Genomic DNA, 141,623 nt, shown 5'->3' on the forward strand with positions numbered 1-141,623 from the left:
ACATTGTGCATTAACACTCAAAAAGCGCAACCTATGTAGGATTTGGGTGATGCACTAGATTAGCTAATAATCACACCAAACTCCCATCTCTTAGATGATATAAAACTGAATTTTCTTCAGCTTCCTCACTCTTAACTCCAGATTAAAGCATCCAAGTAATATATTATTCTGTTTCCTCATAAATTATGATAATGACAACATGTCTTTCAATAATTAATCAATTAGCTCTGGACTCCTATACTGGTTTATTAAATATAAAATGAACTGAAGAAATAAAACTTATGCTCATCTCTTTATAAAATCCCTTAAACTCCTAGTTTAAATAAAAGTCTAGATAATTCATTAACTAGAATAGAAAGATAATTATTTACACTGTTGCCTTTGTGAGAGAGATTAACAACCAGGTACTTCTTAACCATTACTACTAATGCTGACTTCGGAATTCTGGAAACACAAATCTACCATTAAACTCACTCAGTATGGCAATTAAAATCTTTTCTAAAGAATTCTTATCATGTTTTTCAAAAGATAATAGTTTAAATCATTTCTCTTGGAAAACTCTTGTTTCTCATTCACTATTACTCCAATCATGACAGAATAACATTTAATTTCTAGTGTCCCCATAGACTTCTCATAAATTAAACTGTCATTTCTCTATTCTCACTTAAACATACAGCAATGAATGGCATCCCAGTCTCTGTCACGATATGTATCAATGTATATATATATGCACTATTTGTATAGAAACTTTATACATAGTGATTTACTCAATGAACAATTAATAATTGTTGAAGGTGGGAAAAGGGAAATGTGCCAGGGATGAAAAGGTTTCCAAGCCAGTGTTTAACATTTCAGAGTAAATATTTCCACCTCCGAAACACGCAGACAAACGTAGTACAAATGAGGACTTGCCTTATTGTTTTCTGGATTTTCTCTAGAATTAAGTGATGGAGAAAAATGTTAGTAAAGCAGACTGCACTCTAAAAGCGCGTCCTTCAAAACTCCGCCCCTCCCCCACCCCGGCTCACTATTTTTTTTTTAAACGAATACATTTTTATCAAATTCCTGGAAATGACCTTTCTCTTGGAGCTGCTACCCTCACGATTAGTTGGGAGCAAGTCTAGGTTTGAAATCTATTCTTTCAGTGTTTTTCTGGCATCACTTTTATAACCATCTCCCTTGCCCATTTGTCTTACTTTATAGAGTTTCCTTAAAGACTCTTTGTATCTGTGAGGTAGATATTGTTTCTGTTTTCTGGATGAGCAAAGTGGAGGTCACCTGAAGGGTAAATGCGCGTAAAAGAACAGAAGGAAGGTCCAAAAGAAGCCCAGACAAGCAGGACAGCTTCGAAAGGTACAGGCTGGTATTCAGATGCTTAAGACTAAATCTTACTCTTTTTGCTTTACTCTTTATTCGGAAATACCCATTTTATTTCATGTTTGTTAAGATCAGAATAAAAACATATTTAAAACATATTTAAGTGGGGTCATGTAAACAGTTTGCTTCCTTTTCCCTCCAAGATAGGAACCTAAGGAGTGAGAGAAACAGAAATTCGGATTCCCGGAAACTTTATAAAGTGTGATTGTCAGAACACCAAAATAACTGGCCCGTACGGGGATCGAACCCGCGACCTTGGCGTTATTAGCACCACGCTCTAACCAACTGAGCTAACCGGCCCTCGGTCAGGAGGAGTTGAAAGTTGAATATAAAGAGGACAAACACATTTCTGACCCAGTCTAAGTTTGTTTTGTTCTCTTTATAGAATTGGCTGAATATTCTTAGGGAAAACTTTGGGATCCCTCTCCTCCAGGGCGGGACTAGGTAGAGCATTGGCCCAATAAGTCTCTCCGGCTACGATTCCAGCTTGCTCTGCCCTTAGGGGAGCAGCCAACTTTTAGGAGAACCCGAATCACTCCCATTGCACACCCACCAAAAGCGTCGTCTCCCATGCACTCTTGCACAAAATCTCACACCGGTCTGCAGCCAACGCCTGCTCACGCTCTCACCCAGAGGTCGGATCTCCTGGGCACAGGGCACCCCAACCCGGCCTCACCCCGTCTCTCTCTCCAGCCTTGAGGAGCTTTGTGAGCCAATCCCATCATCACCTCCGCTGCGGCTGCCTCTGCTGCCAGGATCCCCTCCAGCCTCGCTGGGGTGAAGTCATAGGGAGCCCTGGAAAAGGGGCTTTTTGTTTTTTAGGGTAAGGTGACAAATTAGAGCAACAGAGAGAGATAGAGACAGAGGCAAAGAGAGAGAAAAGAGTGGGAGGGAGACAGGCAGGCAGATAGAAAAACAGAGAGGGAGACAGACAGAGGTAGGAGGTAGAGACAGAGAGAGAGAGAGAGATGGAGAGACATGCACATACAGAGTGAGAACTAGACAGACAGAGAGACAGACAACACAGAAACACAGTCACAGAGACACTTACATACAGAGACAAAGATAGACACAGAGAGATAGATACAGAGACCCATCACAGAAACAGGAACATACAGAGACACATACACAGACGGAGACAGGACAGAGATTATGATATGACACTAGTTTTGTGATCCTGGACATTGAACTTGTTTGCCTCAGTTTTCTCAACTGTAAAATGGGAATTGCTGTGAGATAACGTTTGTAAAGATAATATTTAGAATATAGCGGTCAATTTAATAAATACTTATCCCCCACCCCCCCCTTCCCTTCCTGCTTCATTCCCTTAGATGCTGGAGCAAGGTCTAAGTGGCAAGGTCCAGCTGCCTGTCATGGGCTGTCCTATTCAGCTCAGCCACCGCAGGGCTCTGATGCACAACACCCTCTCTGTTGAGCAAATTCTTCACTGATTTCAGAAGAAAAGTGGACATGGAATGGGTCAGATGAGGACCTTATTCATTCTGAAAGGTTGGAAGAATCCCTGGAGGTCCAGCAAATGGTTCATGACAATCTTCAGATAACCACAGCCGCTGAGCCTAGCGAAGAGCCAAACAAGCTTGAGGCAGCCTAGCAATAAATTAATCCAACATCTAAAACATGAGTGATTTAAGAATCCATCTCCTAAGTCCACTCAGACCTGGAATTTGGGGGTGAGGGGGCATATTTTGTAATTACTAATTTGAAATTAGGTCCATCCTCCCAAGGACCAAATGTGGGGAAAATGTATGCCTTGGTTTGAGAGGATTTTGGAGTATTTTTGTCCCTGATAGACATATAGCCAATATGCCTTTGTGAAAGCAGGTTGATGTAAATTGACTAATGATAATGGAAAAATATTAGTTAACTGGTAATTGATACTGGAGAAAACATACCAGAATAGGGACTTATAAGTGATTGTGTCAGAGTACCTTCAGGGTGATTCCTAGAACTCTGAGAAGAGAAGCTCAGAAGATATTGTTTCAGTACAAGCAGGGTTAGAAGAGTGAGCACCAGAGCATCTACAAATGTGGGGACTCCTCTGATGCAATCTTTGGGACCTTTGCATCTGGATAGCTGGAAGAATTCTCTTTATTAGATTCCCTAATTTCCAGAATGACTTAAGAGGAAAAACTGACGATTTTCCTACCTGTCTTGTTACAATTTTATGTTCAATTTTCAGTGTATTTTCTAACAAGTGTAACTAATCCAATCCAAACCAATTCAATCCAATATATATATATATATATATATATATATATATATATATATATATATATATATATATATACTGGGCACTGTGATACAACGAATAAAATGTGACCATAGGGGAAAGATTTTCAGATGGTCTCCAAGACCCAAGTAGTCAAGCCCAGGTGCTTCATCTCTTTTGAAAGCCTCCCATATGTCCATGGCTTGGTCAATCCTTAATAGATACATTGTTAATTTCTTCTAAAATGGAGTCTTCTTGTCTTACTGTTGGTTGATGACTATGGCCATGACAGACATTCTTTCAGGAAGTTTTGGGTGTCTTTTAGTATAAGGATCAAGAGGGAATTTGTCTGGAATCACCACCAGAAAAATTTTGGTATAGCCTATGAAGAAAGGAATATATCTGAACTTTCAGCAGAATTCCTTTTGGCTTTCAGTGATCTCTGGAAACAATTTTGAGTTTCTTGTGCTGTTTTGAAGGACCCAGAGGATTTTGGTATGTCCCATATGGAAAGCAACACCTTGAGATTTCATTCAGGCCATTAGATTCCCTATGTTTCTTGGGGAAAATATCAAGCCCTCTGTGGATGCAAGACCCCAGAGGAACTTTATAACTTTAGACCCCAATTTGTAAGTATGGTTGGGGTTAGGGGAAGAGTAGGTGGATGGCCTTATTTGAAAAGGGAAAAGGTAGATGTACCAATCACCAACTGACTGACCTGTGTTGTATTAATTCTCTGTGGCAGACTTGTCCCAGTCAATAAAACCACACAGGGGGCAGACGCAGGAACAGCTGCAGTTTATTATACTTGAAGCAAAGACTACACTGAATGCTAACCCAAGAAGTCAATGTGTCTAAAGAACCAGTTTCAGTTACTTTATACAGGATCTGAATACAAGAATGGGTATGCTGGAATTTTACAGAAACATATATGGGGAATAAGAATTTTCATTACAGAAAAGAAATGGCAGAAGGTGAAGGAAAGAATGTCCATATCAAGAAACAGATCATAAAATTTGGAAGTAAGCTCAAAAGGCAACAAAAATGCGCATACCCTTTGATCCAACAATACTACTACTGGGCCTATAAATACCCCAAAGAGATGATGAAAAAGGGTAAAAACATCACTTGTACAAAAATATTCTTAGCAGCCCTGTTTGTGGTGGCAAAGAATTGGAAATCAAGTAAATGTCCTTCAATTGGGGAATGGCTTAGCAAATTGTGGTATATGTATGCCATGGAACACTATTATTCTATTAGAAACCAGGAGGGATGGGAATTCAGGGAAGCCTGGAGGGATTTGCATGAACTGATGCTGAGTGAGATGAGCAGAACTAGAAAAACACTGTACACCCTATGAGCAACATGGGGGCGATGATCAACCTTGATGGACTTGCTCGTTCCATCAGTGCAATAATCAAGGACAATTTTGGGCTGTGTGCAATGGAGAATACCATCTGTATCCAGAGAAAGAACTGAGGAGTTTGAACAAAGATCAAGGACTATTAACTTTTATTTAGGGGGGAAAAAACTGATATCTTATTGTCTGATCTTGTTATCTCTTATACTTTATGTTTCTTCCTTAAGGATATGATTTCTCTCTCATCACACTCAATTTGGATCAATGTATACCATGGAAACAATGTAAAGACTGACAAATTGACTTCTGTTGGGAGTGGGGGGAGGGAGTAAGATTAGGGGAAAAATTGTAAAACTCAGAAGAAATAAAATCTTAAAAAAAAGAAACAGATCATATCAGAAAATAGCAGAAGGGCAATACATACCTATATGTATCTCAGAAAGAGCGGAAAGTTAGTTAAAACAGGACCAGAGGGTGATATCTCAGGTTTGATTTCAGACTTCAGCAAGGTGCATCTTAACCTTATGGTGGAAGCAAAATCAAGATGAAGTCCAAGTGAGAGATTTCTCATCATTCCTGTGTCATAGTGTACAAATCTAGAACTAGGACGATTGAATCCAGGGAGTGAAGTAGGAACAGGGCAATAATCTTTATTAATCTTTATTTTTCTTGGCGATCTTCTGGCTTTCTCCTGGGCTTGGGAGCATGAATCCCTTTCCCTCTGACTTTTCCAGCCATCCAAGCTTGCAATGCCTCTTACTACCCCAACCAAGTTTCTGTCTGCCACGGTGTGAGCCTCCTGGGATTTCATAGGGTATAACCAACAGCTATTACAAGAATGGAGGAACTTGACCAATTCCTGTCTCCTTCAATGGACCACTTTTCAATCACGGTTACTTTGATGGATCCATTCCTTATTGGTTAACTTATCTTCATGCCCTCATACTGTCTCTGTTGCAGTAATTTTGAATAAATCCTAATATTCAAGCCATTGGGCAACTGGGTGGGGGCAGTAGATAAAGCACCAGTCCTGGGGTTAGGAAGACCTGAGTTCAAAACTGGCCTCAGACACTTGACTTTAACTAGGTGTGTGTCCTTGGACAAGGCACTTCACCCTGATGACCTTGGATCCAGGGTCATCTTCCAGTCTTCTTGAGCCATATCTGGGCCACTGGACCCAGACAGTTCTTGTGGAGAAAGTGAGACTGATGACTGAGCACAGCACCTCATCACTCAAATCCAATTCATGTGCATGTCATGGTCTTCTCCAAGAACAACAGTATTTGTACATTTGCTCCCTCCTGATGACACAGCATCCCAGACCACACGTTGTAGTATTGGTTGGGTTTTCACTCACACTCCCCAATAGTAACAAATAGGTATGTGCATGACCTCGAACTTCAACATTGCCCATTAGATTGTGAGCTCCTCAAGGGCAAGAACTGCTTTTGACTTTCTCTGTATTCTCATAGACACTTAATAATGCTGATTGATGGACCAACTCAAGAGTCTTTTTATAAACTCTGAAATTCCTTTACCTGATCATAATATTTTATCATTCCAGTTTTCCCTGGCTTTAAAATTCTTAATTCTGTTCTTCATCCTCATGGTAGCCTCTAATGCCTTTAGCCCTCTGGTTTCTCAGGTCCTCATCACTTCGTTTCTGCACTCTCCTACCCTGACCAGTTCAATTCCATAAATTCCTTGCTCTCTTGTCCTATTGCTAGTTATAATAGTTAAGCCCCAGTCTTATAGTACTTTATCCACCTCCTTTAGTGGATTGCTTTCCAACTACTGAACTTTCTCCTGCTGCCTAAGGAAGTTGGAAAAAAATCATGAATCAGTGCTGACTGAGTTCATTACAAATTTGTGACATAATTTCAGCTGAGTCCTTAGAGCACCATAACCTTCCTAATTGATTTTCTATCTCACCACACACCAAATCTTTTCATTTTTCCTTATATTTTTCATGGTCCCTCCTCCCTCAGCCTTTAAGCTGAGGACCATGATTTTTGCCTCAATTTAAAAAATTGAGGCTATTCTCTGACAGGTCCCTCTTGTTTCCTCTTCCTCGCATCTTGTTCCAACATCTGCCCTCACTATCTCTAACTTCACCATGTTTTTCATGGAGTTGGCTCCCTTCTTTGCAAAAACAAACCACTTGATCCCATCCTTTTCCTTCTTCTCCAGCAGATTTTGCTTTTCCATCTTTACCCCAACTCTCTAATCCTCAATCACTTCCCTTGAAGTGGTTCCAACATGACCAATTTCTTTTAGAATGAGAGCAACTCATCTTTATATTTTGCTTTAAGATTTACAAAACAAGACACTAGTAAGACAATTAATAGGCAATACAAGACAATAAACTGGGGAATCAAGTGAACAAAGAGTTATGTAAATATTATCTAATACTTTAGGTTACTGAAATGATGGAATTGGTTTTTGCATGGAGGCAATTGTGTTTGGAGTCGTGTAAATTCTCCCTTTAATTTTTGATTCTGGTAATTTTTTTCTTATTTTTAATCAACTGAATTGATGTTTCTCTATTTTATTGGTTCCCCTCCATTTTCAAGTTTTCGTTAATTCAATGTTTATGTTATTCTTGTTAACATCTTTAATTTTCAAAATTTTTATTTTGGTGTTTAATTGGATTATAAAATTTATTGGTTTTTCTAAGAATTTTTATGTTGGTTGACTAGGACTTATTTATATTGTGAATCAATGAATTCCCATTTCATTGCATTGTTTTTTTTTAAGTGTTTTTAAATATCTATTTTAACCTAGGGACTTCCATGCCCACATGTTGAATTCTGTTTCATTGTTATCACTATACTTAAGGAAGATGTCTATTATCCTATGATTTAGTCTTTTAACCTTTCATTAGGATTATATTATTTAGTCTCCAGTCGTTTTAATATGTTTTCAGTCTTTTAAAAAATTTATTCCCTGGGCAGCTAGGTGGCGCAGTGGATAGCACACTGGCCCTGGAGTCAGGCAGACCTGAGGTCAAATCCGACCTCAGATACTTCATAATTACCTATCTGGGTGGCCTTGGGCAAGCCACATAATCCCATTGTCTAGCAAAAAAAAAAAAGCCCCCAAAAATATTATTGTGATTTTGTGATCAGTAAAGGATATAGATATTTCTGCAACTTTTCTGTCCTAACATTATCAATTTTTATAAAGAAGTTTTGCACACATGAGCCATATGCATACTTCTTTCTATATCCATTAGTCAGCAGAATTCCATCATATCTGTTAACAAATTCTTGTTTATTTTTGGTTTAGATTTATCTAGGGCTGATAGTGATAAATTGATCTCTTTGTTTCTCTTGAAAATCCTTTTTTTCCCCTTTCAATTCTTTCTCCTGCCTCTCATAGTTATGTTTCAAAATTCCTTTTCCATTTCAGTTTATTTTTTAAAACAGCAATATTTGAAAATCCTCTATTTAATAGAAGATCTATTTTCCCTCTTTAAACAATGATACTCAATTTTTCTGGGAAAGTTATTCTTGGATATAGATCTTCAACTGTTTGTCTTTTGTAATATCTCATTCCTTGTTCTCTGCTCTGTGATACTAAATCTTGTGTGATACTGATTTTAGAGCTTTGATATTCGAATTCCTTCTTTCTGACTGCTGGTAGTGTTTTTTATTTTGTTTGAAAGTTTTGCATTTTGGCAGTGATATTTCTGGAAGTTTTCATTTTGAGGTTTCTTTCAAAATGATATTATTACCTAGATGTGTGGTCTTGGGCAAGCCACTTAACCCCATTTGCCTTGCAAAAACCTAAAAAAAAATGGTATTGTTAGATCAACAATATCAGATATGCAGATGATGTCATTCGCATGGCAGAAAGTGAAGAATTGAGAAGTCTCTTGATGAGAGTGAAAGAGGAGAATATAAAAGCTAGCTTGAAAGTTAATATTAAAAACCTAACTATGATATTGGCAACTGGTCCCATCTCTTCCTGGTAAAGAGAGGGAGAAGAAATGGAAATAGAGTCAGATCTTATTTCTTGAAGGGGCTGCTAGATGGTGAAGTAGATAGAGCAGGAGGATCTGAGTTCAAATTCAGCCTGAGACACTTAATAATTACCTAGCTGTGTGACCTCGGGTGGTCACTTTACCCCATTGCCTTGCACCCGCCCCCTCAAAAAAAAGAGGAAAGAAAACAAAAAGAAAGATTTTATATTCTTGGGCAAAAAGACCACTGCAGACAGGTGACAGCAGCCATGAAATTAAAAGACATTTGCTCCTTGGAAGGAAAGTTATGATAAAACTGGACAACAAACTAAAAAGCAGACAACATGTTTGTATAATCAAAGCTATAGTTTTTCCAGTAGCAAAGTATGGTTGTCAGAGTTGGACTACAGTAAAAGATGAGTACTGAAGAATCACTGCTTTGGAATTGTGTTGCTGGAGACTTTTGAAAGTTCCTTGAATGGCAAGGAGATCAACTCAGTCATTACTTAGATTATTTCAGGCTATACACCAGAAGGTCAAATACTAAAGCAGAAGCTTAAATACTTTGGCCACCTAATGAGAAGGTGGGACTCATGGAAAAATGCCTTAATATTGGGAAAGATTGAAGGCAAAAGGAAAGTTTTTTGAAAATGAAATGATTGTTGTTACAAAGTTCTCAAATTTTCCAGATTTTTCTGAAACCATTGCTTTCATTATTTTTTATAGCATAATAGTTTTCCATCACAATCATATACCTGTTCATATCCTTTGACCCATAATCAATTGGAGAATACCTCTTATTTGTCTGCCGTGGTGGTCAATCTGATGGATGTGAGGTGGTACCTCAGAGTTGTTTTAATTTGCATTTCTCTAATTAAAAGCAATTTAGAGCACTTTTTCATGTGACTATAGATAACTTTGATTTCTTGGTCTGAGAACTGCCTGTTCATATCATTTGACCACGTGTTAATTGGGTAATGACTGGTATTCTTATAGATTTAACTGAGTTCTCTACATTTTTGACGAGGTCTTTATTAGAAACACTTGCTGTAAAGATTGTGTCTCAGTTTGCTGCTTTTCTTCTAATATTGGGTGCAAAAGCTTTTTATTTAATATAATCAAATGATCTGTTTTACATTTTTTAATATGCTCTGTCTCTTGGTTCAGGAATTCTTCCCTTCTCCAGAGAGCAGATAAGTAGACTATTCCTTGCTCTTCTAATTTGCATATGGTCTCTGTTTAATTTTTAAATCATGAGCCATTTGACCTTATCTTGGTATATGAGGTGAGATGTTAGTCTGTAAGTATTTTCCAGTTTTCCCACCATAATCAGATGTTACTTGCAAAAAAAGATTATTGTAAAAGTAATAGCCACACACACACACACATATAGATAAAAGAGAACCTTGTATTAGGTTACTTTCAGTTCTTTTAATTCTAAGATTAGAGGGTCCCCCCATCTCTAAGTGTTTGGTTTTATTTTTGTCAGAATTTACATCAAAGAATATTTTGTTTAATGGGGGAATTGAAAGAGACCCAATGTAGCCAGCAACGAACAACATTAGAAAAATGAAATTAACCACGTCTCAAATTAAAAAAAAAATTATTTCTAAGTCTGCTGTCTGTCTCTAAACAGATTTGACTGTCAGCTTAAAAAGCCCCTGAAAATAGAAAGAAGCTGTACTGTAAGTGTGAGAGGGTTTTCTGTTTCACTGGTACTTCCTGACTTCGTGATTTGTGAGTCAAGTGTTTTGCCAGGAGACAGCTGGGAGAGGCTAGAGGAATGTCAGAAGGTATCTTGAACTACAAAAATAACCAGAACAACGATCGAAATTTCTTTAGAGTTCTCATGTTAAGACTTAAAATCCCCTCTAGAAGTTGGCCGGTTAGCTCAGTTGGTTAGAGCGTGGTGCTAATAACGCCAAGGTCGCGGGTTCGATCCCCGTACGGGCCATTTAGTTTTAAATACAATATGTTCCATGTAATGGAAAAATTTATAATTCAAACCCACAATTTCCCTCCACGTTATAAACTTGTATTTCAGACCACTTATCCTGCAGGATTGGGGGTGGGGGAGTTGGGGTAACAAATCCTGTCCTCCTCAGCAATGTTGGATTCATTTCATATTTTGGTTATTGCACCGTGGAAAACAGGATATCACTTGAGCAACCTTTTAAGGGGGCAATGAATCCAGAGACAAATTTATTAGGGAAGAATTTCCCCATAATTACAATGACTAAAATACAGTACCGGCTGAACACCTTTCCTGTAATTTGGAGGGAGGCTTCTTGTCTCTCTTTGGCAACTAGTCACTAATTGTCAGGACTTGTAGGGATTTTCTTGAAACATTAGGAATAGGAGATGGTGTGAGGTTGGAGATATGAATAGGGAGAGGGTGGAGGGAGAATAAAGAGGAAACCCAGGAAGGTGAACTCGATGACTAGAAAGAAAAATGGATTTCAAATTCAGGTCTGCTCAAATCCGTGGGGCTAGAATGCTGATACTATATTCATTGACCGGTTGGAGCAGATTGTTAGTAGTTTCAGTATGAGCATTTACGTCTCGGAAATGATCAAATGTTGAAATCAGCTGCTTGATTTTTTTGTTTTACTAATTGACGAGACAAGGAAGTGTTGGCGAAAATGGTAATAATGCAAATTAAACCTAAAAGTGTTACAGCCCCCCCTCCCCAGTCTGTTGTTAAATCCTTGTCAACATACCAAAAGTTATTATTCCTTTCTCCATCATCAGCGATTATTGAGCGATTCTTCTTCTTCTTCTTCTTCTTCTTCTTCTTCTTTTTCTTCTTTTTCTTCTTCTTTTGCATAGGATGGTCACTAGGCATCAATAAAGGAGCAAAAGAAAGCATCTGCCATAGAAGTCTATTTGGGAGACATATAACAATAGGAACCAGTGCCATCTCGATTTTCTACTTCCCTATGGGACTCAACAGTTTCCAAACCTGGAAAACTTGGCCTGAGTCAGAGAGGTTTGGAATAAATCCATAGTTGGAAAATCTCAGTCAATGCCCTTCTGTGAGTATCAGGGATGGGACCATAGAGAACAATAGGTGGATGTCTGAGAACTATATGCTGGAAATTGATTTGAGGAAGAAACTTCGGAGGAAATCGAGGAAGATTGGAGTGGTGCAGAGAGTGGAGCAGAATGGAATGAAAGTCTCAGGGGCAAGCAAGAGCTAAATGAAAGGCCCTTTTGTTTTGTCTGAGAGGGAGCCCCAGATTCCACAGAAGAGTTAAAAGTGTGGGACTTTGGCTCTTGCAGTCAGTGTTGACAAACCTGTACATTTTAGTGTTGTCCAATATACAATATATTTCCCACAGTTATAATTCATATATCATATAAGTGCAAATATACATTCTTTCCCCAGAACTATATATATAGAATATGTGTGGATATATATATATATATATACACACACACACATATATATATATAATATATGTGTGTGTGTAAATATGGAGAGAGAGAGAATTGCAAATAGATTAGCTATACACTTTCCAAGAAGGGAAAGAGGAAAAGGGGAAAAGGTAGCTAGAGAGCTGGTTTCCGTAGTGTAGTGGTTATCACGTTCGCCTCACACGCGAAAGGTCCCCGGTTCGAAACCGGGCGGAAACAATAGTCTAACTTTTAATTCTTGTCGGATTCTATGCCACTGCACCTTTGCCAGTCAAAAATTGCAAAGGCATATTAACACTCGTCGGATGGTGGCACCCCATTCCCTGTATGGGAGGTAGACATACTTCCCTCATCTCTCAAGCTGTCTTGGTTATTATCAAATGTATATTTGTGTCCTTTCTCCCAATAAGTTGTAAGGTAGAGATTAATGTCAGTGTTTATATGATTGACCTTCGATTTCTAAAAGGATCAGTGATATCACAGGTGATGATGTCTTCACTGGTTAGTGAATTGGATTTAAGAGAGGCAGAATGGCCTAAAGTCATCAACCTCACTCTCTCTCACCATGGAAGTCCAGTGGCAAGACAAAATTCGAGATGACTGTTGAAGGTAGGGATGCAGTGCAAATCAAGCTCCATGGGGCCAGATTCAGTTGTATTCCTGGCCACTGGAGGGAGTTGTTCTCATACACCCATTCTTTGGGGTGGGTTCTCTATCTCACCTGTAGGTATGAGAGACCCCTCAGTTACTCTCAATCCTGTTTAGTCTGCCAGCCAAGAGTGTGGCTGCTGTGCATGTTACCATTTCTTGGAGCCACAGGTGGACACCAAAGGTAGATGAAACTATCTAGAATAGGGCTCAATAAGCCCTCAGTCAGAGGTGATAGTCCTCCCTAACACTGCAAGTGTGAGGGAAATGTGATATCTATAAATTTATGCAAGTATGACATGGAACACATACATATGTGATGTACATACACACATCTATGCATACACATATGAACTAGATGATATATAACCTACCAGACCAAAGGTCTTGCCCACCTTTGTTATTGAAGGCATTTGCCCCATTTTTTCTGACATGTTAGAAAGCTGAACTAATTGCTTTCCACATCTTGACCCAGATTCCTTTAGACTTGGTCTAGTGTTTTAAACATTTTAAAATTCTATTCACATATATTTCATAATCAGATCACAAGTCCAGTTTGTGTCTTATTTTAAATACCTCCACTAGTGGTGCTGCCAGAGAAAAGATAGGTAGCTATCTTACTCCTCTGTAATTCTAAGGGGATACTCCTAAGGATTTGGTCTATGTATTTCAAATGTTGTCAGCTGGAGGGCCCATTCTGGTGTGTTCTCTTCCATTTCAGCCAACAAGTGGCAGTATCTTCCTTACATCACTAATAGATTCAGTGATTAGCGCAGTAGTAACAATTAATCAAATAACTTTTTACAAAGGAATACTTACAGAGAAGATAACAGTAAGAATAGAACTATAACTCTCCCGACACCAGGGAGCACATTCTCCCATATACCTCCTCAGAGGAGGGCCGAGAAAACTGGGCTCAAACTTTACTCGGGTACTGCAAAACATTGACCTCACCAAATTCACTACCAGGTCATCAGTGGCATGGCCAATGGACAAAGTCACTTCTTTGCCTCAAGAAACAGGACAAGCCACAAACTCGGACCGGTGCTCTAGACCCAGCAATTCCTGAACTTTTCCAATACTCCGTCTACGGCAGAAAAGAATACATACTGACAGGGAAAGCAGCCATAGCAGGGCCATGTGTTCTTGGCTTCTTTCCTGGGGGGTGGGGGTGGGGGGTAGACTGCTATCGAGTTCCCACTGGGCTTACAGCAGTAATTACCTCCTTGATAAAAGGTAGCCAGACGAGAAAGATGAGACATACCAGAGATATGGAGAGAAAGAGATAAGAAAGATGAGAGATGAAACATAACAGAGCTATGGAGAGGGAGACACAGAAAAGCAGAGACACTGTCTCTGTCTCCCACTCTCTCTCTTCCATCTCCATTCTCTTCTATCTCTCCATCTTAGTGCTTTTTATTTCTATTTCCTTCTTAAACCCGATCTCCTCCCCACCTCCCCGCCTTCATTCAAAAGTCACAGACACATTGCTCTCCAGTGTCGAGGTCACATCTAATCTCGCCCATTTCCCAGCTTTCCCAATAGGTTCCCTTTGATTTGGGGAGTTGGCTCTGATTAAGACGGGCGGTCCAATCAAAACTCACTTCCGTAGGTCCGCAGGTGAGATGGAAATGCCAATGAGGTGAGATCCACACCGAGAAAGGCTGTGTTTAGAGTGGGCTCTGAAGGGTGGCCCATTTAGTCTGAGGCTCTCCCATCCTCTCCGCTCCGACCCTGGCTGCTTCCAGGTGTGCTGCCTCGCAGGTGTCCGAGCAATCACTCCCACCCTTAATCAGCTGGGCCAGAGGCTGCCGGGCGCTGCTGGAGACCCGCCTGTAGAGAGAGAGAGACAGAGACAGAGACAGAGACAGAGACAGAGACAGAGACAGAGACAGAGACAGAGACAGACAGGGGCGAAGACTGAGAGGCAGACAGACAGATAGAGACAGAGGGGAGGGAAAGAGAGACAGAGACATATACAAAGACTGAGGAGAGACAGGAGAGAGACAGAGAAGAAGAGTGAGAGGTAGACAGGCAGAGAGATAGAGAAGAAGAGACACAGAGAGACCGAAAGAGATAGATATACAAAGGCGGAGGGAAGACAGGAGAGAGAAAGAGAAGAATGAGAGACAGAGAAGGAGAGAGAGATAGGGAAGAAGAGTGACACAGACGGAAGGGGACAGAGAGAAAGACGGACAAAAAGAGACAGTCGGAGATAGAGACAGGCAGACGTAGAGGAGAGAGACAAAGAAGAAGAGAGGGAGAGACAGAGAAAGGCAGACACACACATACAGAGACGCACAGACACACACACACACACATACACACACACACACACACACACACACACACACACACACACAGAGCGCCTGAGAGAGAAGACAGAGAGAAGTTTGTGTGCAAGTGTGCGTGGGGAGCAACGCTGTTGGCAGCTCACGGGTGCCAGTGGCATGGGAGTTATTGGCCTTCATGAACAAGTAAGTCAACAGCGAGAGCCCGAGAAAGTTCGAGTCTTCGAGACATGTCTTCCGCTAGTAAATTTCTGAGCCCAGCTCTGCTAAGTAGCCGGTGGGGCCGGAAAGCAGCCATCCCCTGTGGCTCTCGAGTTTATTCGGACTTTGTAAGAGCTAGAAATTTACATCGGAAATAGCCAGCCAAAATGGTTTTCTTTTAATAGAATTCTTATAAAGATCACAGCATACGTTGGCCGGTTAGCTCAGTTGGTTAGAGCGTGGTGCTAATAACGCCAAGGTCGCGGGTTCGATCCCCGTACGGGCCACGAATGTTTTGAAGCTCGCTAGGTCTGTATCGCACAAAAAGTCCCCGAGGCTTTCCATCAGAGTCACTTCAAAACTTCGAAATTTAGATGGCAGGCTGGACCTCTTCCTTAGCCTTGCTAGGACTGTAAGGAGTAGCTATTAGGTGACATGAGGCTAATGAGGAGGGAGAGCGCTCTGAAAATGGTGCATATCCTGTGCAAGAAGCTAGTCCAAACCGGACTGCAAGTTAGAAGTGTGGTTTTGATCCTCTGTCTCTCAACCATTTCATCAGCGTTGCGTATAAGGCATATTTACAGGCGATACAGTCAGCCACGTTACATTTATTAAATACCGTATAGCAATGCCTTGCTAAGCACTAGGAAAAGACAAGCCCTGCCCTCAAACTTACATTCTAAAGGGGGTGCCAACGTGGAAATAGCTGGGCCTATGAAATACAGCGAGTTGATGGAAATCCATCTCAGAGTGTAAGGGGTTAGGACCTAGGGGGAGCAGGAAAAGCATCCTACAAGAAAGTAGGATTTGAGCTGATAAGCCACCCCAGAGGTGAAGAAGAAATCGTTCCAGGGAGGGAGGCAGCAACAAAAAATGCCAGAGGGAAATTTATCTTTTCTCTTGGAAGTAATAAGGATCTGCTGGAGTTGAGTGAATAGGAAGATGACCTGGGCAGACTAGATGAGATTTTAGGAAAATCATTTTGGCAACTGAGTTGGAGGGAGGAGGGACTGGATTGGGGAGAGACTAGAGGCAAGTGAATTAGTGATTTCAGCTGAGGGGTGATGAAGACTTGATCTAGGGTGTCTGCTTGTGTGAGAGAAGAGGAATTCTATGAGAAAGGGGAGGCATAGAAATGAGGAGATTGGCAAGGTATTAGATATAGGAAGTCAATAAGGGTGAAGAGTTAAGAGGCAGCCCAGGTTGGGAACCTGGATGAAACCGATGATGGCAGTTCCCCAAACCATACCAGGGAAGTTTGGAAGAAGATAAAGGTTTTGGGGAAAAGATTACAAATTCTTTTTTCATATACTGAGTTAGAAATGCCAGCAGACATCTTAGATGATTGAGGCAGGATTTAGAAGGACATGAGGACAGGAACAGAGGGCAATCAGATTCTGCTGCCTAGACTGTTAAGTACTTTGGGGGAGTTGGAGGGGGAGAAGGAATGCTGAGCGAGGCCAGGGACTAGTGCTGAGGGGACAGCAGGTGAGGCTCAGCCCAGCCTCTCCTGCTGCCTCCTCACCTAGGCCCAGCAGGCTCGCACTACCAAGCTGGAAATTGTGACCTTAGACCTCTTCTATTCTCCAGTGTGTGTTCCTCCCTCTACTCTTCCTGAATTCCATTTCCAAGTGATTCCACACCTTAGAGCCTCACGTCTCCCATAGGGCATATTCGCTCACTGCCTTCCCCGGCTCACAATGTCAGATCTAAATTCTCTGAGAAGAATCATTACCATAATGACACTCAAACTCCCCAAATCCTAGAGGTAACCTTATTGTTGGGGAATACCTGCCCCTAACCTCTTCAGCTTGGGAGCCCTCACTCATGTACTTTCATTTATACAAAATCAGTCATTCACAGTAATGCTACTTATGGATTTTAAAATATAACCATTTACCTTCCAAAATAATAATGTTATAAGTACTTATATATTAAATATTGAAATAATAAATATATAGTGATCTACAAACTAGATCACCTTTCTCACAAATGGACTTAGTACTTCTGGGGGCGGGGTTATATACACAGAAATATGCCAAGGCAGCACATGAATTAGGAAAATCTATGTGTTTGGGGGGTCCCAAGTTTAGGACTAGAAATGCCAGTGTTCCCTTTCTGTTCCAGGAACAGTCCATAAAATTCTTTGATGAACATAGCTTCTATGTTGAGCCTAGTTCCACAGAGAAGCTGAGATGATCTTGACTAACACTTCACTGGACATGATGATCTCAGCCAAACTGGTCCATATGCGATGTGACTTCTCTGCTTTCAAGTTCTTCCCCTTACTTGAACTTATTTCTCAATGGAAGCTGTAATAACCTTCACTTCTAACCTCAAATTTAACTGACACAATTATGAAATCTGTCCTTTCACTTCTCTCTCCCTCTTTATCTTTCTGGATTGAAACTTGGTCTTCTCTCAGAATGGTCCAACTTTAAAAGCTCTTGTTGAGTAATGAGATGATCATTTTCTCTCTGTGATTAGACATTTGCTCCATAATTATAGAAGTTATGACACCCATATCACTTGCAAACCACAGCTTGTCATGACCAAAAATATTAACTAGTTTCTTAGAACTCTAATCATATGAAAAGTCAGCAACTTAAAGGGACATTATTTCCCAGGGATGAAACTGCAGGAGGGAGTAGTGGAAGTGAATTGAATGATCAGAGTGGTTTGAGCACTTTCTCCACACCCCCTCCCAATGTGTTCCAAACAGCCAGAGGATGAACATGGTAGCTTTGAATAGCTCCCCAACAATCACCTGCTGCTTCCCTCCTCTCAAATATCTCTGATCTCTTCTGTCTCTTGACCTATCCCCAGTATACTGTAGCACAGTGTCTGGCAAATAGTAGGAGTTTGATAAATGTTTTATTGATCAATCTGTTGCTCCCCCTCTCCTACATTGTTGTGGGTGTGGAAGGAGAAATTATTGTGGACAAACATTTCTTTAGCCTGCTAAACTCTGTGCTGCCTGCTTTCCCAATTTCCTTTTTTTTTTTTTTGGTCTTAGCAGAGAATATTGAACCTCTGCCAACCCCTGTCTAAGGGCTCACCCTCACCTACTATAAATTTGAAGAGTGTTTGGAGTTTTCTGTGCAGGACAGGAATGGTGATGGGGAGAGAAGAGATTGATGAGTGGGGAAAGGTGACCTAGACAGAATCTGGTTATCAAGAAAAATGAGTTAAATCAATGTCAATGTCAGATGATCCATAGGGGTGAACTTAAGGTGCCAGACCCTGGGCTAAACAATGAGGAAATAAGAAAAAAGACAATTTCTGCCCTCAAGGAACTTATATTCCAATGTAGCTGGAGAAGTTGAAAAATTGGGACAGAGCAAGAGGACCTGTGGTAGGGGTGTGGTGTTAGCAGAGTGGATATAAAGCAGGGCAACTGGTGGGAAATCTTTAGACTTGGTAGAACTTCTGAGCTTTTGTGGATAGGAAGCCTTGGATGGAGTTTTTGTTTCATCTTTTAGACCTCCAATTCAGAAGGGAGGGAGGCCACTAAGGCTACAGAGGAGGGCTTGAGTTTCACCAAAGCTGAAGTGATCCCCAGGGTGATGAGATTGCTGCTATTGAGCTTCCTGGGGGGGAAGCATGATGATTTTGAAACCAAATTGAGCAGCTGTTGGTAAAGCAGGGCATGACTTGGGCTTTTATGGTACATTCACCAGCAGCTTCTTTCTCATGATCGTCTCCTGCTTTATTTATTATCACGTATCTAGAGTAGCTCGTACTTCTTAGAACAGAACTGGTGAATTTTTGTTTTTTCATCTTTTTCTCAGAAATTTTCCACTCTCCTTTTCTCTCGGGAGAAAAATAATATTTCCCAATCCTTAAGAATTTGTTTTAATTTATATTTCAAGTTTCAAAATACAAATTGATTTTCCACTGGCTTGCACGTCCCTCTGAGTGTGCTTGAACAAAGAGGGAGGGAGACGGACAGGTGTTAAGTAGAAAAGTATAAAAAAGGGGGGGACAGAGGGAGAGGGAGAAGGACAAGGACGGGGTTGAGAGAGGAGGAGACAGAGGGACAGAGGGACAGAGGGCAAGAGAGGCAGAGAACTTAGCTCTGAGGACCTTCCTGACTCTCGGCGCGGGGCGGGGGGGGCAGGGGCAAGGGCAGCCCAGTCCCAGCGGTTCTGCACCTACCGACAGGGCAGTGAGGTCAGGAAAAGGGAAAGCTCTGCCCAGATCCTGTCAGCTGTTTCCTAGCCCGGACTTGAACTTTCCGAGAGCCCTCTTCTCCAGCCTCTGGGGGCCCAGCCTGGCTCCGGAGCTCGGCTCTTTAGTCCTTCCTCCGCCGTGGGCGGTCACCCACTGGCATTTGAGTATGTTGGCCGGGGTCGGGGAGCCCGTGTCCTTTTCTGCCATTTCGGTGGGAAGTTCCTGCGTAGCGCGAATTTGTCTCGGGTGTCTCCTGCCTGAGCCTGGGAGCCGGTAAGTCTGGCCTGCGTTTCCGGTTGCTATGGCAACGCTCCTACCCGGCTGCAGAGTGAGCTGGTACAGGCGGGAGGCGGCCGCCGCCCGGCTCTCCCTGGCAGAGGGCTAGTTACTGCGGCCGGGTCAGTCTCGTGCCTCTCCCCCACGGAGGCTCCAGACAGCTGAGGCTTTTCCCGGTGCCCCCGGACTTTGGTATCTAGGCTGGGGCTCCCCGGACAGCCCCCCGTCCTTTCCGATGGGTGCCCCCCGCCTCAGCTCCGACCCTTTCAACTTCGGCATCCTTACGGGCTCCTACTTAACGGAAAAGTCTGCAGAATCCGGTTAGCGGCCCCAGCTTTGGGAACTGCAGAAAAGGAGTCTGATAGCGATTCATGTGCCTCCACTCGCCTTTTCCTGACTTAGGAAGCTCCAGTGGCGCAATCGGTTAGCGCGCGGTACTTATACGACAGTACAGAAGCGAGTAATGCCGAGGTTGTGAGTTCGATCCTCACCTGGAGCAGGTGTTTTTTCTGTCGAGGTTAGTTGGAAAACTGCTTGCATTTTTGTACCCCTGAAGAAACAGGATGGATGAATGGTACCTTATAGATTCGGGTTAAGCTGTTCATTTTCTATAGTTTACTCTTTTAGATTGGGGAAGGTCTTTTGCAAACAGCAAGTCAGTCGGACATTAGCTTATTTGAACCTTAGAAAACTATGGAAGAATGTGAATTATCAAGTTTAGTGATCAACTGGGTCTCATGAACCTTTCCCAAGATTCTTTAGTAAAAATATTTGAGAAGGCATTCATACATGTTCCCAGGCTTTAAAGAGGTGTCTGAGGTTTGGATCTAGGGATTTTGCCAAACACACTTTAGTAGATTTGTGGAAGACGGTAAATATCAGACCTAGTGGGGAAATGGAAGAGCAGCATAGATGAATAACTCAATAAACACCCCGCTGGAAAGTGATAAGCTGCTGAAGCAATCTTAGTCATAGACTTTGTGAGTCAATCTTTGAAGACAGCTGAATTCTGTGTAATGACATGGCAGGTTTGCATTTGGATGAGGGATTTTAGAATGATCCCATAGTCTATATAAGAGCTTAAAGTTAACTAGAATTGGAGACAGGGGCAGGGTGGAGGTTAGCTGGGGAAGGAGAATGTTTCTAACCCTACTCTAAGAGGGACTTCCTAGAGTTGACAGTAGGAGAGGGAAGAAAGGTTTTGCCTTAGCTTTCTTTCCCCTCACTCCTTGGGTTGGAATCCAAGGATTCAGAGGATGTTGGACTTTTCATCTTCCCATGGATGTCCTAGCGGCATCTCTGGCTTGATTGACAGGAGGGACTGCATTGGGAAGCACAGATTCACAACTGCACAAGGAGCACAGCAAAGAAAAGACAACATGTGTACAGGGAACTTCTGGAGCAGCTTATGCATAGGAAAAAAGGACTTCTAGTAATAGGGAGTTGCGTCTCCCCATCTGGCATTTGATTTCTAGGCTTTAGGATCGCTTTCATCTGCACTCTTTCTGTACTTCTCTGAGACTATCACAGACTTTGGGGGAATGACAATTGTATCTCCTGCTCTAATTATACCACCTTAGTAAATGCTCATTTAGAAAAATGTCTGGCTGGCAAAATTCATTTGTAGCTGGGGAGAGGAGGGAAGTGAGTTGAGAAGTAAACCAGGGGATCTTGGACCAAAGGCATAATATAATCACTATTACCTTCTCAGGGGGACCTCTAGAACTCTGGAACCCAAGACTTGTCTGTTCAAACTGGAATAAGTGGAGCATTTATTAAGCCTTTACTTTAATGACAGGAAATATATCAAATATTGGCGATAAAAATATAATCAAATAAGACACTTCTTTTCCTCAAGGAGGCTAGAGTCTAGTGGGGGGAGAGCATAAAAAGATGCTAAGGAGAAAACATGTTACTGATTAAATAGCTAGAAAAAAGTAAAAATATTTCTATCCATCTGTCACTGTGATACTCTATTTAAACTCACAAAACTGGCAATTAAAGCGCAATATGAGTCCAGTATTACCATGCACTAGAAACAAATCAAAAGGAAGTGTCAAAGGGACGACCTTTAAAATGATGCAAAGTGAAGTGAGTAGAAAGAGGTAAACAATATACACAATGACCAAAGTATAAATGGAAGGAATAACAACACCAAAACTGTGTTGAGCAATTATAATGACTGGCATTGGAATTGAAGAGCTGATATGAGAATATACCTTTTTTACTTAGAAAAAGAGAATTGAATGTTGAGGTAAAATTAATTTGTATTGCTCAACTACTTTCTTCCTTCTCTCTTTTTTATTTTATGTTGTGAATGAAGACTCTTTGGTTGAGGAAGGGATGGGATAATTTGAGAAAACACGATTATGTAAAGCCAAAAGATATAAATTAATTTTAAGAGTTAAAATAAAAAAATCATCAATAAATATCTATTTTTTTCATGTTTTCCTTCACAAGGAAAGAGCTGGGTTCTGACAGACTGGAGAAAGGTCTAGATGATGGAAGGTCAAGAATGGAGATTGGATGAGGTGAAGCCAAGCAATGGGCAGGGCATATTTCTAGTGAAAGGGATGCGGGGTGAATCACAGGGAGAGGAACTCAGACACACACCAATATGATGCATAAGCTGGTTCATTTTATTTCAGGCTCAGCAGCTGTATTTATAGGATGTATGATTACACAATCTTGGAACATGTTTTTCTTCAAGCACAGTTACACTTTAACCTAATTCCTGGCTCATGATGTTTTCATTAAACATTTATCTCCTTATTAAGCAAGTTCTGTTAAAGAATGTCTCTTTAGATTGTTCTGCAAGATATTCTGTCCATGTTTGTGTAGGATATACATTGTTCTTGACATTCCTAAATCCTGTTTACTTATAGATGAATTCTTCATGACCCTTGCTTAATGCCACATAGGCCACCACAAAGGGAGTTGTGAAGAAGAAAATGTATGTATGTCTCCACCTGAAGAACACAGACAGAAGATACAATTTACTAAGTTTCAAGTGAACCCACTAGAAAGTGGGGTAGTTAGGTAGCAAAGTGGATAGAGCACCTGGAGTCAGGAGGACCTGAATTCAAATGTAGTTTCAGGCAATTACAACTTATATGTGTCTGAATAAGTTACTTCACCCTGTTTCTCTCAGTTTCTTCATCTGTAAAATGATCTGGAAAAGGAACTAGCAAACTACTCTCATATCTCTGTCAAGAAAACCCAAAATGGGGTCACAAAGAGTCTGAAATGACTGAACAAGAACTTATAAAAGTTCTTATAAAAACAACTGGAGAGAAGGGGAAATGCCTCATCGTTATCTTTCAGTGGTTAGTCCTGATTTCAACACAAATGAATTATGCTTCAGTTCAAACCCACATCCATTACCTAGGATAAAATGTTTTTCATTTCCCCTAGGGTGTCCTTGAAGCCTGTTAAGAAATGACTGGGCAATCCTACCCAAAAAAGATTTGGAGAAACCTTAAAATGAAAATACAATGATCCTCATCATCAAGAACTTGTTGAGGATGAATTGTACAGGCAAATGAGTCACAATATTTGAAAAGATCAATTTAATTTTTGCCTAGTGTCAAAATAGATAGAGTACCAGGCCTGGAGTAGAGAAGACTTTTCCTGATGACAAATCTGGCCTCAGACACTTACTAGCTGTGTGACCCTGGGCAAGTTATTTCACCTTATTTGCCTAAGTTTTCTCTTATCTGTCAAATGAATTGGAAAAGGAAATGGCAACCCACTCCAGAGGTTTTGCCAAAAAAGCCACAAATGGGATCACAAAGAGAATCAGACATGATCTAACAACAATAAATTTAAAAAATTTAACATGGCAGGAAATGTAGGTGATAGAAAACAATGTATATAAATAAAACAAAAAACAAAGAGATCGATCTTTGGAAGGATCTAAAAACAACAATGTTACAAATTAAAAAAAATTATTATGAAAACTGAGCTCTATAAATCTAGGTGAAGTACTTCAGCCAAGGATCATGGAATGAATGATGCCTGGCTCTGACCTCCTACATACACTGACTACACTTGCTTTACTGTAGCTCTTTGTAACTGGTGTGTGATTGATGGCCTTTAGGTGCCTACTATTGACCATGAATAAAAAGAAAGTTACCCTTGCCGTGACTCGGATTCGAACCGAGGTTGCTGCGGCCACAACGCAGAGTACTAACCACTATACGATCACGGCCTGCCACGAAACGGGACGATGTTCTTCCTTTCAACTGACTCTTTTAACAAGATTCAAACTTGACTTCCCAAGGAAATTGTTTTGTGGAGGAAGGAGCTATTCTATTTTGCTTTCTTTTTTTTTTTTGATGGCACCTCCTTCTCTCACTGTAATCTAAACTTATATCCGAATGGAGTTCAGCTTGGAGAGTCCGCTGTGATACCGAGAATACAGCTTCTTTCCAGAGCAATTAAGCCAATGTCTCCCACTGTATCTGGAGCCATCACCAGTCTTCCTGACCCATGTCTGGCCGCTGGACTCAGATCACCCTGGAGGAGAGAGTGAGGCTGATGACTTTGCACAACTCTGCTTCACTTAAATCCAATTCATTTGCAAGTCAGGAAATAACTCAAGAAAATACAACAGAAATACTTTTGTTCACAAGACCACACCCTCAAACACTTCTCTCCTTTGTCTCTCTTCCTCTTCTTATCCCCATACAATTTATCTCCTAACACTGATATTTTCCAATTGATCTGAAAGACAGATTATTTTCCTGGGTCACCCGTCATGAAGCTGTCCGGGAACAGTAGCAATGCACACTAGGCTTCCTAGTTGAGAGTCAACCAATGGACTGGAGGAAGAATGAGACTGACCCTTGGTCTGCTCCACACTGTTCTTTCTTGTACCTTCCTGAGCAAAGCATAGTAAATGAACAAAAATTGAAGAATGAAACTATATGAAATCTGGAGCCACCTGAACCACCACCAACAAAAAATGGGGTGAAGAGATGGGCTGGTTCATTTTGTTTCTATTCAAATTTAAGTTACTGATTAGCCATTTAGGTCACTAATATTTCCCTCTTCAAAACCAATCAACTCATTCATAGTGTGAAACTGACTCCCTAAGGTACCCGTGGGGTTAAATTGGAAGGGAGCAATTCTGTGTGTGGCCCAAGGATTGTCCATCCCAATCCTTAAAACCGGCATTCTGTAACCACCTTGTAATCATTTTGTACACATAAAGTATATGTTCATTCAACTGGGGTTTGACCTGGGAACGTGCATACTGGATGTGCCTGCTTCTGGAAGGTCCTGAAGATGGCATTGTTTGAAGGGGTCAGGCTTTTTTCTTCCCAGCATGAACTGGTTTTCTATTTCCAGCCAGCTTATGTACTGATGAAGAGAAGCCCTTCATGGTTGACTGTTGGATTAGAACTAGAACAAAAGACTCCCATGGGAGAACAACTCTAGTTCTCTTTTCTGCCAGCTGATCCCAGGAAGATATGCTGTGGGCCTCTGGGTGATGAGGCTTCAGGCTCTCCTTACCCATTCCATGCACTGACCCATAAACACCAGTCACTTTTATTTTCCCATTTATATTTATTCTTTCCTGATCATAAGTTATCCTTTGGGAGTTTTCAAAGTTCTGGAGTGGGATGGGCCAAAAATGAGGGAGTTCAGTGAGAAGTGAAGTTCTCAGGTCCTAAGTAGATCACAGTCAGACAGATAACAGACTTGAAAGAGATGGTCTCTGAGATACACTCTAATTCTTAAATCTTGACATACTTGAATGTCTGGATCTGGAACTGTGCCTGTTATTTCACTCTTGGTCATGTTTGTGTTTTTCTTTGCTGCTGAAGGGCAAAGAGGGGAGAACAACACAAAGGTTTCTGAGACAAGAGATAGGAATCCCTTCAGTCTAAGTAATACTGACTTTTCTCCTTAGCTTCCAGGGGGAGTGGATTTAATCTACAATGTGCCAAAGAGCAAGAAGAGATTAAACGTTTTTTTTTATTTCTGGAAAATTGGCATCACAGAAAATTCAACATAAAGGGAATGCTTCTTCCTGGTTTCAAATTACTTGTGAGGTAAAAGTAATACAATATTACTAAAACCACCTGTAAGCTGGACCTTTTAAGACCAAGTTCAACACCTGAGACTTGTTGATAGGGACCTCTTTACACTGTTTTATGAATAACAAAGCTTCTGAGCATTTTTTTCTTTTTTTATTGTTTCTAACTTTAAGGACCAAATGAAAAAGTAAACTAGACTTGATCAGACCCAATTCAGTTGTTTGGAAAGGAATATGCTTGGCTATTTTATGCTGAAGCAACTTCTTCACCCACTACCAAAATGCTTCTCTCGAAGCATAAACTTTTCTTCTTGTCTCTTCCCATCCCAGCTCACTCTTCAGGGAAAGGCACTAGATTCTCAGTTCTACTCTCTCTCCATACCATTCTGCCCCAGCAGTGTAGTTTTCCTGCTTCCTAAGACATCTTGAGGATGATGTATCCTGAACCCCATCAGATCATGCATTTTAGTCCCCACTGAGATGGTCTTTGTGGGTGTGGTAATCTGCTTTTTCCTATAAAGGCAATATATTTATTGAGCTTCAACTAAACACAAAACTTGTGTATGCTAGGTGTTAGGGAACCAGAGTAAATATCAAATAGTGCCTAACTTCATTGAACTCCTGGGGAGATACCAAATGCAAGCAAGGGGATCTCCAGTATATACAAAGAAATGCAAAGTAATTTGGTGAGGCAGTGGAAGTGATAATACTGGGATCCATGAGCCACAATGAGACATGTAGGCAGAAGTCTTTCATAGGAGGTGACACAGGAGCTTTTCCTGGAGGGAAATTGGGGATTCTGGGGTATCTAAGTGAGGAGGGATTGCTCTGTAGTCAGTGGATACCACTTATGCCAAAGCACAAAGACCAGAGATGGTCTGTTGTAGAAATGCAACTTAGCAGGACATGGACTGAGATCAGAGCAAGGATAGGAGAAAGTAATATAAATAGGACTGGAAGGGTATCAGGGGCTGAGGCTTCAAAAGCTAGGCTGACGGTTTTGTAGGCAGTAGAGAACCATGTTCACTATATTGAAGAGTTTGAGTAGGGAAGTAATAAAATTGAGCAGAAGCTTGGACTATTTTGTTGACAAAGGAATCAATCAGAATCTCCTGGTGGATGCTCATGATCTCAGTCAATGTATGCTTGCTTAAAGATTGAACAAAGGGTCAGCTAGGTGGTGAAGGAAGACCTGAGTTCAAATTTGACCTCAGACACTTAAGCTGTGTGACCTTGGACAAGTCACTTAACTTCATTGCCTTGAAAAAACCTAAAATTAAAGAAACATTGAACAAGGCTTTTGAATAGAAAGAGCTGCCCACTTAACAAAATTTAAAAGGATAAACAACTAGTTATAGTTCTCTCTCTCTCTCCTTGCTATCTCTTCTTTGAACCAAGTGGGAACCCTGTAAACTTTATTTTGCATTTCTTTGGATGGGTAGATGGGAAGTTTCCTCCCTATCCCCCTCTTCAGCAGCAGTTATCACATCCACTATAATCTGACTTGATAGGTAAACATGAGATTGAATCTCAAGCTGCTTTTTTCTGCTTTGCTTTCTTTACTGAGCATGAGTAACCCAGTAGTTATTAAGAAGGCTATTACTTGATCTTTAGAGGTCCAGGGTCAATGAGAACTCTGATGACTGATTGTCCAATAAGAGGTGTTTGTACAGCTGTGAGGTTCTTAGCATTGGTGACAGCTGTTGTGCCTGCTGGAATAGCTACAAATTATGGACGTTCCTTGAATTGTGGCTCCTACAAGAGAGACTGAGATTTAAAAAAAAAAAAGATTTTTTTTTCCAGCAGTCTGCAAGTTTTTCTTATCCCTGTGGAGAATATAAGAGGGACAGTATATAACAGTTTTTATATTAAGTATGAACAATTTTGTTTTTGATTATCTTAGGGTTTAAGCATTTGTTTTGTAGTGGAAGAAATATTTAGAAGCCCTATTCTTGATACCTACTCTCAGATTGAATAACTTTCTCAGAAAGCATGTCACTAACTTCCACTTGGGAAAGAAAGACTTAGATATGACCTTTACCTAAGTTTTGTTTGAGATTTTCACTAGCAGTTCTTCTCTTTGATGGGGGGGCATCAAAGGGAGTGAGCCAGTGAGCATGATTCTCTCTTTTAGAAACTGGGGTACTCTAGGACTTAACCCATTTGGTGACCAGAACTGGGTGCTTTGCTGAATAGGGTACCTTCTAGAAAACATTCAACATTTTGAGGTTAGCTGGTACAAGGATGAGGCAAGGGAAAATTGTTCAAAAAAGGAGAGCTGAGTCCCAAAATATCGACTGCCCATGGTGGCCCTTAAGTGACCACCTATAATAGGAATCATGAAGAGCAATCAGCAGATCCTACCTTTATATCCTTGCTAAAAAGCAAATAGTCAAGGGCCTTGGCACAAGATCAGCTCCAGGGGAAGTACCTCATATGAAGGTGGGGTTCTCTGATTAACCCTATTCATTATAAAATAGAGTTTAAGCAGCACTGAGGGGGAGGGGGAGAGGTTGGCAACCAGGTAGGCTAAGTGACCAGTTTAATCAAATGTTGATCAAGTTCCTTTGCACTAACTGTCCTGGTTTCCACACACAGTCTCAATATATCTTTTGTCTATTTAACTCCAGCAGTAAGGGGCAGGAGACAATGCTTCCTTTATTTTTTTAGAATTGTTACAAGCATAGATAATCCTTAATTCATTTCAATAAAGATTTATTAGATAAGCTTGGAATACAAAATAGGGACAACCTAGAGTCTTTGCCCTTAGAGATCTTACTATCTGATGTCAGAGAGACAACAGCAAGCAAATATATACAAAACAAATTCTATATATATAGGATAAATAGAAATTAATTAACAGAGGGGAGGCAAAGGAACTAAGAGAGGATGGGGAAGACTTCCTATAGAAGATAGAATATTAGTTGGGCTTAAAGGAAGCCAGGTAGTCAGGAATTTGAATGCATTCTTGGCTTGGGAGATGAGTGTTTTGTTTGTGGAATAACCGAGAGACCAGTATCATTGGATCAAACATTATGTGTCTTGGAGTAGGGTATAAGAAGACTAGAAAAGTAGAAAGAGGGTAGGTTATGTGAATCCTAAAACTAAAATTATAGGTTTAAAATAAAATGACAGAAAATATAGAGTTAGACATGAAGTTTTATTCTCTGGAATCTACCATATACCTATAGATGGAGACCACCTGTGCAGGATGATCACACAGAATTAAGGAAGGTAGGCATATTTATCCAAAAACAAAACTTCCTTAGTGGCCTGACCTTGAAAGTTGAACAATCTTAAATTTACTCAATTATTCTGGTTTCTTAAAGCAACCATTTTTATTTTTATTTTTATTTTTTTTAGCTTTTTGCAAGGCAATGGGGTCAAGTGGCTCCTTAAGGCCACACAGCTAGGTAATTATTGTGTCTGAGGCCCAATTTGAACTTAGGTCCTCCTGACTCCAGGGCCAGTGATCTATCCACTGCACAGTTTAGCCCACCCCAAAGCCCATCATTCTTATATAATACTATCTGATTAATTGTTATCTCTTCCTGGACTTTAAACTTTCAGACAGCAGGGCAAGTCTTCTGAGGTCACCATCACCATCTTTCTGAATTTGTAATTAATATAGGGGAGACAGTCAATGACTTCTTTCCTACTATAAAGGGAAGACTGAATATTGTTCTAAAGAAATCAGACTTTTTACCAGGGATGTAGTTTTGAAAAACTCATCATCATTATTAATGGACTTTGAATGCCAAATAGTGCATTTTATATTTGCTCCTTGAAGCAATAGGAAGTTTGCTGAATGAAAAGTGTATGTATGTGTGTGTTTGTGTGCCATGATCAGACTTGTAAAGACAAGGAAAATTACTTTAGTGGTTGAATGAAAAATGAATTGAAGTGAGGAGAGATTTGAGGCAGGCAGATCCACCAACTGGTTGTAGTAATCAAGGTGTGAAATGGCCCTGCACTAGAATAGTGGCAGTGTCAGAGGAGAAAAGGGGAGGGGTATTCGGAAAATTGTGCAAAGGTGAAATCCACAGACCTTTGCAGTTGCTTAGGTGAAGGTGGAGATAGGATATATAGTGGAGAATAAGTCCCAGGTTGTGAACCTAAGGGACTGGAAGGATGATGTTGCCTTTGATAGTAATAGGGAAAGTATGTGTGTTTGGGAGGGAGGGGGGTTAAGAGAAAAGATAAAGAGATTTGTTTTGGACATATTGAATTTAAAATGTCTACTGCACATCCAGTTCCAGATGTCTGAAAGGCACTTTAAGATCAGAGATTGGAGGTCAGTGGAGATGGGAGACTGGAAGTCAGTAGAGAGGTGGAGGCAAGATAAATAGATATGGGAGTCATTAGCATAAAGATGACAAATCCATGGGAGCAGATGAGATCATTAAGTGAAATAGTATATAGAGAGAAGAGAACCCACAAAATTCTAAGCAATAGTTTTGAGAACTTGATCTAGAGGAGTATCTAGCAAAAAAGGAAGAGAAGAATCAGTGGGATAGGTAGGAGACAAACCAGCAGAGAGGTGTCCCAAAAGCCTACAGGGAAGAGAGTTTCATCAAGAGTTAAAAAGGCTGCAGAGAGGTCAAGGAGAAAAAGAATTGAGAAAAACCCATTGAATTTGGCAACTAAGAGATCATTTGTAACTTTGAAGAGGGCAGTTTGGGAAATGACAAGGTCTTTTCATGGGTTCATAGGTTTCCAGTTGTCAGGTACCATAAAGACTAACTAGTTCAAGTTTGGTTTTATGTTGTCAGAAATGTGAAACTGAGAAAATTCAAAATTGTTGGGGAATACTCTGCCATTTTTTTCTTTTTTTGCAAAAAGCAACTTCTAAGATGCCTACAAGACATCAGTTGTAGGGCATTGGTGGTTCAGTGGTAGAATTCTCGCCTCCCACGCGGGAGACCCGGGTTCGATTCCCGGCCAATGCATTTCTTTACTTTTCCTATCACAAAGCAGTATTCCTGCTTCTTGAAATCGCTCACATCTTTGAAAATGAACTCCTTTCTTTCGTCCATCTCAACACTTTTTTCCTTGTACTTAGTAAATGTTTTAGGGCAGTTGGTACTTTCTTCTGAGGATAGGACACAGGTCCTGGAGTCAAGAGGTGTCAGACATTTAATACTAGCTGTGAGACTTTGATCAAGTTATAACCCTAATTACCTGGAATCCCTGAATTGTACCTGGTCACTGGACTCATTTGACTCCAGAGGAGAAAGTGAGGCTGGTGACTTAGCACAGCATTCCCTCACTCAAATACAATTCTTTTGCTCTTCATAGCATCACCTCCCTGACATCTGGTCTTTTTCAAGAATGAAGAACAAATATCATCCAGTCAATCACAGAGCAATCATCCCCTGCTATGGGAGGATGAGTCATTGACTCACCTGCACTTTCAATGGAAGAGGGAGAAAATGGAGAAATGAAAGCAAAGAAGTAGTTCTATCTGTTTGTTTTCTCTGGACATACTAAAGCAGCTCCATATTAACAAGAAATACTTTTATAAAAGAAAAAAAAACTACCAGAAATAATGAAACTCATTTTGGCAAAAATGCCTGACTGCTTCCATCATAGGTTACAAGAAATTCTAAATATCACATAATTAACATCATGATATCATTAATTAGAGGAAAGTGAAACTGGAAAAGGAAAGAAATTATCTTACCTAACTACAGCTCAGTTTCAGTTCTTAACACAATAAGGAATAGAGATGAACTTAAAAGGTGCTCTTTTTTTTAATCAGAGATTGTTTAAAAGTTTTTGCAAGAAGAGGATCAATGCAAGAAGGGAGACTGTCATTTCCAGGGGGGGGAAAAAACCTTACATCTGAGACCACTTGAAAGAAATCTGATATCTTGGAAATTTATTCATTTATCGAATCATTTGCTAATTGGAAAAATAGATCATTGCTTCAAGTAAATATGATCAAATTCTAAGAAACTTTCAAATGATCAGTGATCTTATGAAATATTGCTGCAAATCATAAATAAGAAAAAATGTCAAAATAACTTCAAAGTTTCACCTCAAACCCAACAAATCAGCAAAGTATTGGAATAATTCACTGTTGGAGGGATCTTAGAAGGAAAGAAAACTCAATCACTGATGATGGAGCTTAATTGCAAAATGGTTCAACTGTTTTGAAAAGTAATTTAGAATTGATGTGATCAGTCACTGAAGAGTTCCTATCCTTTAATCTCTTTTCTATGTGTATATTCTCTAAACCAAGAGAGAAAGAAAATATCAACATATACCATAATATTCATACTACAATATACTATTACATATTACAATAATTCTTATTGTAATAGAAAAAAAACCTAATCCTGGAAAAAAAATGTTGCTACAGACAATTAATGAACGGCTAATTAATGTATGACATGAATATATAGCTTTATTCCTCTGAAAGAAAAAAAGAAATTTGATGAAAGAAGGCATATATAGAACTATCCAGAAAGCAAAGAAAGGAAAGTAATACACACAATGACACAATAATGTCAATGAAAAGAACCCTCAGATGAAACCAATCTCGCCTCAGAGAACTGGTGGGAAAGGTCTTTTCTTCTGACCTTCCAAACGTAGATCTTTGCTTCACTAGCAATGTCCAGTGTGTCATGGTCACTGTCAGATCACAATTTATTGATCATGCAGGCTGCTACCATTTGCTTTTTTTCATGTGCCTATAGTGCAACAATGAAAGTCTTCAAACAGCATGTTTTTGTTATTGTTGTCGATTTAGCTATAACACTTTCAAGTTATACCCAGCAATGAAAATGTCCACCCAAAGGTTCTATAACCCTGTGAAAGAAGCTTCAGAGGAGACAGGCCTGCTTTGGGCAGGATGAAGTTGCAGGGAGGGGTGAAAGCACGAATGAACCTTCTAGTGGTTTGTAGCTGTTAGGACCTCCATTCGGGGGAAGTTAGGGGCCTTGGACTTCAGCTCAGGGCATCTGTACAGCTCACTGGATCAAAGGGGAGCCCAATGATCGATCAGCCCTAACATTTGAGTCTCTGGATAAAAAAATAATATCCATAGAATGCAGATCTCCCCAAAGAACAGAAATTGGCAAAAGATTTTCCAGACCAAAGAAAGGTGAGCAGGGTATATTTGTGTTGTTTCCATAGTGTAGTGGTTATCATGTTCACCTCACACGCGAAAGGTCCCCAGGTGGGTGGAAACAACCCTTTTGTGCCAGTCCAACTACTTTGCCCTTACAAACCTGTCCCTACCAACCTGATTCGATGAGAGCTGGGAATAATCCGGATCTCTCACTATACATCACCTCCCTTGCTTAATCTACCAGCTCACACCTGTGACTGACAAGTGACTGTCTCAATGTGGAGTGTGTCAGTCAACTAGCATTTATTAAAGGAGGGACCCAAAGGCAAAGGACAGGTCCACACTCTATTAAATGTGTACTTGGGCCCGTGGCTGCCCTGTCCTGCTTCGGATTCAGTGACAGAGACACCAAAAGTGCAGAATGAATCCACTAGATCCCTGGGTTTGCTACTTTCATCTGCAACTTGGGCCAAAGAATTGTTTCCACCCGGTTTCGAACCGGGGACCTTTCGCGTGTGAGGCGAACGTGATAACCGCTACACTATGGAAACAAGATATGAAGGTGGCAGAGGACAAGCTCCTCGGATGTGACAACTTGCCCGACCCTTTTCAGGGCTGCGCAGCCACCTTTGGAGGACGCACGCCTTCACTTGATGCCCAGAAACTGGAGCGTGCGCAGCATTTGTTCCAGAGTTGAAGCAATTCTAGAACTAGTGCTTAAAGCTTGGTCAGACATCACCTGACCCCTAATTTCCGTGACTCTGGAAGAGAGAACGTGACTGAGTACTTAGTATGTGGTTTTTAAAATTTAAATTTATTTGTTTATGATTAAAATATATGCAATTTAACATATCCATTTTAAATAAGATTTTGAGTTTCATATTTTTTCTCCTCCCTCCCTCTTCCGCTTGACCATGTCAATCATCTGATGTTACACAGGCATCACCGTGTTGAATACTTTTCCATTTTAGTCTTGTTTTGAAAGACAATCAGAACAAAGGGAGCAACCCCCCCCCCCCATAAAAACCCATAAAAAAGCATAAAACAAATTTTGAAATGGAAAATAGTATTTTTTGGTTTGCATTCAGATTCCTTAGTTCTGTTCTCTGGATGTGGATGATAGTTTCCATTACAAGTCCCTTAGAATTGTCTTTGATTATTGTACTGCTGAGAAGAGCTAAGACTATCACATTTGAACATCAGACAATGTTGCTGTTACTGTGTACAATGTTCTGGTTTTGCTCACTTCACTCAGCATCAGTTCATGCAAGTCTTTCCAGACTTTTCTGAAATGAACAGTCATGATTTCTTACAGAACGATAATACTCCATCACAGTCCATTAACACAGCTTGTTCAGCCATTCCCCGATTGATGGACATTTCTTCAATTTTCAGTTCTTTGCGTCTACGTAGAGAACTGCTATAAATATTTTTTCTGTATGTGGGTCTTTTCCCCTATAAAAGCTGGTGATTTTGTGCGACTCTCCTTTAACATCAATCCAAATCACTTCCGAGTCAAGATATCACTAGATCATCTTCAAGAAGAAAGGACACACAAGCCATTACCTGTGAAAAGTTGCTCCTGGTCTCGAAAGGAGTAGTTTGGTCATTGGCACATGCATCGTAGGCTCTCCTGTGTCTGCTTCTAATTTTTATACCTTAGTCTCTCTGTGTATCTATCACTCTCTTCTCCCTCCCAGATTATTAAACTTTCTGAATTGGGTGACTCATTCTTCAAAGAAAATGGGGGAAGGGGAGAAAAACATTTGCGCCCAACGTGGGGCTCGAACCCACGACCCTGAGATTAAGAGTCTCATGCTCTACCGACTGAGCTAGCCGGGCGACTGTATAACTGCTTTTTTTTCCCGCCTTCCTCTTAGACATTAACCCTTCATCACCATTCTTGCTAGATCGACCTTTTTAGTATCCTTTTGTCTTTTTAAAGGCCAGCTCAGGTGACAAGGCCTTGGTGAAGTCCCTCACATTGTCCCGCTGTCTCTCCCCTCCAGACCCCTCAAGTCAGAGCCAGAGTCCAGCCTGTTGGCTTATTGGTTCTTTGAAGATGGAGAAAAAAAAACATCTGCGCCCAACGTGGGGCTCGAACCCACGACCCTGAGATTAAGAGTCTCATGCTCTACCGACTGAGCTAGCCGGGCGGCCACAAGTGAATCTCCCCTCCCTTCCCTTAACCCCTGAGCTCCCTTCTTGGACTGCAGTCCCTGGTAGTGTCTTTTGGGAGATCCTTTGGTTAACTGAAGGATCAGCTGGATCTTTCACCGCCAAGGCCTCACTGAAGTGTGTCTAACCCCCAGCTTCTTTTGGTCACTTGTACGCGTTTGGAATCAATTGTCCTCTTGTCCAATCGCCAGGCACAGCTTGAGGGGACAAAACCTAACCCGGGCTGAGCCCCATTTTCGATATTCTCTGCACCTATTTTATTTGCCTGGGGCTGAAGAGCAATCGAGAAAGTTATGGGAGCTGGGAGGGCGCGTTTGCTAGGAATTGGAGTGGTCCAAAGCTAACTGGGCCCTTCCCTGTTGCCAGCTTTGGGAATGCTCCTTGGCAGGGTGAAGAGGTGGGGTGAAAAATCTAAATGAAGAATCCCATGTCCATGGGGCACAAACAGGGGACTGCAGCTGCTGGGCGGGAGTGTGTCTTCCCTCTCGTTCTTTCCATGCCCTTTGCTCCTGTGCCACCTTCCTGGACTCGCTAAGCACGAATGCGTGGTTCTTGGGGCTCAGATGCAGCCAAGCCCCTGGACCATGAGCCCTTTCACCTGTGGGGCCAGTACTTTAACTCCTTCTGAATTAAAACTTTGCTTCCAAATTTTCTTCCTATTTACAAATGAAGAGAAAAAAAGGCTGTTTCTGTTTCCCGGCTAGCTCAGTCGGTACAGCATTAGACCCTTAGTCTCAGGCTGGTAGGTTCGACCCCCACGTTGGGCACAAGTGGTTTTTTTTTCCCCTCCATCTTTAAAAGAACCAATAAGCCAACAGGCTGGACTCTGGCTCTGACTTGAGGGGTCTGGAGGGGAGAGAGCGAGACAATGTGAGAGACTTCACCAAGGCCTTGTCACCTGAGATGGCCTTTAAAAGGACAAAAGGATACTAAAAAGATCAATCGAGCAAGAATGGTGATGAAGGGTTAATGTCGAAGAGGGGGGCGGGAAAGAAAAAAAATAACATAGTCGCCCGGCTAGCTCAGTCGGTAGAGCATGAGACTCTTAATCTCAGGGTCGTGGGTTCGAGCCCCACGTTGGGCGCGGCTATGATTCCTTTTTTCCCCCTTCCCCATTTTCTTTGAAGAAATTATCACTCAACAGAAACAGTCTTTTACTCAGACACTGGTGTTTAGCTTTGGGGAGAGAGAAAGTCGGAGAGTCACAGAGAAGAGAGACGAAGGGATCTCATTTGTCACCTGAGCTGACCCTTGAAAGAACAGGAGTCTAAAAAGGACAATCTATAAGAGACTATAATCCAAGAATGGTGATGAAGGGTTAAAAGAAAAAGGGAGGGGATGAAAGAAAGATAGTGTTGCCCTCGTCCGGCTAGCTCAGTCGGTAGAGCATGAGACTCTTAATCTCAGGGTCGTGGGTTCGAGCCCCACGTTGGGCGTCCGTTTGTTTTTCTTTCCCCTTCCCCATTTTGAAGAAACAGTCACTCAACACAGTTGTGATTTTTTTCCCTTCCCCATTTTCTTTGAAGAAATTATCACTCAACAGAAACAATCTTTTATTCAGATACTGGAGATTAGCTTTGGGGAGAGAGAAATTCGAAGACACAGAGACACAGGGAGAATGGGAGGGGAGCATTTATCCCGGGAGTTGACCCTTGAAAGAACAAAAAGATTCTAAAAAAGATAATCTACCAAGGGACTGTATCCGAGATTGGTGATTAAGGGTTAAATTAAGGCGCAGAGGAGGGGTAAAAAAAAACAAATTTCTTAAGCCGCCCGGCTAGCTCAGTCGGTAGAGCATGAGACTCTTAATCTCAGGGTCGTGGGTTCGAGCCCCACGTTGGGCGCAAATGTTTTTCTCCCCTTTTTCCCCTCCTCCATTCTTGTTTGAAAAACTACTCAAGGTACTCAGAGAGGAAAAGAGGAGACAGGCAAAGAGACAGACGTTTTATTTGAAAAGCTAGTCTTCGAACTCTACAGGATTTGAGGGAATAAGAGAGCCAAACAGGCAGAGAGCCACAGACACATAGAGACAGGAGACAGAGAGAGACACACACACACAGACACACACAGAGACAGAGGAAGCAGAGAGGAAGACACACACACACACAAACACAAACACATACATAGAGACGAGAGACAGACAGATGCACACACAGAGACAGATGGAGACAGAGAGAGAGGGAGAGGGAAAGAGACAGCAGAGGAAGAGACAGACACAGACACATACACAGAGACAGGAGACAGAGGGAAAGACAAAGACACACAGGGAAAGAAACACACACAGAGAGACAGAGGGAGACAGAAACAGAGAGGAAGAGAGACACAGAGACACAGACACATACATAGAGACAGGAGTCAGAGGGAGAGAGACAGAGACACACACACAGTGCAGAGGGGATAAGCAGATGCGCATGTACCAATGCCCAAATGGTTGCTTGGGAGAGCAGGGGCAGCTTTCCCCAGGTTCTTCGTCCTTGGTTTTTGAAGATGACTAAATGCTATCTCCGGGTGCTGTCTGGCCTCGGGAGAGATTTGGGGCGAAGTGAGGCCGAGCTGCGCAGTCTGCAGCCTCTCACTTTACCAGAATCATCAAAGGCCAGGGGCAAGACCAAGTCTGACGGAGCTCCAAATGCCTTCCTCGACTCTGGAACGAGTTGGGCCGCGCACGATCCAGGAGCCCCAGGTGAGAATTAGGAGAAGGCGGACCTGAAAAAAGCCAAGCAAGATGTCACAACCCAGAAGGTTTGGCCTCTACAGAAACTTTCACCTGTAACTTGGGCCAAAGAATTGTTTCCGCCCGGTTTCGAACCGGGGACCTTTCGCGTGTGAGGCGAACGTGATAACCACTACACTACGGAAACAACTTACAGGCGAGTCCGGCTTCTACACCATGGTGGGAGTGCTTTCGGATAAGGTTTGAAGGCTGTTTGTGGCCCACTTTGGGTTTTTGGTGCCTTGGGATACTGAGCTGGGAGATGAGCCTTGGTCTGAGGTGACACCTTTATTAGATGTGAGGTCCTTGAGGGCTGCGCCTGTCCTTTGCCTTCCCTTGTGTCCCTCCTAGACAAGTCTTTAATAAATGCCAGTTGGCTGACCCACCCCATATCGGGATGGTCACTTGTCCCTCGCCTTTGGGACCTGGAAGGTTAAGACCTCCAGGAGCAAAGAAAATGCCTCGAGCAAGCGTGAGCAGGAGCAGCCAACTTCGAGCAGAGGTGCCTCGAGAGGTTGGGCTCCGGATAACTCCCAGTGCTCCCAATGAAATAGGTTGGTAGACGAAGGTTTGAGAGGGCAAGGAAACTGGTCCAAAAGGGAGACAAAACTTGTTTCCGCCCGGTTTCGAACCGGGGACCTTTCGCGTGTGAGGCGAACGTGATAACCACTACACTACGGAAACTACAACGAGAAATCCCTCCCTCCATTCTTTGGTCCAGAAAAATCTTTTACCCATTTCTTGACAGGCACAGGTATATAGATATACACATACTTACTCATACATATTTTCTCTCTCTCTGTCACACACACACACACACACACACACACACACACACACACACACACACACACGACAGATTGGGGAATTCGTTGGGTAGGGTGACTTTCCCCCCAGGAACTCGAACCTTTGGGTGGAACAGAGGACTCCCCACTGACCCAGGGAGAGAGTCTCCTTCAGAAGTCCGAGGCTTCTAACTGCCCAGTAAGGCAGCACCCCCAAAACAGACATTTCCTTCTCACCCCTCTCTGCAACTTCCCCGCTGTCCAACCCAGCCCAGTCCGCCGCTTCTCAGGTGATTTCCTCTGAAGCTTCTTTCTCAGGGGTATAGAGCCTTTGGGCAGACATTTTCAGCACACCTTGAAAGCGTTCTACCCAAACAATGAAACGACTATGTCTCAGATCTTTCAAGGACTGAAATATGGAATGCTGAGAAAATGCGTTTCTCAATAAATCTTTCATATTATGCTTTGTAAGAGAAAAGTAAGAGGTACAAAGTCATAGCAACTCATAATGGCCAGAAATCTCACGGATCACATACTCATGTTTATATTAAACATGTTCTGTATTAAGGGAAATTGCTCATTTAAAATTTAATTGGTTTAGCTGCTGACGGGGGGGGGGTGCGGAAGTGGTGGGGAGTCAAGGTATCCCCTTTCCCTTCTGATGCTCTGGTTTCTTCCCATCTCGAACTTTCCAGATCCTCGTGGGACCTGGTTGAAGGGTTCTCTCAATCATGTCCTTTAAGACTCAGGTCTTGTCTTAATCCTAGTTGGGCGGCTCTGAGGCTGATGGCGAGGAGAAGTGGGGGCAGAGGACTGTGTGAAGGTCTAGGTGAAGAGGGAGCATCTTCTCTCTCTCCTCTAGGGGCTAGAATTGTTCTCCAGGTCTATTTCATTTCCAGTCACACAGGAGTTAAGTTCTCTGGTAAAAGGTGAAAGAGAAGGAAATAAACCAGTTCTCAAGCACCTGTCATCTTTCCTTTTCCTCAAAGCATTTTCCCTAGCACCGACTGTTGCTTTTTAGGGAGGATGAAAATTTTTCAGACCATGAGAACTCAAACCCAATCAAGTTTCCATAGTTTTTGCGGCTGAACTATGTGGGAATGTGAGAGAGAAAAAGAGAGACCGAGGCAGTGAGGTCATGTGGTGAACTGAGACTATTGTATTTCCCTGTGAATGGAGAGAAGAGGCTGGGTTCTAATCACTCTTTGGGGAGAGGTTTTATTCAGAGTAAGCTAGCCACACTGAATTTCATTCATGGGAAGTGAATTTAGACCATAGCAGAAGGGGATGCCATCAGAAAGGGAAGTGATTATTGTGCTGTCAGAAATCCTGAGGGACAGGACAGTGCAATAGCATGGGAAGCCTTGCCCAACCTGAAGCTGAGTAGAAGTGAGCAGAACGAAACCATTATACACACCAAACAGCCACAACTCTGATGGACTTGATCATTTTTGCAGTACAATAACCAAAACCAGTACTAAAATACTTGTGACGGAGAATACCATCCAGATCCAAAGAAGGAACTGTAAAGTTTAAATTTAGATGAAAGTTCACAATCTTCAGTTTTTTAAAAAAAAGTTGTCATATGAAATATGTCGTTTTTCCCCCTCTATTTTTTCCTTTTCCATTTGGAGGTGATTCTTCTTTCACATGTATAATGTTGAGCATGTGGTAGATGTAGAGCCTATATTACATTGCTTTCTGTCATGGGGAAGAAGGAAGGGAGAAAAATGTAAAAAAAAAATGATCGTTGAAAGCTATTGTTACATGTGGTTGGAAAAATAAAGAAAAATAGATTAAAAGAAAGGAAAAACGACACATTTTTTTTTTCAAAAGGGGAAAGAGAATTTAAGCAATGTTAAAAGACCCAGATGGAACAGGGAGTGGCATCTTGTCTAGTGGCAAGCCGTGATCGTATAGTGGTTAGTACTCTGCGTTGTGGCCGCAGCAACCTCGGTTCGAATCCGAGTCACGGCAGTCCATGTTTTTCTTACCAACCACCTGCAGAGTTTTTTTTTGCACCACTTGGGAAACCGCAATCATAATCCACCTGAGATTTCTGGTCTATTATTCCATTTGGGATCGCAGAAGCTTCCAGCCCTAGTGTCTTCAGAGAAGACGAGACTCCTGAAAGTGAAGTCCCTTACAACACAAGCCAAAAGGCAAAGATCTCATCTTCTCAGATATCTCTAACTTCCCTCTTCTTCCTTCTGACTGGAGATGATGAAGATAAATGCAAATTTAAGAGATAGGAGTGAACTGAGTGTCCCAAGTCCACTTGAGTCTAGAACCCACCCAGGGAAGTTTTTCTCCAGCCCAAAGAAGGGCAAACACCCGAATCCAGATTCTCTGCTCCCAAGAACAAGTACCCAAGCCAGATTACCATGGTTCTGATTTGAAGTTCTAATACCTGATTCTTCTAGACTTGTAGTAAAGAGAAAGAGGAGAGGAAATATAACCGTAAAATCAATAAAAGAGGGGAAGAGTAAAAGTGGAGTAATTAAGAGTAAAAAAAAAAGAATAAAAATCCAATATGAGTGTCAATTTGTAGTATAACATCCTAGACAGATTGATTTATGTAGACCCCATGAGCATGTTTTTCTCCGCATTCCCCTCATTCCTTCTTTTGCCAATGTCTTAAAAAAAGAAGGAAATCCCACAGTGATCTTTCTTTTGCCTTGAGATAACATGGTCATACTTTTGGAGGACTTGTGTCTTTATTTTAGATTTCACTTTCAATTGGGTGAATCAATGTTTGCGTGGTTGCTTGTTGTCAGATTTTTCAGATAATGTCACCCTCTATCTAAATGTCATAGCTGATGCTTATTTATCATCTCTGGCACTACATTTTCTTATTGGTATAAGGAATAGGGTTGGATTGCATGGTCTTTGAGGCCCCTTTCTGAGTTCTAAATCTATAACTTAGGTGAGGAGTTTGGCCCCCGATATTAATTTCTTTCCTATGCCACTGTCACTTTAGCCATCAGACACAGCTAGGTGGTACAGTGCATAGTGCACCAGACATAGTCAGGAATATTAGCAGTGACTTTTGGTAAGTTACTTTAGCCTCTGTTTGCTTCAGTTTCCTCAACTGTAAAATGGATATAATAATAGCATCTACTTTCCAGATTGTTGTGAGGAATAAATAAGATAATATTTATAAAGCACTTATCAAAGTGTCTAACACATAGTAGGACCTATATAAACCCTTCCCCCTCCCCATCTAGCTCAGTACATTTAGCATGTACCTCTTAAATTCGGTCTAGGACTTCAGGTTGGATTCCATCCTTTGTTCAACCATCTTAGTTCTAATCATGTTCTCTATGTGCAAAGCATTACAGGTTGACTTTCTTTTTTTCCTATAAATCCTAAAATGAGACACTGTGCCCTTGAGTTGGTTTTATTCTACAGGGGGTTAGTGTACAAGGGAATGTGAGGAGGGACAGAAAGAACACTAAGAGCTGATACTACTGATAGGTTGGGAGAGAAGGAAGTAAGGAGTAAGGGAGGGATGCATTCCATCATGGGAAGCTTTGTGAGACTACACAGAGAAGGAAGGTGACAAACTGTATTCTCTGTATGGGGTTTTTACACAGAGTAGGGTGAATTCCTCCCCTTTAGGTGACCAAATTTGGAATATTCAGAATACCCAAATCAAGGGCATTCTTGGAAGAAGGCAGCTCAGATTGTGACAAGATGATCATCAAGCCAGGGCATTTCCAAATACTGTTGCTTGGGGGTAATGAAACTCCACTTAGAACTGCATTTTGTTTTAGTTTGGAGAGGAGTGATAGAAGGGGATGGAGAAACCAAGCTTGGAAGAATTGTTTGAAATCTGATGTCCCAGAACCTTGTCCTCCTTTAAAGTGCCACCACAGGCACTTTAACATTTTAAAATGTTAACTTGAACATTATTTTGAGAGGTATTGTGTTATAGTAAATAGAAAGATGGGTTCTAAACCAGTAATAGCTGATTCAAGTTCAACTTTTGAAGCATAATTAACCTTGGGATTCTGAATGTCCTCAGCTTTCTATACTCTAGGAAAATTCTCTAAAGATTTCCATTGCAAAGAAAGTTCCTACCTATATTAGTAAAGAAAATTTACTCTTTAGGAGCTCACTACAAGAATGAAATCACAGTTTTAGTATCCCCCCCCCCCAAAAAAAGGATTAGATATGATTAGTTTTTATTTTTAATCAAAACAGACCCTGCCATCAATGTGTATACATTATATTGGTAAAAACAAACAAACCACAGAACAGTGAATGCAAAATAAGTTAAAATACATGTAAAATGAGAGAGAATGGTGTAAAAAATGTTTTGTTTGATTGGTTTTTCACTTGATATTTGGCTTTTGCCTAAGTTAGAGCAACTTTTTCTATTTCTATCTATATAGCCTGTAGACCTATCAGAAACAGTGTCAATACTAATTAATTAAATAAGCCCAGAGCAAGATCTTTCATATAACTATTTGCTCCAAACTGGACAAAATACTTGCTAAGAAATAAGCTTTTTCTGGTCTGAGCTTCTGAATAGGATACAGTAAAACATATTCTTCAGAATTTCAAGTGTAAAGGGAAGAGTATTTAATGACCATCTCCCCATTCCTTCCTAACTAACTCCTTCCTAACTAATTCCTTCCTAAGTTAACTGATCAAGGAAATTGAAGAAAATAACAGAGTTGAAGAGTATCTATATGTTAAAAAAAAATATATGTATTAACAGTCTTGTTCTGGATTGAACCTAACTCGAGTCAGTCTTTTGATAATTTATGTTGCCTCCTAGAATGAAACAAGACATACATAGGTCAATGGTTAAAAAGTAAGTTTCCTCAGAAATGACAAGAAAAGAATATTGAGCAAACATATCATAAATAACATCCCAAATTGATTTAACTGAGTGAAGCTTCCCTGTCTCTCATTTACTCATTCTTTTGAAATAGATGTCTACAGGCTGGTAGACAGGGACCCAATGGCTTCTTTCTATAGTCATGTTTTGTCAATGAATGTAACATGCTATCATTTAAAAAAAATCAATCAAAAGCACATATTAAGCATCTAAAATGTTCCAGAAACTGTGATAGACACTGAAAATGCAAACACTCTCAACTCTCCAGGTTTTTAGCATCAGTCCAGAGAGACATATACAGATGTAAGTAAATAGATACAAAATACATAGAAGGTAAGTAAGGTTGGAATTTTGGGGCAATGAAGTAAGAAGGCCCCTTTGATTCGATTGCATGACAATGAGGGGAAATGTGTTTAAAAAGTTTAGCAAGGTAGATCTAGGTCAGGTTATTAAATGTCCAACCATGTAGTTTATAGTTTATATCAGAGGTAATAATGAATTTCTAGAATTAATTAAGGAGGGGAGTGACAGGGTCAGACCTGTAATTTAGGGAAATCTATTTGTCACTTTTTAGAGATGGCTTCTAGTGAGGAACAATTTGAGGTACTGAGTTCAATTCCCCAAGTCATCTCAACAGTCCATATGAAAATTAGTGTGGTGGTTTTGAGGGTGGACTGTGGGATAGAAAGAATTAGAATTAGAAATTCATTAGCTAGGTGGGGTGGGTGAGTGAAGATTAGAGGAAGATACTGAAAATGACTGTTTCAAAAAAATAAACTGGGTGTGTTTGAATTGATACAGAGAGAGTTAAGCAGAGACAGAACAATAAGAGCTTATTGATAAGGAATTTTAAAGAAAAACAATTTTGAATGATTTAAGAATTTTAATCAATGCCATGTCCAACCATGGTTCAAAGGGAGGTCTTAGGTGGTGAAGTAAATAAGCTACCTCCTGAGAGAGAAATTATAACCTCAAAATGGTATAGACATTCATTTTGGATATAGAATATAGGTGTTTGCTTATTTTACTTGTTTCTAACTATTTTCTACAAAGGTCCCTTCTCACCTCCAATTTTGGAGAGGCAAGAGTTGTATTAAAGGAAGGTTAGTGATAAGAATTGTCAAAAAGAAAAAAAAATAAAAGAATGTCCAAAGATAAGCAAGGGAAAAAAGGAAGAAAGGCAAGGACAAAAGAAACACAAGAAAGCAGAAAATGTTTGAAAGTTGCATGTTGAATTTATTCAATACTAAAAAAAAATAAAAATTAAGCTACACATAGAGATGAAAGTTTCATCTATAATCTTTTTCTGTTTTATCTTGAAGAAGGAAAAGCTAATTCTACTTTGTAACTATAAAATTTTAAAAACAAAATTTTAAAAATTGGATAATATTAATTTTTAAGTTCATGTATAGCCAGGGAAATATATTGCTCTATGGACTTCTCTGGTATGACAGGTTTAACATCAGAAAAAGAACTCTATATTTTCCCATGTTACTTGATGGGGAAATTCTACTATACACTCAAATCTTTAAAACCCAGCATAAACATGGGAATATCTTCCCTAGGCTAATAATTCTATCAAGTTCCAGACTTCAACAATTCCACACTGGTTGGCTTCTCTCCAACCCCAGATTTCTACCTAAACAACAGATGACTAATGATTCCATACCAAGGGTGAAGTGGGTAAAATAGCCCAATTGAATTCAATTCTAAATGAATGATTTATTTCCCCCTTCTCAAATTTTCCCTTATGAATGATTCAGAACTGACTCTCATTGTTTACACTACATTCACTGTTCCTCCCATCCACTCCCTTATTTCCATTTCCCTTAACTCACCCTCCATCCTCAGTCTTCCATTCTAAACCTATTTACCACTTCCGTGGTATTCTTTAGAATGTTGCTCCATAAATAGCCCTTATACTTAGTCTTAAGCCTTTGCCTTTCTCATTCATCTTCAAACAGTCACTTAGACCTGGCTTATCCCTGTTTATATAGATCCCCTGCCTGTCCTTTTTCAGTAAGATTACATTTTCATTCTTCTCTTACCCCCCCCTTTCTTAAACATTTTCTTTGGTTTCTTATAGTGTGAGTCTATTTTTTGTTTCTCCTTTCCCCCCCCAAGATCCTGTTTCTACAAGATTATTTTCAATGACTATCAATTTCATTTTTCAATTTTCATTTTGAGCAACTATTTGTTAAAAATCATTCAGAATTGAACTGTTCCTTTGAATGATTATTTATTCAGTGACAAATGAGTGACTGTACTGCTGAAAGAATGTAGGATCATGTTTTAGAAGTATAGTGAATGAGAAATGCTCACTGAATCCAACCTAGGTGCATATTTTATGTAATATACCTCCCTATTCACTTATCATTCTGGGTAAGTTGGACTACTTCTTGCTTTTCATGGTAAGATATTGTAAGAAATATCTTTCTAAATGGATGCTGTTGTTCATGAGAACATATTCCAAAATCCAAAATGGCTTTAGAGATAAATTTATTAGGTCACTTAGTAGATGAGAGCAAATTGGAAAGGAAGTCTTGTACCTTTTTTTCCAGATTCTGAAAGATTTATATTATGGAGAATTTTTGTCACAGGAACCCTGTGAAAACAGTTAAGCAATTTTGCCAACAGGTCAACCTGAGAGAAAGGTAGATTGAGATAGATATGATCAGCTGTAAACATTCCATAAAATCTGGACAAAACCAAAACACAAGAGAATCCAAAACAAAGTTGGGGTGGGTGGCTTAGGTAGGTGTTCCTGGACTTGAATGCTTTTGATGAATCTTGCCCTAGGGGAATGAGAAATACCTTGTAGTCCTTTCTGACATTACTAGAGAGTTATAGGAGTCGATAAATATTTCTGGTGTGTACAACCTTTAATCACACAAGGTTGAATTTAAGCAGTATAATTTTTTTCCTTAAAAGCATAATAAATTATCTTCTCTGCAAGACAGAAGGAGGGGATATGTTTGAAGTAACACAAACATCTTGGTAACTCCCTTTTTAAGGGAGAGTTGGGGAAAGAAAGAAGTGGGAAGAGTAGGTTTAATCATACATCTAAATGTTTAAAGAGACATTATTTCATAGAATAGTTGGTTCTCATGTGCTACAAACATATGTGCCACAAACATATGCATTTGCAAAAAAGGCCCCTTGGAAAGCTTTGCAGTTTATGCATTAACATTAATTTTTGGTGCTGAAGTGAGAGACAAATTTTATGAAGAATTCAGTAAAAACCTACAAATTAAACCAACCCCACCCTCTAATAGTTGGTGATTTCAATGCAAAGCTGAGACTAGGGGGACATTATATGGTAAAGTATAGTTCAGCAAGAAGGAATGAAGACAGGGACAATCTTAAGAGGCAGATAGGAAACATTATGGACAAATCCTGGTGACACTCTGTTTACAAATAACTACTATTACATTAAAACATGGAAGACTACATGAAGTGGAGGATAGGGGGATAGGTGTGAGAGATGCACCACTTCTCTTTGATGTCTAATCAAGTGTAGGCTTTGATAACCAATTCTTTTTATTTGGCAAGTCAGAACACATTTCTGTAGAATCTTTTGCTTTCTCAGATTTTCTGATCTCCTAACTGGCAATTGACTTTCATTGGTTAAACATTTTTACAAAATTATTTTCTTTTTTTTAGTAACATACATAATCTAAGATTTTATTCAACTTTTTTCACCTAAAGCTTTAATTGGTAGATGGTTATTAGAATGAGTTTTTTAAGAGGAAAAACTTCTGAGATTTTGAAAGACAATTAAAATATTCCTTTATTCACTGACATCAGTGGTGTTGATTTTTCCATGTAGAAAATTGATTATTGCTTAAAAAAAATCTAACTGATGGCTAGCAAAAAGATCATGATCCCAAAAGAGCCATCTTTTCTATGATTATTTTCAACAAGTATCAATCCCATTTTTCAATGATCTTTCTGAGCACCAATTACACGTTAAAAAACATTCAGAATTGAATTATTCCCATGTGTAATTATTATTCAATGACAAATGAGTGACTGTACTGCTGAAAGAATATAGGATTATGGTTTAGAGGAACAAGGGATAAGAAATGCCCACTGATCCAATCTAGGGTCATACCGGTTAAATGATGCACAGAAGCTTATATATAGCTAGTTAAGTATCTGAAACAAATTTTGAATCTAGGTTTTCTGACTGGTTCTATTGACTACTAGTTATTTCAGTCTTAACTTGTTCGAACTAAGGACAGAATTAATAAAAATCAAGAAAAAATAATGCAGATATGAAAATTTCTTACACAATCAATGTAATCCAATATTTTGGATTTCAGATCAGTATTCTGGTTGCATTGATTAAATTGGTGCAAAAGCTTTTGAATTTAACACAATCCATTTTACTTTTCGTGATCATCTCTATTTCTTGGTCATTAAAATCTTTTTTTTTTAAGGTTTTTGCAAGGCAAATGGGGTTAAGTGGCTTGCCCAAGGCCACACAGCTAGGTAATTATTAAGTGTCTGAGACACTCAGACCGAATTTGAACCCAGGTACTCCTGACTCCAAGGCCAGTGCTTTATCCAATACACCACCTAGCTGCCCAATCTTTTTTTTTTTTAAATATGTGTGTGTGTGTGTGTGTGTGTGTGTGTGTGTATGTTAGAATTTGTGTGGAAAATGGGAGCAAGAAGTAGATAATTGAAAATGAATACCCAAAAAGTCAAATGTTTCTATGATTACAGCTAAAGCTGATATTTCCATATATAGCAGGTTGCAAAATATTTTACAATACATTACCTTAATTTGTTCCTCATGCAGATCTACAGATTTAAGTGCTAGAGGTATTGTTACCTTAGTGTCACAGGTGAGAAAAGTGAAGAGAGATTCAATAATTTGCCAGAGGTAAAAGAGCTAGTAAGTGTTGAAGGCAGGTGTCTAACCTACAGAGAATGAATCCTTGGTTTTCTCACCAAACCACAGTATGGCTATATAAGAATATACCTCTTGTGAAATTGTGCCAAGACCTTATAAAGCTAAGAAAGAACTAACCTTAATGTTGAATGCTAAAAATGCAAAAGCGATTTCATTTGTTCATCCATTTGTTTCTTTAGCTATGTCATGCTTGTGCAGATGAGAACAGAAGACATGAGAGATTGCTTCCATTTTTGTTAAGAGAGGGAAATGAACTTTGAATCGAGAAAGATAGACAAAAATGGTTAATAAGGAATGGAAACTCAAGAGAAGTGAAGATATAATAGGAAGTGCCTAACTGCTCTCAAGTAAGTACAAATCAGATGAACTAGGTGCCAAGGTAGGAAAAGACCAAACCTGATCTCAATTGAGACATCTCATTTCTCACCCAGCTCCATTCACTACTTTGGGACTTCTCTGATTGACTTCTTTATCATGCCCCAATATGAATTTCCTTCCTCTTTGCTTTCCTGTCCTCCCCTCCCATTCTAGTACTTAGCAGAGTGTCTGCATAGTTAATGCTTAATAAATTTTTATTGACTATTAATTTGATTGCTTTTTATAGTGACATATTGATGCTCACCATTGAGCTTTCTCCCTCCTCCCTAAAAGCATCACTTGCTGCAGGATACACAATATAGGCCACAAAGTTATACACTGGGTCCATATTCATGACTGAATGCCATTAGATAGGGTTCACCTAGCACCAGATCATCATTTTTTTTTTCTAAAAAAAAAAGTAGCAGCCAGTGACCACTGAAGATTCCAGGGAGATTGATAATGAAGCATCCTACCCATCATCTGACAAAGAGGAGATAGACTCATGAGACATATTCATGGGCTGAATTCATGTAGTAATTTCTTTTGCTTGTCTCTGAAATCCTTTTTTTGTCTTAATAGTAATTACAAAAATTACTTGTAAAGATAGATTTCAGCATTCATTTTTTAAATTGATTTTTTTTCCAATTACATGTTATGGAAGTTTTTCAACATTAATCTGTTTGCAAATTTATGTTACTTATTTTTCTACTATCCTACCTTCTCCCCCCGCCACCCTTGACAATGAATGATCTGGTAAAAGTTGTACGTGTACATTTGTGTTTAAAATATTTACATATTAGTCATTTTGTGCAAGAGTAATTAGGACTAAGGGAAAAGAAAGAAAACCATGAGATAGAAAGGAAAACATAAGAGAAGTTTGAAAAAAGTGAACATAACCTAGGAGGCATTCAGATTCTGTGTTTTGTTTTTTCCTCAGGATGTGGATGTCATTGTCCATAACAAGTCTCCCAGGTTTGTCTTTGATCCTTGAACTGCTGGGAGAGGTTGTATCCATCATACCAGCAATCATTTTTGTAAGATTTTGAGTTTCAATTTTTTTTCCCCTCTCTCACATCCCCCCAACTCTAAGACAGCACACAGTCTCAAATAGATTATATATGTACAATTATGTCAAACTTATCTCCATTTTAGTCATTTTGTGAAAGAAGGATCAGAGGAAAAAAGGAAAAACCACAAAAAAAATTTTAAAGTAAAAATAGTAAGCTTTGGTCTGCCTTCAGATTCCATAGTTCTTTTTCTGGATGTGGATGGCATTTTCCATCACTTTTAGAATAGCCTTTGATCACTATGTTGCTGAGTCAGGACTATCATAGTTGATCATCACACAATGTTGTATGTATAATGTTTTCCTGGTTCTGCTTCTGTCGCTCAGAATCAATTCATGTGAGTCTGTTCAAGTTTTTCTGAAATCTACCATATTTTTGTTGTTGTTGCTATAAGGGCCTCTCTATTTTTTCTCCCTCTGTAGACAGGAAAGTAGAATAGAAAGAAAAAATTTATTTGAAAAAGAAAAAAATACAGAAAGGAGCCTTGTGATAATGAAAGTCTGTTTTTTTTGGGGGGGGGATACCATATCTTTTTTGTTGTTGTTAAGAAAGCTTTGTCTGGCTCTTTACGTATTTGACTATAAAATTCTTTTGATCCTCACCAGGAGCTTCTTCCTCTTCTTTTTTTCTTAATATTTTATTTCTTTTCCTAACTATATGCAAGAGTAGTTTTTGCCAATTATTTTTCTTTGCTAGATTTTGAGTTTTACATTTTTCTCCCTCCCTCCCTTCTCTCCCCTCCCCTAATAGAAAATAATCTGAAAAAGGCTCTACATTTATAATATGCTAACTGTAGATTCATATCAATCATATTGTGAAGAATAATCAAATTCAAACAGAAGAAATAAAACATTAGAGAGAAAAAATGATATAATATATGAGACAATTTTTAAAAATTGAAGATAAGCAGCTATGGTTTTCATTTAAACCCCACAGTTCCTTCTCTTTCCTTCCATTACAAGTTTTTAAAAATCGCCTTTGATTATTGTACTACTGAAATTAATAAATCCATCATGGTTGACCTATTACCCCATATTGTTAATGTGTATAATGTTCTTTCCAGGCTTCTTTGAAATCCTGTCCCCTTATGATTTCTTATACAACAATAGTGTTCCATCACATTACATATACCACAATTTGTTAAGCCATAGATAGACATCTCTTCAATTTCCAATTCTTTGAATATTCTATCTATCAGATCTATGGAAAGGGGATAGATTTATGACCAAACAAGAATTAGAACACATTATAAACTACAAAATGGATGATTTTTGATTATATTCAATTCAAAAGTTTTTTCACTAATAAAATCAATGCTGCCAAAATTAGAAGGAAAGTAGAAAGCTGGGAAACAATCTTCACAAGTAGGAGTTCTGATAAATGTCTCAATTCTAAAATATGTAGAGAATTGCATCAAAATTGTAAGGCTACAAGTCATTTCCCAATTGATAAATGGTCAAAGGATATAAAAAGACAGTTTTCAAATGAAGCAATTAAAGCTATATATAATCATATAAAAATACTCTAAATCATTATTGATTAGGGAAATGCAAATTAAAACAAAAATGAAGTATCGCCTCACTCCTATCAGATTGGCCAAGGGGAGAAAAAGGGAAAATGATCAATGTTGAAGAGGTTATGGGAGGATTAGGACATGGATGCATTGCTGGTGGAGTTGTGAATGGATCCACACTTTCTGGAGAGCATATGGAACTGTGCCCAAAGAGCAAAAAAACTGTTTATACCTTTGACCCAGCAATTCCAATTCTAGGTCCATATCCAGAAGAAATTACCAAAAAAGGGAAAAGTCCTACATGTTCTAAAATATTCACAGCAGCTCTTTTTGTAGTGGCAAAGAATTGGAAATTGAGGGGATGCTCATCTATTGGGGAATGGCTAAACAAATTATAGTACATGAATATTATGGAATATTATTGTTCTATAAAAACCAATAAATGGTTGGACTCTAGAGAAGCATGGAATAAACTATGGGATCTGATACTTAGTGAAGGGAGTAGAACCAGGAAAACAATGTACACATTAACAGCAACATTGTGAGATGAATAACCTTCAGAGAGCAAGGAGAACTTTATTAGATCAGCTATAGACAAAGTTATTCCCATCCCGAGGAAGAAAAACAAAAGAAACACACACAAAAACTCAACCCTTCAGAATTTGATAAACACTTTATAAAAATTTTCTCATATATATCTGTCTCTTAATCCTAATTCCTCATACCAAAAATAATTAATCTGTAAACATGTTTATCAGAAATATGTAAGTGTAAACCTGACTGTTTGCTGAGGGAAGGGGTTAGGAAGAGAGGGTGATAGGAAATTTTGTAACTTAACGTGTATCTCAATGAAAATAAATAAATAAATGTTTTAAAAATTAAAAAAAAAATTCTAATTCTTTGCCATTACAGAAAGAAATCCTATGAATACTTTTGTACATGTGAGATTTTTACCCCTTTTCATGATCATCTCTTTCCAGTAGTGGTATTGCTGGATCAAAGGGTATTCACAATTTCATTGCCCTTTGCACATAATTCCAGATTGTTCTCCAGAAAGGTTGGATAAGCTCACAACTGTACCAACAATGCATTAGTGTTGCAGTTTTCTCACATCTCCTCCAACATTGATCATTTTCCTTTCTAGTCATATTGACCAATCTGGTAGGTGTGAGGTGGTATCTCAGAGGTGTCTTAATTTGCATTTCTCTAATCAATCATGAATTAGAGTAATTTTTTATATGACCATAGATAACTTTGATTTCTTCATCTGAGAATTGCTTTTCCATATCCTTTGACCATTTATCAATTGGGGATGGCTCTTTTTTTTAAATCAATTTGACTCAGTTCTCTGTTTGAGAAATGAGTTTGTCAGAAATATTAATTGTAAAAATTATTTCCCAACTTACTATATTCCTCTTAATCTTGGTTGCAGTGGTTTTGTTCCTGCAAAATCTAACCAATCTAACCAAAATTATCAGATTTTTTTAATAATATTCTCTATTTCTTCTTTGGTCATAAATTGCTCCCCTTTCCATAGATCTGACAGGTAAACTATTCCTTGTTCTCCTAATTGGCTTATGATATCACCTTTTATGTCTAAATCCTGCATTCATTTCAATCTTATGTTGGTATAGGGCATGAGATGTTGGTCTATGCCTAGGTTTTGCCACTCGATCTTCTAGCTTCCCCAGCTGTCTTCATTGAAGAGTGTTTTTTATTCCAGAAACTAGACTCTTTGGGTTTATCCAACAGTAGATTACTATAGTCATTTACCTTTTTTTTACATCTAACCTATTCCAAGGATCTACTTCTCTCTTTCTTAGCCAGTATCAAACAATGTTGATGACTGATGCTTTTTAATATAATTTTAGATCTTCATCAGAAGCTTCTTTGCCAAAGACCTGAACTCATTCCTCTTCAGCTGTTTTTCCTTTGCAACATTCATTGTGTGAACTCTACTTACCGGTCATGGTGGGCATTCCTTAAAGTTGATGACAACTCCCTACGCTACCAGTAGTCAGCAGTCCCTCAGTTCCCAAACTTTATAACCACTTACAGTAGAAGATATTCTGACCTTTCCTAACTCACAGCTCCACACACCACAGCCTCAGAAGCCAGCTCTTAGCAGGTTCACTGTCCTCCACAGCTTTGGCTTCAAAGAACCCCAGCAGCCAGGCTAATGGCTACATCCACAGCTCCCTGCCTACAAGTTAATCAACTTTCTCAAGACCCCTCAGTCTGCAAATTCCAGCTTCTCCATGAGAAGGTTCTCTGCAGATAGATAATAAGCCCCTTCCTCGGAAATGAGGCTATTCGTCACCTGAAGGAAAGAAACAAAAGGGAAATGCCCTTTGTCACCTGGGGAAGTCATGGATCCCGGGACTTATAGCTGCCTGACCAGAAGGGGAGGACGCCAAAGGACCTCTGAGCTTAGGGTTGAAGCAAAGTGGGGAGAAAAGAAATAACACAGTGTGGCAACTCAGGTAGCAGACTACAGTTTTTGTTGCCTGGGCTTTGGAAAAGCTTCTTCGGACAGAATAGCTAAGCCATCTGCCAAGTGAAAGGGTTTGGAGGCCCCTTTGAGGAGGGGAAAAAGTGAAGAAGACTTCTTATTGAGCCCGAGGAATCTCTGGGCTATTACTGGTAAGGACAGGGAATGGGGCTGGGGCGGCTGCATGGTGCTGGAGTCCTAGTCAGACGCTCGACCCCTGATTTCAGACCACTTCAGAGAGATCTGGAACCACAAAGGAGAGCATTTCGCTCCTGGGTTCTACACCACGCTTTTGCAATCCGGTGCTGTGGTCTTCATATCTCTGGAGTAGCTGCGTGCTACTGCAGACTGGACGATCTGGGCGTGCCTTGGTCATTTCGAGTTTCAGATCCCTTCAGAATGGTCTAGGAAGCTTCCCACTTCAAGTTCCTGGTCGTTCCCTCTGCAGTGTAGAAAAAAGAGATGAAGCGAAATGCGGAGCTCGAGATGGCTTTCACACAAGTAGACTGTGGTCCGGGGAAGTGTGAGCCCAATGTGGTCCGGGAGATGCAGGAGGAGTGGCAAAGTCCAGTTGACCCTGTCAAAAATAACCATAAAGCACTACTCCAGTATAGACTTGAGTTTAATAATAAGCTTTCTGAACGTGTTAGAGAAACACCACGTCGTGGGGCCGGTTAGCTCAGTTGGTTAGAGCGTGGTGCTAATAACGCCAAGGTCGCGGGTTCGATCCCCGTACGGGCCACTTAACTTTTGGAAGCCATGACAGACAAATTATTCAGCTCTCTCAAGAGCCCCTCATTCCGAAAATTCCAACTTCTTCATGACAAGGGATTCTGCAAGTGACTAGTAAGCCCCTTCCTAGGCAATGAGGCTATTTGTCTCTTGTTGGAGAGCACAGAAAGAAGAGGGAAAATATTCTTTGTCAACTGAGTTCTAGCTGTGGGAGAACACCAAAGGGCCTCGGAGCTCAGGCCTGAACCCATTCTTCACTCTATATCTTCTAGAGACAAACGCAAACTAGAGCATTGTAAAGGCAAAACAGTTGCAAGGCGATATCAGAAAAACATCTGTAGTAAGGGACATTAGAATTGATTCTTGAAAGAAGTGGAATTCCCCCATGGCAGAGGTGAGGAGCTAGAGTAGAACATTCAGGAACAGAACCACAAGTCTCAGAACAGAGGCCTCTTGAAGATAGAGGAGGTACAGGCCCATTTGACCCATTGGCCAGTACTCATGGAAGCCAAAAGTTGAAGGACTCGATTGTGCTGAGCTCTGCCACTAGACTTTAACTTTTTGAGGAATTTTGTCCTTGGGAACACAGCAAATTGGGTGTGAGAAAATGGTTGATATGAGACTGCAGTTTCCCTTCCATACCAAGGAGGTGATGTTTCTGGTCATTATCTCAGGGCATTAGATGGAACCCATTCAACCTATTCCTTCCTTTGGCATTGCAAGGAGAACCTAGGGACACTCTGTGCCCCAGTTACATTTGCCTTCAGCTTCTTTTTGCCTTTGGTGCCTTTTTGCCTTTTGCCTATTGGTATACTCAGGGTTCTCCAGTACCAGCACAGTTTTTTTGCTTGTCAGATAGAGATCTCACATTGGGAACATATCCATTCAGTTATTTTTCCAGATGGGTTCAAGATGCTGTGGTTAACTTGACAACCACCACCCTTTCTAATTGTATTATTTTTTCTTATGTTAATGACAAAATTTAAAAAAAAACATACCCCCTTTCATTAACTAATTGCTCTGTAGAGATGACTCTAGGATATACTTGTGTTTCATAATAAACTTCCTGAAAGTCTTAGAGAAGGGAACTTAATATCTCCATTTCCAGTCCCCATCTGTCCTTTGGCATTTGGCCAATTGAGTGGAATGGAAGGGGAATTGACATCCATTCTATTATTATAGGCATTATACACATGCCATATATAAATATATATGTATACATATACACATATACACATACATATACGTATATGTATATGTATATTCCTTGACCAACCAGATCGTAGTAAAGTCCTTGAGAAGCAGGAGCCATACTTAGAATCATAATATCCTAGTCCTGCCCCCAGCCATACATACTCACCAAGTTGCTGATAAAGAGGATAGGCTCCAGGGCCTCTTGCTTCTCAGTACGTTTCACCTGGGAGAGGAAAGTCCAACCAGGAATGTCATGAATGGCCCTGGTCAGTAGCAATAGTACTTTCACTTCAAAGAAAAGGTAGTTCATAGAATAACATGATAGGAAGATCCCTTTCTCCATAATGGATAGTAGGTTCACTCTACTTTCCAGTTATCTGCTGTTCTTTATTGTCACTTTTTTCTCAATGGGAAACACACAGCTTCTGTGCTCATCTCCCCTGGCTCTGATGGTTCCCTAAGAGGGAACCTTACCTCTCCTCTCTGAGTCTCCAGGAGCTGCTGACCTTTGCTTTGCCTTCTTCCTTCAGGAGAAGTGTCCCCAAAAGAATCCCAACATGGGCAGTTAGCAACTTTAGGAAGGAATTTCATCTCAATGGTAGTGATCCAAAAATTTGAGTATCTCGTCTCTTCTTTCTAGAAGCTTTCATTTGTATCTGGTGGCCCCTTGGGCCCTTGAGCTCTACTTATTTTCACTTATTTTCAGTTTCTGCCCCAGGCTCTGGGAACAGCTGGGTCCTGGAAGTTTGTGATCCTAAATAAATCAAACACAGATCATTTCTCAGGTCCAGGTGTGGGTGGTATTAACCTTTCAACTATGCAGACAGCCCTAGTTTAGACATCACCCCCCCATCTCAACTGAACTGTTTTACTCGCTTCCTCATTCCACCCCCTCCGATACAGTCTGCTACCAAAAGAATCGTCCAAAGCAAGTTTCTGATCATGTTGCTCTGCAGTTTGAGAATCCTTGGTGGCTTCCTAGTTTTGATTACTTTAGGATACGCAATCTTCAACTTGACGTCTCTGTTACTTCCTGTTTACTCCCCCCCCCCCCTTTTCCTGACTAAGTTTATATGAAGCTGCTTCACCTACTCTCCTGCCAAACTGGCAGTCTCATCTGCATCCTGCCGGCTGGAAAATACTAGACCAGTTCGTAAGATGAGCTCGGAAGACTCAGATGAGGCCTTGTATATGGCTGGGAAGTTTTCTGAGAGTCTGTCTGCATCCCCTCCTCTCTCTTTGAATTATCTCATTCTCTTCTAGTGTATCTGTCCTTAGCAAATAGGGAAGTTTTGATTTCAGTGTTAGCACAGTAATAAACTCGATTTCCTGGACCTTGTAGGTATTTAGGAAATGCCACCTTCCTGAACTCGTAGTATCCATGCAGGTTCCCTCCTTGGCAAGAAAAAAAATAGAATCTCCGAAATTTATATTTTCCGAACCCTTTGGTGAAAAATGTCTTGCTCCAGGTGAGGATCGAACTCACAACCTCGGCATTCCTCATACACAAGTACTGCTCTATAAGTACCGCGCGCTAACCGATTGCGCCACTGGAGCTCTGAAAAAGCTCCTCTCTCACCCCCCCTCACCAAACAAGGTGGTGTCTCAGAAGGAATTTTCGATTCATTCCACGGCTCCTGACTGAAGAAGCTTGGGCAGGATAGCTTCTCCTGCCAGCTCGCTTACCATGCCTTGGATGAACCCAGAGGGACTGGGAAACCTGCCAGCACCCCATTCTCTGGGACCAGCCCCCCTCTGCCGCTTACACCATACCACTGCCACGCCCAGAGACTGACCAGGAACCAAGAAGGCAATTTCTCTATGTCCAGAGGAACAGTCTCACTTTCCAGGTCACTTCCACATCCTTTCCCCAGAACCCCCGACATCTTCCCTCTACGCTTGGGATCAACAGGGGCACTGAGCGCTCACACCCTGCTCTACCGAGAAAGAATAGACCAGGGCCTTCTCCCAGACCTTTGCTTTTGAGAAAGCCAATGGCCCGGGGAAGGCGGGAGGATTCACTTGACCACGAATCTTTTCTTGATTTTGCATAAACAGAACAAGCAGATGAGGCTCGAAGCAAGAAGTCAAGGCTCCTTGACGCAATCGTCTCAATCTTTGAAGTCGAAGGCCTCACCTGTGTGGTTCTTTTTCTGTGCTTTTCCCTCCACTAACCACCCAACTGCTGAGTCCTGGACCCCTTAACTCTTGACCCAGATGACTGAAAGAGCTTCCTTCCTAACCTCACCACTCTCCCCTGTCCTCTCCTCTCCCCCCCCCCCCCCCCCACTAGCCCCAATCAGAGTTTTAAAAAGAATATGATGTCCTGCTGACAAATCTGTTTGGCTTCCTACTTTACCAAAGTCCTGTGTTTTCGACTTCACTTTCAAGAGCCTTCATGGGAAAACCACAAAGAGCCTCCATGATCTGACCCTATCCACCTCCTCAGCATTCATGTCAGTCTACTGATTTATCTCGGCATTCCCACGTCCCTACCCCACTCCCAAGGTACTGAAACACTCACTTAGTGCAGGTCCCCGTACTACGGCATAAATCACCGCCAATGCGCTCCTGGATGTGGCCTGGAGGGAGGGAGAATCGACGGCTCTGTGCTTAGTTGGCGGATCCTGGAAGAGGACCAAAATGACATCCTTGTGTCGGAGTCCAGGTACTGTGGCTACTCAGACTGGTGAGAGCTCGGAAGGTTTTCTCGAAGGAGGGGCAGTCTACACGGATATCTCCAGTGGGCCCGTCTTGCTTTGGATATCAGATCAGAACAAGGTGGCCAGTCCATCGGAGTTGCGCCCTCGGGAGTGGAATTTGAATATCTGGCAATTTAGCTGTAGAAAAAGGGGCTCAGGGCTGACAGCTTATCTTGCCAGGTGAGGGAAAAAAGATTTCTGTCAGGTAGTCGTGGCCGAGCGGTTAAGGCGATGGACTTGAAATCCATTGGGGTTTCCCCGCGCAGGTTCGAGTCCTGCCGACTACGATGCGCAATTTTAAAAATGCTCAGGAAAACGAACAAAATTGCATTGGCTCGTCAGATTTTTGTTTTTTTATTCTTGTCTCGGATACCAACCCTCAGTGCCTTAGTAGATTCATCGGAGACACTTGGAAAAAAGTCAATTGAATCGATCCTCGAAAAAGAGCTTTCCGCCCAACGTGGGGCTCGAACCCACGACCCTGAGATTAAGAGTCTCATGCTCTACCGACTGAGCTAGCCGGGCACTCTCTTCACCTCACCCTTCAGGAACTCTCAGGAGTGTAGGGCACTGCGTGCCACAAGTTTAAATAAGGAAAGCCATTATTCATTCATACCCCACGAGAAGTGAAACCAAGAGCCCCCGCCCGCGCCCCACAGCCTCCTCGCCTGGCCAAGACCAGCTCTTCTGCAGGATTCACAGGAAAAAAAGACACCCTGGCCGGGAATTCCACTGCCTCTGCGGGGCGGGGCTGTGTACCAACAGACACTGGCACAGGGGAGAGGGAAGGCCATGGTCTCTTCGGCCCTTGCTGCAGTCACTCGACTCCTCATTTCTCCCACTTCCCTTCGGGAAGAGCTCCCTGATACAGTTATTACTAGATAGTCTAAGTGGAGCATTGAAATCAGCTGCGACATCTGTCCTTTACATTTTAAAACATTTTGCTTCCCATGAGTCCGCGAGACCTCACCAGAATGTCTCGTTCTCAGTTCTCATTATTGATGGAACTCGAAGGACTCAAGGTTTCCCCTTCCTTTCCCCTTGCTTAGTTTTTGGCAGATTCCCCACTCCCCTCTTTACTGTGAAACCTCGAAGTCAATTCAAAAACTAGGCCTCTTTCATTCAATTTGAGAGAGGAGAGGACAAGGGATATTGGGAAATCGGGGTTGTAATTATATAATATTTACCAAATTTTGTTTCCTTTTTTTCCCCTTTTTGTGGGTCAAAATATTTTTGGTGTGTATTAGTTTCACTTTTTTCCCAAGGGAAAAATGACTTCTCCTTCGTTCCTCTCCACGACCCACTCAATAGGTAACTTCTCACTGAAAAGATAGCGGGGAGGACGGATGTAAAGAGCCCCAGTGGCTAGGTGCTGAGACCCTTTCCTTTCCTCTGAGACACCAGCACCTTTCCTGTGGTCCCGGCGGAAGAGCGTGGCTCCGTTGGTCTTGGCCAGGGTTGGACGGGCCAGGAGGCTGTGGGGTGCGGAGGGGCGCTCTTGGTGTTTCTTCTCTTTCGACTCCAACTAAGAATGGATTTTCCTAGTTAATATGATGGCAACACTCTGACTCTTCTGGCTTCTTGAAGTGTTGGGTGGGGAGACTAACCTGTGGAAGTGCCCGGCTAGCTCAGTCGGTAGAGCATGAGACTCTTAATCTCAGGGTCGTGGGTTCGAGCCCCACGTTGGGCGTGCAAATCTTTTTTTGACATCAAGAAAATTTCCTTTTTCTAATTGTCTCCAACTGAGATAGAAATAATAAAATAAAACAAAAGTAACGGTAGTCTCCTACCACTCCACCACTCCTTCCACAACCTTACCATGCGTGGCAGGTTTGGCAGACATAATATCATAGATATCATAATATCTTTTGTTTTCGTGGGCATTTTAAAAGTCACACTTCGTAGTCGGCAGGACTCGAACCTGCGCGGGGAAACCCCAATGGATTTCAAGTCCATCGCCTTAACCACTCGGCCACGACTACCTATTGGAGAAGCAATCTTCATCACCTCATAAGATGCCAGAGACTGACGTCCCTTTTCTCCAGTTAAACTGTCGGATATTCAAATTCCATTCTAGAGAGAGTAGCTTCGATGGACTGACCACCTTGTTCTAATGATGCCCAAGGCAAGGCAGGCCCACTCGAGATATTCGTGTGGACTAGCTGTGCCCTTCCTGCGGTAGAGCCTTCGTTACTTCGGTCTGTTTGAGCAAACATAGTGCTTTGATTCTCACACAATGAGGTCATTTTGATCCTCTTCCAGGACCGAGGACAACAACCAACCCCCTCCATCAGCCCAACTCCGGGAGCCCAGTGGTGGTGGCAGATAGCCTTGTGCTCACCTGCACTGAGTGAGTTTAAGTCCTTGGGGGTGGGGTGGGGAAGGGAGGATCCTACGGTAAACGAAATGAACGTTGGATGAGTTGGGTAGGGTCAGGCCAAGAAGGCTCTTGGTGAAGTCGAAAACAGGACTTTGATAAAGTAGGAAGCCGCAAGTTAACAGGTTTGTCAGCAGAATGTCATACTTTGAAATTCTATGACCGGGGAGAGCGAGAGATGGGGAGGAGACGGGGAGGTTTTAGGGCTGGGAAGGAAGCTCTTTCAGTCATCTGGGTAAAGGGCAGCGGGAACTGGGACTCAGCAATCGGTGGTTGGCGGAGGGAAAGGCGCAGAAGAAACCACACAGAGAGACCCTTCGACTTCCAAAGATTGTGACGATTTCGCCAGGAGCCTGGGCTTTTTGCTCCAAGCCTCATCTGCTTGTTCTGTTCATGGGAAATCAAGGAAAGATTCCTGATCAAAGTGAATCCTCCCACTAGCCCGGGACCAATTACAAAAGCACACGGTTGCTCTGTTCCTTCTTCTCCGCAGATCAGGGCGTGCGCGCTCAGTGCATCTGGTGGTCCCGAACTTGGAGAGAAAACGGTCGGGATTTTTGAGGAAGCAAACGAAAAGGATGTGGAAGCGGAACTGGTCCCTTGGCCATAGAGTTGTTCCCTTGATGGTTCCTGATCGGGCTCCGGTGACCAAGGCGTGGCAGTGCTGAGGATGCAGGCAGCAGAGGGGGGGCTGGTCCCAGAGAATGGGGTGCTGGCAGGTTTCCCAGTCCCTCTGGGTTCATCCAAGGCATGGTAAGCGAGCTGGCAGGAGAAGCTATCCTGCCCAAGCTTCTTCAGTCAGGAGCCATGGAATGAATCGAAAATTCCTTCTGAGACACCACCTTGTTTGGTGAGGGGGGGTGAGAGAGCAACTTTTTCAGAGCTCCAGTGGCGCAATCGGTTAGCGCGCGGTACTTATAGAGCAGTACTTGTGTATGAGGAATGCCGAGGTTGTGAGTTCGATCCTCACCTGGAGCAAGATTCTTTTCTCCAAAAAGAACCAAAATGTTTTTGCTTGCATTGGACGGAGTAGCAGGAACCGAGATCCATGGTACTTGGGACTAGATCCTTTGAGGGGGGGTAAAGTAAGATTTGACTGGCGTTTCCTAAGCCCCTACTAGTTCCCGAAGATTGAGCCGATTGTTGCCTTAATACCGAAGTCAAAACTGCCCTGCAGGAAGCTTACATTCTGGGACAAATGCCTGGAAGGGAATATGGAATAATTTAGGAGGCTAGAAAGCCTTGGCATTTGGAAGGCAGTATAAGCTTTCAAGAAGATGGAGGAGGTCGGGTACTTTCCAGGTTGGGAAGTCAGATGGGATCGGCAAAGAGACCAATTTGGCAGGAAAATAGAGTTTATGAAACAGGCATATGAATTTAGTCTGGAAAGGTAGATTGTGTAGGCTAATATGAAAGTCAGGGTAAAAAATTACTCTCCAAAACTAATAGGTAATAGGGAGCCACTGAAGATTCTCAAACCGCAGCACCTGCTTTAGGAAGATTCTTTTGGCCACAGGACAGATGGGAGAAGGTGGCACACTGCAAGTAGAAAGAACGAGTACATTAGTCCGGGTAAGCTGGGTGATGAGGCCTAAACTAACGAGGGCTTTCTGCATAATTGAAAGCACCCACACATGGACCTGAGGAATGACGTGTGTTTGATTTCTTTAAAGATCCAAAACTCCTGGATACAACTGACCCAGGCAAAGAGACACTGGGCCAGAGCCCATAGTAGAGATTGTCGACAGCAGACAATTGGAAAGTGGGGTGGGCTTGCTATCCATTATTGAGAAGGGGATCCTTCTTTCATGATCTGTCCATTCTTGGAGGTGAAAGCACTTTGTCCGCTGACCAAGGGGCTCTGGGGTAGAGGTGAACGCTTCTAGAAATTGAAAGACTCAATCTTTGGATCGCCACCTTTATGATGAAATTTCTTCCTAAAGTTGTTCACCGGCCCAGTGTTGGGCTTCTTCTGGGGACCATACTCAGAAGGAAGAAGACAAAGTAAAGATCAACAGCCCCTGGAGACTCAGAGTGGAGAGAGAAGCGAGCCAGACTTAGAGAGAAACCATCAGAGTCTGAAGTCCATGGGAGATGAGCTGGGAAATTGCATAACTCCCATTGAGGGAAAAAAAAAAAAGTGAGGTATGCTTGCTACCCACTGTGGAGAAGAGGTTCCTATCGTGACCTGCCTTTTCTTCGAGGTAAAAGTACTGTGGCTGCTACTGCCCAGGGGAGCTTCAGTTCCAGTCCTTCATGGTGTTCCTGTTTGGACTTTCCCAACCCAGGTGAAACCTATGAGACCCCCTGGGGCCCAGGGGCAATCATCCTCTTGATCAGCAATTTAGTGAGTACTTTCTGCTGGGTGCAGAGCCAGAGGATTTTGGTTCTAGGTCTATCCCCTGCTTTCAAGGACTTCACTAGGATCTGGTAGTCCCTACATAGACAGTAAAAAACCCAAATGCCAGTTCCTCTTCCATTCCATTCAATTGTCTGAATGCCAAAGGACCTGTTGGGACTGGAGATGGAGTTTGGGGAGTCACCTCTACAGAGCAATTAGTTGATCAATGAAAGCCGGTATAGAAACATATGTATTCCACGTTACTCGTCATTAAAGTGAGAGAAAATATTACAATTAGAAACGGCGGTAGCCGTAGCATTTTGTTATCCTCGGGAAAATAACAGACTGGACATGCTCTCAGTGTAAGATTTCTATCTGACAAGCAAGAAACTGATGGTACTAGAAGTTCCTAAACCCACCAGTGTCGATGGATCTGGTCATAAATGAATTTAGAAGGCAAAAGGAAGCTGAAGGGGGGGGTAGGATGGTGGCTTTTAGATTCTCCTTGCAGTGTCCAAGGGAGAAATGGGTCGAACTGGTTGCATCGAATGCCGTTAGAAAATGACGAGAAACATCAGCTCCTTGGGCATTACTTTGGAAAGAAACACTATGGTCTCATATTCTGTGATTTGATAAAAAAAAAAGTCTGACAGAGATAGATTCATCAGTTAAATACTTTCCATTTCTAAGCATCTCCACCTGGACAAAGAGAAGTCCAAAGGTAAGGAGATCCATCCTGGCTTTGAAAATTATTTCGGCTCCATTTCCAATCAATCTCTTCCAACCATTTCCTCACAGCCAGTTTTGCAGCATTCCCAAAGACAAAATTCCAAAAAAAAAAAAAAGGATAAAATCTAGTGGCAGGACTCAGGTGAATGCTTATTTAAAATAATTCCGAGACTTTTTAAACAGCACAATCAAAAGTCCCAGGAGTATTGAGAAGTGGGTTGAATAGGTCCTTTGAAATGGATTCCTTTTTCAACCTCAAGTTTTTCTCCACCTCCCTAAGCTTCTGTTCTGGGGCTATTGGTTCTGTTCCCGAAAGCTCCTGTTCGTCAAGTTGGCCAGGGGGAGTTTCACTCTTTCAAGAGTCAGCTCTAATGCTCTAAGGGAGATGTTTTCCCGAGTTCACCTTGCGTCTATTTTGTCTCTACTAGGCTCAAGGTTCGCTTTTGTCTTCGGAGGAGAGACATTTCTTTGGTCACTAGCTCTGGGACTATTGGATTTCCCTAAGGTGGCTTCACTCACCGATTATTTAGTTTCTCCATTGAAAATGTGGTGAACAAGGAGGCCCATTCATTGTTGACTTTTCCGAGGAATTACAAAATAGTAATGGCCCGTACGGGGATCGAACCCGCGACCTTGGCGTTATTAGCACCACGCTCTAACCAACTGAGCTAACCGGCCCCATATCAAATCCTTCTTCTAAGGACTTCAGAAGGCTTATTATTAAACAGAGTCTACTGAGATAGTCATTAATGGTTATTCTTGACAAAATCAACTGGAAAACTGGACTCGACTTGCCATACTCCTGCACCTTCTGGAGCAACGGCCTCCTGGACCACACTTGGCTCACACTTGCCTCATCTCAGGCTACCTCTGCGAAAGGCATTTCGAGTTCCCATTTCACTTCATCTCCATTTCGACACTGCAGAGGGGAACCGACCAGGAACTTGAAGTGGGAAGCTTCGCGGACTTTTAAAGAAAACCTTGTCCTGGACCAGAGAGAAGACAGTTCGAAGGCATCCGAAACTCGAAATTACCAAAGCAAGCCCAGATCGTCCAGGCTGCGGTAGCATTCATCTATTCCAGAGATATGAAGACCACAGCACCGGATTGCAAAAGCGTGGTGCAGAACCCAGAAGCAAAATGTCCTCCTATCTCTGTGAAGTGGCCTGAAATCAGGGGTCCGAGCATCTGACTAGGATGCCAAGGAGCTTTCGCTTCAGCACCAACCCACCGCCCCTGCACCATTTTCTGTCCTTACCACCAGTAGCCCAGAGATTCCTCTGGTTCAATAAATCTTCCGCTTTTCCCCCTCCTCAAAGGGGCCTGCAATCATTTCACTTGGAAAATGATTGAGCTAATCTGACCGGGGAAACTTTTTCAAAACGCAAACAGCACAAGCCATAGGCTGCTAGTCGAGTTTCCACGAAATGTATCTCTTCGCTCCACTTGCATCAGCCCTGAGATAGGAATTGCTTTGGGGTTTCCCCGGCTAAACAGGAAGCTGGGAGTCAGAATCCCGGGGTCCATGACTTTCCCAGGTTGACAAAAGGCATTTCCCTTTTTCTTTCCTTCTCTCCTACAGGTGATAAATAGCCCCATTGCCTGTGAAGGGTTTGTTATCCACCTGCAGAGTCCCTTCTCATGGAAAGCTGGGATTTTCAGACGGGGGTCTTGGGAAAGCTGACTAACAGGTAGGTAGGGAACTGTGGGTCTAGACATTTGACTTGGCTACCTGGCTACTTTTTGAAACCAAAGGTGTGGCGGTGGACAGTTGGGACTTTGGAAATGAGAAATCATTTTATCAGCTGTTGGATTTTGATCAGATTGTGTAGATGTATAATCACTCAGCTGCTGTATCTGTAGTTGTGGACATTTGGGTGTGGAAAGATCTGTGGGTTGCTCAGTTTTGGAATAATGGAGGTTGGGAATGGTTGCACAGTGTGGGCTTGTCCTTGGTGTGAGATTAGACTGATTAGGGTCGAAGATGATAGAAATTGGAATAGATTTCTGGTGTCCTAGGAGAGGATATTTATTCTCTTTCCTCTTAGGCTAAAAATCCTTATTTCTCTTCGCGGAGACTAGGCTTTGACTATTTGTTATTGTGAGAAATTGTCTCTCATTGTCTCATTTCTTTAAAATTTCAATTCATTGTTAACCATTTTTGTTCTGTGTTTCAAAATTCAAAGATCGCTCCCTTCAGTTAGGAAAAACAGAAGAACTCTCTCCTGTTTTCTATTATTATTGTTGGAAGCATCCAAACAGTCACGTGTTCAACTCTTTTATAGTTACATATTAATGTAAGGGTAGTTTGGAGAACTGGAAAAAAAAAGGAACAAGAAGAAATTGGGGAAGTTGCTTTTATTTTGTGAACAAAGGAATCAAGAAACATAATTTCCAGGAAGAGTAACTGGTCCACCCATTGTCTCAAAACTCCCCTAGTATCAGAAACACTTTTCCTCTTAGATTGCCTCTTGTTTTGTTTTGTTTTTTTGAAAGCAAGTCGACCCTAAGGAAAAGGGTTCTAGACAAATCTATCATCCCACTGTTTCCCCTCCCTCCATTTTTCTGCCTTTTTTTTTTTTTTAACATTTCCTGACTTTTGTTTAGGTTGAATCCTTTGTTGCCTTGTCCTTCTGTCAATAATATTTTGCCAAAGCCAATCACCTGACAGAGGATAATAGATGAGTTATAATTATTATACATTAATGTTGACTTACCTAAATCCAATGCCTCCTGCTAACAATTCTGTGTAAGTTTGGTGAGATGATCTTCCCTAAATTTAACATGAATCTGAATGCTGCTTTTCTGAAATAAGTCTGTCTAAAATGGATTGAAAAAAGGTCAAGGGAGAAAAAGCACAGAGGGGTAGAGAGGCCTGGAAATAAAAGATCTCTTATCTCTCAATCTATCTTGTTTTTGTTTGTTCAGTCATTTTAGACTCTTGGTGATGCTATTTGGGATTTTCTTGGCAAAGAAACTGGAGAAGTTGGCTATTTCCTCCTCCAGTTCATTTTACAGATGAGAGAATGGAGTAAATAAATTAAGTGACTTACCTAGGGTCACACAGCTAGTATCTAAGGCTGAGTTTGAACTCACATTTTTCTAACTCCAAGACCTCTGCTCTAGTTGTTTTGGACTATTAAAAAGTTACAGTGATAATTTCCAGTCCAAAATGGATAAATGGTTCAAAGATACAGAGATAATTTCAAAGAAGGCATAAGAAATTGTTCATAATAAATGGGAGAGGGAACTCATCCATTTCATAATCAAAGACATGAAAATTAAAGCTACTTTGAAGTTGAGTTTCCCCACTCATTAAATTAGCTAATACTAATAGTGATAATAACAACAAAAACTAAAAGCAATGAAACCCCATACTGCTGGGATACCAGAAACACAGCTAAATCTATCCATTTCTTGAATAATTGCGAACTTGGAATCCTTTTGGAGAACAAACTTGTCAGTATTCAGTAAGAATGCTTCAAAATAAAGATATCACTAATATTTCCATTGCCAATTAAAAAGATGAGTTTTGCAAGATTTTCGTGGTTGAAATATATGTAATGAGGGTATGAGTACTGTGTTTGACACATCATTTCTAATTGTTTTTCAGAATGGTCCAATCAATTTCCAGTTCCATCATCATAAATTATTGCTCCTGTCTTCCCAATACTATCCCTATCTTTTGCCAGCTTTGTCAGTTTGGTGGTTTTAAGGAGAATTCTCAGAGCTATTTTGATTTGCCTTCCTCTTATTATTTATGACTTGTAGCACTATTTCATTAGGTGAGTAATCTTTTGAAAACTTTACACTCATTGATATAATGACAAATTTTGTCAACTAATGAATTTGCTATTATTCTAATATGGATGAATAAATTTTCTCATTTATGTTATATCAATTTTCAGAACTAATAGACATAATTTTTTCCTACTCTTCATAGTCTCCCTCCTTAAGCTGCTTGCATTGATTTTTGTTACTGCAGAACCATATTGTGTAGTAAAAAAGTATCTATTTTCTCTTTTACTATCTTTATCCCATGTTTTGTTAAGTCTTCTCATACCTAGCTTTAGTTTGGAAGATAACTTCTAATTTCCTCTAATTGAATATGATAGGTCTTGGTGTTTTGGGGTGGAACATTAATTTAGAACTTGTAGTCTACAGGCTTATAGATTCACCTAGATTGCTTGTCAAAGGGGATAAACAAAGAGTCCTCAAAAAAAAGAGGATTTACAAACTATTAACAATCATGTAAAACATTGCTTGAAATACCCTAGTAATAAGAGAAATGCACATTAAAACAATTTTCCACAGTGGAAATAATTGTTCCATCTCCCATCCATTCAGCTTAGACAGTCCACTTCCATCCTCTTCCTATGAACACTCTCACTGCCACAATCATACATGTATAAATCAGATTCATGTATAAATCAGATTCCAACAACATCCAAAATCATGGAATTACTAGATCAGATCAACATCTTTGTGGTTCTAGATTCTAGATGCCAGCAGGCTGGCCAACCATGTCCTTGACTTTAGTCAAAAATGTCTGTGAGATAGCCAGGACATGTTCTCAGGCACAGCTTGTAAACTTAAGGATGGAACTCTCAAGTCACAATGTCTTCTGCTTTCTTCTTCCCAGGAAATCTTTGAATTCTGTTATCTATATTGGAGATAAGGAGAGGAAGTTTGAGTGGGTGGGGATGACCAGTTGAAACACTATTCAGTCATAGGAAAATAGCAATCTGGCAGAAAATGACTGTGAAATAGAAATGAAAGGAATTAATAAAATTTTAAAATAATAAAATTTTTCACATTTCATGAGCTCCCATTGATGTCTTTACTTTTACCATTTACCTAAAATACATTTGACTTCAAATCAAGAGATATTCAATCAGACAATATAGCTCCTCCATTTCCTCCTCCAGAACAAAACCCCCAATCAGAACAACACATCTTCCTCCAAAGCTTCAGGGCTGTAGATGTCCACTGGTAATGTCAGTTCTATGTTCTCCATTGCGCTTCTGAGAAATGTGTCTTATCTTTTCATATGCCATCATACTGCTTCTCTTCAGCATCTTCTCTCATCTTGTGGCTTCTCTCTGAAACCAGTTTCAGTTTTTATCTCTTCAAGACCATTTGCAGGACCTCTCAGGTTCCATCTACTAATGAACAGTGATTAAGAAGTCTTTCCCTGATAAGGATAGGCTATCAACTCTTTTAATTCATAGCTATAAGTCAATCTACCTATTTAAGGGAAACTACAAAAACCAGAGTAGTGACTCTAGGTTTAGAATGCCTGTGACCTGAATTTCACTTTATCTCTCATGGGCACCTTTTGCTTTTCTAAGGAAGCCTCAGAGTAAAAGTAGGGAAGCTAGAATTATAAAACTAATTTCACTCCAAGTCCCTCTGAAGAGAGATATGAAAGTGAATCTAAGAAAGACCAAAACTAAGCAAAGAAAGCATAACCATTTTCTTGCAACTTTCAACCAGCTGATATAATTTCTTGATTTTATGGTCTCATTCTGTCAACTGCTTAAGAAAAACAATTCCAGTTTCACCCTCCCTCTATTCCAATTGCCCAAAGCTCTCTCCCTTTTTCACAATCTTCTGGCCAGTACAGATCCTTATTGCCTCTCTACTTCCCTCATGGTACAGAATTTACAGTTCCAGCCAATTGTATTGGACATATATATTTGATTCACCTATGATCATATAATGTAAGTGATTTAAATTGATCTATTATTTAGAGAGAAGTCATCATCTCAGTTACATACTATGATGTACAGGAAGGAATACCAGGAATTCATATTATGATTGATTTTAAAATCCTTTACCTCTCTAGCTGCAGGTGGATGGTGTGTTTCATTTTCAGTTCTCTGGATTACTAGATTATCATTGCATTGATCAGAGTTCTCAAGTCTTTCAAAGTTGTTTTTCTCTATAATTTTTCTGTTGTTGCATTGTTCTCGTTCCCATTTAATTTATCATCAATTAATAAAGGTCTTCCCAGATTTCTCTGAAGCTGACCATATGGTCTTTTTTTTAATGGCACAATAATATTCCATTATGTTCATATATCATAATTTCTTTAGCATTCCCTATGGGGGGGTGTTCACTCTTGGTATAGAATTTTTGACCACTACAAAAAGAGCTATTAGAAATAGTGTTGTATCTGTTTTTTCTTTTCCAGTTTCTTCAATTTTTTTCTTTGCTGACTAGTAGTAGTAGTAGTATAAAACCAGGTCAATGGATAGTTTAATTTTTGGCACATAATTTTAAATTGCTTTCACAATGGCTGGACAAATTCATATTCCCACCAACAATGCACTTCTCTGCCTGTTTTCCCAGAGTATCAGTAATTGTCATTTTCTTCTTTTGCTATCTTTTTCAGTGTAAAGGGTTTGAGATGGAACCTCACAGTTGCTTGAATGTAGCATTTTCCTCATATGTTTATTGATAGCTTGGATTTCTCCCTTTGAGAACTAATTGTTCTTGCATTTCTATCTAAGGGGAATGATTCCTGATCCTATAAATTTGATTATCCTGAGCCATCATTAAGAAAAAGTCCCTATATACTCCAAATTATTTATAGCAGCACTTTAATCATAGTTAACAATTACAAAGTAGATATTCATCAAATGGAGAATGACTAAACAAACTGTAGTATCTTCTACTCTCTTCTGGAGTTTAAAGAGTGGTTTTCATTGTTGCTTTTTTTCTTTTCTTCCACAAAATCATCACTAATTTCCTATAACTCCTCTCCCCAATAACAACTAAATATAGTCAAGTAAAAAATGTTGGTTATTTCTGAAAATGTATGTTTCAGGTTCTCTGGAGTTCATTGCCTCTGTTCCGTAATGTGGGAGGTGTACGGTTCATGATCAGTTTCTTGGAGCCAGCTGGGTCATTGTTCTGGCCACAGAAATGAAATCATGGAGAATTATTTTTCTTTCCAATATTGCAGTCTTTCCATAAATGGTTCTTCTAATTCTGCTCCCTAATTACATTTCTTGTAATTGTTCTCTAGGATTCTCTGAATCTTTTGCCATTTCATATAGTACAAAACAATATTCCCTTCTATTCTTTCAGTATTTGTTCAACATCAATATTCTGCAGTCGTGGACACTCTTTCATTTCCAATTCTTTTTTTTTTTTTACAACAAAAGATGTTTCTATCTTAGACCACCAAAATGTGTGGGTAGTAGTAGTAGTCCCTTAAGTTTCAAAATGCTTCCTAAAATGATTATATTCCTAGAGATACCTACAATCAGGTCAAGATTGTGCCTGTCCTCTCACCTGCTACATTTTGAAAAGCAATTCAATCAGGAAGAAAAAACTTTTTTTTAAAAAATTCGTTTCTACTTTATTTTCAGTTCTAGATGGCCAACTTCTAATCCTCTTCACCATTCATAAAGAAGACAAGAAATACAAAACCCATTACAAACATGGAGTCGTGTAGAACAAATTATTGTACTATTTATGCTCAAAAAAGAGGAAAAAATGTTTCAATTTGAGTTCACCAATTTTCTATCGTTTTTCACCATGAGTCCTCTGAAATTGTAAAAGGAGATTATTTTACAATATTAGTGTTGCTGTGAAAATTGCTCTGATTCTCTTCATTTCACTTGGAATTAGTTTATATAAATCTTCCCACATCAGAAAAATCTGTTAATGAAAAGTGGATTCTGGTGTGGAAAACAGGGCAGGAGAAGTCCTCAAAGGGTCTGTTGGGTTGCAAACAGTTTTTTCCTCTCACACTTCTTCAATCTTCTAACTATTACTGAAACCTGGCTCCCTTTCAGTACTGATGGCACCTTGACATATCCCCTTTGACTCACTGGTTGAGACATTGGAGTTAGAATACTCCTTTATCTTCTTCGATTTCCACATTCTCTCTCCAATCTCGATCACTTGGTAATATTTCCTTCTTTGTGGGTCATATATTTCATATCTACCACCTAATCAAAATCCTGGTAGTTCTTGTCAATAGATCTCTCCAAAACTCATTTTCCTTCATGGATATGTTTATCACCTGGCTCGAATTTTTTCTCTCCTCTTCCACTCCTGCCCTTATATTTGGAGGGGAAGCGAGGACTTCAAGACTTCAAAAATTCATATTATTTCTCTTTCCAGTATCTAACTATTCAGTTCTTGAATCTAGTCCCTTCCTGAGTCTTACTCCTCCATCTTACCTTACCCATGACCAAAGAAAGTCATATCCTTGATCTTGCAATCATCCATAAATACATTACTTTTCTGTTCAAGAATTCTGAAATTCTTATCTAAACTATTCCATAGACTTTTTGTCTCTTCCCCTGCCTTCTCTCAATATCTCTGGTGGTTCAATAAACAGTGATCTTGAATGCTTCAAGCCCTGTTTTCTCTCAAACTATTATGGTAGCTGTAAACAATCTCCTCTCTTCACCATCTTTCTTGCCTTGGGTAACAATAGATTTTTTTTTTTTACTGTCTTTCTCTAGAATTCCTAGCCCTTTATTCATATCACAGATTTTACCCTGCCAAAGATTCATTTCCATACCATTCCCGCTAAACTATGTCTTTTGAGGAGTACTTGTATGGGTGTTGACAAAGACTACTTAGCAGGGGGGGCCGGTTAGCTCAGTTGGTTAGAGCGTGGTGCTAATAACGCCAAGGTCGCGGGTTCGATCCCCGTACGGGCCACTTCTTTTAACACTCCCACGCGCTACTATACTTAAGCTTCAACTCACAGATTTCGGCCTTGGGGCCAGGGTGGTGGGTTGAAGAGGAATGTCAATGAAACCAAATATCCAAAGATTTGAAAGGCTGGTGGGATCTTTCTAAAGTGGTGAGTTGCTCTGCAGTGAGACGAAGGGAATGGGAGAGCCCATAGAGTGATCTATTTTTCTTTCAGTTTTTAAAAAAGCGCTTTTTTATTGATACCATTTAGGTCACCTGAATTTCTTCCTTTTTCTTCTCTCAGTCCCTCAAGGAACTCATCCCGTGGGTTAATAATCTTTACAGAAAAACAAAGAGCAAGAAGGGAAAATCTTACAATAATTGAATATACATTTAAAAAGTCTGAAAATATGTGGACCTCCGACACTTCTGCAAAAGAATGCGCCTCAGGATGGCTTCTTATATCTCTTCTTTGGGGGCATGTTCTTTTAAAATTTGCAAAATTCACTTTCGTGATTGCTGCAGTGATTGTCTGTTGACCTTGCTGTAGTCGTGTGAATATCATTTTCTTAGTTCAGCTTACTTCATTCTGCATCAGAGTATGGAAATCAAGCCATGCTTCTCTGTAGTCTTTCATGATGATTAGTTTTTTTACAGCATTGTCACCGACCATAATTTGTTTAGCAGTCCTTCTCAATCCAGGGGATCTCTCATCCCATTCAGAGTCTTAACTCGAGTAATCTTTCACTGGTACATCCACTAAATGAATTAAGTCTTCCTTCCACAAAGTGAAGAGAAGTAAAAGGACAGATGCATTGCAAGGTCCTTGAAAGAAATGACGAGAAACCCTTGCCAAAGGAATGGGCAGAAACTGGATTGTCCTTGTTGTCAGAAGGGAACACCAGAATAAGTTGGCAAGGTTCACATGTCAGTAAGACTTTTTCTAGTCGGTGGCCTTTGACATCAAGCAAGAGCTCTGACTTGGTAAATGCCTGTTCCAGAGTGGCCCAAATAGCTGTTGCCAGATCCTGCTGCCCAAGTTGCAGAAACTGGGAGGCTGGAAAGAGGAGAAACTTCCAACAACAAGAAGAGAAGGTGGGGGCTGGACAGTTTGGAACTTTGAAAGAGATCACTGCTCTCTAGTCTGTCCATCCTTTACCTTTCAAGAGATCCAGGCCAGCAGCACGTAGCCTGCAGGGGACGAACACTACTAGTCTCCTGCCTACTTTCTGAATAATGTTGCACTTTTTGATGCAAAGGGTGGTTAAATGGGATTGACCTGGTACTAGATCTACAAAGAGAGTAAAGAAAGAGAGAAAGGACTTTTATGGGCAATGTTTGTTTTTTTTTTTTATAGCAGCTCTTTCTGTAGGGTCAAAGACCTAGAAAATAAAGGACTGCCCATCAATTGAGGAGTGGCCCATCGGATTACATGGAATGGCAAATTAACAAACTCTGTCACTCTGAATCTTAATCTCTCTGATTCTGTCTCCATCTGCTTCTTTGTCTCTTCCTGTCTGCCTGTTTCTGTCTCCCTGTCTCTTGTCTCTCTCTGTCCTCTCATTGTCTCTCTCTTTTCTCTTTCTGTCTGTCTGTCGCTGTCTGTCTCTGATTGTCTCTCACTGTCTGTTTCTATTTCACTCTCTGTCTCTCCGACTTTCCGTCTTTCCCTCTCTTCCTCTCCCACTTTCCTTGTACCTGTTCAGCTAATCAATGCCTCGTCTTCCCCGAATCTCCGAATTGAATGTCCTGCCAGCTGGTCACAGCCTTCACAGAAGTGAGCTCCTTCGTGTTCTAAGGGAAAGCCCTGGATTTCTTGGCCGCATCATCTTCAGTCTGGCTGAACAGTTCTTGGTACCTTAGAATATTCGTGTTGAGGTGGTGTATTCCGGATCCTCAGTGGCGCCTACGATCCAGAACCTTGAGGTTGTCCTTGCAGAGTGTCTCACTTGTCCTTTTAACACTTCCAAAGAGGCGAAGTTCTAACTGCGAAATTCGCAAGTGACCAGGAATCACCTCACTGTGGAAGTGTTGTCATTGACTTGGAAGGAGAAACCGCTCTCAGCAGCCGGTCCTAGTTCCATGAAGTCCCGGTGACCTAAATTCTGTACCTTACGCTCTCCTTTGTGTGATGATGGTTGATCCTCATGAAGTAACGTTATGTGAAGCCAAGAAAGAAAATGTCCCTGAAGCTGAGGAGAGGGTCAAAGCTAGAGATGTCCGTGGGAATGCTCCGGAGAAGAGGGTTGAACTAGGTGGGCTAGTGGGAGAAGGGTAAGGGCAGGGAGGTTGGGAGGGTTCGAGCTGTTTGCAGCCTCGGGGACTTGGGGGGCTATAAGATGGAATCGGCGAATTTTCAAATCAGGAGCAGGAGACCTGAAAAGATTCATTGATTTTAGGAAGAGTTCCGAGTTTCTTAAGATTGAGAATAAAGATATAATCTAAGATCACCCAACAGGGCTGGGTAAGGGAAGAGAGAAAGTTGAGATGTGGGCATTGGTGGTTCAGTGGTAGAATTCTCGCCTCCCACGCGGGAGACCCGGGTTCGATTCCCGGCCAATGCACAAAAATTTTAGGTGGCTGTCCTCTTCCCTCCCCAGCACATCCAATACCACCATCACCAATGCCTCCAAAAAAGTTTCTCAGCTTCCCGGACTCTACTTTGGACCTGAACCTTCTGGGCTCTCTCTGAGGTATCCCCTACACCCAATCCTCACAGTCCACTCCCTTTCTTATAAGTGGGTCCTCCTGGTGTGCTTCATCTTCCACCCAATACACCTTTCCGGAGAGCTCCGGAGCCAGATTCTTTTGCCTGGGTGTCTGCCTGGCCCTAGTGCTTCACACGAGGATTGGCACACTGCTAGCACTTAATAAATACCAGTTGACTGAGCAGTATACCAACTCACTTCTTGGTGGACTCTTGGGCGCGCTTATAAGACATATTTTCACCCACTCTGGATGGCGAAAGAAGTTCAGAAATCCGGTAAAGGATTTCTGTCCACATATGATTTCCCCAAATCACTCACATTTTCAGGGTTTCTCTTTCCTAACTGAATAAAAATAGATTAAGGCGTAACAACGACGTTCAATTCCATGCTTGGGACCTACACTAACTAGGAAACATGAAAAGTGACTTGGTTCTCTTAGAGAAGGGCACGAGGAAAGTAGAAAAAGGTCCCACCGAGATTTGAACTCGGATCGCTGGATTCAGAGTCCAGAGTGCTAACCATTACACCATGGAACCCACCTGCTAAGCGGTATTTTTCTGCTCCCTTTCAGGAAGCTTTGGAGTATTTCTTGTCACATCAATAGAGGAGTTCCTTTTTCCTCAAGAAATTCGATCATGTACAACAATAAAGGACAAGGTTCGCAGCTTCGAAGACAAAGACAATACCCGATGGTTTCATTGATCACTTGACTGTGTGTCTGTCTCTGATTCTTCTTCCTTCCCTCTTCCCCTTTCCCCGTATTTTCTGTCTGCTATTGGCAAATATCCCCATTTTGAAGACCACGGGGGTCTCATACTCTCAAATCACACCCTCGAATCCAACTATGGAAAGAGCACACAAAAACTGTTATGGCCCATACGTTCTGGTGCAGAATCTGCTTAGTTTGGGAGCTTGGGAATAGGCTGATGCCTTTACCTCTCAGAACGAAGGTCTGGAAAAACCTCTACTACCCTCCTCTAGGCTAACCTGGTTCCCTTCCCACCTGGGGCCTTCCCAGAGACTCGTGGGACCAAGAAGAATAGTTTTCTTCAATCACAGGTCCTGCCTTCACCAGAGTTGGGTGAATGAGGCATCTGGAAAATTGCAGATGAGGTGGAATCCGGATTCCCGGAAACTCCGTAGTTCTCCACTCCACTGGAGAGAAAGGGACAGGGAAGAGATAGGAACAGGCAAGAGAGAGAGCCAAAGAGCCATAGCCAGGGACAGAGAGACAGAGATAGACACACAGAGAAAGACTCAGAGATGCCCAGAGACATACAGAGACTCCAAGACCCTCAGAAACTCAGAGATACAGAGAGAGAGAGAGAGAGAGAGAGAGAGAGAGACACAGAGAGACACACTCAGAGACATACACAGAGACAGAGGCAGAGACACCGAAGGACTGAGAGATGGTCACAGAGAAACAGAGACAGAGAGAGACTGAGAGAAAGAGAATGAGTCTGAGACACAGAAAGTCAGATGGAGAGATTGAGAGATGGCGAGTAGAGGAGATAGAGAGATCCGTGCAGAGTAGAGGGTATCTGTAATTGAGGTCCTTGTCATTTATTCTTGGACAAATTGTTGGAAAACATGTTAAAGTGGAAGGTACAATTTCCAAATGTTGGTGAAAACTGAGGGAAGACTGCATTGCTTGAAGAGCTTCCGCCCTCTGGACACCGGCCTCGACTCGGAATCCAGAGGCTCCCTTCCTTTCACTGGCAATCTCTTAGGTGTCATTTCTACCCAATTCCTTTTCTACCCGCTCCCACAGGCAAAGCCGGTTCTTTTCTTGATTGTCCTTTGGGTCCAAGGTGACGCCCTCTCCTTGTCCCCTCTTCCACTCCTCGAAGTCCAGGCCCTATCTAGTTAGGAAACTCTTGGGAAGAGCTCCAGGCAGGACCAGGATTCGCAGGCATGTTTTTTTGCGTGTGTGTCTTTGCCCAAGCTTTCGGGTGGCACCCACCAGTAGCTGCCCTTTCGCAGGCCGCCGGGGCTCAGCGTCTACACAGATCTAAGGAAGCATCTTGAGGGCATTTCTCTAAGGACTGGCCTTCTTGGTTCCTGGATTAAGACCTTGCACAGAACATTGTAGGTTCTTAATTGATCTCTTTTGGATTGCGTTATGTTCCTGTGATGGAGAAAACAAGAAACGTGAGCTCGTGTTTGCGAGTGATAGGGAGCTGTGTGTATTGACCTGGTCCTTCGTCCCCATTTTTGGGTCCTCGGCCCCAACTCTCCCCTTCCCCACCCTCACAATGTCTTTGTGGAGTTCGGGCGAGGGATAAAGTCTAGTCCAGGTAGCGGTTATGGATCCAGAAAGCTCTCACTTAAACCTTGATTGAATGAAGCTGAACTGGAGACTAACCCAGAATCAAGAAAAGTTAAGGAGGTGCAAAAGGTCCCACCGAGATTTGAACTCGGATCGCTGGATTCAGAGTCCAGAGTGCTAACCATTACACCATGGAACCACCCTGAGTAGAAACACTACTGTATAGTGATATTTGGAAGTATTTACTTTCTACATCAATAAAGACTTGTTTATTTTTTAAAGAAACTACTTTTTCGGGAATAAGAACTGCGAAAACTTTACTTCCACTGATCAATTTAACTGTGACCTGTGATTCTCTGTTTCTTTTATGTGAATCTGCTGTCTCTACTGTGTTTCCCTGGGTCTCTGGGTCCGTCTTTTTCTCTATGAGTCTTCTGTCTCTGGCCTCTTTCCCCCCTTTTACAATTAGTTACCTTCTCTTAAGGAAAGGAACGAGGGAAGTAGAAAAAGGTCCCACCGAGATTTGAACTCGGATCGCTGGATTCAGAGTCCAGAGTGCTAACCATTACACCATGGAACCACGTTGAGAAAAATATCTCTTTCCTTTCCAGAAGATCTTGGAGCGTTTTACCTTCTCTATATCAACAGGGAGTTTTTTTCCCTCAAGAAATTCTTGTTAAAAAAACAGAAGATTGTTTACACCTGCGAAGACCTTACCTGACTCTTATGCTGAACACCTGGCTGACTGTGTGTCTCCTTGTCTCTCCTTTCAGTCTCTGTGTCCTCTGTCTGTCTGTATCTCTGACCTTGAGTCTGTCTCTCTCCAGTTCCCTCTCCCTCTCCCCTTCTCTTTTCATTCTTTACTGTAGTTGCCTTAGGGTCTTGGTTGTCACTTTCGCCTTACCGAAGAGCCTGCCTTGGAAACTGGGAGGAACTGTTTGCTCCCCCCCCCCCCCATCCTCCCACACGTCCCTCTCCCCTCCTCATTTGGGACATACAACTAATAGTAATAGTTGCTGACAGGCCAGCAGGGTTGCCTCACATCTCAGCTGGTTTTCCATTCGCAAAGATGCCGAGGCTTTTGGGAGACGCACTAATGATGCGCACTGCTGGGCACGATCCATGCTCCGAGGACCGCAGCCTCCCTGCTGCTCACACCCCTCTTGCTCGACTCCATCTAAGGAAGACACTCGTCCACACCGCCGGATCTCTGCATCAACACGATCTTGAAAGAGAGAATCTTAAGGATATTATTGCTCTTGGGTTTGGTGACCTTGGTTCCAACGTGAAGACCTTGTACAGAAGACTGGATGTCTTTTGGATTACCTTGTAGCCTCAGGATAGTGAAAACCAGATTTGTGCACGCTTCTTGTGCTTGGGAGTTGTGCCCATTGAGCTGATTCTTTGTCCCCATTTCTTGGTGCTCTGTCCCAACCCCTCACCGCTTCCAGCTTCTAACTAGTGTAGGGGTGAATTAAGTTCTGGTTCTGGTTGTATAGCTCCTAAAACTGCCATAGGTGCTCATTTAAACCTTGACTTAAAGAGTGAATTCCAAAGAAAATGTGATAAAGACCTGAAACACTTGTGAAATTTATGACCCCACTCACTAAAGTAGTCCATCGTCTAGATTTGTGGAAAAAAGCAACTAAAAAGCCTGGACTATGGAAACAGAGAGCTTGGGGGTACAAATAGGCACAGCAGAGGACGATGCCCTGTCAACTGTTCCCTAAATTCTTAGGGCCTCCATATTATGTACAATTATTCCTTCTTAATATATTAAAAAAATACGTTTATCTTAGTCATAGCTACACCCACACTGGTTACACCCTTAAGATAAGTTTATATAGATAAGTTTAGCTGGGCCCCAAGTCATAGGTTAAACCTATATGTAATTAGGCATAAATTTTATTTAGATAAACTGAAATGACTTCAAGATACCCCTGGAGCTTACCTGCAGTGTATGAGCCCCAGATAAAACTCCTTCCCCTCCCCTTAAACTTCTAAAAATTTTCTTAAAAAACTAAAAACCCAAGATTTTGTTCAACTGTCAATCAACCTAGGCTATGGTAGACCATCCAGTTTGGTTTTGGAGGATGATTCCCATGTAGTGTTGGAAGGCAAGTCAGACTCTACCCAAGGGGCCCCATGATCCAACCTTGCAGGTAGTTGGGGCCATCCCATACTCCTCCTTTACAGTCTGTAGCTTTCTCAGGAGCAAAATCTTTTGGGGTAGGCATGGAGATGGGGCAAGGCTGTGACATGGGTTTGCAGACAAGCCTTAAGAGACCTTCTGACACACCTGATTAAGTCAGACAGCTGAGCAGTCTATTCTAAAGCAAGCCTTGGGAATTCTATCTGAGCTGTTAACCATAATCCATTTGGGTTGAGCATCAATCCCAATGGGACCTGAGTGACTTGTGGTACCAGTTACCTAAAAACAGATTAATACAAAGAGACAATGACTTAACCTGGAAATGTAAATTAGTGTTCAGATTGCATTAGTCAAACTGAACTGGGGTTTCCTGCCTGGAAGGTGAAAATTCTACCATTAAACCACCACTACTCTTATAAGAAGCTTTTTCCATATATTTCTCTTCTTTGAGTTTTTTTTTTTCTTTTTGGTGCAGGGAAGGGCTAGACTTACAATGAAATGTATATACATACATACATACATACATACATACATATATATATATTTATATGCATATATATCACATCAAAAGCAATCTTCTAGGTCTTGGCTCCCTGATCTGTACTTTAAGAGCACCAATCACACCAGTAAACCTCTAGGGTTCTAAAGTTCTTGGTGCCTCAAAATTTACATGCTCATTTTCTCTCTCCCTTTAGCTTCCTTTGCTCTTGCCCAAGACTCAGTCCCTTGAGACTGTGTATGAGGGGCACATATGCTGTGACAGAGAATTGAAGGACATAAACTTGGATTCAGAAATACATTTCACTCAAATATGACTCAGACATATGTATAATTCTAGTCCAGTATCCCTTCTCTGACCCCAGCCTCCTTGTCCCTTGCTTTGAGCAATCAAATTCAGTTATGGAGAGGGATTGGCAGAAGATACTCTACAAATACCCTGATATTAATTAGTTCCTTTCTCCAAGTCACACCTAGGTAGATCTTTGTAACCCTACATGGGTAACACAAAAACAATTTACCATACATAGCAATGGACATTTCTCAATCTTGTTTTTGATCTCTCTGAATCCTGATCCTGTTGACCACTGTCTCCTCCTGGGCACTTAGTCCTGCCTGTTTTTTTTTTAATCTAACATAGTAGTACTGTTTCTCTTCCTATCTGTCTATTCCTTTAGTCTCTTCTGCTTGTTTCTCATTCACATACCATACTTTAACTGAGGTTTTACTTTGAAGTTCAGTCTTGGACCCTCTTGTCTTCCCTCTCTACATTTTCTTTTCTTTTCATTTTTGGGTAAAAAAAATTAATAATAATCTATGGACATGTTTCCCTTCCAATGCTTCCTTTTGTTTTAAAAGAAAAAAACTTTTGTAACTAATATGCATAGTCTAGTAAAACAAATTTCCTCATTGTTCATGTCCAAAAATATTTCTCATTGTACATCTTGGATTCATGGCCTCCCTATCAGGGGATGAATAGCAAAGATTATCATCATTACTCTGGCATTATTAGTGGTCATTGCAATTAAGAGAAATCTTGTCTCTTTCTCTGTTGCTTGTGTTTAGAGTGTTGTTGTTGTTATATAAACTGTTGTCTCACTTCCCTTTGCCTAAGTTCATTCAAATCTACCCTGGATACTTTGAAATGAGACCATTTCTATTTCTTGTGATGGATTCCATTCCATTTATTTATCATAAATTATTCTGCCATTCCCCAATTGATGGGCACGATCATTTCTTGCAATTTTTTTGTTACTACAAAAAGGATAAGTAGTTTCTTTTGTACAGCAGGTCCTTTCCCTCTTACTATTATCTCTTTTTGGTATAGTCCTTTAACATTTTCTTTCTGTCATCTCATCAGCTCCCATTGCTTTAACTACCATCTCTGGTATATATATACATGAATATAAGCATTATGCATTTATTACATATGTGTATAAGTGCATGTTTACATTTAAATATATATGAGGCCTTGTGTATGAACATCTGGCTTCAAGGGGAAAGCAAAGGTCAACCACGTCACTTACAAAGCTAGAGATAATGAGATATTTATGAATACTTAAATAAAACTATGCATGTTCATATGTATCGAAATGTGTACAGATACATACTATTTACACATATGCGTGTGCACATGTATGTATTCGAAGTGATTGACCTTTGCTTTCTTGGTCTTGTGTGAAAATGTAATTGAAGTCCAAGAGAGGAAAAAATATGGTGTGGCTGTTCTCTCTGTGTATGCGCTCCTAATATACAGACTCATATACAGAGACTGAGCCATGGGCAAGAGTGAAGAAAGCTAAGGGGAAGAGGGAGAAGGAGAAGCTCCTAGGTTTCGAGGCCGTTAGAACCTTGGAGGTGTACTGGTACAATTGTGCTGTTATTGTGCAGATCAGAAAACTGAGGCCTAGAAAGTTTGGTAATTTTATAATGTGTACAAAGGCTACTATAAGACTAGTTCACTTCCACCCCCAACAATCCCACCCCCCCTTCATCCCCTTATCAATGTCCAACCCCCACCTCCTCCCTCCCGCAGTCGCCAAAATCCCGAAGAGAAGTATGGGAAAAGGCTTTACTATAGGGGCATTGGTGGTTCAGTGGTAGAATTCTCGCCTCCCACGCGGGAGACCCGGGTTCGATTCCCGGCCAATGCAATTCGTTTTTTAAAACTATTTCGTTCTTCGACTATAGCTCTTAAGCACATTTCTTTCTGCCTTGTTTGAGATGATTCTTAGAACCACCCAAGTGCTTCAGAGCAGTTTCTAGCTCTCTCTCGAGTCCGGGTTTCAACGAGCCCCTAGGCCAGCTTTAGGCTCTAGAGAAGCAGAACTTTCCTCCGAAGATGAACGGGCGTTGGGGATGGGCTTAGAACCAAAAAATGGGGACAAAGAATGGATCGCGCAGCTCCCGTTCGCATGAAAGCGCGCCAGCGAGCACATCATTTGTTTTCTCCGTCCCAGGGGTACAACGCAGCCCAAGAAGGCCCAGAAAGAGGCGCATCCAAGGTCGCCAAAGCCAAGGGCAGCGACATCCTCAAGGCTCTCTCTCCGGATCGTGTCGATGCTGAGATCCGGCAGTGTGAACGAGTGTCTTCCTTCCTTAGGCGGAGTCGAGCAAGAGGCGTGTGAGCGGCAGGGAGGCTGCGGTCCTCGGAGCACGGATCCTGCCCAGCCGTGCGCATCACTGGTCTGTCTCCCAAAGGCCTCGGCATCTTTGCGAATGGAAAGCCCGCTGAGATGCGAGGCAACCCTGCCGGCCGTAGTTCTGTCCCAAATGCGGAGGAGAGAGAGGATGGAGGGAGCAAGCAGTTAGTTCCTCTCAGTTTCCAAGGCAGGCTCTTTGGTGAGTAAGGCGAAAGGGAAAACCAGGACCCTAAAGCAACTACAGTAAAGAATGAAAAGAGAAGGGGAGAGGGAGAGGGAACCGGAGAGAGACAGGATCATGGTCAGAGACACAGAGAGAAAGAGAGAAGGACACAGAGATCGAAAGGGGGAGAGACGAGGAGACAGACTGAGTCAGCCGGGTGATCAGTATTCAGAGTCAGGGAAAGTCTTCGCAGGCGGAGACATAATCTTCTATTGTTGAACAAAGTACAATTTCTTGAGAAGCAACAGCTTCCTGCTTGAGGTACAGAAGGTAAACCGCTCTAGGACCTGCAGGAAAGGAGTGAAAGGGAATCTATCGTGAGGCGGTTCCATGGTGTAATGGTTAGCACTCTGGACTCTGAATCCAGCGATCCGAGTTCAAATCTCGGTGGGACCTTTTTCTAGCCTTATGCTGAGATAAGAGAGATAGGTCACGGGCACTTTGGTTTCCCTCTTAGTCTAGATTCCCAAGAAAGGATTGACTGTTCTACTCAAATCCATGTCTCTTTATTGGGAAAGAGAAATCCGGAAATGTGGGTGATTTTAGGAAATCATATGCGGACAGAATTGATCCTTTGCCGGATTTCTGCACTTCTCTTCTCGCGTTCCAGAGTGGGTGAAAACTCGCTTTATGGTGTCCAACAGAATAAATCAAGTAGTGAGTCGGTCTCCTAATCCAACTAGTATTTTTTTAAGTGCCAACAGAGTGCTGGGTCCGGTGCTGAGCGCTAGATCCAGGAAGGTACTGAAACAAGAGCATGGCTCCGGAGGGCCTCAGGAAAGGCCAGTTGCATGGAAGCTGAAGCCCCACGAGCATGGTAATCACCAGGAGGAGACTGGAGGACACAAGTAAGAAGGAGGGTTATGGAGAATGAGTGTAGGGGATGGCCTGGGAGGGACCAGGAGGTTCTAGCTCAAAGTTTAGTTTGGGGAGTTGAGAAATTCCAATATAGGAGTTGGGGGTGAGTGGTGCGGAAGGAAGAGAGCCACCACCTAAAATTATTATGCATTGGCCGGGAATCGAACCCGGGTCTCCCGCGTGGGAGGCGAGAATTCTACCACTGAACCACCAATGCTTGCGATGCAGTTTCTTTCCCTCTTCCATCCCTTTGCGTGAGCTTAGGAGGGGTTCTCATTCTTCAGAAAACTCGAAGTTCTTTCTAAATTCAATGAATCTTTCCAGGTCTCAAGTTCTGGATTTGCAGATTTGCCGACTTCTATCTCATAGCCCCAAATCCCCCAGGCTGCAAGCGGTCAAGTCGAGCACTATCGCTCTTGCCCTTCTCCCACCTAGTTCAACCCTCTTCTCCGGAGCATTCCCACGGACATCTCTAGCTTTGACCCTCTCCTCAGCTTCAGGGACATTTTCTTTCTTGGTTTCACATAACTTCACTTCATGAGGATCAACCATCATCACACAAAGGAGAGCGTAAGGTACAGAATTTAGGTCACCGGGACTTCATGGAACTAGGACCGGCTGCTGAGAGCGGTTTCTCCTTCCAAGTCAATGACAACACTTCCACAGTGAGGTGATTCCTGGTCACTTGCGAATTTCGCAGTTAGAACTTCGCCTCTTTGGAAGTGTTAAAAGGACAAGTGAGACACTCTGCAAGGACAACCTCAAGGCTCTGGATCGTAGGCGCCACTGAGGATCCGGAATACACCACCTCAACACGAATATTCTAAGGTACCAAGAACTGTTCAGCCAGACTGAAGATGATGCGGCCAAGAAATCCAGGGCTTTCCCTTAGAACACGAAGAAGCTCACTTCTGTGAAGGCTGTGACCAGCTGGCAGGACATTCAACTCGGAGATTCGGGGAAGATGCTTCCCGGTGGTCAGTTAGGAGATGGGTCCAGAGGGGAGAGAGAGAGAGAGAGAGAGAGAGAGAGATAGACAAAGAGAGACAGACAGGGAAATAGAGAGAAAAGAGAGGGACAGTGAGAGAGACAGAGAGAAAGAAGAGAGATAGAAACAAGAGAGAACAGAGAGACAGAGACAGAGGGAAACAAGAGAGAGACAAGACAAGAGAGACACACAGATACGCCGACAGAGAGACAGAGTGAAAGAGTTGGCTCCACGTGGTCTTTTGGTTACTTTTCACACAGAGCTAACACCACTTCAAATGCGCGCTGGAGAGAAAAAGACGAAGATACACAGGAAGAAATAGAGACACACAGAGAGAAAGAGACAGAAAGATAGAGACAGGAGGAGATAGATACTAATGACAGAGTCAGAGACACAAAGGGAGACTAAGAGACAGAGAATGACAGAAACAAAGTGTCAGACAGATACCCAGAGCAGGTTAGTGGGTCATTCTTTACAGTCGATGGGGCTCCCCCACTGATGGACCCTCAGTTATTCTCCAGTTCTTTGGCCCCACAGAAAGAGCTGCTATGAAAAAATGTTGCCCCTGAAGATTCTTTCCCTCTTTCTTCACTGTCTTTGTAGACCTGGTACCAGGTCAACCCCACTTAGCCACCCTTCGCTGCGAATAGTGCAATGTTATTCCAGAACTCTCACAGGAGATAGTAATGATTCTCCCCTGCCCTCCTGGGGTCTTCTGCCTGGGACTCCTGAAAGGTAAAGGATGGGCAGACCAGAAGGACCAAGTCTCTTTCAAGATTAGAGATTGTCCAGCCCCCACTCTCACTCCTTGTTCACAGATTGCTCTTCCTTCTGGCCTCGACAGTTACTGCCCCGTGGGCAGCAGGATCTCCCAACAGCTATTTCAGCCACTTCAACTCCACAACAACCAGTCATCTAGCTAAAGGTGCCCACCCAAGTCAGTGCTCGTCCTTGGCCTTAAAGGCCACGGACTAGGAAGAAGTTGTATCGACTTCCGATCCTGCCGATTTATCCTGAGCAACTATGACAATCCGGTTTCTTCCCTTTTCCTGGTTCCACTGACAAGGTTTCTCCCAGTTTCTTTCACTGGTCGTGCATGTATTTGTCCTTTTACTGTCCTTCACTTTTGTGGAAGGAGGACAGCCAGGCAAGGGCTGCTAGTGGTAAGAGTTCCTGTGTTTCAATGAATAAGACTTGAATGCACATGGACTGGGAAGAACCGCTAAAGAAATCATGGTCTATGAATGTCTTGGAATATGATGGTGCTGTAAGAAACAATGAATCACCGCGAAGGACTACAAAGAAGCATGACGTGATTTCCACACTCTGCAGAGTGAAGTAAGCAGAACCAAGAAAATAACATACACGACAATACCACAAGGTCAACAGACAGAACAACCACCAAAACGTCACGAGTAAGCGTTGCAAAATTAAAAACATGACCCCAAAGAAGAGGTATAAGAAGCCATCTCGAGCCACATTCTTTTGCAGAAGTGTTGGAGGTGCACATATTCTCAGATTTTTTTCAATGTATGTTCAATTATTCTAAAGTTTTCCCTTCTTGATCTTTTTTTCTGTAAAGACTAATGCTAGTTAAGGATGGGTTCCTTGAGGAACTGACGGAAAGAAAGAGGACGAAATTCTGGCAACCTGAAGGGTATCAATAAAAAGTGTCTTTTAAAAACAGAGATCACTCGGTGGGTTGTCGTTCCCCTCACTCCATCTGCTGCTGCTAAGCGAGTCGCAACAGGCAATTCAGAAATATTCGTGGTGGCTATCTTGGATTAGCTAAACCGGTATTTCAATGATTTTCGATGATTGGTTTCACGGACATTCTCCTTCTACCCATCACCACTTATGCCCCCTTGGGCCCTGACAGTAGGGGGTTTAAAGGTGAATTCCTTCTACTTTATGATAGTGGAAAAAAAGAAATTGGCCCGTACGGGGATCGAACCCGCGACCTTGGCGTTATTAGCACCACGCTCTAACCAACTGAGCTAACCGGCCCTTGAAATCCCTAGTTTTAGTCAATGCTCACAGGACTAGTCCTCAAAAGGTGGAATAATTTGGTAATGAGGACTTGACAAGATAAAATCTACCATATTTTAAGAGACTAGGGACTCTAGAGAAGTCAGTGAAGAGATCTATTGGTTCCCCAAGTCGAAAAGAGGGTGGAGAGGAGAGAGTTTCTAGAGCCAGCAGCATAGTTTAGGAGAAAACTGAAGGCTTGAAGGATCGAAGCTCACTGTGTCTACAACCACCAGGTTAAGGGAAGGAAAGGCAGGGGAAGAAGTGAAAAGTCAAGGCAAAGTGTTTAGATAAGAATTCCAGAATTCTTGAAAACATAAGTGGTACATTTATGCACGATGGCAAGATCATGGGGCAGAGAATGAGGAGTAAGTCTCAGAAAGAGTGTTGAGGGAATTGAGAAAATTCATGTAGGGGGGAGCTTGTTGTAGGTAAACTGGAGGAAAGAACGAGACCACCTAAAACATTTGTGCATTAGCTGGGAGTCGAACCCCAATCTCCCGCGTGGGAGGCGAGAATTCTACCATTGGAAATCCCAATCCCAATTTCAGCCCCGACCAACAACAACAAACCAAGCAACAACCACCACCACTACCTCCCTTCTTTCTCCTACTACTCATCTTTCTGTGATCTTAGGCTGGGTCTTCATTCTAATTCTAAAGAAACTTGAAGCTCTTTCTAAAATTCAGTTAATCTTTCCAGATCTCAAGTTCTTAATTTTCAAATTTGCCTATTTCTACCACAAAGCCTCCAAGACCCTGAGATCGCTGACAGTTTGAAGCCTCCCTCCTCCCTTACCCTTCTCAACTCTTGCCCACACAGCTCAGTCCACTGCAAGGCTTCAACTTCACTGGGACACTCCTTAAAGAGCCACCTCTAGCTCTTCGCCTCGTTATATTTTCTTTTTTTGGCTTTACATATATTTATTCATAATAAACTACCATAGGTCATGGAACTAGGATGAACTGCCGGAACAGCTATGAAACTTAATTTTAGGTTAAAAAATAAAAATAAAAGAAATTTATGTTATAAACATGAAGTTTATTCTGAGATTTACCTAGAAACCTATTTGAAATGGCTACCCCAAGCAAAATGAGCAAAAAATGTTTATAGAAAATTCAGTCATATGCTTTTGATGGCCAATCAGGTTAGTACAGAAAGGTGTCATTGATGATCCACTTACCCATCCATGAGGTTTGTTCTCTGTCAGAACTGACAAAGATCCAATTATCAGCAAGACTAGTGGCTCTTTTCTGACTTGATATTTTATATTTTTATCAGATGTTATAGATATATGAAACATGGTATTTCTCCCTTTCTAAAATGCTGTAAGTATAGAGATTTATGTGAGTCTCTTATAGAGATGACCAGACAAGTTTTCTTCTTCCTTAGGATGATGTCTCTCTAATTATTGGCACAACTGGGGAAGCTAATTAGTAGATGCAATTAGAGGTCTCAGGCTGATTGACACAGATGGAGTCAGATTTATAGCTGAAGAAACACAGACCTTGAGGATAACTAAGGCTAAAATTTAGACATATAAATTTTAAAGACTGAGAACTCAGTTTTTGATCAGAAATATAAAATTTAGAAAAAAAACTTTCACAAAGCCTTTTCTTCCAAGTCAAGTAAGTATTCTTTTACAGTTGATTCTTGGTCACTGTAATTTCATAGTTAGCACTTGCCTCTTTGGAAATATTTTCTGCAAATCTCAAAAGAGTTTTGGATTGTAAACCTCAGAATATATCACCACACCACTAGCATTCTAATTTGATAAGAGCTGTAACAGCCCCAGGCTGAAGAGGATGCAACCAGAGGACTTAGGAGAATACCTCTATTTGGACTTGCTGGAAGGACACTCAACAGGGATGCTTGGTGAAGGCCACATTGACTAGCCTGAGAACCAATTTGGAGCAACAATTAGATGATAGTCAGAAGCTTCCAAGAGAGAGAACTGGAGTTTGTTATGACTTTTCCATTACATTTTCATACATTTACCCTCCTCAAACCCAGTGCTGGGGAGAGAGAGGGTAAGACACAGACACAGAGACAAAGAAAGAGAGAGGTAGAGATAGAGACAGAGACACAGAGATGAGATAGAAATAGTCAGTGACAGAGATAGACATACAGAGACTAGTCTGGTGCCATGATAGGGAGAGTGCAGTTTTCTGTTTGTCCTTCGCAGAGATGTTATTGACGTTCCTAACAGAGTGGGGCTCATTAAGCACTATCAGAAACAAAAAGGGCCCAAATCAGTCCCATGAGCTAAAAGAGAATACAGGCTCAAACAAGGGGGAGACAGTCCCATTGCTCCAACTACTTGTGCCAGTTGGACCTCAGACAGCTACGTCCTTTTATAGATAGAATTTAAATAATGGCAGCAAAATGTCAAAGATCTTACAGTATTCCACATAATCTGATGGGCCGTTCCCCAATTGATGGACACTTTATTTTCAGTTCCTTACCCCTATAGAAAGAGTTGCTATAAAAGACCCTGAGGATCTTTTCCCTCTTTCTTCTTTCTCTTTTTGGTATAGACCTCGTTCCAGGTCAACCTCAATTGCACTAGTGCGACATCATTCCAGAACAGTTTACAGAAGACTGGTAATGATTGTTTCCTCTGGGCTGGCTGATTGTCTCCTCTGGGCTGGCAGATTTGACTATTCCCAGGGACTCAGGGCTGGGTCTCCTGAAAGGTAAAGGAGGAGTAGATTTAGAAGGGGGGCAGGTCTCTTTCCAGGATACAATCTTTCTTGCTCCCATGCTTTTTAGTGTGATGTTTTCAGTCTTATCAAAACTTCACTAAGGATGAACTTGGCATCAAGGTCAGCTAGCTACCATACTGATGGTAAATTCTTCAGCTTGAAAAGGTTACAAGGCAAGATCAAAATTCAGGGAATGTTGTGGTGTATGATTTTCTGTTTGCAGATGATGGTACATTCATTGCAACCTCTGAAGCTTCGATGCAACGAAGGATGGATTGATTCTCTGCTACTTTTGTTAATTTTGATTGCACAATTAGCTTCAAGAAAACAGCTGAGGGTCAGCTAGGTGGTGCAGTGGATAGAGCACTGCTCCTAGAGTCAGGAGGAATTGCTTAGCTATGTGACCTCGAGCAAGTCATTTAACCCCATTGCCTTAGATAAAGAAAATTTAAAAAAAATGCAAGTGCTCCATCAGCCAACATCACATCATATTTATATGCAACCATTGCTTACAACAAATGAAAACATTTTGAATACTGGATAAATTCACTTACCTTGGCATGTACTTCCCAGGGAGGTACACAAGGATAATGAGGCTGCATGTCTATGCATTACCAGTTAACTCTGAAAGAAACTATGGAAGAGAAGTATTAGAATGACTCTACAGAGCCACTTTGCTGACCTCATTGCTGTATGCTTTTGAAACCTGGACAGTCTACCAGGGCCATTCCAGGAAAGTGAATCATTTCCCTTTAAATCATCTTAGAGAGGTTTGTCCTTTGGGATCCTGGGTGAGCTGGGTTCAGAGGGCTGACTCTACTGGGAGCACAGGACTGGGTCAGAGCCTGAGAACTGGACTAGCCTGATCAGTAGGGCAGGAGAGATCCTGAGACTCCGAAAGTGCAACCAGTTTGATAGGAGAAGAGGTGGGTTCTAGAATCTGATAGCTCCATCAGCCAACTTGGGACCCTAGGCATTGGTTGTGGCACTTAAGGTCTGGAGCTTGCCAGCAGAACTGGAAGGGAGAGTTCCAATGTTTTCTTTCAGTTGAAGTTTACAGAACAAACACAATTACAGCCCACCTCTGCCCCAGGCCTGTGAGCAGAAGATCTCCCTCAGCTGTGACTAGGGAGAGCAATTACCTGACCCTTGGGCAAAATTCACTTTTGATCAAAGATAAAAATACTCTACAGCTTCATCCACCCACTCCAAGTTAAGGGAGAGGGCCTCAAATTAAGGTCACAGGCACTCCAGAGAAAGCAACCAACACAGCCTTCTGGCCAGCCCACTTGGAGTTATTAAACCCAGTGAGTAAAGCTTCTAGGGATCTCAACACCAAACTTCTGCGAACCAGACCCTTGCCAACATAAGGTCTTAGTAAAATGAAGAAAGGTCAGAAGAAAGGGGGATCCATAGAAAAATTCTTAGAAGGAAAAGACCCTAACTCAGAGAGACCTAGAACCTCTGAGGAGAATATGATCTGGTCTCCATCACAGAAAGACTTCCTTGAAGAAATCAGGAGGGAGTTTAAAAATCAGTTGGAAAATTTGGGAGAGACAACACCTTGCAACAAGAAAACAAATCACTGTAAAATACAATTGGAAAAATGTAAAAAGAAAATAATTCTCTCAAAACTTCAATTGATCAAATGGAAACTCTTTCAAAAATAGAATTGACCAATTGGAAAAAGAGTTGCAAAAGGTAAATGAAAAAAATTCTTCTCTTAACGAAAAGAATGGAGTATGTGGAAACTGACTTTATGAGACAGCAAAAGCCTGTTAAAATAAACAAAAAAAATTTAAAAAATAGAAGAAAATGTAAAACACCTCATCAGCAAAATTGCTGACCTTGAGAACCCATGGAGAAGGGACAATCTGAGAATTATACGTTTTCCTGAAAACATTGAGGAGGAAAAGAAGCCTGGACTTAATATTACAGGATTTAGTGACGGAAAACTGCCCTGATATCATGGAACCAGAGGGCAAAATTGTTATTGAAAAAAATATAGCAATACCCTCCAGAAAGAGATCCTAAAATAAAAACACCAAAGAATGTTGTGGCTAAATTCTAAAACTATCAGAGAGAAAATCCTACAAGCAGTCAGAAAAAAAAACAATTTAGATACCAAGGAGCCCTAGTAAGGATTGCACAGGACCTGGCTGCATCAACATTAAGGAATCCAAGGGCCTGGAATGAGATAATCTGAAGAGCAAGGGAGCTTGGAATGCAGTCAAGAATCCACTACCCAGCAAAACTGAGCCTTCTCTCTTCTGGGGGGAAAAGATGGACATTTAATGAAATGGGAGACTTCCAACATTTCCTGATGAAAAGACCAGAGCTTAATAGAAAATCTGGACATCAAACAGGACACTCAAGAGACATATGAAAAGGTTAAAAAAAAGGGGGGTAAAGGGAAAAAAACTGCTGTTCAATAAGATGAAACTAGTTATATACCCATTTGGGAGAAAGATTCTCATAACTCTTGAGAACTGTAACTCTATTAGAGAGAATATACCTAACTAGAAGTGATGGACACTCATGACTTTTCTCTGGCTCAGATAGATTTAAAAACAACACCTCCTTATAAAAGGGGGGACAGTAAGGAAATGAGAAGAGAGAAGAGATTGTTATAATATAGTCTAATGGATAATATTTTATTTACATCACACTTTCCCCCCACACATTCCCCTGTGGAATGATTGAATAACCAAGTGGCCCATAAGGGGATCAAACTTTTGACCTTGGCGTTATTAGCACCATGCTCTAACCAACTGAGCTAACCAGCCCCTGAAGAGATATTATTTAGTCACTACTCACACTTCCCAAAAGATCTGCCTTGCCTCCAAAATTATTGTTTATTATTATTATCATGATTCAATGAGTTTATCAGCTAAACATCCTTTTAAAGTGCCTATTATTTGCCAAACACTCTCCCAAGCACTGGGAATACAGTCAGGGGATAATTCCAGTATATATTTTGTAACTAGAAGATCAATATGGAGTCTTCCTGTGTTCTTAGCTTGGTCACAAGATGTTAATAAACTTGTGTTTGGGATGTTTAAGACCTAGATATGCCCACCTCACAAAAAAACCAGCAATTTCCCAGAAACTTTAATTGTTCTTCAGGAGCCTGTTTTTTCTTTTTATCGAGCCTACAGTTTTGGAGGGTTGTGAGTCAAATGCAGAGACAAAGTAAACCTATGTTCCTTTATTCAAATTTGTTCTACAGTGCTAGTAAAGTTGGAACCCTGGTCTTCATTTCCCACAGGCCCTCATGCCACCTGCCATTCAATCTGGGTCCATTGGACCAACCACATTGTGAGACTCTTGAACACTGCTCATCTGTCTATGTGTAAATGCTTTGGATTGCTCTTGACTCTGTAAAAGCAACCAGTCTGCTCTCAACTCAGTCCATTTACTGCTCTGGCCAAATTCTATTTCAGATTACACTGTATCTGTTTGCGGTTGGACAGAAACAGTGGTCCAATGTTGTGGCTCACTCTTACTGCCTCCGTCATGCCTTGGAAGGTAGAATAGACCCTTACTACTTGGGGCATTACCAGAGTAGTATGATGTTGATTGTGCCATTAATATATTCTTCTCTCTAAGTAAGAGGCATAGACTATCACTCTTAGGACTCACTATTATGGTTGTTTAATGCAGTAAATAGATATGTCATTTCACCAGGGTGGCATTTTGGAATACAGCAGACATTGACTTCTCAAACATGGAATGTATAAACACTTTGATGGGGAGACCTGTTCTGTCCTCTATTGAGTTCCCCTTTATAAGGAGTTCCACTTGTATGAAGACATTATGAAGGACAGATGGTGTTGCTCAAAAAGGCTTTTGGCTACCTGTCATGTTTGGAACCAGCACCCAAGGGTCTTTGTCTGTGTCTTGCTCTGAGTCTTGCCCTGCTTCTGCCAAAGACCCCATCCATAGTCATCCCAGAACATGGTCACATACAGGTTCATGGCATTCCAAGTTGAGACCCTGGCCTGTTGTCAGTTGGGCAAAGGTCTGTTCTCTCTCTGGGATCCAATCCCATTGCCTTTCTTTTTATTGAGCATGTATAGAGGACATGTTATATGGCTAAGGGCCTCTAATTACCCAGGAGACCCAAAAAGATGGGATCTGGTCTGGGCTTTGGGAAATGCACATATCTTTATCAACCACCTTGCAGGAATTGGGCCTTGCCCAACCAGATAATACCCAAGAATTTTATAGATGATCTAGGTTCCTAGATCTTGTCAGGGTTCACAGCCTACCCTTTGTGGATTGAGCTCACTGTTTGTTATACTGTAATACAGTCTTGTCTAGTTAGCATTAGATCATCTTTGTAGTGGTAATAGGTCACATGGATATGCTATGCTTTCCAGATCTTGAGCAACCACCCCTGATATATTGTAGGATTATGTAAATAATCCTGAGGAGCATGGTGAAGGTTCATTGCTGGCCCTCTCAGGTAAAAGAAAACTGCTATTGATTGTCAGTGTGGAGGGAAATACTGAAGGCGGCACTGGTAAGTTTCAGTATGACATGGCACTGCCCACTGGATATGGTTATCTCATTTAGCAGGTTGACTACTGGATAAACCTCATGTATTATGGAGTCATCTTGTTGAGCTATCTAGAATCCACAATCTTGCACCATGGTACCATCTGGTTTCTTTACTGGTCACACCAGGTATTCTGGGGAGATTGTATGAACTACTATGGACTAATATAAACTACATACTCTCTAAACAGCAGGACCCCCATTTGCAATTACAAATTAGTCTGTTTTACCTTTAGCTTCTTTGGACACTTTCTGGGATGTCTTTTGGAGTTCCTTTATGGCATGGTATATTTCTCCTCTGTTGTCTACCAGAGTAGACAGTCTGTTATTTTTAGGGCCCCAGTATATGTTGACTGGCATAAGGGGATTTCAGTCATCCCTTATGGTCCTACAAAAGAGGCAACCACGAGAGAGGATGGAGGCATACACCATCTATTCTCACCCTCCTCTGTGGTTGCCTTTGGTTCTTGTCTAAGTCTTTTGTCCTTGGACAGTTTTCAGCATTTTTTATGATCTTGGTATTGGACTTGCCATCCATTTCATCCTTTGGCATGCCTGATGCCAACAAATCCACCCTCTCCTGTCTATAGCTGACCCTAGTGGGTTAGGATGTACCCTTGCTCTCCTTTGGATGTTTGGTGATAATCCTTCCTCTGTTTCTCCTAAGTAGGTTAGTGATTCCCCTACTTCATATATCCATCTGGTTAGGGAACTGATTCCTGCAAAACCTGGAAAAGGCCCCTAGTTATAGAAGGAAATGAAAGGGATGAGGAAGAGCTATAGAGTGAGTTATTGAGGTTTGGCTGATGTTTTGATTTCCTGCTAAGTATTGGACCCAATTCCCGGACATCAGGTCAGGGATCTGGGTTAAATTTGCATGCATACAGGGTCCAATTCTGGCCACCATTTACTTTTCATGACTTTCAGGGACTCCACAGTGTTCAACTTTTCTATTGTTTTTCCTTCTTGCTCTTTTTTCTGTAAGGACTATTGTTAGTGAAAGCTATGATGGTTTTCTGGGAGGCCTGGGGGAAGAAACAAGAAATTCTGGTGACCTGAAAGGAATCAATGAAGTGTGTATTTAAAAAAAAAACTTAAGGAGAGAAGGTTGCTCTGTGAAGTTCCCATTTTCCCCTTGCCTCATTTGCAGCTGTTAGTTGAAACAGGTGAATCTGGAGAATCCTGGCGATTAGCTAGCAGGTATTTCAAATTTGTCTTTCGTTGATTGGTGTCATTCCCCTCACCTCCAACTGGGTGGTGGAAGCAGAAGGTTTACAGGTGAACTACTTCTGTTTCACTCCAGCAGTGAGTGGAAGTGATAAAAAGGTACTGGCCCGTACGGGGATCGAACCCGCGACCTTGGCGTTATTAGCACCACGCTCTAACCAACTGAGCTAACCGGCCCCACACAGAGAGTTTTTCAGTTAACGCCCACACGAATAGATTAGAAAATGCTTGTTGGATTTCTTGGATTAGTGTTCATTTTGCCAGCTAAATCCATTTAAGCAGATTGCAGATGAACTGAGGAATCTTACACTGTTTTGCATACCAGAACCCGTCTTCCATTAACAGGTTGTTTTTCTTACTCGGGCATACCCTGCTATTACTGCCCATCCCCCTGCCGATGCAGCAGATAGGAAGAAAGGCAAAATTATGAATTCATTAGGTGACTCGATCTGGAGTCAAGGATCTCATGGCTTCAGATGTTTACTAGTTGTGTGGGATTCTGGGCAAGTCACTTAACATTTGCTTAGACAATATAGTCCATAGGGTCTCAAATTGGGCACGACTTAATAATAATTTACTTATGGCATTTTAATATTGTTGGGACTGGGAATTTATTCAATCATTCCACAAGGGAATGTGTGGGGAACAGTGTGATGTAGATAAAATATTATCCATTAGACTACATTATAACAATAGATTAGAAAGATTATACACTGAACACATTGGATTTATACCACAAATGTGCTAATTCAACATGAGGATTATAAATATGTCACGTTCATAATATACATATTCAAAACCATCAATTGTGATAATACTTTTAATAAAATTTAATAACATTTCTGTTAAAACAAACAAATATGAGGAGTAGGATTAAATTGGATTTTCCTTTATAATAAATAATATCTATCTAAAAACCAAGAATAAGCATTTTGTGTAATGGAGATAAGGTTTCTAACAAAACTAAAAGTATAACAAGAATGCCCTATTTAAAGAAGTCCTCAAAATGAGGGCTCAAGTATCAAGAGAAGAAAGAGAACTCAAGAGAATAATCATAGTCAGAAAGGAAACACAATTGTTGCTTTTTTGGCAGCATTATGTGTTTTTTTTTTAGCAAATCTTTTTTTTTTAACTTTGAAGAAAGATTTTATTTTGAATTTTACAATTCCCTCCCTAGTCTTGCTTCCCTCCCCCCCCACCCCCACAGAAGGCAGTCTGTTAGTCTTTACATTGTTCCCATGGTATACATTGATCTAAGAGAAATCATATACTTAAGGAAGAAAAATAAAGTATAAGAGATAGCAAAATTACATAATAAGATAACAATTTTGATTTTTTCTAAATTAAAGGTAATAGTCTTTGGCCTTTGTTCAAACTCCATAATTCTTTCTCTGTATATAGATGGTATTCTCCATCCTGGATACAGAAGGTATTCTTCATCACAGATACCCCAATATTGTGCCTGATTGTTGCACTGTTGGAATAAGCAAGTCCATTAAGGTTGACCATCATCCCTTTTAGCAAATCTTAAAGAATTCAGCAAAAAACAAACAATAAATTCAGTAAAGTTGCAGATATTAAATGAATATTATATGTAACATAAAATAAAGTCCATAAATCACTGGTACTTCTGTATGTTACCAACAAAGCACAAATGACAACTGTGAAAACCCATTCCCCAAATATAGAAGAGTTCTTGTTGAATTGGGAAAAAATATTTATTATAAGGGAAACATATTAGGCATCCTTGTTGGGGCAACCATGGAGCCTACAGCCTAGGAGACACAGGGTGAAATTTATAGTTGAAGACCACAAAAGGGATGTTTTACCCCAATAATTAACCACAGAGCAGATGTAAGCTGTAACTCAGCAGGGTCAGCTAGAGAACAGCAGTAAAGATATCTGGGAGTGAGCAAGACTTTTGGGTCACTTCAGCCTCTTGATTGCTCCTTGAAGCAAAACAGGCTTACTTTGTATACACTGTATCTGTATAGTAAGGTAACTCATGGCAAATAGGATACGTAAGTCTTAGAAATATTTCCACAAAAGAGATAGAGAAATTTTATTAAAAATAGCTACAGAAAGTACAAAATACTTGGAAAAGTATCTACTAATATGTGTGTGTGTGTGTGTGTGTGTGTGTGTGTGTGTGTATTTTTCAACTCTTGACAGAAATAGAGATAGACCTAAATAATTGTAAGAACATTAATTGCTCATGGCTAGGTCAAACCAATATAATAAAAATGATAGTAACACCAAAATTTGCCTCTTCATTACCATACCAGTCAAATAACAAACATATTTTACAGAAATAAAAATAAAAGCATTCATATGGAGGAATGAAAAGGTCAAGCATATGAATAATAATAAAAAATAAGTAAGGTGGTGTAGATCTTAAATTATAATAAAATATTATTGTAATAAGTAAAATGACTTGATTAAAACAATAAAAATATGAAGTTCAACAGTAAAACAGAATAGGTTTATAATATACAGAGACAAACACAAGAGTATAGTGTTTCATAAACTCAAGGACCCCAGTTTCTGAGCTAAGGGCTCACAATTTGAAAAAAGTTCCTAGGAAAGATGAAAAAAAGTTTGGCAGAAATTGCTATAAACCAAGATCTCACATCATCTACTAAGATAAATTCTAAAACAGGTTATGCAACTTAAGTTTAAAAGTGGCCTCATAGGCAAATTAGAGGGGCAAAGGAGAAATCACTTTTCAGAGGTGTGGGTAGAGGAAGAATTTCTGATTACAAAAATAATAGAAAAGATGATAGAAAGTAAAGTGAACAAATTTTTTTAATGTAAACTTAAAGAGCTTTTGTGCAAATAAACTTAAAGCCAATAAAATTAGAAGGGAAACTAGTGATGGGGAAGGAATATTTTCAACAAGTTTTTCTGAACAAGATTTCATTTTTAGACTATAAGGAGCTGATTCAAGTTTATAGGATGAAGAACCATTTCTCAATAGATAAATGATCAAAGAATATGAACAGGTGGCCCATTTGAACTTTTTTGATGACTCAATAATATTCCATTATATCATAATTTCTTTAGACATTCCTCAATAGATAGACTTACTATTTGCTTCGAATTCTTGACCACTACAAAAATAGCTGCTATAACCAACTCTGGTTGATTCTATTTGGGAGCATGGATGGATGAAGAAGCGATATTGTTATATTAAAGGTTTCTTGATTTGAATTATGCATTCTTTGCTTAGTTTTGGTCCTATTTAGTTTGATTTTTATACCAGTCTGAAGAGAAACTTGGAGTGAAATTAGTTTTATAACTCTGGCATCCATACAATTACTATGGGGTTTCCTCAGAAGAGGCTCCTAAAACAAATGTGTGGCCAAAGGATGCCCAAAACAGCAAACTCAAGTTTTAGGAATTTCGAATCTGAGGGTCACTCTGTCTGGCTCTGGTACAGTTTCCCTTAACTAGGTATAGTCATTAATAACTAGGGACTTAAAGAGTTGTCAAGTTGGCCTTATCAGGGAAAGACTTTGTAATCATTATGCTTTAGCAGATGGAAGTTGAGATTCATGCTGATGCTCCTGAAGGGAGGAATCATAGAAGCTGGTTGCAGAGAGAAGCCACAAAATCAGAGATCCTTAGGTGAAACAATGTGATGGTAAGTGAAAAAGTGAGAAATATTCATTGGAAGAGCAATAGAGAACATTATTATGACATTACCAGTTGCATCAGCAACTTTATAAAGTTTTGGATGTGTGAGTTGTTTTCACACACACACACACACACACACACACACACACACACAACCTGTGTCTTGGCCACAAGGAATCCTGACACATATATTCACTGAAAATTCACTAACTTTTAGTTACACAAGTGTCCTCTATGTTGGTGTGTTCTTGGAGTTTGTTCTATTTTGTCTTTATTTGTGGGAAAGGGCACATCATCTATTCATGGCAGCATAGACAAAACACTCTGGTTGGTTCCATTTGGGAGCATGGATGGATGAAGAAGTTATGTTTTTTTATTAAATGTTTCTTGATTTGAATGAACTTGTCTCAGAAAAATTTTAAAGATATTGGGGGGGAAGGTTCATGAATAATGAGGTTTTTTTTTTGTTTTACCATTTTGGAAGTTTTACTAATACTTTTTTTTACTTTGCTATTATTCCCTGGAAAGGGGCTTTCTATGAAATTGGACTGTGTTTTTTATTTTAGTCCCCTCTCCCTCTACCCTTCTCATCTTCCTTCTCTCTTTTCCTCATCCCTCCCTCCCCCCAATAGATAATAGAATCCACTCTTTGTGATGATGGCACCTGAGGAAAGCAGAAGATGTTGAGACTCAAAAGAACTCTAATCTTGAGATTGTGAGCTGTGCATTAGAACATGTCTTGGGTTTCTGACAGATTTTTGTGGCCAAAATTGTATATATGGTGGATCAGCCTGGTGACATTTAGAGTCTAGATAGAGTCATGAAGTTATGAAACTGACCTAGCAATAGAATTTGTGTAAGAATTGAGTTGTTTTGGGTTCATTTTGAATATGATCTTTAGCCAGATATAGCCAGACAACTACTAGAGATTAGAATTATGGTGGTATGTTTGATTATGGGAGGAGGAAGGTCACAGGAAGAGGGTAGAATTGGGTTATCTAGACCCAGTGGAATTGATAGAATGACAGGTAGGACAGTTTTTTCATGGGGGTTGAGGATACTGAGGAGGTGGAAAAATGAAGGATGGTAAGGATATCCTCAACTGTCCTTGAAGAGGAAACCCTTTTCTTTGTTCCCAGGGGAGATTCTCCATTAGTTTCCTAAAGAGTTATAGATATTCATTGTGTTGGGAGGTTTGCCTTGGGAAAGAGATTTCCAAGATGACAGAAAAGCAGAAATTCAGAAAAATTCAAGCCTGTTGTCTTGCCTACCACCAGTGTAATATTCAAGGCTTCCCCAAGCCTGGAGGTTCAGTTTGATTCTAAAGAAAGGAAGTGAGGATCTCCAGATTGATTATATAAGTAGTTTAATAATCAAACTGAGATACTCACATTGGGGCAATCTAGGACAGGGGTTAGACAACTTATTGGAATTCCCAATTCTTCCCTTCCCCCCAAAAAAACCTGTTGTGGTAATTATGGAAATCAAACAAAGGGAGGAGGAGTTGTAGAGTATGTTGTACTGTTATGGCTAAAGATCTGAGGCATGCAAGGCCTTCTACTGGTCTTATTCATAGCTTTCATTGATAGGGACTCCATATTATTATTATTATGGCTTTCACTGACAGAAGGAGGCTAGGAGGCCCACATGGTTCATGACCTTTACTGCTGGAGACATTTGCTAGGAAATTCACATCATAGTTTTCACTGCTTAAGTGATCCACATTATTATGGCTTTCATCAATAGGATTCCCACACCTGTCAACCTCCCAGGAGGTTTCACCTCTAATTCTCAACCTGCTTGCTCATAGGTATCACACAGAGAGTTCAGATTGTTGAATCCATTACCTTCCTGTTGTTGTTTTCATTTGGGAATAAAAAGAAAATTCACCTACCCATTCCTATCCACTCAGGAATTCTAGGTCAAAAACACATTTTGGTCACTTTTCTAATATACTTGCAAATTGTGTTTTTGTTGACCTTTTAGATAGTTCTTCACAATGATGTAAATGCTGGGTGAAAAGATATGCTTGGTATTGTATTTTTTCTAGAAACAGAAACACTGCTCTTCAGAGGAATTCAAGGAGTTTTCAATTCCACTATAAATGGAAAATAGCATCTTTTCCCCACAACCAATAATTTAGTATTGAATTTCATTACTTTATTTGGTATTAACTAATTAATTTTACTCATTTGATGAATAGAAGTTCATTGTATTGTTGTTTCAGTTTTTTAGCCTTTGCTTTTAAATGTCTTATTCCCCATCCCCACCCCACCCCATTTATGTCCTTTGTATCAAAACTTCTTAAAAAGGCTGACTACAATAGGTGTCTCTGATTTCTTTCCTCTCTTTTTTCTTAGGCTGTTACAATCTAATTTTCCAAATTATTACATGGTTCTCTCCAAAATGATCAATGATCTGTTAGTTGAGTTTGAATGTCCTTTTCCTCAGTCCTCATTCTCCTTGACTTATCTGATACCTTTGGTGCTGTTGATTACCTCCTGCTCAACATTCTCTTGAATGTTTTTTATTTTTATTTTTGGGGAAGGGGAACAACATTCTCTCCAGGTTCTTCTACCAATTCCAATTCTACTTCTCTTTCTACAGATCACTACCTTAGTGTGCCTTAGGATTCTGTCCTGGGTCTTCTCATCTTCTAAATTACTTTTTTTGGTGCTTTCATCAGTTCCCATGAATTTCATTATCATCTCTATGCTGAGGATTCTTTTTCCCACCCTTATTTACTTGTCTTCTAAATATAGGCAAAGTTAATTTTCAGCATTCATTCTTTTGCAAACTTTTGAGTTCCACATTTTCCCACCACTTTCTCTTTCCACTTTCTCACTGCAGCAAGCAATTTGATACAGGTTGTTACATGAAAAACTAAGTTTAAATAATTTCTATATTAGTCAAACTGTGAAAGATAAACTAGAACCAAAGAGAAAGGAAACATGAGAAAGAAAGAAAAAATAAAAGAAGTTTTTGAAAAGTGAACTTAGCATGCTTTGCTCTGCATTCAGAGTCCATAGTTTTTTCCTCTGGATGTGGATGGCATTTTCTGTTACATGTTTCTCAGAATTGTCCTTGATCACTGAAAGGAGTTTCATCATGGTTAATCATCTTAAAGTGTTGTTGTTAGTGCTGTTAACAGTGTTAGTGTTAGTTGCTGTTAATGGTTCTGCTCACTTCATTCAGCATCAATTCATACAAGTCTTTCCATGCTTTTCTGAAATCAGGAGGCTCATGATTTCTTACAGAACAATAGTATTCCATAACATTCATACACCATAACCTGTTTAGCCATTCTCCAATTGATGGGCATCCTCTCAACTTCCAGTTCTTTGACACCACAAAAAAAAGCTGCTATAAATATTTTTGTACATGTGGGTCTTTTCACCTTGTTTTAATGATTTCTTTGGGAATACAGATCTAGTAGTGATATTTATGCTGATGATCATTAAATTTATCTATCCTGTTCCAACCCTTATGCTGTTCCCTGATCCACTATCTTCAACTGTTCCAGGCATTTTTGAACTAGATGTCCAAAAGACACCTCAAACAAAACATGTTTAAAACAGAACTCTTTCCCCTTATTATTTTTTAAATCTTTCCCCTTACTATCTTTTCTATTACTATAGAGGACAACACTTCCCTCTCAGCCTCACAATTTAGGAGTCTTCCTGGACTCACTATTTCTCATCCCTCAAATCTAATCTGTTGCTAAGGTCTATCAATTTTATCTTCATAACACCTCTTAAATACATTCCTTTCACACCTCTGATACTGCCACCATTCTGATACAGGTCCTGTCATCATGACTGTTCTATTGGAATAGCATGTTGATGGATCTGCTTGTCTCAAATCTCTCCTCACTCCAATTTATCCTCCATTCAGTCACAAAAGAATTTATTAAAGCTCAGTTTCTACTCAATAGATTCTATTGTCTACTTATATCCAGAATCAATACAAAATTCTCTGTTTGGTATTTAAAACCATTCAAATCATATCTCCTTCCTTTCCCTAACTTGCCAATCTTCTTACATCACCATAGTCATACTTTCTTCCATTTAGTGACATCCTTGCCTTTCCATTAACAAGAAACTCCTCTCAACTTGAAAAATTTCTGTGGGTTCCATGGCTGGACTGCTTTCTTCATCTCTGTCTACTAGCTTCTCTAGCTTCCTTTAAGTCCCCACTAAAATCTCAACTTTTACAGGAAATCTTTCCCAACTCCTCTTAATTCGAATGCCTTTCCTCTTTTAATTATTTCCTATTTATCTTGTACATAGCTTGTTTGTGTGTGTATGCATGTTTGCATGCATGTATGCTTGTCTTTGTCATTAGCCTGTGAAATTTTTGAGGGCAAGGTCTGTGTTTTTATCTTTTTTTATATCCCTAAAGTTTAGCAATTTGCACAGGACATAGAGGAGCTAATACATGTTAGTGATTGATGTAGCGGAAGCAATCTGTGTTTCCTACTTTGAAAATTTATCTCCTCATAACCTATGACTTTCCATTTTGGACTGAGGATTAATTACCATCATAACTTTTCAATCATTCCATATATATATATATATAAAACAACGTTTCCATATTTTAAAATGAGATTAGGGAGAGAATATTATTGAAGAACTGGAAGTCAGTAACCTCACCTTCCCTACTAGGGAAATCCCTATCAGCAGGCTGTATTAAGCGGTTCTCGTAGCTAATGATTGGCCTAGGTGATCGGTAGAAGTCAGGGGTGGACTGATCGATTCATTAATTCATGGAGCAGCCTTTTGGCAGGATCAGAGTTGGAATGTACATGAGGAGGACCCGGCAGTGGCCTGAAGACTCAAGAAATTCTGAAAATGGACTGATCAGGGAATTGCTGATGAAAGGCCGGAGGACAAGCAGCTGCCCCGACTGGACAGCATTGGAGGGAGGGAGAGAGAAACGCCGGCCGGTTTGTCTGGGCTGCGATCCAGGCGCAGGGTCCAGATTGAATTTAGAATACCAAAGAAATGTACCCTAGCTTGACAAAACACTGCCCGGAGGAAACTGAAGCCGGGCAACAGATTTCAGGTATGAAGAATGAAGTGATCTTTCCAGTAGCGGTTTCCGTAGTGTAGTGGTTATCACGTTCGCCTCACACGCGAAAGGTCCCCGGTTCGAAACCGGGCGGAAACATGCGACGTGTGGTTTTAGTTTTGCCAGGACACGTTACCTGTCAGACTCCTTGGAAATCAAACGTTAGGTAAAGTAGAACAAACCATACAAGAATCTGCTTAACAATTAACTCATATTCTGTGGTTCAGTCACTCCTAGGATACACACACACACACACACACACGAGGGAAAAGTACATGGGCGCCCTAATCAAGGTCAAGGATAGGTGTCCCCGGGCTGTGGGAAGGCCAACAGGTAAGTGTTTTGCTTCGACTTTAATGTCATAGCAGCCTTTAATTTCCCTTCCAGACCTGGTAGTCGAGGGATTCCCTGCCCTCCTTCAGGCTCAGAGATCTTGGGACGAAAACTCCAGAAGACCATTTTATTCGAGATGAGTTGTTTCCTATCGATGCATAGAAGACTTAAAAAAAAAGACAGTGTTAGTGGAAATTTCTCACCCCTTCCTGCTCGTTGACCCTCTTGCGATTATTGGTAGTAACCCCCGACTCCAATCCCTCCTTTCTGTGGACCCCCGGACCGCTGCCGGTTCCTCCACGTGTACAACTGACTTCTGATACCCACAGAAGGATGCTAGGTGAAACTTGCTAGCTAGCACCTATCAGTCCAATACTTCCTTAGAAAGGCTCCCTAGATCTGTTGTCTATTTTTTTTTTTTGCAAGGCAGTGGGGGTAAGTGACTTGCCCAAGGTCCCACAGAGAAGTAATTATTAAGTTTTAGGCCGTATTTGAACTCGGGTTGTGACTCCAGGGCTGCCCTGAGCTGCCTCCTCAATACTTATTTCTACAGGTTGCTTAGACCTCTTATTCTCGAGGACTGAGTAATGCAGCCTGGGGGTGGGGGTGGGGAGACTTTATCAGTCCAATACTTATAAGGCTTCCTAGACCTGTTATCCACGAGGATTAGTTACTTAGGTAACGCGACCTGCTGGCTTCTAGGAGTTTTCCCTGGGGGAGGGGGGGAGGGAAGATCTTTATCAGTCCAATAGTTATTTATAAAGGTTACCTCGACCCGTTATCCATGAGAACTGAGTAATGCAGCCTGCTGATAGGATTTTCCCGGGGGGGGGGGGGGGAAGGGGGAGGCTTTTAACAGTTCAAAACTTAATTTTACAGAACATAGATTCATGGAAGCAGCAGGGAAGACTTGGAGAGGAAATTGCTGGAAGTACCAGTTTCTAGTATACTTAGGATGGAAATCTGTTTTGGGTCTGGTTGGAGGGGTTTGATCTGAGGCAGAAGTGCAATCTTGCCTCCCACTTTTTCTGTCTTTGGCTCTCTGTCCTTTCCTGAAGCTTAGTACAGGTGATCTGGGTTTGTAACTGTTCTTGTCTTCCAAGTGATTTGTGTTTAAGTGAATCAGGTCCATGGAAAGTCACCAGTTTAAGGTTAGACTTAAAAAATTAGGTAAACCGACAAAACAGCCGCCCAACGTGGGGCTCGAACCCACGACCCTGAGATTAAGAGTCTCATGCTCTACCGACTGAGCTAGCCGGGCGAAAGTATACACACCCTCTTTCATTCACATCCCAGATGAAATCTTAGTTGTTCCGGCTAATGAAAGCGAAACTTCCAACCATTTTTGGTTTCTTTTGCACCGGATTTTCACTTACTTTCGGTTATGTTTCATTAGAAGCTTGGATTGGAAAAGGTTAAAATGGAGGATCAGGAAGGCTTCACTTTGCCCTCCAAAACCCAAAACTATTCTGAAGAAGGATAATCAAAGAGGCTATAAATTCCAGGGCGTCAGGGAAGTTTGAGTGGATCAACTCTCCCTTGAAATTGTTTCTTGTTGCATTTGGACACAAATTAAAAGAACTTTATACAGTTCTTCAGTTTGCTTCTCCACACTATCTTTTCTTTAACCTGCAACATCCCTTTGTCTCCTGAATTCCTTTAGATTAGCAAAGTCAAAACTGACAACATTCAGTCCCTTCAATAATATATTAGCTCTTTGGTCCCTGGACAAGAATATTACATTTATGCAGAGCTGTAACTAAAGGGAGATGATCTAGGGATTTTATCAGGGCTCCAATCTCCAGAAGGGCATGGTGTTGAGATTCCCAACTGCCATAATCCCAGCCCAGGTCCCTTGCTGACCCTGGACCTCTAGTCACCAGAGGGGTTCAGTTCCTATTCCATCTGCTGATGGACACCCCCACCCTTTCATCATTGTTCACACTGAACTGTTGGACTCCAGCAGATCATCTTCTTCCATAGCCCTCTTTATTTTTTGCTTCTGGAGTTGTCAAATCCCCCTAAACCCATCCGTGCCTTTCAGAACCCAGTTATTAGTATTCTCTTCACCCTCAGATTCCCTTGGATTTACAGATTGACTCCCCACCACCTGCAGGAGGAATTCTAGTAGCATAAAAGCTCTTCAAATATAGAAAATGTTCTTTTCCTCCTTATAGAAATAATGAAAAATCTGTGATGCTTTCCACATAGGAGACAGAAGGATTGTAGATGTGACTAACCAGTATCCTAGGTGGAACTGAAGTACAGGAACCTGTGATGAATGAAATGTCCTATTATATCAGATGAACTAAAGAGGAAACACTGTGGAAGAAAGAAAATGCCAACCTGAAGGAAAATTAATGCTGGATCCCATTGTTCCTCATGTTGATTCAAAAAGGAACATAGACTTAGAGCTGGAAGGTATTTTAGAGGCCACTAATTCCCATTATTTTATAGACAAGGAAACTGAGATTCTCGAAATGACTTCCCCAAGATCACAAAGGTAGGAAGCATCAAAATCAGGTTGCAAAATCATGGTCAATGACTTTAAATTCAGGTTGTTATTTTGATAAAAAATAAAATTTAATTTAAACTGCACTCAAAGATACTGGCCCACATAAGCTCTATTGCTATTATTTCCAGTCTCAGTAATGATCACCATGGCAATTTTTTCTCTTTAGTCATTGTGAAAGGAAGTTATGATTTTCATATTGATCACACACACACACACACACACACACACACACACATATATAAAATGAATACACTAATAATTTAGATTTCTCAGAGCTCCCTTTTCACAAGCAAACTGACTTGGGAGTCAGAAACTTGTAATGCAGTTTAAAGTGATCGATCCCAGTGATAACACTCTCACAGTCACCACATTCTTGTGTTGTACTATGCCTTCATATATTAAGTGAAGTGAATTAAAAATTGTAGCACCTGTTTCTCTTCCCATAAGCAGAGTAAACATGACTCCCAAGACTAAATCATTTTAATCATTCCCACCTATATTGTGTTGAATTTATGGGCCTGAGTAAGAAACTGGGCAAGCCTGAGAAAATTGTATTGTGATTTACTTTTTCCCTCCCTCCCACTTGGGTTTTATGGCTAAAACTACTTCAGCAAAGTAGAGTTCTTTTCAGAATAATTCCAATATTCCTCACTCTGAAACTAATTAATTAAAGCATTACTTGATTACTGACACAGTCTATGGACTGTTCTATTTTACCATTCCCAGGTTAGAGATGGCTCAGTAAATTTCTGTTAACGCCATTGACCTATGGCAGATGAAAAGGTAAGTGAGAGAGTTGGTCACATTGGAGGAGAACAGGAGTCCAGAAAAGCTAGCACACAGAAAAAATGATGATGGTAGAAATGATACCTAAATGGTTCCAGTGAGAACTAGGATCATTGACTTTCAAGTTCAGGAGGTTAGCCATTAAAACATGGCTTATCTTTCACTACTATGCATTGAAATTTGGATTATTTACAATCCATACTAATTTTATTTCCCTTTTTTCAATCAACTTTTTTTTTTCCCATTAAGAACATTATTATCTTCAAATCTGGTCTCAGACACTTAATAATTACCTAGCTGTGTGACCTTGGGCAAGCCACTTAACCCCGTTTGCCTTAAAAAAAAAGAACATTATTATCAAGCATTTTCCCCTGTAACTTTTGGGGTGTACTCTCCCACAAAAATACACATTTTTAGCAATATGTACATGTATAGATCATTGTAGTATTGAAAGACATAGGAAACACATGGGACCCAGATAACCAATCCCTCTGATTCTGCAGGACCCTCAGTGGTCTTTCTCCTCTTATTCCTTCTTGCTACTCCCTTTATTGGTGTCCTGTGTTTGTGGACAAGTCACTCAGGTGGGTTCCTTGGATCAACTCCTTTCTATGAATATACTTAACTTAACTTTTGGGGCTAGCATTCCTTCTTGATTCTTTTCATTTATTACCTTGAGACTCTACTGGATGTTGATGTGTGAGCATTGAGGAGAGTTACTTCCTCTCTCCTTCCCACAACTGCTCCTAGTATTTGAGTCCTTGTAGAATGTTTCTGTCAGTCACAAGGCTAATCCTTCAGTAAAGCGGTACTTAGTATCCTTACAAAATTGATGGAGGAGCTTCTTCCTACCTCTTAAGCAAGCAAGTGCAACTGCTTTTTTTATACATTCTTTACAAATCATGAATAGGTGTCTTTCAATTTACATTTATGATCAGATCTACACCAATTAAAGTTTTCTTCTGATAGGTTAGGCTGGTCCTTTTCCTAATGCAATGAAACTATCCCCAAGTTTTCACTGGCTCAAGAGGCCCAACCTTAAGCCAAGTCTCTGTTTATACAGTTTCCTGGTGACCTTGGGTGACACTGATACACCTTTCTAGAAACTTAAAAGCTGTATATAGATGCTTAAACTTGTGGAGTCAGGACCCTTCAGCCTTGAAAATTATTTAAAAGATAAGAGTCATATTACGTCTGATCCAGCATACCTCAACAGAGATAAGGTGAACTGTATCTACTCAAAGAAACACTTAAATCCTTGTTAAATATTCTTCCTGTACTATTGTCAGTTTAGAGGTCAATTAGCATCGGCTATCTTTGAACACATCAATAACCTTCCTCAATAATTGTGAACAGGGGCAAGATTTCTGTCCATAGTTTCTATCTGACTTAAAATTAGAAAGTCCAATTAACTCTTTGTTAATTCTTTAGAGAATCCTATACTCCAAGTTCATTTAAGGGATTACAAAAGAAATTCTAGGAGCAACTAGGTGGTGCAGTGGAGTCAGGGTTGAACCCTGTTGCCTTGCAAAAAAAACTAAAAAAAAAGAAATTCTATAAGAATTTGTAGGCTCAGGGGCTATTTTCCATCATTGTTGTTTTCATTGTTGTTCAGTCATGTCCAACTTTATGACCACATTTGGGGTTTTCTTGATAAAGATACTGGAATGACTTGCCATTTCCTTGGCAAGGATGATATGAGGAAAATAAGACGAGTAGGGTTAAGTGATTTGTTCAGGATAATACTAGTAAATGTCTGGGGTCAGCCTACTCAACTTCCCATGACCTACTCTTTCATTTAACCGAGCCATACCAAAAGATGGTCATACCCTTGATATTTCCATCACCCTCTAATGTATCACTGCTATGTTTAAGAATTCTGAAATCCCCTTGCTGCAGATGGGTTAGGGTAATTGGATAAATTCAGGAATTTGGGGGCCATTGAAAAGGCCAATTAATTCACAACTCTGAGAATTTAAAATTGCTCAGGATTTTATTATGGCAAAATATTACAAATATACAGATTAAAACTCCTAGAAAAGTAGCAATCATTTTAAGAATAGACTAGGTAAAGAGAGAGAGAGAGAGAGAGAGAGAGAGAGAGAGAGAGAGAGAGAGAGAGAGAGAGAAGGGCAGGTAATCATGAGGCTTGACTTGGTCTGGCCACATGGCAAGGGGGGAGCCTATGGTGCTCCAAGTGCCCTAAGAAAGAGCATGAGAAAAACCCATCCCACTAGAGCCAAAGGAGGAAAAAGAAGGAAGGAAGCAGTGGTGCTTCCTGTGCTAGACTGGGCATGAGGTGATGCTTGGGGAGTGGTCTTACACCTTGGGCTAGGTATCTTCTAATGGCAAGCTACATGCTGGTCCTTCCTGTCCCAAGGTGCTCCACCCCCAAGTTCAACATGTCATTTCCTGTCAGACCAGTGTCTATGACCAAGGTTAGGTGAAGGGGAAAATATGGGGATAAGATACAAACAACATTGAGGGGAGACAGAATACAATCAACAATCAAATCTGTTTACATCTCAGGAGCAAACAGCCTTCCATAATAAGATTTTAATAGCGTTAAAGCTATATTCATAATTCTCTACATCACTGTTATCTGATCACAATTCCCTTGACCTCTCACCTTTCTCTTAGACCATCAGCCTTGGACTAATCATTCGCTTTTCTTTTCCCAATCTTGACATCTTGGTGAATCAGGTCCTTTCTGACTGTTCTCTTCATACTGTCCTCTTCTCCAATCTCTGTTCTCTTTATCGTATCTGATTGCTCCCTACTAAGCCTGAGGCTTGAATTACTCCTACCAACCACTGCCTTCAATCCTACATAGATGTCCATATTCTTTTTGACAGAAGAGCTGCTAAACAAATGTGGAAAAAATCATGCAATCATACTGATTGGGTCCACTACCAATTTATGTTACATAGTCTCAGTAGCCTTCATTGCTACTAGACAATTTTATTATATATTCTTTCATTAATTCACTATTTCATTCTTTAAAACTTCATATCCTTTCTCAATTCTTTTATTGCTTCCCCTTCACCCACCTTCTCAACTGAGAATCTTGCCACATATATTACAGAAAAAAATTGTGCCATTCGCTATGAACTCCCTCTTCTTCCTTATCTCTTATGGCCCAAGTTTTTCCTCTCTGTTTGGGCCAGGCCCCCACATGATTGGCTCTGGCCTGGCAGCATGTTAACTCCTGCTCTTGTTTCTTTGTCCATGGCTCACACATGACCTTGAACCATATACTAATCCCACATTACCTCTTTCTGTTCCCCCTCCCTCCTTTTCCTTTATGGTGGTGGTGGTGATGGTGAGGATTTGCATTACACAAAAATTGGCTTATAGAGAGGTCAGCAGAATGGTATATTTACATAAAGCAAGAACTATCTGTAAACTTTCCTATACTGCTATTTGCCTCTTGGAAAGTGAACACTTCTTCATAGTCCACCCAAAGAGCAGAATTGAAGAGTGAATTTGCAGTGAATTTTTGTACAGTTTTTTTCCTTCTGGCCAATTTTGCTTAATAAAGCAGTCTTCTCTTCAGTGGATTTTTCACCTCTTTTCCCCTTTGACCTTTTTTTGTTTTAAAGATATCTTTCCAAATCCTATGCTAAGGATTTCTGCCCTTTTTGAATTATTAAAGCAGTGATTACTCTAGCAGGAAGAGATGAGAGAAATAGTTGGGTTCAGAAGAGGAACGTCTTGATCCCACAGCTCTGATAAACATGTCCTCATATTGTCTATCTTTGTAGTGCAAACATCCTTGCCTCTGAGTACCCCATTTTAGCATAGGTCCAAGAAAAAGGACATTCACTTGCAAAGTTCCATACGTATTTTCCAAGCGTGTTTCTCACCATCAAGAAAATTTTCTGAATCTTATTTTCTCTTTGTGATTATTTCCAATTACCCTATATTTATCCTATTCATATATAGTTACCTGCATGTTATCTCTAATAGACCATGAATTTGAGAACAGGAGTGATTAGTTTAAACTTAGCCTGTCTGTTACCAATTTGGATATAGTTATTTGAAGGTTAGCTCTCATTAGATTGGGAGCATCTTGAGAGCAGGGGTTAGAAGGCAGAGCTAAGATGATGGAGTAAAGGCAGGGACTCTCCTGAGTTTTCTCAAATTACCCTACAATGGTTTAACAAAAATAAATTCTGGAGCAGCAGAACCAACAGAAAGTTGGGTGAAACAATTTTTTGGTCCAAGACAAAGTAAAAGGTTGATAGGAAAGGTATATCTCAGTGTGATGAGAGTGGAGTACAGTCCATATAGGCCTCACCAGAAGGAAGCATAAAGCCTTGGGGATAACTGAATTAGGAGAGGTGACTGAATCATCTGACAACTAGACAGAAGGAGATTACAGGGTGAAGAAGAGTGCTCACAGACAAAAGCACAGGCCAGAAGAGGAGTGATGGTACCTATCCTTAGTTTGTAATACTTGGAAGAATTGCAAACTTATATAGATTCCCAGAACTAGGTCGGAAAAATAGTAATACAAAAAATCTGAGGCTTTCGAAAGTGCCCCCCCCCTTCAGGACCAGAGTTCACCTTTTAACATGAAGTTAATAGTGAAGAAATAGACTGGGGAAATGAGCAAACAACAACAAAAAAAGAACCTGACCATAGAATGTTACTATGGTGAAAAGGAAGGTCAAAACACAAACACAGAAGACAAAGTCAAACCAGATTCATTCAAAGCCTCAAAGAAAACTGTGAATTGGTCTCAAGTTTAAAAATGAAATCAATGGAAGAACTCAAAAATGATTTTAAAAATCAAATAAGAAACAGAGGAAAAATAGGGAAAAGACATCTTTAAAACAGAAAAGGTCAAAGGGGAAAAGAGGTGAAAAATCCGCTGAAGAGAAGACTGTCTTAAAAAGCAGAATTGGCCAAATGGAAAAAACTATATGAAAATTCACTGAAGAAATGAACTCCTTAAACAGTAGAACAGGCCAAATATAAAAGGAGGAAGAGAAATTCATTGAAGAAAATAAATCCTTAAAAATTAAAATTGGGCAAGTGGAAACTTAATAAGAAATCAAGAAACAATAAAACCAACTCAAAAGAATGAAAAATAGAAGGAAATGTGAATTGTCTCACTGGAAAAATAATTGATTTGCAAAATAGATAAATAAGAGAATTTAAAAATTATTGAACTGAAAGCCATAATCAGAAAAAAGTCTAGACAGCAAAGTTCAAGAAATTAACAAGGAAAACTGTCCCAATATCTTAGATCCAGAAGGTAAAACAGAAAATAATCCACTGATCATCTCCTGAAAGAGACTCCAAATGAAAACTCCCAGGAATACTGTAGCCTAATTCCATAGTTCCCAGCAAGGAGAAAATATTGTAAGCAGCCAGAAAGAAACAATTCAAATATTTTGAAGCCACAATCCTGATCACACAAGATTTAGCAGTTTCTATATTAAAGGATCATTAAAGAAGCAACTAGATGGCACAGTGGATTGAGGGTTGGTGCTGCAGTCAGGAGGATCTGAATTCCCATTCAGACAACTAGTTATATGACCCTGGGTAAGTCACTTAAAGCTGTTTGCTAAAACTACTCTAATATTTTTGCCAATAAAACCCAGATGAAGTCACAAAGAGTCTGAAATGATTGAAATGACTCAGCAACAACACATTAAAGGACTGAAGGACTTGGAATATGATATTCTGGAAGACAAAAGGACCTCAGATTTGAAACCAAGAATCATCTATTCAGAAAAACATCTGGATTCATTAAATGGATATTTAATGAAAGAGGACTCTCAAGCATTTCTGATTAAAAAAAGAGCTGAATTGAAAACATGAGTATAAAATACTACACTCAAAATCATAAAAAGGTAAACAGGGAAAAAAAGAGAAATAAGACATCCAAAAGGTTAGACTTACTATACTTTTACATGGGAGGATGATGTTTCTGTATCCTGAGAAACTTTATCATTATTAGGGCAAGTATTAGAAGTTTATTATTATAGACAGAAGGCATGGATGTGAGTTGAATATGATGGGTGGGATAATATATAAAAAACAAAATTAAGGAGTGAGAAAGAAAAATCCATTGGGAGAAGGGGGTGAGAAAGAGCTTTTTTATAATGGAAAAGAAGATGGGATAGTGAATAATGCTTGAACTTTAGTCTCATGGAAATTGACTTAGTTGTGAAGTCTCTTTTACTCTGTGGGGAAGGGAAATGAGAGAGCAATAAAGGAATAAAGGGCTGATAGAAGAGAGGTGGGGTCAGAAACAAAACTTTAGAGGAGATATTGGATGAAAAGGGTGGGAGGGAGGGAGGGAGGGAGGGAGGGAGAGAGAGAGAGAGAGAGAGAGAGAGAGAGAGAGAGAGAGAGAGGAATAGGGAGAAAATAGACAAATAGGATGATGGGAAACAACAGTTTTTAACCTTTCTTTGCATCACCAATGCTGCTTAGAGTGGTTACTACATAAAAATTATTTAACGACTGTTGTCCTTTGTGCTTGAGGACAGTCAAAATGACATAACTATGTTGGGATCAAGATACTGTGTCTGTGGCCAATCAAAGATACTGTGTTTGATTGTGGCCAATCAGAGCAATATGAGCTTGGAAGACTATCTCAGGTGGGATGCAAATAGTTCATTACATACATTGAGAGTGGAGATGTCTCTAAATTTGCTCATCTAGTTTTTTTCCTTTAGTTATTGCAATTATGTTTTGCTCATGGAGCCTAGAACCTTCTTTGATGTGAGCATGCCATACTGAGTAGTCCTCTGTCTTCCATGCCTCACAATTCCAAAGTTCTTCAGAGAGACCTTGAGAATGTCCTTGTATTCATTCTTCTGACCACCATGGGAATATTTGTTTCGTGAGAGTTCTCTGTAAAATAATCTTTGAGGGAAATGTAAGTTTGGCATTGAAATAAAGAGGCCAGCCCACTATAGTTGCATTCTTTGCAGTGGAGTTTGAATCCATGGCTGTTCAGCTCAAGAAAGGACCTCAGTGTCTGGTACCTTATCTTGCCAAGTAAACTTCAGAAGTTCTCTAAGACAATTCAAATGGAAACTATTCAGTTTCCTCACATGGCACTGGTAGACCATCTAAGTTTCATAGGTATATACCACCAGGGATCAGCACAAGGGCTCTATAGACCTTCAGTGTGGTAGGCATACTTTATACTTCTCTCCCACACTTTTCTTTGGAGCCTCGTAAAACCTGACTTAGCTCTGGCAATTTGTCTCATTATCAGGTTATACATCCTTGCACAGTATTCTGCCAAGTCAGTGAACTTGCTTATCTACAATATTCAGAATTTCTCAATTTCTTGTAACCTCTGGTTTCTTGTGTGGAAGGTACAGTGTTGGCTAGGAGAGAAGTTCTATTTTCTTGTTAATTGTCAGACCAATATTAACACAAGTAGTTGGTTCTTGTCTTTCATTATCAAAGACCACCAAAATGACATCACTATGAGACAAATTATAGTGTGTCCGATTATGGCTGATCAGATCAATACAAAATCAGAATGTCCTATCACAGGTCAGGCACAAATAGTCCACATGAACACCTGGGGTGTTCTAAACTTATAGATGTCATTAGCACAAATAGCAGAGAATTGACTCACACTTTGTTGTATCTCAGCCTCAGAGGCAGCACTGAGTACAAAATCATCTTCAAAGTCACACATCAACTCTCAACTTTGGTCTTGGCTTATAGACTTTAGAAGTTAAAATAATTTACTGTCAGTGTAGTAGCTGACCTTGATGCCATTTTTCTCCTTATTGAAAGTATCTGACAACATTGCTGAAAACATCATACTAAAATGAACAGAAGTAAGCACATAGTCCTGTTTTTCTTTCATTAATGATTAGGAAACCTCAAGAGAATTGTCAATTATCCAGAACCCATGTTGGCATGGAACTGCTATACAATACGTTGACCTTCCCCAGGCAACCAAACTTTGTCATGATATTCCACATGACAAACAGTATCAAAGGCCTTGGTCAGATCAGAGAACACTGAGTACCTATTCTGCTCCTGGTATTTTTCCTGGAGTTGTTGTGCAACAAATACCAGTATCTACCTTTCCTCAGTCCTTTCTGAAACCACAGTGGCTCTCAGGTAGGTGTCCATCTTCCAGGTGAAGAATCAACCTGTTAAGGAGGACTGTGGCAAAAATCTTGCCAGTAATTATAAGAAAGCTATAAGATGATCACTCTTAGTGATTGTCACAGGACAAGCTATTTTCTTCTCCTTTAGAGAGATGGACAATGGGGATATCCTAGAACTCTTGGAGGAATTACCTTCTCTTGCCATATAACTGGGAAGGACAGGGGACCCCTTAACTTGTAAATCTCTACCTGAATAGAATAAGCACTAGGTACTTTGCCACCGAAGGGGAGTCTAATGGCATTCAAAGCCTCTTCCTCATTTGGAAGTATGGTTTGAGAGTTATTGACTTCAACATAATGGTCAGAGGATTCAGACAATTTGCTGAAAACATTATGGAAGTGTTCAGTCCATTTCTACAGAATCATATCCTCATCACTAATCAATATGGTATCATTAGCACTGAGAAGTAGAGATGCACCATAGTATACATAGCCTTCAGGACATTATAAAAGTGCTTTTGATTGTTACTATCAGTGAAAAACTGAATTACATCTGCCTTCCTATTGAGGCAATAATCATGCATTTTTCCAAGCTTCATTTGCCCTTCATATTTTGATGGATTAAATGCTTCTTTCTTATAGATGGACAAAATGATATGGAGTTCTTGTTTTTTCTTTAGTAGACTCTGAATTTCCCCATCATTTATGCCAAACTTATCTTGATGTTTGTGAGCATCATGACCCACTTGAGTAAATGCAGTGCTGTATACCAAATCTCTGAAAGCTGCCCACTCCCTTTCTGCCCTAATATTGCCATCTGTGTAATACAAATTTTTCTCCAAGTTTGTAATAATCTGCTCCTATTCAGAGAAACACTTTAATCTGTTGACATTGTCTTCTGGTAGTTTTACCTGTGGCCACTGATTTTTTTGAATGTGAATGTTTGTCTTGGAGAGGATAAGTCTATGATTGATCAACACTCTGTGACACAGATAATCTTCTTGTCTCTTTTCTTAACAATGACTAGTCTATTAAGTTCTAATGTTTGCCGCCAGGGTGAATCCACAATATTTATTGCATTCAGGTAAAAGGAAGACAGTGTTGGTGATGAGTAGCTCATAAGACACACAAGTTTTCAGCAGTCAGGGATTATTACTGTTTCTCACATCATTTATCCCAAGGACTCCCTGCCATGTCTGATAGTATCTACCTACTCCAGTGTTAAAGTCATCCAGAATTATAAGTCTGTGCTCTTTTAGCACATTGATGAAAAGGGTCTCCAGGACTTCATAGCATTTTTCTTTGTCCTTAACAGGATTCATCATGATGGGAGCATATACACTGATGGTGGTGGCATGATGCTTTCCTGCTCATGGCAGTTGCACCATTGTGAGGTGGTGCATTTATTCAGTATGTGTAGAAATGCTTTCCTATATCTTCACCACTGTTACTGCATTTATATCTTCTGGTGATGTCATCACATGGCTCTCTGTGAACCTATTTCCTACTGGATATTATTTTCTATTCAACTTGCTCTTCCACCCCATTATTCTCCTTCTCTATCAAGTGAAGGAAGGAAAGAGAAGGGAAAGGAAGAACAGAGAAAAGAAGGGACTCGGCATAATGCCTCTGTTGTTTGTTGCTTCTTTTAGTTTCTTCCCAACTAGCAACTTGAGTCCTCAGTGGAGATGTTACCTCTTCTCCAAAAGAGGAAGATTGGAATCTTCTTTCTCTCTTTTGGTTTAGAGACAGAGGCTAAGCTTTGACTCTTGAGGGTCATAAATAGTCCATCTTTCTGGTTTGCTAAGGAACTATGATTAAAAAATCCCTCTTAGGTTAAAGTGGATTGATAGTTCTGTAGTCATAGCCAAAGCTATGAGATATATCATAGGCTAGGCAGAATACCCTCCCAGCTTCTACTTCTTGTTCTTAAGATAAAGTTCCTCTTCATTCCTGCCTTTTGGGTTACCACTCTGTGTATAGTTAGGCAGCTCACAATAGGATCACCTTGTTTTCAGGGCTGCTCTAGGTCCATAACAGCCAGTTAGCTATACATTCCAAACTGAGTCAATGCTTTTGCTCATAGTTATAGCGACATGTCTTTGATGAGTTCTGAGTACTGTTAACTTATCCAGAGCATGGTGTCCACTTCTGAGCAACTAGAAAAATTCAATTTCTTTCTATTTTCTGGTTCCAATGTTCCTGCTTCCAAAGAATTTCTCCCTATTTTCATTAATCATGTAACTTATTTCCTTCTACATAGTTTTCATGGCTTTGTATGATTTCCTTCTTTCTCATTTGTTCATTTCACAAACCCAGGAAAGAAGGGCAGCAAAGTAGGTCTACCAACTGTGGGCTACTCAAGATGATGAAAGCTTCTGGGATTCAGTGAATGGAACATAGATAATGGACATGTAGTACATGAATGTAATTGTGCTGTAACAAATGATCACTGTGATGAATACAAATAGGCATGGAAAGATATATATGAACTGACATTGAAGAGAGCAGAGCCAAGAAAACAAAATATACAATTATTACAATTTAAATAGAAAGAATAATCATGTAGACAAAAATGCATGTACATATACATTCAAAAGGGAATTTTGGAAAATTACAAAGAACATGACTCGAGATATTAAGAAGACATCCCAATTCATTCTCCTTTGTAGAGGTGGGAAGTTCCCAAGGGATATAATTTTTGATGCATTGATAATTATGCTGACTTTTTCCTTTTTTTTGTCTTTAAAAATGCTCTTTAGTATATGATGACTCTCTCAGAGGGGTTGGGGAAACTACTGGGGGAAACGTGATATAAAAAACAAGACATCAATAAAAACTTATTGAGGAAAAAAGAGCCTCTCAAGATACTTTTGAAAACTTATTCTCATCTACTGGATTACCTATTTTTCCCATCGTGGTGTCATATACTCCTTTATCTAAATCACTGATCAAAATGTTAATATGCATAGGGCCAGATATAGATACTTGAGAAACTCTAATGGAGACCTTCCAAGACAAAAATGGAACCAGTAATGACTATATTTTGGAGCCTCCAATTTTGAATCCATTTAGTTTTTGAGTTCTTAAGATTTTTAAAAAATCATTATTTTGGACAACATTGGCAATCTCATCAAGTCTATGTGATGCCATAGGAATAATATTTTTTAAAGATATAAAATAAAATACATAGGATTGCAAAGGAAACCATATTGAAATGCAATTACCAAAATAGTTTTTCTTTCTAAGTTCACAAGTCTATCCATAGATGCAGGTTAACCAAGCTATACTATCATCTAACTCTTCTCTTACATCTTCTCCATAAAATTAGGAGAAATTTTGTTAAATGTTTTGTGAAAATGTAGTTAAATTCTTATCTGCCCTCCCTTGATTTACTACTTTAGTAATTTTTGTCAGAAAGGGAACTAATATTAGCTTGGCATAAATACACAGACAGGTGGCGCTTAACCTGAGATTAGAAACACCTGGGTTTTAAATTTGTATTTAAATTTAGCCTCAGTCACTTAAATTTACTAGTGAATTTCTAAACTCTGATTTTCTTTTCTGCATAACTTGCCACTGCTGTGTACCTATTTACAAATTCTCACTAACTGCATTTTATATATATATATATATCCATTCCATAAGAATCCCTGTGGACTGCACACCCTCAGCTTTAAAATGCCTTGTTATCTCTATTTTATTGTATTTTTTATTTATTTTGCTAAATTTTTCCCAATTTATGCTTTAATCTAATTTGAGTTGCACTTGGGAGTTGAAATAGTTATTATAACCAGTGATGTGGAGAGATCCAGATTTTCCCCATTTTCTTTTATCTTCATTTCAAGACAAGCCTCTGAATGTTGAGCTAACCTTCTCTATCCAGATCTCGCCCAGGTGGGGATGCCATTGTGTTAAATTCTCTGAATAGATGTCCCAGGTGCATGTGTTACTTTGGAGTAAGTGACATAATCAAAGTTCATATCCAATCTCTCTGTAATATTTATTCTCTCATTAACTGTTAACCAATTGATTGTACTTTTGGGGGAATGTCCCTTTTCAATGGGCATATAAGCCATGAACCTGCCATTATGCTTGTCTTTGGTCTAAAAGAGACAATCAAATGACTCTCCTTTTATTAAAATTCTGTCATTATTAATAGAATTATCTCTAAAACCTTTTTAAACACCATAGAGTATTGTAGGCAGTCAGTTGATTGACATATTGGACACCACTGGTCTAGATTAGTTGATCCCCTTCAGTTTTTTGCTTCCTAAATGAAGAAAATGAAGCTTATACAACAATGAGCAAAGACGTAGGAGCAGAAGAAGCAGGATTTAAGTGCATCTCTATGAAATTAAATCTATAATGAACTTTCCAAACAGAAACAGAATTGAAATATACATGAATATACATGAAAATCCTTTTTTATTGGAATGTTAATTGAAGTGAGGTCCTGTGTAGTTATAAGGAAACCTGTCTCAGATGCTCCCTTTGGTTTGGCCTTTGCCTAATGAAACAAAAAATCAGTTTCAAATTTATAAAGACATTAATTTCACAAGTAAATTTTACTAGTCTTCTACACTTATAAGCTCCTAGTTGACGATTAAAACAAAATAAAATGCAAATTCCAGAATACAGAATAACATAGCAGTAGTCTCTAAACTTTTATCTGCCTATGACTGAATTTTATTCTTGTAAAACTACTATTGTTTGCTTTATCTTGTCTTAGAAGTTCTTGAAACTATGTGATTCTGACTATAATGATTTACCATTATTAAATGTTAGCTATGTTTTCTTGTTTTGTTTAGTGAACACTCTGTTCCTAAATTGTAACTTAATGTACACCTTAGAATACAAGATAATTTCTAGGACTTCTCATAAAGCTCTCCACAAAAATATATCTCATTACAGAGTTCTTGTGTCCAATTGGGACACACCCTGAGAAAGAAGTATCTCTGTCAATCTTTTTCCAAACAGCTGTTTGAATTCTCATTTTCCAATAAAATCTTGTTTTCAATAGACCTGATCACTAACTAAAAGTAACTAAAATGCCCCATGCCCTTTGTCATGCCATGTTGTACCACTACAAATCTGCTAAAAAGAAAAAAGTCACTACCGGGAGTGACTTCAGTTGTATTACATGGAAACAATTTCATTGTAGAATAAAAGCCTCTACTATGCCTTATTAAATAAGTAGGTACTGGCATTCCAGCTCTCCACACTACTCATTTTTATAATGTTTCCATCTTCAGGAGATTTTTAGCCAACTGGGGAAAAATAATTTCTAATCCAAGATCTTTTTGGTACCTATTATCTCCAATTTGGTTCCAAGGCTTTTTCCATCAGGTAATGACAATGCTGTTCATGGTGGACATATATCCTGCATATCATGACACAGAGAGAAGACTATTGCCTCATGAAGAAAAGCTGGAGTCTTGGGTATTCAGTGTTCCCCAGGTCCAGAGCATGGGAAATTTCTTAACCTAAGAGAGATCATATGCAACAGTAGTTGCTTCACATTATGTTCCAAGGACCTTCTCTAGACTCTTAGGATTCCATAATATTTCTTTCTCTCTCTCTTTCATTCAAAACGCAGGACATAGCTTTCTAGATCCCTGGGTCAATTCTTCTCTTAAATCAAATGTCAGTAGACAGTAATAAATAACCTGAACTTATTCCTCAATGATTAGCACACTTCCACTCTATCAGGACCTTTCCCTTCCAGTGATTCTGATCCTCAGCTGCTATTGTTTGAACTGTTTATATCCCTCCTTGACAGGTCCCTTATTCCCATCCCTTTCAACTCAGTCTCCTCCCATTCTCAACATCCTACTCTCACACTCTCTTCTCCTTCCATTGTGATCTGTGGAATGCATGCTCCTCAAGTAACAAGCTTTCATCTTAAAACTTTTCCTTTCTTACTCTCTCTGTCACTGAGACTTGGTCTCCTCTTGATGGATAAAAGCTTATCGAGCTACTCTTTAAAATGTATGTTTTACTTTCACTTATGCTTCTTTATTCATTGGTCATCTTAGGGAAGTTGGACTAGCTCCTTGTTCCTCGCTATCACTTCCAGATTCACCTTCTACAGGTATCATTCAGTAGTCTCTCTTTTTAGATTCATTTCATCCACAGACTTGAAATTTCAATAGTCTTTTGGTTGGTCTCTGAATCAATTTTCTTTTCCCAGACTTGGCTGTCAAGTTGATGCTCTTTAACACAAGTCTCATCAAGTTATCCCTTCTCCCCATTCAAGCAACTCCAGTGACTCCAGGATCAAATATCAAATCTGGTCCTTTGGTTTCCAGTCTCTCACAGAGTCTAGACGCTAGACCTTTCTTCCTTTCTAATCTTCTTACATCTGATTTCCTCCCACTCCAAGGTACTCTGAGATTCAGGGACATTGGCCTTCTGGCTGTTCCAGGAACATGAGTATGCCATTTCCTGATTCTGAACCTTTTTGTTGGTTGTCCTCCATAAGCTAACTCTCTTATTCTTTATCTCTGCCTCCTTGTGTCATTCCAGCTTGTACATGAAGCCTTTTCTAGTTTTCCTTAATCTTACTGCCTTTCTCTGAGATTTTCTCCAATTTACCATATATATATATTCTATCTACATATACACATGCACATATATGTATTTAGACAAGCCACATATATGTGCATTTATGTGTACATGTATTTACATAGATATTTATTTACAGTTATATTTTTCGGGATTAATACATCTAGTTTGTATGTTGTTTGTATGCTGCTTCTTCCCTTAGATTGTGAGCTTCTTGCTTTTATTTCTAGTCCTCACCACATTTCCTAGAATTATAAGTGCTTGTTGGTTGACCGACTCCCCTGTCCTCTCTTCTCCTCCTCTTCCTTCTGTCCACTTGGTGTTGGTTAAAGTATAATATCACAGAATGACAGTACACAGTTGTGTCGCTTCATCTGGGTGAAGGTGATGAGGGTCACTTCTCTGCCACCTTCATACAGTGGCTAGTCTTCTGTTTTTTATAGACTCATTGTCTATTGGAGCTAATATTAACCATGCCATAGTAATTAGTGGCAGCAAATACCAGCCATTTAAGGTCTAGATGAATGAGACACAATTAATAGCAACAGTTTTTTTCTGACTCAAAGCCACCAGAGAAGAAAATTGTTTCTATAGGGGTCCTCAGATAATCTTACTGACACAATCCCCACCAACGTTACAGCATAATCTTTGGTTCCAGTAGCAATAATAGCAATTGTGTTCATTATTCATAGTCTCTCTCTAGGAGTAGAAGAAGGTTGAGAGCAGAATCACAGGATCTAAAGTCACTCAATCACATGGTGCAGATTTTTGTGTAGATTTTTCAAATTTAATTTATTTTTAAAAATTTTCATCCATTTGTACATGCATATTTCCAAGTTTCAAAATTTTCCTCTACCCTTCCTTCCCACCTCCTCCCCCTCAGTAGGGAATAGTCAGGTTAGCATTCTACATATTTTGTTAGACATATTTACAAACAGACAATTTACAAATTGGCAAGAGGAATTAGGAATAAGAGGAAAAGATACATAAGAGATAATTTTTATAAAGTATTCATCAGATTCTGTGGGGGTGTTTTTTTTCCTATGTGTTTTGTTTTGTTTTTCTTCCTCTGGATGGGGATAATATAGACCATTACCAGTCTAGTACAATTGTCTTAACTCTCTGCACTGTTGAGAGGAGTTGATTCTATCAAGTTGTGCTTCTCCCTCTTAACATGGCTCAACTACTTCTGGGGTCTAACCCCCAAATTTCCTCAAAATAATTCCAGAAGCTCCCATTTGAATTGGTTATCATAAGTAAACAATACCATATTGTACTAATCATGGCATGAGTGCTTTCCCTCCAAGTCTGAAGACTGATTCTAGGTTGGGACTTGGGGGTCAGGGAGGATCTGGGAGACTCTATTTTTGATTTCCTACCTTCTGTTTCAGTTTGATTGAAGAGTGACTGTCATTACCTCTATCTGTCTATAACAGGTTTCAATGGGCTTCAAGAAAACCCTGTGTGAATTAATGAGCTGTGAATTGTGGGAAATGATAAATTATAACTGAAGTTCACATTGATGTCATACTTTAAAATTATAAATGATCTTAGCTGATAAAATAATAGCTCATTATTTATATAACATTTTGGGGGGGGTCTGGACCTCTTACAGTAAGTATAAAATGCTTCAAATCTCATTTTGTCCTAATAAAATTTCCCTGAGTTAGGTAAGCACAAATATAATTTCCTCTGCATATGAGTTTTTTTTTTTAAAAGGAAGGATCAAAACATTGCAGAATTCATAGTCATTTAGGTACTGGGAATTCAAACCTAAGTCATAGAAAAGTCAAAAAGAATTCCTATAGAAAAACTCACATCCTTATATAGAATAGTGTCTTGAGCAAAGAAGTCATGGAGAAATTCAGGGCAAGGCCTCTGCTTGATACTTCATAGTAGAGCACATAAGAATTGGCAAGTCAAATGAAGAATATACTATGTGGTTGTATTTCTATATAGTAAATATACTCTATGGTCATATTTCGATATAGCATATGGTCATTTCTATATAGTATATATACTCCGGTTGTGGTTTCTGTATAGTATATATGCTCTATGGTCATATTTCTATATAATATATACTGTGTAGTTGTTTCTGTATAGTATATGTGGTTTTATTTCTATATAGCTTATATACTCTATGGTCATGTTTCTATATAGCATATGGTCATTTTTATAGAGTATATATACTCTGTGGCTGTGGTTTCTGTATAGTATATATGCTCTATGGTCATATTTCTACATAATATAAATACTCTGTAGTTTCCATATAGTATATATGCTATATGGTTATATTTCTATATATTATGTATATATTCTGTGGTCCTATTTCTATATAGTATTATCTACACTACGGTCATATTTTCTGTATAGTATATGTACTCCGTGGTTTCTACTTAGGCTAGTATATATTAGAAGAATCCAGATTGCAAAGGGCTGATGGGTGATGGGTGAGTAAGTAAAAATATGGAATAAAGACTGTTTTCTTCAGGAAGAGTTTTGTTAACAGTGAAAGGACAATGGGGGGGGGGGGGTGTGAGGGTTTTTGTTAGAATAGGGAAGCATTCAGCATGTTTGCCATTTCCATCAGCTTGCTTTACAGAAAAGGAAACTGAAGCAAACAAAATGAAGTGACTCGCGTGCAGGGTCACCCAGCTAGGAATGGTTCGACTAGAACTCAGGGCACAGTCTCCCTGACTCCAGACCCCGCCGCGCTGTGGAAGGCGCGCTTGTTATTCGACTTTTCTGGGTTTCTTTCCTCTTTTGAAAGATAACTGGGATTGGACCTTTAAGGAGCCTTTGAGCTATATCTGTTTCGGTATTTACTAGTTAACTCTATTCGTTTTGTTTTTATACTTGAAGAAAAGTTCCTTTTCCCCGTTCGGAAGGAATCACAAAATATGGTAAATGGTATCAGATTTAAAAAAAAAAAAAAATGAACGGTTAGCAGAGGATGGTTTCGATCCATCGACCTCTGGGTTATGGGCCCAGCACGCTTCCGCTGCGCCACTCTGCTGATAGTAGAATTCGTTTCTGACTGGCCCCTAAGAGGAGGCTGACGTGCCCACTGGTCCCGCCCTCTTCTGTTCTCCACCAATGAGCTTTCGATCTGGAGAATCCGAGGAGAAGCGGGTCGGGGGTCCGCAGAGGCGCCCGAGGCGGGAAGGAGCGACCCCCGCTGCCCCAAGGGAGGGATTCAAACAGAAGCGCCTCGTGCTCCTTCCAGAGTCGCCAAATGGGGGCGCAGCAATGCACAAAGCCGAGCAGCACCCTGTCCCTGAACCCCAGAAAATACCGGGAAGAGGTTTCCGCCTGGTTCTTGGGGTGACACAATATTTTTGCGGAATTTTACAAAAACAGATTTCAAAAACACACCCGAGACATTAGAATTTGGGGAAAGGCGTCTTGCGCCGAGAAGGGGGTTCGGCCCCTGGAAGGGCGGGAGGAGCGGGGGCCGTTGGGCCCGAGGAGAGCGGCGCCCGGAGGGGGGAGGGGAGCGGCGGGGATGACGCAATAATCCGGTTTCCCGCCCGCGCGCCTGCGGTTTTCAAACAGGTCGGGCCCTCGGCTATATAAAGGCCCGCCAGCCGGGGCCGGGGCAGACGCTTCAGTCCCCTCTAGCGTTGCTTGTCATCATGTCTGGTCGCGGCAAAGGAGGCAAGGGTCTGGGCAAAGGGGGTGCCAAGCGGCACCGCAAGGTGCTGCGCGACAACATCCAGGGCATCACCAAGCCCGCCATCCGCCGCCTGGCCCGGCGCGGCGGCGTCAAGCGCATCTCGGGGCTCATCTACGAGGAGACCCGCGGCGTGCTGAAGGTGTTCCTGGAGAACGTGATCCGGGACGCCGTGACCTACACGGAGCACGCCAAGAGGAAGACGGTCACGGCCATGGACGTGGTGTACGCGCTCAAGCGCCAGGGCCGCACCCTCTACGGCTTCGGCGGCTAAGGCGCTTCTTCCCCTCAGAGCAAACTTCAGGAGAAAAAGGCCCTTTTCAGGGCCCCTCATTTTTTCATCTAAAGAGCTGTGATGCGATCTGCGGGATTAAAGAGGATTTTCTGGGCCTGGCCTGGCCGCAGCCTCGGTGCTTGCTCCGGGAGGGCCGCGCTACGTTACGGGGTGCGGGGCGGGTGCCTGGTGGCCATGTTGTCCCCCCGGGCGCGCGTGGAGGCGGGCGCAGAATCCTGGCTCCAACTGCCCAAGAGCGGGTCGGGGTTTGCCCCGGCCCCCCACTAGATGGTGGGCGTCACTCCCTTTGGCACGGTAGGGGCCTTTGTTAAGCAACGTCGGCCAAAGTACCTTCTCTGCCCGTGTGCTGCTGGGCACGCCGGCGTGGGCATGGTTTAGCTTGGGAGGAGGTCACAGTGGCACTGCGCTGCCATGCTGCCCTGGTAGGTGAGGCAGAAAGCTAGAGCCTTCGTTTCGCGGGGATAGAGCCAAGGACACATTCGACCAGTGTTCTGAATTGTTCCAGCAACAGCCAAGGTACCTCAAAGGATAGGCTTGTTAAGAAAGGTGCCGGAGGGAGGAGGTGTAAGATGCAAAACATTACAAAAAATAAGCGGAAATTACTACTACAATAGAAAAACAATATAGTAAATGGCATTGAGTTATACAGGGTGCCCCCCCCATCTCAACTGAGATAGGCAAGTTAGCAAGTAGCAAATCTTGAGAGAATGCCAGGAGTACAAAGTTTATTGCATTAAATAATTGATCATAACGCACTAAATCTCATTAAGGAGACCAACCCTTGATAGAGTTTGGGGACAAAGAAAGCACCGAATCATAACACTTGAGTTTTATGGCAACCCATGAGATTTCATAAAAATGACAGTTCTACACGAGGACCCTCTCCTAAGTTATATTTGCTTCAGATTTGATAACAATCTCACTTTCGGCAGTAGAGAGGGAAGGTTTACAAACAACACTCTATCCAAAATGTGTTTGATCTTGTGATTTTGTTGACCCAGGTAAGGAATTTACTGATGCTATTACAAAACTGGCCAGGTAGCACTGAGACAAGCCAAGCCAACATTCAGATGGAGGAAACAGACCTTGACATGGAAGTTTGACATTTTTACATGCAGACAGCATTCAACTTTATTTCTTAGTTGATGGCTGAGAAACCAGTTTTGTTTTAGGTTTTTGCAAGGCTATGGGGTTAAGTGACTTACCCAAGGCCACACAGCCAGGCAATCATTAAGTGTCTGAGGCCAAATTTGAATTAAGGTCCTCCTGACTCCAGGGCCGGTGCTCTATCCACTGCGCCACCTAGCAGCCCGGAGAAACCAATTTTCGGTTAGAAATGATAGAATATAATACTTAGACATTTCCAAACATACCTTAAAAGCCTTTTTTAAGAATTATTTTTTTAAAGAAGCTCAAGGTAATAAAATCTTACATTGTATATGACATTTCAGTAGTTCTCACTTTTGAGAATAAGGAGAGAAGTAAATTTTCTTTTCCATTTGGACAATCAAGGTCATAATACAATATTTTAATTTGATTCCATTTAAATTTTATATTATGCTTGATTCTCCTTTTTCATTCTGCATGACTACTCAAACTTCTAATGAATTGTTCATATCGATTATCTGTATTACCCGTCTACATTGAAGATGGGCAATACATCTGATAATTTGTTTAGCCCTTTCCCACTTGATGACCACCACCCTGCTACTATAAAAAGTTGACAGAAATATTTTGGTGTATTTTATAATGTCCTTCAATAACTTCAGCAGAACATTAGGATCAAGGAATCAACAAGGAGTTGTCAGTCATAAGCTTTGTACTAGACACTAGGTAAACAAAGGCAAGAAAATTGAAAATTGTTTTCTGGAAACTTTCATAAACCAACCCCCCCCCTACACTTCTATAGGAAAAACCCCAAATGAAAGAGTCAAAACCTGAAAGGAAAATCTTGTTTCAAATTAACTGAGGGTAAAGCTACCAAGACACTCATGACATAGGTGCAAAACATTCCTCAGAGAAATAATTTGGAGGAATAGCCAAGATTATTATTGAGCAGTGCCAGTTCAATTTAAAAAATGATGTTCCTAGGTTGTTACAGATTTGTAAGGCAAAGGGAATACTTTACAAACCTAAACAAAACAAAAAAGATGCATCTAGAAAAAGTCCAGAATTTCAAAGGAAATAGAAGTTGGAGTAGTGGTAGACTTGCAGATTTTAGGCTATAATCATCTTAATACTAATATTCCAAATAGCAACTTGTTTCTAGAGCCTAAAGTGTCCCAGTGTGATAAAAGGAGTCTTCTGTGTCTTTGTATACTCTTGGGAAATCCTTATGAGAATTTATAGAAATTTATCTCCTACTGAAAGTTTTGCTTTGTACAACTTGGGAACAGGGTGTTTATCAGACTGAAAGGGAAAACATCAAAATTATATCTGATGTTATTAAATCATATAGTTTTCAAAAATTTTCAGGATTGAAGATAACTGCAAGCTTATTGTGCAAGATATACACAAAATACTAGTGTCTTCTGTTATACTGTGTATGTGAGAATTTGAATGGATGCAATTTCAATTTTCAAGTAGTAAAATACAGCACACTCAGAACACAAATCCCTAAGTGTGTAAAAGTCTACTTAAAAATTGAGCTAAGCCTTATGCATTATCTATACTTGGGATCCTAATATTTTCTTTTCATGTTATACTTTTCCCTTGCCCTTTGTGTAATACTTTGAGTAGTATTCCACATATATGGTATATAAAGCAACACTGAGAATGTCAGTATTAAAAAGATGTTGATTTGCTGAATCCATGTGAAACTAAGTTTCATTAGAGGAGCTCTGCAATTCTCAGAAACCACTTTTCTGGTGTTCATTACTTAGGTCTTGTTAGTTATAAGGGACTTTTGTTATTTTTTTTTGAAGCATTCACTTATCCACATGAGATTTTTGCATCTAGAATTCACTCAGGAATATGGTTGACTTTTTTGGATATGGAACATCCTCTATAGAGTATTTCAGTCTCTCTAGTAGGAATTCATGTTTTAGGGTAACGTTAGGAGTGCAAGGAACACTCAAGTTATTGGAGGAAGAAAAGAATAGTTCACTTTTTTTCTCATGTATTCCTGGCTCTAAAATGTTTCCAGATCACTTCAAAGATGTTTCAAAGCTCTTTGATTGTGTGAGCTTTCATTCACAGTTTATACAGTTTTGGGAATCTCATTTCCATAGATAGAATCAGCTTTTAGCTCAATCTATTTATAACCCAGAAACAATGATGAATAAGAATATAAATTATAATGGTTTAATGAATAGGGTTGGGAAATGCTGTCCTCGTGAGAGAAACACTGTCCATCAGGTGAGGGGCTGAGACCAACGATTCCATATTCAGATTTCATTGGATTTTGTTTTTATAACATTCAGGTCTTTTTTAGAGCAAGCACAGACAATTTAGCTCATATAGTAGAGACTTAGAATAACCAAGTAGAGAAAAAGGAGAGAAAAAGGTGAGGAGAATCAAATAAGGGAGAGAGAAAAGGATATTTGGAGTATAAATGGCAGGATTATGAGAACATTTTCCATTCAAGGACAGGAGATAAAAGAAATTAAAAACTTTTACAAATTGTGAAAACAAATTGTTTTTAGATAAAACTTCAAGGTCAGGACAGCAAGTAGCTATTACAATAGTAGAGTGGTTCTATCTATTTTACCATATCTTGTATAAGGTTGGAATGGGTAGGGGAACTTCTAATAATGGTCACTGGATATTTGAAGTATTTCTCCACTTTTAGTCCATCAAGATGTAAGCTTTTCTTTGTAAAGATCTTCTGTTAATAGTTAGCATCTGAACCTAGAATCTGGAAATGGAACCCCCCTTTTGATCAGAGATTTTTTTTGCATTAAAGATAAATCTTCTTGTATATCTATCAGTAAGATGAATCTCAGGTGGTTCATGATTCCATTTCCCCCTCTTCCATCCCCCTCCCAGTTTTTAGGTGGACCATAACTCTTAATTCTTTTAGGGAGATGGGGGAGGACTTAATTATCTTAGGTTCTTGTTCTAAAAACTGGTTTAGTACATTCAATCCACTTATCACCCCCCCAAGCCTTAGCTTTTGTACTTAACTTTTTAATACCAAATTTCCCAAAGGGGGGAAAAGTTAGAAATGTAGAATAAAAGAAAACATTTTTGTTTTCAGTTCAACTAAATATTTTTAATTTGCTCTCACATAAACACCTACTACAAATAAGGGGGTGGCGGTCACATTCACGACTAGCAACTGGCATTGGGAGCAAGAAACTGGTATGATGCTTTCTTTTAAAGGGGAAAAACTAGTAAAGAGATAAGATTGCATGTATTACCTTGTCCTAATCACCTTTTAATATTTGACCAAAGTGTTTTGGAATACTGTGTAGCACATGAGGGGTTCATATGATGTAATGTACTTTGTTTTCTTTTATGAAGGGACATTTTTGTAATAATAATCTCACATTAAAAAATGAATAAACTCACTCAAACCACCCAACAAAGGTCTTTCCAAGATTTATTATTTGTATTATTACTTTTTATGACAAGAAGTAGTCGTGGCCGAGTGGTTAAGGCGATGGACTAGAAATCCATTGGGGTCTCCCCGCGCAGGTTCGAATCCTGCCGACTACGACTGACTTTTAACCAATTCTGTCTTCTCTCACTTCCACCTTAAACTTCTTTTTCAAACAAGTTGAATCTCCCCCTCTGGGAGAAGGCAGACTTGTGCTGCATGATGCACCCAGTTTACTCTCCACCCATCCCTCTTCCTTGAAGGTCTTCAAAAGCAGTGATTTGGAAGAGAGCCAGGTAGGCAGTTCCAGGACTTCGGGGGAGTTGGTCTCTTTTGTTAGGTTCCCCAGGGTCCCCCACAGTCCTGGGCAGGTGTCAGGCGCTGGAAAGGTTTCAGTGGGCAAGCCTTAGTCCCGGGGCAGCCGGGGGCTTCCGAGGCTCCAGCCTTGAGGCTGAGGCTTCCTTGGAAGGCTCCCATCTGTGGTCCCCGCCCTCAACCACTGAAGAAGTTCTGTTGTTGGAAACTTGGTGCACTCGTCATCTGGTGCTGCTGCGGAGCCTCCAACAGATCCGAGTAGATGAAGTTTACACATCCAGAACACAACTGAACACAAGGCCCATTTACTGAAACCGAGAGGGAGGAATTCAGAAAGGGCGACCCCCCCCTTTAAAAACTACATTATATTTGTATGTTCATATACTGTCCGATGTGTATGAACTACAGCGGCAAAGATGGATTTTTTTTTTCAAGAAGAACAGAAAAAATAAAACTTTGTTCTTTTCTAGCTCCGAAGTGAATGTTATGTAATTAATTAAATGTGCCCTTCTCAATCCGACTCCTCCCAATTAGAAAGGGTGGATACCTGGTTGTGCTGGGGCCGGATTTCCTTTCCTAATCCTCACTCATCCTCTTTCTCCACCGTAGCAGGGAGAAGGGATCCCTGCCAAGCTAATTTCTTTGTGAATTGGGTTTACCCTTCGCCTTCACATCATTCGAATCCATGGAAGGATAAATAATGCAGGAGAGAACTATCTAGTCTCTGGGACTGTCCTGCTCTACCAGACTGCGTTACACTAGATGGATACAACCAAACCAGTGTTAGTGAAAGGTCGGCTTCCAATCTAGGGGACGCAATTCAAATTCTGCCCTTGGGAAATTAGCTATGAAACAGGAGGATTAAAAAGGCATGAGCATAAACATGTTGGCGGTTTCCTTGGTCACCAAATCTGGAGTTAGGGTCCTATCTTACAGATTCCGTGAAATATAAATCTCTGTCAAAGCTATCCTAACTTCCCTGCTCCCCACTTCCATCTGAGGCTGCCTTAGTCATGTTCAGCAAAATACTGGGAATGAAATTCTATGTAAAGGAATCACCATTCATAAAAGGCACCCCGGAGTTCACAAGCCCCAAGACAGGGACTCCCAACCTCCAGGATATCCATGAACGTGTTTAAAATATTAAATGCATTTAATTGTTAAAAACCAATTGTCTTTTCAAAGTTCTAATTTTCCTGGACTTCAGTTATCTTTGAACAGTGTTCATCGTTCTCTTCTTTATATACTCTCTTCTGTTTAGTTTTTTGATGACACCACTTTCAGCTTTGTCCATCCAATTACTGATTCTTGTGTCTTTTGGGGAGGGAGGGGGTATCCTTTCTATCACAGTCATTAATCACAGAGTCCAAAGGTTCGGTCCTGGGCTTTCTTTCTCATTAGCTTCCTGGGCTTTGGCTTTCATGACCATCTGATCTAGGCTGGATATTCTCAACTTGACTTTATTGTGTCCCAATATCTCTACTGAATTCTACAAATCTTCAATCTACAAACTCTGTCTTTCAGACATTTCCCACTGTTCTAAACATCTTAAACTCACAAACACTACAAAATCAAACTCATTATCTCTCTACCTATATCCTCCTCCTCCCCTCCTCCCTTCTCTAATATTGGAGAGGGCAATGCCATCTTTCCGGTCCTGAAGACTCACAGAATTAGGAGTCATCCTTTTAACATCTTTCCACTATATCCCCTTCTCTCTTTTGACACTGCTTCTGAAGCCAGGAAGATAGGGTTTTGGGGGAGGGAGGCTTAAGATCTATGTGGGATCATTTTGTGAAAAAAAAATCACCACACTGACAGAAGTAAGGTTAGACTTTAATTCACAGACTACTGCCATAGCTTACTACAGAAAGTTCCCAGGTTACTACAGAAGTTCACAAGACAACTACAAAAAGTACACAAGTTGAGTTCTTTGAAGAAAGCAAGAAGATAGCGAAGTAAAGCAAAGAAGACACAGCCACAAGCTGGGTTAGTGTGAACATCCAGGACAGAGAAAAGTTAAGAGGATAAATTGGGGTTCCATTATTTTATAGGGGCTTTTGAATCTGGGGGCAGGGATTTATTTACCTGGAGTCCTAGACAGGGAGGGGCAAGGTATTTTATACTAAAAGTTCATCCACCTCATCTAGCAGCTTGAACAATGGAATTTGGTCAGTGTTAAAGTAAGGTTAGCTGATCAGTGTAGGGGGAAGAAATTAATTATAGAACATATTTCTCTTAGCATGATCCTTACTTCAATACTACTACTGCTTCAATACAGGACCTCATCACTTCATGCCTGATCTAATAATCAGCTGGGGAGGGGGGGGTTCCTTGTTTCAAGCTTCTCCCCACTCCAATCTACCTTCCATTCAACTATAAAAGTTTCTTAAAGCCTGGGTCCTACCTCTCTTCTTAATCAACTCTGATGGTGCTGTACGCCTCCAGGGGCTACTTTTTAAAAAATTTTACTCAGTTTCATATTCCATATAATTCAGCTACACTGACTGCCTTCCTTGTAGTTCCTGGAATTGGACATTTTTACTTCTCTCTGACAGTCCTATGCCTGTTATGCTCTCCTTCCTCACCTCCAAGATTCACTAACTTTTCCTTAAACACAGCTCAAATTCCACTTTATGCTGGATAATTTTTACATCCTCCATTCATTCCTTAGTGCCTTTTAACCTCCTCCTACTTTGTATATATCATGTATTCAAATATATAATTGAATATAGTTACTTGGCATATTGTCTCTAATGTGAGCTCTTTGATGACAGGGACTAAATGTACATTTGCCTTTCTTTTAGCCTGAACACAGTGCTGAACACACAGTAAACTTTTAATAAATGCTTGTCCACTAACTGAAGACAAAGAAAGGGGGGGGGGGGGAGTTCAGGAAGAGGAAGTGGAGCAAATGGGGAAAAAAGTAGAGAAGATTGGCACATGTAGAGAAGGGGGCAGGGTGGAGGAAAAATGAAAGAATGAGAATGATTGGGGAAAAGACTTATTTTGTGACAGAGTTAAGTAGAAACTACAAACAGGAAAGTACAACAGTTCTCTACTTGCTCTCAAGGAATTTTACAGAACACTTATAATGCAGGGAAGTGCTACTTTATTTTGAGAAGTCACAAAGAATGAGGAGAGCCCTAGGGAAGATACACACCCTTTTCAAAAATTTGTTGGACCCAGATACAGAAATGGATAAATCAGAACCAGAAGCCGTTTTGAAATAGAATTTTGTACTAACAGATGAGAACCAGTAACAGGGAGACCGGATCTCTGCCAAGTTAACTGGCTTTTTGCTTTTTCTTCACATCATTCGAATAAATGGAAGGATAAATAATGCAGGTAATGAAGCATTTTACAGCAACATGTGGTATAAATAAGGGCACTGACCAAGAGATCTTAATTTTCGTTCCTATTGTGCCTCTCATTAATCAGCTACTAGCTGCACAAGGCGCGGAAATTCAGTAAACAGCAGCTTAGGTTCTCTCACAAAACAATGAGATGTAGGCTGAGAGCGTAGCTAGAAGCTACCGCAGGAAATGGCCCACAATTGGAAGAGTCGTACCTCGTCCTAGGCCTAAAATGTCTATTACTATTTATTCGTGTCTCACTTTCAGTTTTCTAGGAGAAACTTGACTGAAATAAGATCTGAAAATAAGGATTCTCCAGGTGAAAGGAGATATTTAGAAAAAATTCTCGAGTGGAATGTGTCTTCTGAGAGGCGGGATCACATACATTGCTCAGCGAGGTATTGGTTGTTCGAGCTTAAAAGGGGCAGGGAAAAAGGTTTCCCGCCTAGTGTCTGTGGTTTTCAAACAGGTCGGACGCCCGGCTATATAAGGGCGCGCCAGCGGCTGGGACTCGGCTGCTCTGGTTTGTGGTCTTTTGCCAACATGTCTGGTCGCGGCAAGGGAGGCAAGGGTCGGGCAAAGGGGGCGCCAAGCGGCACCGCAAGGTGCTGCGCGACAACATCCAGGGCATCACCAAGCCCGCCATCCGCCGCCTGGCCCGGCGCGGCGGCGTCAAGCGCATCTCGGGGCTCATCTACGAGGAGACCCGCGGCGTGCTGAAGGTGTTCCTGGAGAACGTGATCCGGGACGCCGTGACCTACACGGAGCACGCCAAGAGGAAGACGGTCACGGCCATGGACGTGGTGTACGCGCTCAAGCGCCAGGGCCGCACCCTCTACGGCTTCGGCGGCTAAACCCCCACCTTCACAAAATAAAGGCCCTTTTCAGGGCCACCCACTTTGTCTTTTAAAGACTGTGGCTCTTAAACTTTTTGTCCCCAGATTACTTTGGTAAGTTAAAAAAATGGTTACACGTGGGTCTATTGTCCCGAGCATTGGCTCCCTAAAAAGCTCGTTTTGAGTTTTGAGTTTAATATTTTATTAATGCATGCTTTCCTTACATGCTAAATAAGCAGGGAGGCGGTAAAGGCAAGAATCTAGGAGTGCCAACTTGGGTGGCTCCAAGGAATGCTGCAGGAACCAATCGGCTGCAGCTCAGGGCAGTACAGTGTGGCCTCAACCAATCAGGAGTGAGCTGAGCCAAGGCTTACTAGCAAGCCTACCTCATCCCAGCGCGGGGAGGGTCTGGGGAACCAGAAATTCCCATCACTGGACTTGAATTTCTTTCTAAAAAAGAGTTAAATCACTACGTGACCTTCGGCCAGTCCCCATTTGAGCTAAGTAAATTGCAGGGTGGCTTCTCATCCTAAATTTATAGAATTAGAGAATCCTGCTTTGGAAGGATTTCATTGAATTTCTCCAACTAAAGTCACTGTCCTAGAGCATAGGAAGATGGCGTTTTACCCGTCGTATTTCGTTCTATATGGCACAAAGCGAGACAATAATATTCACAAGACTCATTCCCCCTCTCCTTAAATTGGCTTTTCCCGGTTCTTTTTCCAAGATCCTTCTGAGGAAAAAGCAGCTGTGAATTCTAACCCCCAAGAAAACAAGGGCAGTACTTTAAAACTTGGTTACAAGTGATGGGGGTGGGGAGGTTTGGCCTGAAAATAAAAGTTGAGGTTAGAAGGGGAAGGAGGAGGCTTTATGAGCACAGCCTAGCCTCAATTCTGTTTTTTTTGTTACTTTTATCAGACTGGGGAATGACTGCCCTTTAAGGCTGTTCATCATAATTTTCTTTGGCTAAAAATGAAATAACTATAGTTTTATAAATGAAGTTTTATTCTCTAAGATCTTTCCAAGAATCCACGGGTGGATGGCATCTTTTGATACCAACCCAGAACTAAATGAGTAATCGATATTTATAGAATTTTAACAAAGGATCATCAATTTTTGGCGGCCAACCAAATCAAGTTTGTGCATTTGTGTATAAAGGTGTCACTGATTACTTTATGATTCTCTAACCCATCCATACTTCAGGTTCTAAGTTAGAACTGACAGATTCAATTAGCACCAGGACTTACTGTCTCCTCTTCTCCCGTGATATTTTATACTGTTATCAGATGATATGGATATATAAAATGTTATTAGATAATGATATGAACATATAAAACATTGGGTTGTTCACCCTTTCCAAAATGTCATTAGTATAAGAATTTATTCAGGTTCTTATTTAGATAACCAGAGCATTTCTTGCCTTCTTAGACTGGTCTTTGATTGATCTAGTGGCTTTTTAGAGATGAATTAAAAATATTTGACCAAATCCAACCAGAGAATGATGTTATAAATATCCAAATGTCACTGGAAAAAATCAAGGTTCCCACCCTTGGTAGAAATGGGAAAAAATGTTACAGTCTGTTCCTGGGGTTAAAAAGGAAAGTGGAAGGGGGATAGATACATATAATAGTTACTTATTCTAAAACTTTAGAAATGATAACTTATGTCCCTATTTTTAGAATAACCCTAGAAAGCAGGTGAGCTTATTATCTTTATTTTACAGATGAGAAACTGACCCAGAAAGAATTGAAATGAATTGTCCAGCAAGTAAGGACCAACATAGCTAATATATGTCTGAGCCAATTTTGAACTGAGTCTTTCTATTTTTCTGTGCTCTATCCACAGATAACCTAACTGCCTTCTAAAGGTAGAAATACCTAGAAGTCTGAGGAGGTAGTGTTCTTGTTTGGTTGTTTCAGTCCCGTCTGATTCTCCTTGATCTTGTTTGGGTTTTTCTTAGCAAAGATAGTGGAGTGGTTTGCCATTTTCTTCCCCAACACATTTCACCAATAAGACCTGAGTTCACATTTGAACTCAGACACTTGCTAGAGCTGTGTGATCCTGGGCAAGTCTCAGTTTCTCTCAAGAAAATTTGAACTCAGATTTGTATTGGGGGTCTTTCTGATTTCAGGGAGTTCCATATATGACAATCTATTTTCACCAATACTTCACTGTTTAGAGTGAGCCAAGACTTTAGAAGTCATCTTGTCTAATCCTTAATTCCCTTCACTTTCTGATGTGGAAAGAAACACCCAGATAAATCAGGAAATTTTTAAAAGATCACAATGCACTGGTCTTTAGATCCAGGTTGCCTTTGGAGAGAATCCTATTGTATTTTTGTACTTGTTTCTTTAACTCACATAATATTTTATATTTTACTACACTTCATATTTTCAGAACTGAACCCATTTCCTCTGACTCCAACTACTGCACTCTCTTTGGGACATAATGAGGAAAAGTTTTGTTATTTGTTGTTTAATTGTTTGGTGGGGGGGAGCTATACGAGAACATGTGGATTTGGCTATGTGGTGTTTGAAGTGGAGGTGGAAAGGAATGGAAGGTTGGAGATAAGAGGTATAGATGTCCTTTGGGTGGGTGTGTGGATTTAAGGAATCAGAACTGAAGGGAATTTTTGTGTGATTGTGTGTGAGTGATCTGGGTAGTTAAAAGGTTTTTGAAGTGAATTTTATATTGCCAAGAGATTGTGAAGAGATAAGAGTGTTAGACCCCATTAGAGGTTGCTGTGGGTCCGTGGGCTGATGTCAACAGTTATACAGTATATATATCCTACTATATACAAAGAATTTTCATGTATGATTGATCTCTTAGAATCTCATGGAGATTGTCTATGGCTTTCTTTTTTTTTTTAATTTGGCAAGGCAGTGGGGTTAAGTGACTTGCCCAAGGTCACACAGCTAGGTAATTATTAAGTGTCTGAGGCCAATTTTGAACTCAGGTCTTTCTGACTACAGGGCCCCATGTGGCTTTCAAGAAGGCAAAGTGTAACTTTCTAATGTCTTCTCCCCCAGTTCAATGAATCATCAGCCCAGTTGCTATTTTTTAGGGACTAGAGTCCTTTTGTATATCTCACCTTGTCTTATTATCAATTATTCTAGCTGACATGGTGATATTTGCAGTGCCAACCAAACCTGAATCAGCCTCTAAGCTGGGGGTGAATGGAGCTAGGAAAGTCAGGACAAAAACAGAAGTCTTATTAATTTCAGATGATGCTGGGGCTACTTAGATACATGAAAGGGCTTGGTCCACATCACAGTCATGAGACTGTTCTCATGGTTGGCATTTCTTGGGACAATAAAGGCATTCTTGGGTCCCAAGGGTAGAGTTATTGTCGCAAGTCTTGGGGTTGTGATTATTCGGAACCAGAGTTCTGAAACAGGATCAGGACAGGAACAGGGATTGTGAACATGTGATGGATGATCATGGAAAATAGGGGGAGCAAAATCCTCGGTGAATACCTGGTGCTGGTCCAATCAATAATACACTTATCTCTTCACAATCCCTTGGCAATAAGAAATTCACTTCAAAAAACTTTTAATTACCCAAATCACTCAAACACACAAAAATTCCCTTCAGTTCTGATTCCTTAAATCCATACACCAATCCAAACACTGCTTCAAACATCACTTTCCAGAACACAAAGGATTATTGTTGGACCAAGTCAGGACACACAGCCTGCTTTATACTGGACCTTAGCTCTGGGAAAGAGGGTTATTTCCCAACTACTTTGATAGCATCAGTGGGAGTCCTGAGAAGAATAACACCATGGGATCCAAAACAAACTTCTAAGAGCAGACACAATGTGCCATCCTAGGAAAAGAGAAAAGAACAAGGCAGGAAGATTGTGGTGGAAGGAGAGGGTCAGGAAGGAGGGAAAGAATGGACCGGAGAAATGAATAGAAACAGGCAGTGTATAAAAGCACGACCTGCCATCTACACCAATGAGAGGAGAGCTATGACCATTGGCTTTGGTGACAGTCATAATATGAACACCACCAGGGTGGGCAGCATAGTTTAAAAACTTATATTTGTAACATCCCCAGGACTTCTTTTATCCCAGCCCCTCAATTTATAGGTAATGGGTACTTAGGATGAGAAGAAAGGTGAACTTGAATGCCTCATTTGGAGACAACAAAATTCTGTAATACCTTTGCAGACCTCCATGAAGCATTTGCACCTAAATTTAAATGCTGCATTGCTTTTGTAAACCTCCTTCATGGGTTTGCATCCTGAATTTCATGTGGAAACAAAATACTCACCCAATACTCAGTTACAATCTGGAGAAAGGTCAAGGAACTGTCAGTTCATGGACACTGTGCTAAAAACACAATATACATCTTTTTTGTATCTCTTACCCCCAACAAAGGGGTCAGGGGCTGAGAAAGGTTTGATCAATGTTGAAATATTCTTCCCTTCTCTTTTCCTTCTACCTATGAACTTTCTCTGTCAAATGTCCATTCTGGTTATAAAATCCTGCAACTGACACTAATCTGGCTGGGCTCAAGATTTCACTAGAGAATTAGGTCTTATATACGAAATTGGGTTAAAAGAGAAATAAAGGGGGTGGCTAGGTGGCACAGTGGATAGAATGCTGGCCCTGGAGTTAGGAGTACCTGAGTTCAAATCTGACTTCAGATACTTAATAATTACCTAGCTGTGTGGCCTTGGGCAAGCCACTTAACCCCATTTGCCTTGCAAAAACCTTTTTTTTTTTTTTAAAAAAAAAGAGAAATAAATTGACTAAAGTGATAACACTCATAAATGAGGAGAGTGAGTTTTTCAGGGCAAGCAAAAGGCAAAGTTTTCTCAAGAGTCCTTGAACAACATCAAGTCACCCCCTCCATGGGCCTAGGGTCTCTGAATCTCTTAGGAGAGATCTTTAGAATAGACTTGGGTGTCTGAATTTTTTTACTAGATTGAAGAACTCAAAAATCTAAAGAGGACATTCTCAATTTATGCTTCTCTTGGACAAAGTTGGCTTTCATTCAAACATCATATAAACAGGTCAAAAATGGTTATATCTTTCTAAGGGTTATATACTTTTCAGTCTACATAAAGGTGTTTTTAAAGTCAGTCAATACATAATTAAACATCACTGTACCAAACACTTTGTAAGTACAGTAGGTTGGGTTTTTTTGGTGTTTGAGGGTGTAACCTATCCTGGGCTGAGCCCACTTTGTTAACTTTATTTCTCCCTATTCTGTACATCATGACCAAGAATGTGTCCTTGAAGCATTGTAGGACAATCTTTTTCTTTCTTTGAGTTACCTAACAGATGATGGTTCAAGGTTTCTTACCATGATTTTTTTCCTGCTTCTTCCAGGTACAATGAATAAAATGTACTAGCCTTGTTCGCTTTATACAATGCATGTCCCAGTTCGCTTCTCTGGGTCATTCTTTCCTTCTTTCCTGTGTTCTGTGGGGAGTGGCAGTCCTGGACCCATTCAGTAACCACTAGAATGGTAGTTGTTAGGGGCTCCTGGAGCCCATTAGGGATATGGAAGTCACACCCCAGTTCCATTTAACCATTGAATTAGCTTTTACAAAGGGACACTTACTTTAAAGATATAGCAAGAACAGATTCTCACCACAGGACCATATCCCTCCCTATTACACCTTCTCAGTCTCTGGGAATGAAAGGGTAATTAGTATTTTTTCCTCAGTTCCAAGGTAGCATTAGTTCCAAAAAGTTCAAGTCCAAGGTCTAGTTCCTCAGGACTTTGGTGCTAGATCAGAAGCAATACCAGATTTGGATTCTTAGTTTCCAGGATCTCAACAGCTCCAGGTTCCTGGTTGGGGAGTGGATCCACCCACTCCCTAATATTTGTAATGGAAAAGATCAAGACTTAGGAGGAAAGCCCTAAACATCAAGATCTCAGGGTCCAAGGGGGAGGATCGGGAAGGGAAGTTAAGTTTCTCAGGCTTTCCCTCCTTACTAATGTTTACTGCTTTGGGTGAAGGAATGCAGGAAAAAGTTCTGCCTACTCTCAGTTAAGGCCATTTTAAAGGTGTAGGCTATAGAAAAAGGCTATTGCTAAACACAGGTGGTGAA

The 141,623-nt window shown here is 40.6% G+C and overlaps 1 protein-coding gene, 38 non-coding genes and 1 pseudogene across 39 annotated transcripts; 21 read left to right on the forward strand and 19 right to left on the reverse strand.

Moving 5' to 3' along the window:
- Positions 1-1,603: 1,603 nt before the first annotated feature.
- TRNAI-AAU (transfer RNA isoleucine (anticodon AAU)) lies at positions 1,604-1,677 on the reverse strand. The gene has a single exon. It is a non-coding gene; the product is annotated as a tRNA-Ile (tRNA).
- A 9,134-nt stretch (positions 1,678-10,811) lies between these two features.
- Positions 10,812-10,885, forward strand: TRNAI-AAU (transfer RNA isoleucine (anticodon AAU)). Its single transcript has one exon. It is a non-coding gene; the product is annotated as a tRNA-Ile (tRNA).
- A 1,609-nt stretch (positions 10,886-12,494) lies between these two features.
- TRNAV-CAC (transfer RNA valine (anticodon CAC)) lies at positions 12,495-12,567 on the forward strand. The gene has a single exon. It is a non-coding gene; the product is annotated as a tRNA-Val (tRNA).
- A 3,134-nt stretch (positions 12,568-15,701) lies between these two features.
- TRNAI-AAU (transfer RNA isoleucine (anticodon AAU)) lies at positions 15,702-15,775 on the forward strand. Its single transcript has one exon. It is a non-coding gene; the product is annotated as a tRNA-Ile (tRNA).
- Positions 15,776-20,342: 4,567 nt separating this feature from the next.
- On the forward strand, positions 20,343-20,436 carry TRNAI-UAU (transfer RNA isoleucine (anticodon UAU)). The gene is made up of 2 exons: positions 20,343-20,380; positions 20,401-20,436. It is a non-coding gene; the product is annotated as a tRNA-Ile (tRNA).
- A 3,639-nt stretch (positions 20,437-24,075) lies between these two features.
- TRNAH-GUG (transfer RNA histidin (anticodon GUG)) lies at positions 24,076-24,147 on the reverse strand. The gene has a single exon. It is a non-coding gene; the product is annotated as a tRNA-His (tRNA).
- Positions 24,148-30,858: 6,711 nt separating this feature from the next.
- TRNAG-CCC (transfer RNA glycine (anticodon CCC)) lies at positions 30,859-30,929 on the forward strand. The gene has a single exon. It is a non-coding gene; the product is annotated as a tRNA-Gly (tRNA).
- Positions 30,930-33,533: 2,604 nt separating this feature from the next.
- On the reverse strand, positions 33,534-33,606 carry TRNAV-CAC (transfer RNA valine (anticodon CAC)). Its single transcript has one exon. It is a non-coding gene; the product is annotated as a tRNA-Val (tRNA).
- Positions 33,607-34,824: 1,218 nt separating this feature from the next.
- TRNAK-CUU (transfer RNA lysine (anticodon CUU)) lies at positions 34,825-34,897 on the reverse strand. The gene has a single exon. It is a non-coding gene; the product is annotated as a tRNA-Lys (tRNA).
- Positions 34,898-35,138: 241 nt separating this feature from the next.
- Positions 35,139-35,211, reverse strand: TRNAK-CUU (transfer RNA lysine (anticodon CUU)). Its single transcript has one exon. It is a non-coding gene; the product is annotated as a tRNA-Lys (tRNA).
- Positions 35,212-36,244: 1,033 nt separating this feature from the next.
- On the forward strand, positions 36,245-36,317 carry TRNAK-CUU (transfer RNA lysine (anticodon CUU)). Its single transcript has one exon. It is a non-coding gene; the product is annotated as a tRNA-Lys (tRNA).
- Positions 36,318-36,596: 279 nt separating this feature from the next.
- Positions 36,597-36,669, forward strand: TRNAK-CUU (transfer RNA lysine (anticodon CUU)). The gene has a single exon. It is a non-coding gene; the product is annotated as a tRNA-Lys (tRNA).
- Positions 36,670-37,004: 335 nt separating this feature from the next.
- On the forward strand, positions 37,005-37,077 carry TRNAK-CUU (transfer RNA lysine (anticodon CUU)). The gene has a single exon. It is a non-coding gene; the product is annotated as a tRNA-Lys (tRNA).
- Positions 37,078-38,021: 944 nt separating this feature from the next.
- On the reverse strand, positions 38,022-38,094 carry TRNAV-CAC (transfer RNA valine (anticodon CAC)). The gene has a single exon. It is a non-coding gene; the product is annotated as a tRNA-Val (tRNA).
- Positions 38,095-38,557: 463 nt separating this feature from the next.
- TRNAV-CAC (transfer RNA valine (anticodon CAC)) lies at positions 38,558-38,630 on the reverse strand. The gene has a single exon. It is a non-coding gene; the product is annotated as a tRNA-Val (tRNA).
- Positions 38,631-40,636: 2,006 nt separating this feature from the next.
- Positions 40,637-40,708, forward strand: TRNAH-GUG (transfer RNA histidin (anticodon GUG)). The gene has a single exon. It is a non-coding gene; the product is annotated as a tRNA-His (tRNA).
- Positions 40,709-54,600: 13,892 nt separating this feature from the next.
- On the forward strand, positions 54,601-54,674 carry TRNAI-AAU (transfer RNA isoleucine (anticodon AAU)). Its single transcript has one exon. It is a non-coding gene; the product is annotated as a tRNA-Ile (tRNA).
- A 2,645-nt stretch (positions 54,675-57,319) lies between these two features.
- Positions 57,320-57,415, reverse strand: TRNAI-UAU (transfer RNA isoleucine (anticodon UAU)). Its single transcript has 2 exons — positions 57,378-57,415; positions 57,320-57,355 (listed from the first exon to the last, which is right to left on the reverse strand). It is a non-coding gene; the product is annotated as a tRNA-Ile (tRNA).
- A 1,350-nt stretch (positions 57,416-58,765) lies between these two features.
- TRNAS-UGA (transfer RNA serine (anticodon UGA)) lies at positions 58,766-58,847 on the forward strand. Its single transcript has one exon. It is a non-coding gene; the product is annotated as a tRNA-Ser (tRNA).
- A 165-nt stretch (positions 58,848-59,012) lies between these two features.
- Positions 59,013-59,085, reverse strand: TRNAK-CUU (transfer RNA lysine (anticodon CUU)). The gene has a single exon. It is a non-coding gene; the product is annotated as a tRNA-Lys (tRNA).
- A 1,092-nt stretch (positions 59,086-60,177) lies between these two features.
- Positions 60,178-60,250, forward strand: TRNAK-CUU (transfer RNA lysine (anticodon CUU)). The gene has a single exon. It is a non-coding gene; the product is annotated as a tRNA-Lys (tRNA).
- Positions 60,251-60,460: 210 nt separating this feature from the next.
- On the reverse strand, positions 60,461-60,542 carry TRNAS-UGA (transfer RNA serine (anticodon UGA)). Its single transcript has one exon. It is a non-coding gene; the product is annotated as a tRNA-Ser (tRNA).
- A 1,277-nt stretch (positions 60,543-61,819) lies between these two features.
- TRNAI-UAU (transfer RNA isoleucine (anticodon UAU)) lies at positions 61,820-61,915 on the forward strand. Its single transcript has 2 exons — positions 61,820-61,857; positions 61,880-61,915. It is a non-coding gene; the product is annotated as a tRNA-Ile (tRNA).
- A 2,696-nt stretch (positions 61,916-64,611) lies between these two features.
- Positions 64,612-64,685, reverse strand: TRNAI-AAU (transfer RNA isoleucine (anticodon AAU)). The gene has a single exon. It is a non-coding gene; the product is annotated as a tRNA-Ile (tRNA).
- A 7,936-nt stretch (positions 64,686-72,621) lies between these two features.
- Positions 72,622-72,695, forward strand: TRNAI-AAU (transfer RNA isoleucine (anticodon AAU)). Its single transcript has one exon. It is a non-coding gene; the product is annotated as a tRNA-Ile (tRNA).
- Positions 72,696-75,164: 2,469 nt separating this feature from the next.
- On the forward strand, positions 75,165-75,235 carry TRNAG-CCC (transfer RNA glycine (anticodon CCC)). Its single transcript has one exon. It is a non-coding gene; the product is annotated as a tRNA-Gly (tRNA).
- Positions 75,236-75,843: 608 nt separating this feature from the next.
- On the reverse strand, positions 75,844-75,915 carry TRNAQ-CUG (transfer RNA glutamine (anticodon CUG)). The gene has a single exon. It is a non-coding gene; the product is annotated as a tRNA-Gln (tRNA).
- Positions 75,916-77,775: 1,860 nt separating this feature from the next.
- Positions 77,776-77,847, reverse strand: TRNAQ-CUG (transfer RNA glutamine (anticodon CUG)). The gene has a single exon. It is a non-coding gene; the product is annotated as a tRNA-Gln (tRNA).
- Positions 77,848-78,156: 309 nt separating this feature from the next.
- Positions 78,157-78,228, reverse strand: TRNAQ-CUG (transfer RNA glutamine (anticodon CUG)). The gene has a single exon. It is a non-coding gene; the product is annotated as a tRNA-Gln (tRNA).
- A 4,152-nt stretch (positions 78,229-82,380) lies between these two features.
- Positions 82,381-82,451, forward strand: TRNAG-CCC (transfer RNA glycine (anticodon CCC)). The gene has a single exon. It is a non-coding gene; the product is annotated as a tRNA-Gly (tRNA).
- Positions 82,452-83,487: 1,036 nt separating this feature from the next.
- Positions 83,488-83,559, forward strand: TRNAQ-CUG (transfer RNA glutamine (anticodon CUG)). Its single transcript has one exon. It is a non-coding gene; the product is annotated as a tRNA-Gln (tRNA).
- A 608-nt stretch (positions 83,560-84,167) lies between these two features.
- TRNAG-CCC (transfer RNA glycine (anticodon CCC)) lies at positions 84,168-84,238 on the reverse strand. The gene has a single exon. It is a non-coding gene; the product is annotated as a tRNA-Gly (tRNA).
- Positions 84,239-86,942: 2,704 nt separating this feature from the next.
- TRNAI-AAU (transfer RNA isoleucine (anticodon AAU)) lies at positions 86,943-87,016 on the reverse strand. Its single transcript has one exon. It is a non-coding gene; the product is annotated as a tRNA-Ile (tRNA).
- An 8,616-nt stretch (positions 87,017-95,632) lies between these two features.
- TRNAI-AAU (transfer RNA isoleucine (anticodon AAU)) lies at positions 95,633-95,706 on the reverse strand. The gene has a single exon. It is a non-coding gene; the product is annotated as a tRNA-Ile (tRNA).
- Positions 95,707-104,261: 8,555 nt separating this feature from the next.
- On the forward strand, positions 104,262-104,334 carry TRNAV-CAC (transfer RNA valine (anticodon CAC)). Its single transcript has one exon. It is a non-coding gene; the product is annotated as a tRNA-Val (tRNA).
- Positions 104,335-105,756: 1,422 nt separating this feature from the next.
- On the reverse strand, positions 105,757-105,829 carry TRNAK-CUU (transfer RNA lysine (anticodon CUU)). The gene has a single exon. It is a non-coding gene; the product is annotated as a tRNA-Lys (tRNA).
- Positions 105,830-125,482: 19,653 nt separating this feature from the next.
- Positions 125,483-125,554, reverse strand: TRNAM-CAU (transfer RNA methionine (anticodon CAU)). Its single transcript has one exon. It is a non-coding gene; the product is annotated as a tRNA-Met (tRNA).
- Positions 125,555-126,119: 565 nt separating this feature from the next.
- Positions 126,120-126,600, forward strand: LOC141488531 (histone H4). Its single transcript, XM_074188654.1, has one exon. The coding sequence runs from the start codon at positions 126,174-126,176 to the stop codon at positions 126,483-126,485; it is 312 nt and encodes a 103-aa protein (XP_074044755.1). The 5' UTR covers positions 126,120-126,173; the 3' UTR covers positions 126,486-126,600.
- Positions 126,601-131,083: 4,483 nt separating this feature from the next.
- Positions 131,084-131,165, forward strand: TRNAS-AGA (transfer RNA serine (anticodon AGA)). Its single transcript has one exon. It is a non-coding gene; the product is annotated as a tRNA-Ser (tRNA).
- A 4,080-nt stretch (positions 131,166-135,245) lies between these two features.
- LOC141490091 (histone H4-like) lies at positions 135,246-135,615 on the forward strand (annotated as a pseudogene).
- The last annotated feature ends 6,008 nt before the right edge of the window (positions 135,616-141,623 follow it).

Source organism: Macrotis lagotis, chromosome 5, assembly GCF_037893015.1.
Source record: "Macrotis lagotis isolate mMagLag1 chromosome 5, bilby.v1.9.chrom.fasta, whole genome shotgun sequence".
Classification (NCBI taxonomy): domain Eukaryota; kingdom Metazoa; phylum Chordata; class Mammalia; order Peramelemorphia; family Peramelidae; genus Macrotis; species Macrotis lagotis.

Bases quoted from the DNA above. Each gene is read 5' to 3' on its own strand.
- LOC141488531 (XM_074188654.1), top strand. From the start codon at position 126,174: ATGTCTGGTCGCGGCAAAGGAGGCAAGGGTCTGGGCAAAGGGGGTGCC.